Source organism: Zootoca vivipara, chromosome 7 (genome assembly GCF_965207765.1).
Source record: "Zootoca vivipara chromosome 7, rZooViv2.hap1.1, whole genome shotgun sequence".
In the NCBI taxonomy this organism is placed as follows: domain Eukaryota; kingdom Metazoa; phylum Chordata; class Lepidosauria; order Squamata; family Lacertidae; genus Zootoca; species Zootoca vivipara.
The window spans coordinates 29,434,474-29,560,317 of NC_142590.1; the positions used below are offsets into that span (position 1 = coordinate 29,434,474).

General features: G+C 41.8%; 1 protein-coding gene, 1 long non-coding RNA gene and 1 other non-coding gene across 7 annotated transcripts; 2 read left to right on the forward strand and 1 right to left on the reverse strand.

The window, feature by feature from the left end:
- The first annotated feature begins 19,703 nt into the window (after window positions 1–19,703).
- Window positions 19,704–109,300, forward strand: ADGRL4 (adhesion G protein-coupled receptor L4). 5 transcript variants are annotated; one of them, XM_088673897.1, is made up of 17 exons: window positions 19,789–19,964; window positions 20,216–20,483; window positions 22,177–22,341; window positions 61,962–62,114; window positions 66,603–66,758; window positions 69,201–69,271; window positions 70,540–70,719; window positions 70,829–71,012; window positions 72,903–73,019; window positions 75,001–75,194; window positions 81,812–81,988; window positions 84,597–84,800; window positions 85,518–85,738; window positions 87,667–87,733; window positions 104,432–104,523; window positions 107,792–107,960; window positions 108,798–109,300. In XM_088673897.1, exons 2-17 carry the CDS (start codon window positions 20,363–20,365, stop codon window positions 108,858–108,860), a joined length of 2,334 nt encoding a protein of 777 aa, XP_088530023.1. In that variant the 5' UTR covers window positions 19,789–19,964; window positions 20,216–20,362; the 3' UTR covers window positions 108,861–109,300. The 5 variants fall into 5 exon arrangements, with proteins under 5 accessions (XP_034977962.1, XP_034977959.1, XP_088530023.1 ...); XM_088673898.1 differs by having other exon boundaries at window positions 19,821–19,944; XM_088673896.1 differs by having other exon boundaries at window positions 19,845–19,964; window positions 69,198–69,271.
- TRNAK-UUU (transfer RNA lysine (anticodon UUU)) lies at window positions 22,976–23,049 on the forward strand. The gene has a single exon. It is a non-coding gene; the product is annotated as a tRNA-Lys (tRNA).
- Window positions 28,399–94,196, reverse strand: LOC148685026 (uncharacterized). Its single transcript, XR_015951000.1, has 4 exons — window positions 94,080–94,196; window positions 68,361–68,513; window positions 32,512–32,609; window positions 28,399–28,575 (listed from the first exon to the last, which is right to left on the reverse strand). It is a non-coding gene; the product is annotated as an uncharacterized LOC148685026 (long non-coding RNA).
- Window positions 109,301–125,844: the final 16,544 nt, after the last annotated feature.

Genomic DNA, 125,844 nt, shown 5'->3' on the forward strand with positions numbered 1-125,844 from the left:
TACTGGGTCTCATGTTTTCTCCTACTGCCTTTCAGACCTGCCCCTTTCCTTTTCTTTGAGTATGCAAGTGAGGCTACAACTGCCAAAGGGAATTCTTATTACAGAAGCCTGTATTTCAGAACTCATTAAAAATAAATTCTCCATGCCCTTCTAAAACTTATTCCACAGAGGGCCTTGTTTTGTGTCCATGCAAGTAAGAGGATCTGGTACCCGGTAGTTAATTTGATTCACCTAAGTCTTACCTCAGCAGAGTTAAAACAAATCATAATAAGGTTTTCATTATATTGCATGCTTTAGCCATTTTTGTAAGTTTCATCGGGGACAAGCTACAAGGAGCACAGCTTTGAAGAGTTCCAACATCCCAACCCCTTCCCTCCTTCTTAAGTAAATCTGAAAGATCTTGGAACAGTTATGAGGAAGCTTATCTTTTTAACTGCTTTGTTACATTCAGTGTTTTGTCTCATTCTCCAATGGAAAAAATGCTGAGGAGTATTACAGAGTTTTCAAATTCTAGCTGTCCACGTGGGAGTAGATCCTAGTAACCGGGGGGGGGGGGGGAATGAAAGTTGGCAGAATTTCCATGTGGAAATTCATTTCATCTGTTTTCATTTTAAGACATCTGTCATGTTGTCTTATCAGTAAATGAAAAAAGAAAAGTGAAATTCTGCCATATGCATTCTATAAATTTCAATTTTGCTCTCAGGTGTCACACTTGCCATAACTCTGCTATTTGCTGCATTTCAGACAACAGACATAATCATTCGCTTGTGGTTCTGCATTGTTGTCTAGTGGGACATCATTTATGGAGGCATTTGCGATAAAACTCACTAGCTTCTATATACATAATACGCCGAGTGCTTGAAATATAGACAGTGGCATCAACCTCTCTATGGGAAACATATTGTATCAAGTTAATTAATTGGCAAAATTTATGCCCTCTGTGCTTCAGCTGACATGTTTTGTGCCTTTAAAATTGATTGCTAAGACGTTTCATAAGAACCCCCACAATACAGTTTATTGTCATTTTACTTTACATTCCATTGTGCACAGGAATCCTAGACTCTATACTTCATGGTCTTATGAGGACCTCTCTTGATAGTTAAGCACATTGTTTCAATCAAGGACATTGTAAATGAGTGGCTTGCAGAGGGCAAGGCAATGCCCAAGGGTTTTGCTGTGAGACCCAAATCACTTCTACCTCCCCCTGCCTTTTAGTTTTAAAAAAGGAAAAGGAAAACACTTTGCTCGTGGCAGTGGTAGGGAACCTTTTTCAGCCAGAGGGCACATTTCCTTCTGAGCACCTTCACCTGGGCCACATACATACGGTAGTTGTGGATGCTGCCAGAAGCAAAGGTGTGTGGAGCAATAGGTAAAGGTGGATCATTAGGTCCAGTCACGGACAGCTCTGGGGTTCCGGTGCTCATCTCGCTTTACTGGCCGAGGGAGCCGGCGTACAGCTTCCGGGTCATGTGCCCAGCATGACTAAGCCATTTCCGGCAAAGCAGAGCAGTGCACGGAAACGCTGTTTACCTTTCCACTGGAGCGGTACCTAATTATCTACTTACACTTTGAGGTGCTTTTGAACTGCAAGGTTGGCAGGAGCAGGAACTGAGCAATGGGAGCTCACCCCGTCATGGGGATTTGAACCGCCAACCTTCCAATCGGCAAGCCCTAGGCTCTGTGGTTTAACCACAGCAATAGGTACAATAAGCTATTCTTCTCTTTCCATGCTTCATTTTGTATATCATAAATTCATAAATTTCTGCATATTTTACAAAAACTAAACCATTCATTATTCCATTATTACATCCATCAAAACTTATTTATTTACTTATTTACACTGTTGAATTCATCTTAGTGCTGCCAACGTTTTCAAGTGTACATAATTCCCCCCATGTATTCAATAAACGTTTTCCAATCTTCTCTAAACATATGTTCTTCTTGTTTTCATATTCTATATGTTAAGTCTGCAAGCTGCACATATTCTGTCAGCTTAAGTTGCCATTTTTCTTTAGTTGGGACCTTGCTTGTTTTCCATTTGGGGGCTAAAGAAACACGGGCCACAGTAGTAGCTTACATAAATAACTTTTTTGACACCTGGGTGTTCAAAGTTCTTTTCTAGCCAGGCAAAAGCCCTGGTGTGGAACACAACCTCTCATGGCCTGGGGCCTGGGGTGGGGCCTGGTATAGACAGGCCCTCCAGGGAGGATTGCTACAGCTGGGCCACCTGGACAGCCTCCCCACACAGCCACTGTGGAACAAATAGTTCTACAAATGTGGTAAAAACCTACTGGAAACTAAAGAGGAATATCTAGTTTACCCAAAAGGAACCAGAAGTCTGTGTGACCACTTATGGTTAGATGCTGTTCGGAAAGATCCTTCGTCCAGGATCTCTAAAACTGTTTTTGATACTAAGATATTAACATTTTTCTACTCTTCCCTCTGTTAGGAAAAAAAATCTGCTTGTTCAAAGCATGAGAGCAATATGAATAATGGAGCTATTTATGAAAACTTCCTGTGGTCTGTAAGCAAAAGAAGAATTGAAGATCAATGCGGACTTTTCACCATTAGCTTTCTGCGTGTATTAGGCTTTATATGGCTTTAATTGAGTGTCATTGGTTTTATATTTGGATAATGGTTTTATATGTATCCCAAATAATCTATTTTCTGTTTTATTGTTCTATGCAAGCCAGTTTTGGGGGGCTCTGCCTTAAAAGATGGCATACAAATGTCAAAATGGAATGAATAAGCAAACAAAGAAATGCTGTTGTTTAGTCATTTAGTCGTGTCCGACTCTTCGTGACCCCATGGACCATAGCACGCCAGGCACTCCTGTCTTGCACTGCCTCCTACAGTTTGGTCAAATTCATGTTTGTAGCTTCGAGAACACTGTCCAACCATCTCGTCCTCTGTCGTCCCCTTCTCCTAGTGCCCTCAATCTTTCCCAACATCAGGATCTTTTCCAAGGATTCTTCTCTTCTCATGAGGTGGCCAAAGTATTGGAGCCTCAGCTTCACAATCTGTCCTTCCAGTGAGTACTCAGGGCTGATTTCCTTCAGAATGAATAGGTTTGATCTTCTTGCAGTCCATGGGACTCTCAAGAGTCTCCTCCAGCACCATAATTCAAAAGCATCAATTCTTCGGCGACCAGCCTTCTTGATGGTCCAGCTCTCACCTCCATACATCACTACTGGGAAAACCATAGCTTTAACTATATGGACCTTTGTTGGCAAGGTGATGTCTCTGCTTTTTAAGATGCTATCTAGGTTTGTCATTGCTTTTCTCCCAAGAAGCAGGCGTCTTTTAATTTCGTGACTGCTGTCACCATCTGCAGTGATCAAGGAGCCTAAGAAAGTAAAATCTCTCACTGCCTCCATTTCTTCCCCTTCTATTTGCCAGGAGGTGATGGGACCAGTGGCCATGTTCATGGATCAATGCCTTGTCGTGGTGAAGGGGCTTGAATAACTCAGAGAAGCTATGAGCTATGCCATGCAGGGCCACCCAAGATGGACAGGTCGTAGTGGAGAGTTTTGACTAAATGTGATCCACCTGGAGAAGGAACTGGCAAGCCACTCCAGTATCCCTGCCAAGAAAACTCCATAGACAAGGACAACAAAGAAATACCACACAGATAAATATGTGGTAGAATTCTTCTCAAGCCTTGACAATATTGACCAGGCTTCTAAGTGGCTATGTGTTCACTTACAGTGAATAGTTTTTTGCCAATTTTGTATATACAGGAAAATATTCAGAAAGAGCCATAAGAGTTTTTTTGCATAATAGTTACAAAATCTAAGCACTGGGTCTCCATCCCTCCATCCCTCTGTGAAATCTTGCCGTTTCCAATAGAATCTGTAAGAAGCACGCAAATGAACATCTGTAGGCTTTTGTGTCATAATTTGTATAGCATGGAAAGAATACATAAAGTGCGGTTGAGAGAAGGCTGGAGTCCTTAGCCACTATATATATATATTACCTCATATCACTTCATTTCATTTCTCCCCATTTCAAATAGCATGCACTTGGTTACCTCATGCCTGACAAAGATAACAACTTTTAAAAGAAAAGTTGCCAAGATAGGACATATTAGCACTTGTGTGTGAGAGTGCGTGTGTCGGTGTGTGCAGTATAAATGTTAAATGGTGGAAGAAGCATAAGCCTTAAGAAATGAATAAATATAAGGACAATGTTAAGTGCCAGCAACCTCTGTTTTTAGTAGATAAAGGGCTCAATCTGGAAATACCGCTGCATGAAACGGGCATGCCAGATGTCTATGGCCATGTGTGGTCTTTTGATATGGACACACATTTGCATCTGCATTAAGATGCACGCAGTTATACAGATCCACCTGCACAATAAGATATACGCATGCAACAGTGATATCCATACAATACAACGGTGTCCATTTTATTTCTCAGTGTGGAAAAGAACTGCAAATTCACCCCGCCTGTTTCCATGAAATGCTTCAAAGATCTTCGTGCAGTGGCATTCTGTGTGGGTTTCTATGTGCAAAAAGCAGGACAGCCCTTCTTTTCTTCATGTGCTGGGATCTGGTAAAAGGTCTTAGTTCACAAAAGAGATTGCCTCCCCCAAACAACAACAACAGCAACAGAGTTTGGGATTTGTGAATTTATTATTCCTGGTGTGTGGAGGAACAAGTCTACATCAAAGGATTCCATCTCCACATGTGAGTTTGCAAGGGAAGTACTTTTATTGAAAGGTAAGAGGTTCTGAAGGGATACAGATATTGTTTCACCCTGTTCTCTTTTTCTCACCTAGGAAGCAACCGGCCTTATAACAAGATAATGGATCTGGTTGGTCTTTAAGAAAGGATTGAAGCAGGCCACCTGGCTGAAGCTTTGGTCTTACGTAGGGTCTCCTTGGCCTTCTTTTCCTCAGAGCTCTCCATGCCTCTGTAGCAAATCCCAACAAATTGCCTCATCCCACCAAGCATGCCAAAGCTTAGTGCTTTCCCTCATCTGAAATCTGCAATGACCACACAATTTATGTATTTATTTAAGCTGTACAGTCCTTGCTACTATGGAAACCCATTTTACAGCCCTTGTCCCTGTGTTATGTGGGTGATCTGTGAAGGTAGGTTTCAAAAATGTTACCCTGGAATTCAACCTAATTCTACTAAGCTATGCCACGAGGCTTTGTTTCTCCTTGTCTGCTCACAGGCACACTTGCCATTTTAGACTTATGAGCTTTATGTACTACCCTTCCTTTGTTTTTTTAAAAAATGTCTACTTCACGGAGCTATTGTATACATACAGTATAATGTATGGGATTCCCAGAATATCTACTGCATAGCTCTTAAAATCTTTTTTGTTCTGCTGATGGCAAGCTTAAAAAGAAAAAGAAAAAAGCACCATATGGCCTATCATTTGCATATAAAATTAAATACTGCCTATTTGTGCTATATATCCAGCAAAGCCTAAGTGCCATGTGTCTATTAATAAAGTTGTCATACCAGTCAAGCATTTGTTAAAAGTATATCAGTTACACCCTTAAAAACCAATAAATGTTGTCTGTTAAACCTCATAGCACCTTTCAGTGGGCAGTGCTTAAAAACAGTACTCAACATCCATTATAGAAAGCATTTCCAGCCACACTCTTAGAGAAGCCTGATTGCTAGTGTATTCTTCTGACTATCCTTCGGCTGCTTAGGTGCGAGCTTTATTACTTTATGGAGTACAGCAGGCATCTTGCAGGCTTCTTTGGTAATCTTAAGGACTTTTTATGTTTGGGTCATTCTTCTTAAATGTGTGCAAACTTCGGTGGCCTAAAAGTAAAATTAAAAATTTACCAGTATGTTTCCACGTCTCTGGAACCAAAGCACACTCTTTCTTCAATGAAATTATTCCATCTGATTTCATATTCTACAAAAGCAAGGAACGAACAATGGTTAAGAGCCAGTTGCCATAGGTGTTATAGGGACCCGCGTAGCGCTGTGGTCTAAACCACTGAGCCACTTGGGCTTGCTGATCGGAAGGTTGGCAGTTCTAATCCCCATGATGGAGTGAGCTCCCATTGCTCTGTCCCAGCTCCTGCCAACCTAGCAGTTCAAAAACATACCAGTGCAAGTAGATAAATAGGTACTGCTGTGGTGGGAAAGTAAACAGCATTTCTGCGCACTCTGGCTTCTGTCATGGTGATCTGTTGCGCCAGAAGCGGTTTAGTCATGCTGGCCACATGATCCAGAAAGCTGTCTGTGGACAAACGCCAGCTCCATTGGCCTGAAAGTGAGATGAGCACCACACCCCATAGTTGCCTCTGACTGAATTTAACCGTCCAGGGGTCCTTTACCTTTACCTTACCATAGGTGTGCACAGCACATCTCATTAGGGTGTGCACCTAGATTTTTTTAAAAAAATGTTATTACAGTGGTACCTCGACTTACGAAGGTGATCCATTCCGCGGCACTCTTCGTAAGTCGAATCCTTCGTAAGTCGAAGCATCCATTTTTTTTAAGTTTAAAAAAGTACTTTATTGAAACTTTAAAATGAACATATATCATTAAAAGACAGATAAATCATAATTTTTAAATCCACTCACTCCTCAAAAAAATAATTTATATACATATAAATCATATAACTCTTATAAATCATAAATCATATATAAATCCATTCCATTCATACAACTTAATATAACGCATCAAGAAAAACAACAACAACAACAAAGAAATTTAAAAAAGAAGAAAACAAGAAAAAGAAAAAAGAACAAGAAGCGGATTAAACAGAAAAAAAAAGAGAAAACAGAAAAGAACAAAAAATAATATTGACTAATCTTCCTACTATTTACTACACGCTTTCCTTCTTCTAAGCCTAATAACTGCCATTTCTCATTTCCCCAATTTTTATAGTTTTCTATTTGTCTAAATATTCTTTCTCACCTTTTATAGCTTCAATTTATGCACGTTACTAGTCTGTTTTCTAAGTTTTCTTTTTCCAGAAACTCTTGCACATATTTCCATTCTTCTATTATTTTACGTCTAGGAATCTCTCTTACTATCGCATCCATTTTGTGCATGCGCAAAGCATGATTTTGCGCTTTGTGCATGCACAGATTGCGTGCACAGTGAAAATACTTCCGGGTTTGTGGACTTCGGAAGTCGAAACCTTCGGAAGTCAAGGCATTTGTAAGTCGAGGTACCGCTGTATTTAAATGAAGGAAGAAGGAAGAGGGGGGTGACAAGACAAGGAAGGAAGGAAGGAAGGAAGGAAGGAAGGAAGGAAGGAAGGAAGGAAGGAAGGAAGGAAGATGTAAAAGAGACAAAATAATTCACAAAACAACCACAACAGAAGTGATTAAGAAGCCAAAATGGGAGAGATTTTCTGCAGAGAAAAAGAATCATGCCAAGCTGACTGGGGGGGCCGAAAGCAGGACGCTTCCTCCATTTCCATCCTTGCCACAAAAGAAGCCTCCTCATCTATCACCACAAATCTTTGTCTACAAAATCATATGATTCTATTATTAAAGGCCAGTTTAGCTGTGTGGACTATATTGGCTCCACAGAGGGGCATCAGCCTCACCACCGTGCTGCCCTGAGTCGTCATGTAACAATATTGGTGCTGGGAGGGCAACTCTGTGCCCCTGCCCCACTGCAGGCTGCTACTGGGGGCAAGACTGCTGCCAGCATCCACACTGGCAAAATGTGGGGGAAATGTAATAGCCTGGACAAACTCTTTGGGACAGTTGTTTTAAACCATTTCATTTAGAATTTTGAAGAGATGTTGTTTTGTCTGGCAAGAGATACCCACAGCATAATAATTTATTTCAAATCTATATTTGGAGCTTGTTTTCCTCAAAGGTTTGCAGCAGCATGTCCAAACACTTAAGACAATTTAAATTACGATGACACAGAACCTCTCATTTCCAAGCCATTTTATAACTTTGCACAAAGATCCATGTCAAGGGGATAATAAAAACCCAGTAGCTTTGATTTCTTCTTCTTTGCGGTTTAAGTCAAATAATTCCCATTATTTTAACATTATTGTATATGCATGTGGTAAAGAATAACAGCCTTTCTAGATGGCAATTTTTACACAACGATTTGCTTGGGCAGCACTTGAGGAAAATTAAGCAATATTCCCCATTTCAGCTACACTGACAAAACTTGCATTTTGCAAACAATTTTCTCCCAGTTTCAATGTGTAGGGTCTCTGAACCCATTGATAGGTTCAAGGTTAAAACTGTTAATCACATGCCACGATTTGTCATTATCTTGTGTCAAATGTCAAATCGCAGCTTGTGTTCATGATCCAGCCAACCCACTCTCCTATGTGATCTAACCTAGCAGTTCAAAAGCACACCAGCACAAGTAGATAAATAGGAACTGCCGTGGCAGGAAGGTAAACAGCGTTTCCGTGTGCTCTGGCATTCGTCACCGGTCCTGTTGCACGCAGTTTTGTGTTTGAAGACCTTTAACCCCCCCCCCTTTAAATAAATTCAGACAAGACTCAAATTTTTATTTGGTTTTTGGCAGAATTTAGGCAACAACTTTATTGATTACAGCAAGTGAGTGGTTGCATAGGCTCTGGTTTGACTAGCTCCCTGCATCGTGGCAGGTAGCGCTGACACAGAGCTGCATCATAGGTCAGCCTAGGGTGAACACCTGGAATGGCAGAAAGCTGGGGACATGCTATGTCCACCACCCAGATGCCCCCCTGGACTCAGGCATGGGAACAACCCCTCGCAGGATTGACCAAACAATTGAGTCCCTGGATTCCTTTAACGGAATACCCCTTCTCATAGGGATGGTGAGAGCGTTCCCCCATCTCTATCACCTGAACCAGAGCCTATCCGCAACCTTACAAGTTGTGACGATTTGCTACGCAGCAGGTGAAACCCAAATGGCACAAGCCAATCAGCCAAGTGGGGGAAATTCCTGCCGTGCCCCTGTCCCAATGACAGATGACACACAACAGCATAGCAAGGTCAAGCACAAGCCCTAAATATAGGGAGAGGTGGGCAGGTGTGCTGATGCACTGACCAAGAAAGAAAGCTGAGGGTCACGTGCGTTGGCATATATAGGTCCCTTGATCCATTTTGGCTAGTGTCCCCATCATAGCTGTCAAGTTCTCCCTTTTTTAAAGGGAAATTCCCTTATGCTGAAGAGGCTTCCTCACGAGAAAAGGAAAAACTTGACAGCTATGGTCCCCATTGGTCTGAATAAACCCAGCATCAAGGCACCTACCTACCAATAGGGTGTTGTGGCTGACCAATCGTACCCACCCACAACACAAGGGTTTGGTTGTCAGTTCTCGCCGCAAGATGTGCCCTCTTTAAGGGAGGACCCGATTAGTCATGCTGTCCACATGACCCAGAAAGCTGTCTATGGAAAAAAGCCGGCTCCCTTGGCCTGAAAAGTGAGATGAGTGGCACACTCCGTAGTTGTTTTGACTGGACCTAACTGTCCGGGGGTCCTTTACCTTTACCCTATGTAATAAAGGTGTGGGAAGGTGTCCAGCCAAATGCAGAGTGTTAACCTGAACTGATTTCAATGGATAAAAACTTTATCACTCCACCTTCCATTGTAGCCAATAGGGAAATTTCCACTGTTAGTAATGGAGCTTGATAAATTGTGCCCATTGACAATATCAATCCACCAGGTGGGTGAATAGTCCCCTTAGAATGACATTTGAAGCTGAAGTTTCTAATACATTATTTTTCTCCCTATTCTTTCTTGATTATATGAGGCATTGAGGGAAGACCATGAAATTATAATTTAAATATCCTGATAAGAATGGATTAGTTGTGTGCCATTTTTAGCTCTTATTACATTTTTGTCACCGGCCTAAGGCTGCAGATTGCGTATAAAGTATATTGGGCTTTAAATTCAATGATAAGTCATTCTTAGGAGAAAGAATTTTGTGATAACACAGGCACAAGATTAATCCACTCTGATGACAGCCTTACAAGTCTATCAGAAACAGAATAAGGTGTGAGATTTATCCATCCTATTGACAAGGACAGAGAAGGGAAGGGGAAATGGAACAAAATTAGCCTATTTGCATGACAACCTAAGACTATAATCATATGGTTCCACTCAAATCCTACAGTAATGGCCCACAAGGAAGCAGCATAAACAAGGCACATCACTTAAATCTGCAACGTACCCATCAACCTTTCCAGTCTTTCTACAGAAAGTTATCACCAGTGAATAAAAATTAATTGCAACTTCCCCAAATACATGATAAACACAGATGAATGTGTCCTACAACAACATTCTGTCTAGACTTCGCTTTACAAGTTTCAGAAAGGCAAGATCCTTACAATGTCGGGTGGGGGGGAGATGTCACCCTCTTTTCAATGGGCATAAATGACCTCAAATTAGGAGAGGTTTGTCACTCTAACTAGCTTTTGGGCGTAGCCCTGAATCTCCAGTAAGAGACGCTTGAGCTACATGGAAATAAAACAAAGAACTGAGTTTATGAGGAGTATGAGAGAATCTTTCATATATGAACTAAACAGGTCACAGAGATGCAAACAACTTGAGGAAGTGAGTCTGACAATATTCTCTGCTCTCCAAATCCCACCAAGCTATCAACAAGGTTCTTGAATAAGGATAGAAGGGAAATTTGATTTGGTTCATGTTTAAAGACAAACCTATCCAACTCACACTTTCTGAAACAGATGAACCAAAGTACAGCAGGCCTTAGAAATCTGCACTTCTCCGAATTTTGCAATGCAGTTCTCCAGCAAAGTAATGTTTACAGAAATGCATAGACAAGGGTAAAGTAGAATATGTTATATACTTGAAGGAGCATCTCCACCCCCATTGTTCTGTCCGGACACTGAGGTCCAGCGCCGAGGGCCTTCTGGCGGTTCCCTCACTGCGAGAAGCCAAGTTACAGGGAACCAGGCAGAGGGCCTTCTTGGTAGTGGCACCCACCCTGTGGAATGCCCTCCCACCAGAGGTCAAAGAGAACAACAATTACCAGACCTTTAGAAGGCATCTCAAGGCAGCCCTGTTTAGGGAAGCTTTTAATGTTTGATTAATTTCTGTATTTTAATATTTTGTTGGAAGCCGCCCAGAGTGGCTGGGGGAACCCAGATGGGCAGGGTATAAATAATAAATTATTATTATTATGTTCATGAAAATAACATAGGAAAATGCATTACATTGGGGGGAAATTGCTTTACAAAAATGATTATATTAAGAAAAAATGCATAAAGTTGCTGATGAATTTTCATTAAGCTTTTTGCTTTTTGTAAAATAAATAAGTCACAAACTGACATGGAAGTGTGGAGATCTAAATTTAAGATTGGAAAAATGAGAAGCTGAGGGAAATGAAAACTGACAGATTGCTCATCCCTAATCTTAAACACTTGGATAGTTCAGCTAATAATAATATCATTACTACTAAAAATATGATATAATTGCATTTATAATGCTTTCCTTGCAAGTTAGCATTTGTGATACTTTAAATAATATGTGAACTTGACACTTGGTCCTCACTAGAGTTACTTGATATCACAAAGAGGCCTCTTAAATGGCTGAAACGAGAAGAGGCAGGAATAAATTAAAGCAGCATGAACAGTGCTCAGTACTAAATTCAAAAATGAAAAAAACTCAACTCTTATCAGCCAGGACAAATCTAGATGAACATAATTTTGGAAGCAGTGGTGCAGTTAGGTAATAACAGTCTCCGGACTTAATGGTCTCATGGGGGTGGAGATGTTCTCAGATAATAACTTGCATTACTTCACACACTTCAAAATGTGGTAATCCAGCCCAGCTGCATTTGACAGCCCTCCTGCTAATTCTCGTGTACGCTGCTCCATACCTCTGCCCTGAAAGTCCTGCTGCCACAATGCACACCTGCATGTTGGGGCAGCAGTTTTCCATCCTTGGCTATGGTTGGGCTGGGACCATCTTGTTTTCCCTTAAAGCAATGGGAAGGAAACAGGAATATCCGGAGAAAGCGCATTCCACATAAAATTGTTTGCCACACCATCTTAAAGTGTGGTGGCTGATAAAGAATTTTGTACACTATACAAATATGAGTTGTTGTTAATCAATAACAATGGCAACAACATATTCAAATGTAATATCACAGTGCAAATAGCTATCAGGGCAAGACTTCAGGAACTGTAAAATCAAAATATGTATTTTTCAGGATCTTTATAAACAGCAGTGCAAGATTGAATCCAGTCTGTCCAGAGACTATCCCTTGAGTGACTATAGGCTTTAAACTACAATCCTATGCAGTGCTACTTGGGAGTAAGCTTTTGCTGCATATTCTTCAGGTCTGTCTCCCGAGAGGATACATTATTTAATAAATAAAATTTAATAGCACCTAACACTATTTCTACATGGTTCTGTACGTCTGTTTGACATTTCCTGTGTTCTTTTGTTGGGAGCTATAGCAACAGGTATGAAAAAGAAATTATTAAAATCACAACTTTTTTCAAAAATAGATGCTTATTTAATTTAAAACAGATCTTCTAGCTGAATGTCTACAAGATTTTACAACTTGAGTTATAACTTTCTGAAACCTGGAGTTTCTTCTGGAAATGATGGCAGGTGCAACAATGCCAAAATTGTGGGTAATTGTTGTGTTGTTTGAGAGGTCAGAATGGCACAGTTCATAGGGGTAAAGGTAAATATTCCTGACACCTTTTCACCTAACCAGTGAGGGGAAAATGGTAAGGTAGATGATGCTTTAAATAGAAAAGTAGTATGTTTGTTGAGAGGCTCTTTATGTGGGCAAGGAGCAATAAAACACAAAAGGGACCTTTAAAAAGTGCAAAAAACACTGAGGCCTCTTGGATAGTTCACAGAAAAACATCAGCTCAATAAGCTGTAGAAGTCGATATGGCAAATGGAATATAACAAACTATTAGAAAAGGGGGGGAAATACAGAAGGGATTTTGCAGCTGTGCAAACTGCAAATCCAGTACCAAGTTAGGTTGTGGTTGTCTAAATTTAAAGGTATGTGACCCAAGCAAGCTGATTTGCATGTGTATAGTCTCAACAGGAGTGGATGTACTTGGGGGGGGGGCTCTTGTCACAAATCAATCCCATGCCAACATCTTGTACACAAAAAAAGCTAATACATCAAAGAGTAGAAGCTTATTTTTAATAACTAAGTACCACCACTTTTATGCTACATCCTTATGTACACTTGCCATAGCTGCCAAGTTATCCCTTTTTTTAAGGGATTTCCCCTTATGCTGAATAGGCTTCCTCGCGAGAAAAGGGAAAACTTGGCAGCTATGACACTTGCTTGAAGAGTAAGCCCATCGAAACAACTAAAGTACTATGAAAGGTACAAGAGTCATATTTCTATGGTACAAATGCCAAATAGGATAGGTTTGTAGATGTAAACGAGTCATAATTATGGATCACAGAACAGTCAATAGGAAAGTGTGGCAGGCAATTTTCAGCAATTCCTCTTCACTCCTGCAACACTCTATTTAAAAATGATTTCATCAAAGGTTCTTCTCAGAGGCAAGTGACATTAAATCCAGTACAGTCTTTAAACTAAGATCTATTGCACTGCTTTGTCCAAAGTAAACACAGGCACTGCACATATAATTTCCTGCTTGTTCTTCTAAAGATGCATATCCATGAAAAATGTTATCAAGCCTACAGTTCCAATTTCTATAATTCAGCAGTACTAACTATGCCTTATCCAATAAATACTTGTTTCTCTTATTTTCGCATGAGTCCCTTTGCTCAGTAACGTGTTGTTGAAATGTGGTTCATTTAATATGCAGTTTCCTACACTGCAAAGTTAACAACAACAGCTACCAATGCTCATTCCTGTGTGAACAAAATTAAGGATGTACAAATGTCATTGCAAACTGATGTTTAATTGGTATTTAATAGTGCTTGGTTGTAAAGGTGATGTGTAAGTCCCCCTTGAATAAAATCAATAGTAGAGACTAACTTTATTCAAATGTCCAGGCACTCGTTAAGAATTTGCTGTATAGTTTTCAGTAGTAAGCCTCTTCGTGATTAATAGGGCTTGCTCCCCGCTAAATAGGTACAGGATAGAAGCTTTTTCTTCTTTTTAGGATTGGTATTAGTGAAAAGAAGGCTTTTGTGCCTTTAAAAGCTCTATTTCCACAATCAGGACCACCAGGACATAGCTCTCATACCATAGTAAATATGAAGTTGTATGGGGGCAGCGGGTGAAAAACTGGCAATAACTATACAGTATCTGAAACTTTAAGTTATGTCATTATCCCCGGCAGCCACTTTGTTATGCCATGCTGGGGTTGCCATATGTCAGAGAAATCCCAGACATGGCCTCTTTTGGGAGGGCAACCTGGTTACCCAGGTTTTTTTTTCATTTTTAACCAAAAGGGGTCTGTTTTTTGTTTGTTTTAAAAAAAATGTGTATGTAGGGTTGCCAGACTCAATAGTGGACAGGACTTCTGTGCCTTTAATTGCCCTGCTCTCTTTTGAGTCTGGAAACCTTAAAGAGAAACCAGCAGACCCTTGGTTCAATTTCCAAGCAAAGGGTCTGCTGGTTTCTCTTTATGGTTTCCAGACTCAAAAGAGAGCAGGGCAATTAAAGGCACAGAAGTCTTGTCCTCTATTGAGTCTGGCAACCCTATGTGTATGGGCAGCTCAGGTTTGAGAGCAGTGGCTGGGCTCTAATTCTGCATCAGGCTCTGGTTTTTTTGTGTTTTTTTTTGTTTTACTTTTTTGTGTACTAGGCTCTGGTAACTCCAGTTTTTTTGGGGGGGGAGTTGTGTGTGGGCAACTTGGGTTCAGGCTGTGGCTCAGGAGCGGGCGTTTGGGCTTTGACTCCATATTGCGGCCTGGCATAGGCGGGCAATCATGCAAAAAAAAATCTCAACAAGTTAGGGGCTCAACAACTGTCTGTATTTTTACTTCTTGAAATATGGCAACCCTATCTTGCCTCCATGACAGCCATTTTGTGACTGACTCCTTTTCTCACAATGTACCCCCTGGTCCAAAAAGGTTGGAAACCCCGGCGATAAACATATAAATCAATAGAAAGCATAATTGAATGCTATACTACAAGCGATAACATTAACAACAACAATAACTGATGACAACCCAAAACAGATTGCTATGCTACATAGAGGGATGGACAGCTCTTTTTCTGGTCTATATTTTCACTCACGATTCCATTATTTGCTACTTCCAGATTAATTTGCATTAAAACAACAACAACAACCCTCAAACTACTTTGAAACCCGAATTAAAAGGAATTGTGAAGTGTGCATTCTTTCCAAATGCATATTCAAATGTGTGTTATCTCTAAAAATAAAGTTTTAAATTCATATTTTGATACATTTAGACTGCTGACAACATTTTTCAACATTAGCTCAATTAGCTAAGTGCCAATTGACACATTATTCTGAGATGTGTAAATCAGGTAATTTCATATGGGAATTTGCAAAGGCCAGATTCCCCATGTGTTGTGAGCTAAGTGAGTATCTCTCATTGTTTGATAAATGGGATATAAACTCTCCCGTGAGATTGTGAGATTTAGTTTATAGAAGCCTGGGCTTATTGGACAATCACCATCAAACATTTTCTCCGAGCTGGCCTTACTTTCTGAAGAATCTATACAGAGTCTCAAATTAAAGATAGCAATGGAGTGGGCAAGAGACTAATGTGAATAGATGTTACTTTTGTTTTTCACAGAATTTCTACTGTCTCTGGCAATACAGTTGTCCCTTCAATTTCCTAATATATAATTAACCTTGAGACCATTTTGCAAAAAATTACACAACTCTTGGAAATGACTCTCTTTCTTTCTCTCTATACCAAAGTCTAAAGTTTTGCAGATTTTGACTGCATCAGGGATTCCCCCCCCCCCATCAGTGGCTACTGAGATTTCACAGCAATAAGAAAGTCTTGGCAACATTGCAGATTTCGAAGGCATTTTCTCACATGGTCTACTGTTCCTTCTCATGTGTCACTCCACTCTTTATCCCTATATACTGGTAGATATTATCACTAAATCCAGGTGGTTTTATCTCCCAAATGTCTCTAAAATCTTCCATTTCCTCTTCATTCTCACCACAAAAAATATAAAACTTGTCAAGTCCATCATCCTCTTCATCCTTGATTACTGCGACCTCATTTTCTTCAGGCTCCAGCTGATACCCTCAACATTCAGTTTTACCACTAATCTGTTGTGAAAATAATCCTCCATTAAGATAGTGCTCTGACATTCCCAAAATTGTCATCTCTGCTGGCTCCCCGTTGCCTGCTAACATCTGATGTAAGCTTCTCATATTATCCTTAATGGTTTTATGAGCTGACCCCTTTCCAGCTCCTCTCCGCTTTTCACCTTTCATTCCTACCTTCTCAGCTCATCTAAGCTCCTCATCAAGATCTTCTCTTTTTCTCTCTCTCCTTTTCACCTATGAGCTTCTTATGTGCTTTCCTCCTCTTTGTCGGTCCTCAAAAAATACTGTTGAAATACTACTGAAAACACACAAGGAACAGTTCCTGTGCATGTGTATATCTAACCAATATGGTAAGTTTCCCATTGCAAAAGAGATTAGAAATATGTCTGTCATGGAGCACAAGAATATAACGGGGTTCCTTGGGGAAATCTTTTTGTGGCGAGACACAAGTGAATTCTTAAATCCAATTCTTAGAAGGCTCGGAACAAGTGGGGTCAAAATTGATACAGTCTATTGAAACGGCACATCAGGCTAGTGATAGTGGAGCTGCATGTAGATTGGATATTAGGGCAACACCCACCCAGACAGGAAGCACCTATCAGAAAGTGTTATTGTCATAGCCAGGAGTCGGCTTCACCTGCTGAGCAGCAGCCTGAAGGAGCAGAAGGTGAAGTGCCTCCACCTGCTGCTAATCAGTCTTCTTGCTCTTGATGAGAACCAGCTGGCTCCAGCTTTCTTAAGCAGGGTTTCCAGCCTCAGTCAGTTGCTGGAAACCACATTTGTCATTCCAGGCCAGACCTTGCTGCTTCTTGCTAGGGTTGCCAGACTCAATAGTGGACAGGACTTCTGTGCCTTTAATTGCCCTGCTCTCTTTTGAGTCTGGAAACTTTAAAGAGAAACCAGCAGACCCTTTGCTTGGAAATTGAACAAAGGGTCTGCTGGTTTCTCTTTAAGGTTTCCAGACTCAAAAGAGAGCAGGGCAATTAAAGGCACAGAAGTCCTGTCCACTATTGAGTCTGGCAACCCTACTTCTTGCTTCTCGTGATCTTGGCTCCTCAGCTTTTTTTTTACCCCTGGCTACGTGAACCAAGATGTTCCTGACCTTAGGACTGGACTGAACCTTGTATACCAGGCGTAGGCAAACTCGGCCCTCCAAATGTTTTGAGACTACAATTCCCATCTTCCCTGACCACTGGTCCTGTTAGCTAGGGATGATGGGAGTTGTAGTCCCAAAGCATCTGGAGGGCTGAGTTTGTCTATGTGTGTTGTATACAGACTCTGCCTCCAGGCGAATGCCCCCTGAGACTCGGCTGGTTGGCTGGCTTCTCCCTCCATTGAGCTCTGCTATGGCTGGCTGCACAGGACTATAACAGCTTTCATCCCAGAAGTAGAACTTATTACAAAGAACATCTTCATGTCCTCTAATCTCCCTGGTAAAGGTCATTTCACTTCACATTTATTTGCTTCTGCAAGTTCCAGACAATCAAGCAAAGCAGAAACAGGAAAACTTGGTGCAGAATGATGTCATGTCACATGAGTCACTACAGTCCCATCCTAGATCCCTCACTTGATGAGGAAGAATTGGGATGAGCATGCTAACTTCATCCTCCCAGGCTGTCTTCATCACCCATCATGAGGTGGGGGGGGGGGTTATGTTCTGTAGTTGGGAGGCTGCTTACCTGTCATAGGTTCCATTTTCAATTTAGGACCATGGAGGATTCTGGTTCTAAAATGTGAAGGGAGCTTACTAGGGTTGCCAGACTCAATAGAGGGCAGGACTTCTGTGCCTTTAATTGCCCTGCTCTCTTTTGAGTCTGGAAACCTTAAAGAGAAACCAGCAGACCCTTTGCTTGAAAATTAAACAAAGGGTCTGCTGGTTTCTTTTTAAGGTTTCCAGACTCAAAAGAGAGCAGGGCAATTAAAGGCACAGAAGTCCTGTCCTCTATTGAGTCTGGCAACCCTAATGGCAGGTGTTGCAACCTCAGCAAATGGAAGTAGAAATGGCTTCTCTCCACTCTATTCCTGCAGACTACACTGTAGTCTGATGCAGGCAATGAGAGTTTTGCCTTCATAGAAAGAAAGCTGAATTTAAACATGGAGGGAAATGTGCTTGCAGCCTCCAGCCTACCAAGTAGGTGTGGAAAGAGGAAACACTGTTTTCATATTACTTTCTAATTTTCCCCCACAAAGAGAGATTTCCTGTCACTCTGGCTCTTGCCTGCTGTTACAGAGTTGGCAGACTTCCATGTGTAGTGACAGAATGGCTGCAGTTGTGAGATGTGTTTTGTCTCACTTAGCCTTTCAGAGCATCTTTTTTCAGAAGAACAGTAGTGCCCTCCCAAATGGGCTCCTGTCTTCCATAAACGTAGGAGAGAAGGTCATGTAGATGGATCTGAGAGGCCTGAATTCTGTGGTGACCAGATGGATATGGCTCTCAGAGATCCAGAAGGAAGAACTCTTTCACCTCAGCAGGGAAAACTAACTAGGGATAAGTCAGGATTAGAAAAGCTATGGATGTTCCATGAGAAAGTGGCCCAGTGGATGGAGCCAAGCTTACCAAGACAAGCTGTTAGGTGAAGAGAGCACAGGTGTGGTATTTCGGGGTCTGCCTACCCCACCTCACGTTCTGCTGCCTGAGGTACAGATAGCACTGGCAAGCTGTTAGAAGACAGAGCTGTATGTACCTGTTGCCCATAGATGCCCCACAAGCTAGCCTCCTGCCTTCAGGTGCAATGGAAGGTGAGGTCCAGTAAACAGTGTTGAAGGCCTACAAAGTCTAAAGCCTGACCTGCCATTGGGATGGGAGCTTCCAGCAGTACTCCTTTTGGAGTTATAACTAGTGTGGTATTTCACAATGCAAAGTCACCCATGACTGTGAAGCTGGTCCACACCTAGCACCACACCCAGTTGCTGCCTATCCTCAAAAGAAAAGGTTGTATGGTTCTATTCTTGGGAACTGTGCACTTCCTGATAATATCATTTATTGACTTTATACACTGTTTTCACTTTGGTTTTTTAAAAATCCAGCACCGTACAGAAGAATTCTTCATATAGGAAAAAAAATAGTATATATATTTTTAAATAGATTGAGACAGTCAAGTAATCTTAAAAGTTCTAAGCATTTCTTTTCCATGCATCATCTTAACTTGAGCACTGCATGGCTTTGCAGCTGAGTTCCAGTGGAATCAAAGGTGCAGAGGTAATATTATAAGATAGCAGCAACAGCAGCAGCAAGATCCTTTTCCCACCATAAACAAGTGGGATAGAAATATATTTTCAATGATAGTAATAATAGAATACAAAATTTAAAAGTGGTGTATAGCAGGAAGCAAATATATATCCAAGTGAAAGGGAGACTGGATGTGTGCTTGTCTGTATTACGTTGTCATATGCCCATTCTCTGTTAGGTGTAGCAAAATTCATCTTCTCCCCACCCCCAATATTACCCACCCCCTTCTCCCCACCCCCAATATTCTTTGTCACTTATCCTCTAATTATGATTACATCACCCCTTTAGGGCCTTAACATGTACCTCCCTGTTTAAGAACTCCCTGCTGGTTGTGAAATTCCTTGCTGCACATTTGGTTTCCTGCCTCCTTCCTCCCATGGCTTTATATCTTTGTTTTCCACACAAAAGAAATCTCAGTGGATTTCCTGTGCCTCCTTCTCATGCTGCTGCTCTTAAAGTGACTGAATTTCAGACTGCAATTGGGACACCTCTGGATAGCCAAGGAAAGCACTCAACACGGAAGCAAACTACAGATTTCACCAACTCTTTTGGGGTGCTAGAATTCTGATTTGCTCAACCTACTTCAGGCAAGGCTAGTGGGAATCTGGTAACTGCCTCACCATTTCTTACTGCTCGTTTTTCATTCCTGGCCTACTCCCCACAGCTTTCCAACTCCATTGTGATCTCCATCCACTGTGCTATCCTCAGTCTTTGGTTCTATCCCCGTATCTATCTTAAATCTTCTTGCTGATCCCTAACACTCCATCTCCTCAAACTCTTGTGCTCATGCCTGTCTCCTGCTCAAACACCTATCCTCACTCATATTCATTCATCTGTTTGATCAAACTTTCTACACAGTTCCTTTCCTGTGCTCTCCAGCTGATTTGCTGTTCAGCATTTTAGCTCACTTCATCCTTCCCTCAAAATATTTGAAGAAGCATACGGACAGGCAAATGGCAGAATAAAGAGCTTTGGCATTTTGCTGCGATCCCCTCTTCTAAGGGCATGTACACCCCTTTTGCACACGATCATACATTTTCCAGCAGGACCAGACATTTTGTTACAAAGGGATTCAAGACTGAGCACTTCCTAGAAACACCGCCCATGAAACTTCTACTGGTCCTAGGTAGGTAATTTTGTTTCATGAATGGTTAAGCTGTATGTAGGAGACAAAACTGGTGGGCAGGGTGTGGGAAAAGGGAAGAGAAAGTTTGGGAGATCCATGTGGGACAGCCAAAGCACAGTAACAGAGTGTCCCCGGCATCTGCAAGTAGGACTGGGATGGACCAATGGTCTGGATCTCAAGCAGTATCACAGGTCCAGCTTTGGAAGTTGCTACATCTGTTAAACCCATCTTGGCAAAGAAACTCCAATGACTGCAAGAAGACTGCCATTCATAGAAGTTGAATAATCCCCTGAGCTCAAATGAATTCTGACCTTGAGAAGGCAGAAATGCTATTGCAGTGGTGGCAGCGTGAATCTGAATATTATCCAGTTTGTTAAACCAAGGCCACATCTCACAGATGGCCAGATTCGGAAATAATAATAAGAGGTTTTCTGTAGGGAAGGAGCACATAAATAATGCATAATGTAATAGAGGAAGGGAACAGAATTATATATTTACAAAGTTGTATAATCATGACCTTTAAAAAAAAAATTGGGGACATTATTATTCATAGAAAGCTACTTCTTGTTTTTCCTGCAGTAATTAATCTTGGACATAAAGCACTAAGATGGTGATTCAAATATTAGAAAGTAATATTAGGGTTAGGAGTGTATTGTCCAACACATAGCTGCCAAGTTATCCCTTTTTTTAAGGGAAATTCCCTTATGCTGAATAGGCTTCCTCATGAGAAAAGGGAAAACTTGGCAGCTATGGTCCAACAACTGAAGTTTAGACTGCAATCCTAAGCACCCTTAAAAGATAGTAAGCTCCCCTGAAGTTACAGGGATTTCTCCTGAGTAAATGACTTGGTCTGCGTTGGTTGCATTCTGTATCCTTTTCCTTTGTGCTAATGCATTTATTTATTTATTCAGAAAATAGATTTGCCACTCTTCAGGGGGAGAAAGGAAAGCTCAGAGTGGCTTATGTGAAATAGTAATAAAGGTTGCTATTATGGGAAAATGAATTTATACTTAATGTTTTCAAAAGCAAACTTTCATACTGCCGAAACTCGTTGCAATCACCAGACGTAAGGAGAATTTGAAAATCGGCCTGGGCTCCATTATCACACTCAAGATGAAACAAATAGCTCAGATACTCCTACTGTAGCCTTGAAAAAACAGGGAAAGTGTTCTGAAATGATACTGCTATTGTGTGTAAATGTAATCTTCTATGAAGTTACATTGTTGGACTAGTGCTATGAAAAAATAATGTTAAAATGTTTGTTGAGGGGAGGGGAGGTGTCCTACAGATGTACAATGTTTTTTGTCTCCTCTGTTGTGTTCGTTGGACTAAGAACTATTTGCCACTTTTGCCCTGTGCAGGGAAACATGTTAGCATTAAACACTTACGGTTTATTCAAAAATATTGTGGAGCTTTGTTTGATGTGCAGTATTTTTATGTTTACTGAACGCACTTTAAGGCTGACGCTTTTCAAGACAAATCCACATACTTGAAAGCCTAGATATTTGAGCTTAAATCATTCATTTAGGAGTTATAATTTTGTTTTAGAGCCTTGTTCAGCAGGACTCTTTAGCAATAAGATTTTTCAACTTAATTCCAATTTTATTTTGTCCCAAATGTGTTTGCCTAAAACTGATTTCAGAACTCAACAACTACAAAGACAAAACTCACATTTCTTTTAAATTCCATTTAGTGTTCACGTCCACACTGCTGGACAGTAGCTACTCCTCCCAGAACTGTACCATCCCATGCGATGAGCGTGCAAAATGTGAAGTTCGTAATGGACGCCAAGGCTGTTTTTGTAGCCCAGGATTCAGTGGGCCCGGCATAGAGAAGCCAGACAGAAATGGATGTTATGGTAAGGAAGCTAATATTCACGGAGCTTCTAACAAATCATTGTTTATTTTATTTCCTTGGGTTATCTTTAGCAATCTCTTCTTCTGACAACCTTGTCATTCCAGCATGATATGTGACACTGGAAGGTCACATGATTATTTTAGACTTTGTTCCTGGAATTCCTGCATTTTTGTATGACTTGTGGAAAATTAAATTTGTCACCAAAGTGTCTCCCTTTGCTAGTGAGCTCAGGTAGTGAGTGCTGACAGGATTGGGACCCAGGTGGGGCCTGTGAAAGATACAAACTGGGGTGGAATGAGCACCCTCTGGGAAACCCTATTGTTTGCAGAGTATGAGAAATATTTTCAAATATAATTAAGAGATTCATGTTCCCACACACATACACCCAAACAAATCAATGAGGAATTAGCATGCTCAGTGGCCATGGTGGGGTAGAGTCACTTGGAAAGGAGAAGCAGAAAAGATAGGTTGGGAACGGAATAGAGTATTCTGGTGTAGGCTCTGGCTAGCTGGCTGGATCCCTGAGGCTAAATGGGGAGGTAGCACCAAAAGTCATGAGGAGAAAAAGAAAGTGTGTGTGTGGGGGGGGGTTGCACAGCCTCAAAACTGTGCTTTTAAAAACTTTAACAAATGAAGCCTGGGATAGCTCAGTTGGTAGAGCATGAGACTTTTCATCTCAAAGTCATGGGTTCAAGCCCCACATTGGGCAAAAGATTTCTGCGTTGCAATGGATGGCCCTTGTGGTCCCTTCCAATTCTGATTCTATATACAATCGTACCTTGGAAGTCTAACAGAATGTGTTCCGGAAGCTCCTGCAGCCAATCGGAAGCTGCGGAAGCCCCATTGGACATTTGGGCTCCCAAAGAACGTTTGCAAAACGGAACACTCACTTCTGGGTTTGTGGCGTTTGGGAGCCAAAACGTCTGAGTGCCAAGGTGTTCGGGATCCAAGGTATGACTGTAGTTTGTACAAAACACTGAAAGGCTTGATTTATTTCAGTTGAAGACTGCTTCGGATATCCTACCGAGCCGACATCTCTTAAAAGAAATGCGGGGCTTTTTCAGTCTTCTATAATGGCTATTATTTGATGAAGTTTTTGATTGTTAGCATCATTTTGATGCATCTCCTCTTTCTTTGCTTCTTTCAAATAGTGCCCTGCATAGGAGGACTCAGGTTAGGAAGTCAGGATGGTCTCCAACAGCTGGTGTTGATCCCTCTCTCTAAAGCATTAATTTTTGAGAGTTTGCCTTCATGTAGAATACCTGAGGGGATTTTTCACAGGAAGATCAAATGCAATGGATGAAAGTAGCTCACTTTCTTAGAGGGGGTCCCGCCAGGTTCTCACTGGATTTCACCTAAATAAAAATGGAAAGTGAAACCAAAGAGAGCTCTAATGATGAGAGAAAGTCCTCAGTGGGGGGGTTCCATTCATACCTGCTCCACTGTTGTTTCCCTGCCAGAGCAAGCCTAAGCTTTCTTACTCAGACAAAAGCCACACCTTGTTCAATGAGGCCTGCTCCCAGGAAAGTGCCCATAGGATTGCCCATGACTCATGGAACCATATTGACCCCTTTGTTTTTAAATGTCAGATGTTTTAGTTCTTCAGTATCTGTGAATAATAAATATATGGGGAGCTACATATATGGGAGTAAATCCCATTGAACTGTTTCTGTTTGCCTAGCCTTGGTCTCTTTTATTGTTGGATATACTGTGTTTTGTTGTTGTTTGGTCACTGCTTTATTGTGGTTTATGGTCAAGAACATCTTCACTGGCTTTGCCAAGGTAAATTGTCTCCTGCATTAGTGAATTCCAGGACACCATTTTAAATTCCCCCACAGTACCCCATAGTGAGTTATATAGGTTGGTGGCTCCTAGGGTCAGCATCAATTGTGGTCCCTGGCAGAGTTCATGACCCCAGCAGCTGCCCAGGCTTTCTGGGTGAAGGTGGGTAAGATAGTAGGGAATTTCTTTAAATGGTTTTTACTGAAAGATTTTCATGAATAACAAAGCTACATATAGCATCTCTGTTTTCAATTCATAGTCTTTTCCATAGTTTGGTTACATTTGGTGTGAGACATTGCTATCGTAGGCATTGTGAGTTTGTGGAGGGAGAGGCAGCGGAGAGAAGGGAGTAATGTTATTTCCTCTTTTTGCATAGTGTATGTGTGAAGTTTTGTGTCAGCATCACGTGGCTGGGCTCTTTATTCATTCCTTGGTTTTTATCAGTGGTGCAGGAAATATTCTTGGGAAGCAAAAAAAGGGTGTTTTTTGAATGCAGTGGATCGCACAACTCTTGGCTAGTCTTCCTTGTAGTCTTCTAAGAACATATTTACCATCTGCTTTTAATTGGATAAGATCTTAAAAGGATTAAAAGATAGTCAAGTTAGTTATTAGCTTTAAGCTAAAATAAGTGGAGCAATGCTGTGGCTTAATGATATGTTAGACCTTGGAGTGTGAGTGTGTGTTTTTCTCCTCTCATTTTTTCCTAGGAAGGGCTTCTGGAGATAAATGCCTGTTACTCTTCAAGTTATAATGTTTTCTTGATAGTACAACAGTCCTTCTGTTAGTTATCATCAATGCAGATTCTCTTTCATGTACGCCGCAGCTCGCCAAATGACACACACAGTGCAAGCATGTTAGTTAGATAGGTGGCAACGCTCACTGTTGCTGTCATTAGCAGCAATTTAACAATTTTGCACCTGTTCAGTAATAGCTGGCTTTTAATGATATCCTTAATGATGTTATTTAAATACCTCCCTTCTCTACTCTTAACTGTGGAGCTTTGTGTTGATATAATCAAGGAAGCTGTAGTAGCTATTGGTTTCAGAAGTAACATTCAACCTTTTTTAAACAAAGGATCTGTATGATTTTTTTTGAAAGCAAAAACAGGTTGAACTGACAGTTGTCAGTTTAATTCATTTAATGTGTATATGGCTATGAAACTCTTTAAAGAGACAGTAATTCAATAACGCAGTCTGTCTTCTCCAGATTGTCCATGAAAGGAACTTTGTCGAGTAAGATAACTCAAGCAGGGAATGGGATCTAAAGATCAATGTGTTGTGTCCCATGTTAATCTCATTCAGAGCAGACTCAGTGAAATGAAAGGGCATGACTAACATAGGCCCATTCATTGCAACAAGTCTCCTCTGAGTAGGGATGGAAGGATCTGTCATTTTTGTTTCTCCGAGATTCTCATTTTTCCGATCTTAAAAACAGATCTCAACATTTTTGCAGCTAATAGCAAATTTTATTTTAAAAATTCCCGTGCAGGTTCTGCGGCACCATGCTGCAAATTTTTAAAAAAACCTTTTTTAAAGGCAGTTATCAAAAATATAAAAAGAGCAGATGAAGCCAAAGGCACCAGCAAAGGTCACATTTAAACAAATGTTGCAAGATGAGCCATGAATACATATATCCTAATCTTATCGTTATTCTTGTCATGTGGTGATTGCTAAAGTTGCCACATGCACCAGGGAGCTATGGTTCAGTTTTCAGGATGGAAAGACTCCTGTTCAATACTCTAGACCAGGCATCCCCAAACTTCAGCCCTCCAGATGTTTTGGACTACAATTCCCACCTTCCCCAACCACTGGTCCTGTTAGCTAGGGATCGTGGGAGTTGTAGGCCAAAACATCTGGAGGGCCGCAGTTTCGGGATGCCTGCTCTAAAAAGCCAACACTGCTCACAATATTGGGATAAATCAGGGTTGGAAAACCTTTGTCTTTCCAGATGTTGTTGGACTACAACTCTCATCATCCCTTGCCACTGGCTGTGCTGACTGGGGTTTAATAATCTGGAGGGCCATAGGTTCCTCATCTCTGTCATACACAGTGGGGGAAACAAGGCCACCCAAATCTCATAGGTGCACATTTTTAGGAGGATTGCTGTGGATAATGTGTGTGCGCGTGCGTGTGCTAAAATCATGAAGAAAACTGATGGTGATGAAAAAAGGAGTTTATGTTGGATGTGAAAGAGGATGATAAGGAGTCAGGTGACGGATTCCGATTAGAGGACTGAGCTGCTTCTTCAAATTGCAATTACAGCTTTAGTATGAATATAAACCACATCTAAATTACAGAGAAATGGAACTTCCATGCAGAAGATAACCCAGATCCAGAAAAATAATTCAGACTCGACTGAATAACAGCAGGTGACAAAGAAGGCAATTGAAAGGCAATGTCTGGGAATTTCCCCTCCTATATTAGGGATAAAATGGGCTGACATACTTGCAGCTCTCCCGTACTGTTGTATACTTTTACTGCTGGCTGCCTGATGACTGCTGGCTGCCAATTTGCTGTTTCGCTGGCACAACATTGAAGTAAACAGCGTGATCACAGTGTTTACTTTAACTTTCTAAAATATGGCAGGACAATGAAGCTGAGCTGTTTGTTCTGCACAGGCCGGCAGGCAGGAAGGGGAAGAGACAATAGCCACAAGAATCCCTTGTAAACGTCAGTCGCAATTTACCCTCTGAGAGATGAATCAAACTAACAGCTCATCCAGCTATCGTGAGGCTGCATAGTGCCATATGAAGTTGGGGCTCTGAAAAGCCATCATGTCTCTCCTTTCCAACTGCACAGCAATTATGTTTGCCAGAGTTTTTGAAGTAATTGTACAGCCTGTGTATATGTAACCACAGCTGTCCTGCTGCAATGATTTTCCAGACACAGCAAAGATATTTTGAAAAGCACAGGCTGCACACAATACATGAAAACTCAGAACTCCCCTATTTCCAAATACCAATCAAGTCAGTTTATCTAACTTTAAGATCTCTCAAAACTCAGCGCTGGGTTTAGGGCAGTGTAGGCAGTTCCCACGTACGGGGTGCCTAGCCATGAGGGAACAAAAGTAGTAGGAAATAATAATTATAATAATAGATTTATACAGGTACCTACTGAAAAGAGCCATTAAAAAACAACTGCACCCATAGGAATTATTGTGAAATATTTAGGAGGGGAGCCACAAAATTTTGTCCTCAACTCACGTTGCCATATTACCAAAGTCCACCCCTGCAAATCTTAATGTGTTAACTGATTCCACTGGAAGAGAATGTGTTTTCAGCAGGTATTAAGATAAAGGTAAAGATAAAGGTACTCCCGACCATTAGGTCCAGTCGCGGACGACTCTGGGGTTGCGGCGCTCATCTCGCTCTATAGGCTGAGGGAGCTGGCATTTGTCCACAGACAGCTTCCGGGTCATGTGGCCAGCATGACTAAGCCGCTTCTGGCAAACCAGAGCAGTGCACGGAAACACCGTTTACCTTCCCGCCAGAGCGGTACCTATTTATCTACTTGCATTTTGACGTGCTTTTGAACTGCTAGGTTGGCAGGAGCTGGGACCAAGCAATGGGAGCTCACCCCGTTGCAGGGATTCGAACCGCCAACCTTCTGGTCAGCAAGCCCTAGGATCTGTGCTCTTCAAATTCCTGAAGGACTGTTGCCTTGTAAAAAGGCACGGACTTGTTCTTTCCTGCTCCAGAATGGGCCCTAAGTTACAGGAAGGTAGATTTCAATTGAGCATTAGGCTAAATTTATTGAGAGTTTACATTACAATTAGTTGTAGGGGTGATGGCTTTGCCCTAGCTGGATCTTCCAAAAGCTGGATCTCTTTGCCTTAGCCTAGATCTTCAAGCAGGGATAGATAGCCACCTGTTGGGGGTGCTCTGCATTGAGGAGGATGGCCTACAAGGCCCCACCCAACACTATTATCATATATGCATCATATATTTTAAGCACCTGGCTTCCCCCAAATAATCCTGGGAACTGTAGCCTGTTAAGTCTGCTGGGAGTTGTGGGGCAAACTATAGTTTACAGAAAGGTTTACCAGATTTTTTTTCAATGAATCCGGGGACACTTTTCAACTTCAATGGGTTTTGTCGGGGGAATGTTTTGTAAATCCGGGGACTATTATGGGAAACGGGGACGTCTGGTAACCTTACAAGATTCTTTGGGGGCATGCCATGTATTGCATGAATGTGATCTATGTCAAAGTTATACATTTAATATACATAAAATGTATGTTTGAACACATTGTATTTGGAATGCTCTAAAGAGGTTACCTTTGAAAAGTTTCACTCTGGCAAAAGCTGATCTGAGTTAAGCTAGCTGATGACTCATCACTGGAAACAGGAGCTGCAGAGCTCTCACAGGAGGAAGCTGAAACTTGAGAAGTCAGTGTGTGCTAGTTGGTGATGGCTAGTGGTAGCAGCAGCTCTGCAATCCTGAACAAGCTTAGACTGCAACAAAATGGAGCATGGAAGAAGCTGAGAGCCAGAAAACAACAACACATATACAGGAAAGAAACCCAATAAATTCAAGCAGATATTTTGCTGTTGTCCCTGGCATAACTATTTTGAATACAGTGGTACCTCTGTTTATAAACACAATTGGTTCCGGAGGTCTGTACTTAACCTAAAATGTACTTAACCTGAAGCGAACTTTCCCATTGAAAGTAATGGAAAGTGGATTAATCCATTCCAGACGGTCCGTGGAGTACTTAACCTGAAACGTACTTAACCTGAAGCAAACTTTCCCATTGAAAGTAATGGAAAGTGGATTAATCCATTCCAGACGGTCCATGGAGTACTTAAACTGAAGCGTACTTAACCTGAAGCGAACTTTCCCATTGAAAGTAATGGAAAGTGGATTAATCTGTTCCAGACGGGTCTGCGGAGTACTCAACCTGAAGCGTACTTAACCCGAGGTATGAGTGTAATTGGTTCCGGAAGTCCGTACTTAACCTGAAGCGAACTTTCCTATTGAAAGTAATGGAAAGTGGATTAATCTGTTCCAGACAGGTCCACGGAGTACTTAAACTGAAAGTACTCACACCGAGGCGTACTTAAACTGAGGTATGACTGTATTAGGACCCAACTGAATCAATAAAAAATAAGTATTTCAATAAGTTGACTGGTTCTGATAAAGAGGTAGTAGGATTCAAATATCTTTGTTCTTTAATTTGTATGTGTAACCAGAACTCAGTGATATACATACAAAGTATATTTTCTTAGAGCACATAAAGAATATGTTCAAAGATCTTGAATGATCTAAAGATTGTAAGGTGGGAAAGCATTCTCTCTCTGCATGTCTTCCCTGGGAGAGCCTCTACCACTCAGTGTAGATGATGCTAAGGTAGAAGGGCCACACTGGTGTGGCTTAGTATCAAGCATGTGGCTTAGTATCAAGCAATTCTATGATGTGTCTGGTCTTTCTCTTATGAGAAACATGTGGGCTGAATGTCTAACCTAGCTCACATCACCTTAGCCTGGGGTTACAAGCTGGTTCTTGCAAAGTCTGGCCCGAGGCATAGCTCCACAGCATGGAACTGTAAAAGCTAGTGATTATGGAAGCTCTTCACACTAATTCTCTTCTCAACCTGAGTTCAGATAGACTCTTGTAAGGGTCCCCTGCATGCTTGGAATTTTATCAGCATCTACAAAAAGAGTTGCAGTTGAGAAGGCGGCCCTCAATGGGTCAATTAGGACATTCCTTTCTTAGAACACAAAAAGGAGACAGTTTGATTTTATAGCAATCTTCTGATTTTGACTCAATAACTGCTTACCAGTTAAGCAACACACAGCAAAGTAGTTTATTAAATATGAGGCAATAAGTCCTGCAAGATAACCAAGTGATATAAATACTTTCTCTCTCTCTGTGTGTGTGTGTGTGTGTTCATTTTATTTTTTTAAAAAAAACACATCTTCAAGAAGTTTAGTAGCAATGGTTCTTTTAGATAACATTGCAATAAAAAGAGTCCTGAACTAAAGGCCTCTTAAGATTTTTATCATGATAAAACACCAAAGTGCCAAAGTATAGTCGTTCCCACTCTTCATCGCTTTATTCAGCAGCCTGGTTAAGCCATAATTCTATGTTTAAGAAAAGCAAATTCTTAAGGTTTGGAGCGAGTTACTTTGTCCCAAGTTCTTCTAGTTCTCACAGTTCTTGACCCAGGAAATGTTTTCAAGACGAGGCCTAGGAATGGGGAAGAAATTCAATTCAGTTTGCATTCAAAAGTGAACTTACCTGATTTGCACTGTCTGAAACAAAACGCAGCCATTTTTCGAATTCACACATATCCAAATTTTGCAATGCAGTTCTCCAGTATGTACAAAAACACATATGCTAGGGTAAAGATTGCATTAAAATGCATATATACATGGTAAGAACATACAAAAATGCACTGTATGAGGGGGAAAAACAGCTTAGTGAAAACATGTATGTTAGGCAAAAATCGCATACAAAAATTTGTATAGTTGGAGAGATTTGCACTAAAATGCTGGTTGATTTCCATGATGACTTTTTAAAACAAATGGCACAAACTGATGTGGAAAAGTGGTGAACAGAGAGAAATCATAATTGAGTGTCACTTATCCCTAAGAAGAGCACAGGAGTATCCTTTCAGGTTTAAGAATTTGGATGATGTTTACTTTGGCAGAATAGGTGGACCAATCCAGTTTCCCTCATAGGATGGTAGACAGGCTGAAAAAGTCAAGAGTTTATTTTTTGCACTCACATTATTTATGAAAGGAAGCTTGCAGGAAATTAGAAGGAAATGATCACTCCACAGCAAAAGTTGGTTCATTAGCCTTGCAACACAAAGGAAAAACATAAGGTATGTGAGTACAGAACCTCAGGCCTGAATGTAGGGGAGCTGAATGTACCCCCACAAGCCTCTCCATCTGCCCTGGGTATTTGCCTCAGACCACACTCCCTCCCCAATCACTTCTTCTACTGGCCTGGCTTCACACTCTCTTTGAATGTTTCTGCTTGGCTTGAATGTGTCCTTGAACTCTGATAATGCCTCTTGCTTCCAGATAGAAGGCAGTCCATGTAGAAACTAGTCTACCGAATAAAAGGTAACATGTGGATTTATGGTTCTGCCCACTTTTGTCTCTGCTCCACCCACTTCTGGCATGTGGCCCATGAAAGGTTTTCCATAAAAGAATGTGGCCCTCAGACTGAAAAAAAAACTTTCCCTATTCCTTCGAATCCCTGCAACGGGGTGAGCTCCCGTTGCTCGGTCCCAGCTCCTGCCAACCTAGCAGTTTGAAAGCACGTCAAAGTGCAAGTAGATAAATAGGTACCACTCCAGCGGGAAGGTAAACGGTGTTTCCATGCGCTGCTCTGGCTCGCCAGAAGCGGCTTTGTCATGCTGGCCACATGACCTGGAAGCTGTACGCAGGCTCCCTCGGCCAATAACGCTAGATGAGCGCCACAACCCTAGAGTTGGTCACGACTGGACCTAATGGTCAGGGGTACCTTCACCTTTATTCCTTATCAAATACTGCAGTTGTTTCTTGAACATAAGTTATTTCTATTGAACTAAGAAAGAACAACACTAAAAATGGTTGGGTCTGCCTATTTTTGGCTATGGCTCCACCTACTGTTGGCTTTCCTGCCTCCTACCCTACCAGACCCAATGGACACTAACTACCACTGCCTAAATGATAAGCAATGTCTGAGTACAGGCTGCAATTTAGACTCAGTAGCCGCCATTAAATGTAGGATTGGCACAGTTCATACACCTACAGTAGATGCTAGTGTTGGTAAAGCATTCTTCAGCTACACACTGCTTTTTCAGTTTGAGTATAGAGTGAAGTTGAAAAAGAGGCTTCCCTAAATTTGCCCTTTTAAGCTGCGGTCCTAAATACATTAACTAGGACAGGGGTAGCTACTAAGCTGCCCCATTCAGATGTTTTTGGACTCCAATTCCCATGAACACCAGTCAATATGTTCAGTGACCAGGATTGCTGAGAGCCATAGAACAACAACATCTGGATTCTGAAAGGCATCAGTGCTGATTTCCCCTGAACTAAGAAGTGAGTCATATCGAACATGGTCGGACTTCAAAACACAGGGATGCTCTGCTCATTATTCTGCTGCCATAGGAGCCTTCTAAATTGTATAACAAGACATGATACAGAAAAGCCAGTTCCTGTTTCTTTTAAAAGAACCCACAATTTTCTATAATCGTTCTGCTATTCGTATAGATTCAGGCACATCTCTGTAATTCAACATCTTTAACCTTTTGCCAATTGCTGTTCTATTTCCGAAGGGAAGTGTCTGTTTTCTACTTCTTGAGTCAATCAGATTAAGTTTAAAGAGGATGTTCTAGGATTTGCTTAAGAAATCATAAATGTATTAACTGAACATCTGGTTTATCTTGTACCTACCTGTGAAACATGTTGTTCCATTCACAAATAGCAGTGTAAAGAAGAGACATTTCAATGTCCATATGCAGCAAGTAGTACTATTTCCCTAGTTTCCAGATCTGAAATGAAGTCAATGGGTGTGTAAGCAGAAGGTGTTGTGCATGCTCATTTGATTGTATGTGCAATAATACAGTTTTCAAAATATCTATGAGCAATGAACTCATTATCCAAGGTCCTGCTGCAGCCAAAATAGTAAAAAAAAATTCCCCTGATGCCATTTTTACACCTGAAAACCAGGGCATGTCAGGAATTTTCCTGATGTATGGCAAGCCTAACCATCCACATACAAAGAGAAGGCATCAGCATGCTCAGGGGAATCTTGATGTTGTAGAAATGCAAAATAAAATACAGGTAAAATAAAAACTGAGGAAAATATGGGGGGTGGGGTTAAAAACCCCAAAATCCTAATGATGACTAAGAATGCTGAGTGGCTACAGATTGCTAACTGTTTGTCAGGGAGAGAAAGGAGGAAATTGAGGGGCAGAAGGAATGGAATTGAGCATTCTCAGAAAAGTGTGTGCTTGTCTGGAACCCTGAACAGGACCACTTTTCCACTCTGAAACATATTCTTGACGGTGCCACTTTTTTCATAAAGCAACTTTTGATCTTGAAATATGATTGCCAGTTTCAAAAGGAGAATATAAATTTCTAAGCTAGCTGTACTCCACACTATACCACCCGAAGGCATTTTTCAAACTTGGCTGCACTAGGTTATTATGCTTTAAACAATTATCTAACACAGTGTTATTGGAAACAAAATATAAAAAAAATTCCTTCCAGTAGCACCTTAGAGACCAACTAAGTTTGCCATTGGTATGAGCTTTCATGTGCATGCACACTTCTTCCCTTATATATAGTGGGAGGATGGGGAGGGGTATTACTCAGAAGGGTGGTGGGAATGGTGGGAAATGGCTGATAGGTGTGGTAAACCTGTTGATGACTGTTAACGACTGCAATTGGTCTTACAGGAAAAAGCAAGGGGTGAGATGGCTAAAAATAGCTTTATCATGTATAATGAGATAAGAATCCAATGTCTCTATTCCGACCAGGTCTCTCCATGGTTTTAAGCTTGGTAATAAGTTGCAATTCAGCAACTTCTCTTTCCAGTCTATTTCTAAAATTCTTTTGTAATAAGACAGCTACTTTGAGATCTTGTATAGAATGTCCTGGGAGATTGAAGTGTTCTCCTACTGGTTTCTCTGTCTTGTGATTCCTGATGTCAGATTTATGTCCATTTATCCTTTGGTGTAGGGTTTGGCCTGTTTGTCCAATATAGAGAGCTGAAGGGCACCATTGGCATTTGATGGCATACACAATGTTAGAAGATGAGCAATTAAATAGTCCTGAGATGGTATGTTGGATGTTGTTGGGGCCAGCAACGGTGTTGTCCGGGTGTATGTGGCAGCAAAGTTGGCATCTGGGTTTATTGCAGGCTCTGGTACCAGTGTCCATGTTAAGTCTGATGGTTGTATTATTGTGGGTGAGGAGTTGTTTAAGATTGGGTGGCTGTCTGTAGGCAATGGAAGGTCTTCCTCCCAGAGCTTGAGAAAGAGAACTGTCATTGTCTAGGAGAGGTGTAGATCTCTGATGATGCATTTAACTGTTTTAACTTGGGAGCTGTATGTGATTACTAGTGGTGTTCTGTTATTTTCTTTTTTTGGTCTGGCTTGTAGCAAGTTCTCTCTGGGTATCAGTCTGGCTCTGTTGATCTGTTGTTTAACTTCATCGGGTGGATATTTTAGTTCTAAAAAGGTTTGCTGTAGATCTCTTAGGTGAGAGTCTCTGTATGTAGAGTTAGAACAGATGTGGCTGTAATGTAGGGCCTGGCTATATACAATGGCTGTATACAATGTTATTGGGCAACTGTACCGAGTACCACCATCTCTTTCTTTGATGCTCATGGTAGTCATTTTGTGCTGGCACCCACATTACATTTATCAAGGTATGTGTACTAGCACACCATTTCCCCCCTCCATAATGCACAGCCTATGCATGAGAGGTAATTGGAGTTTGCCCAAAACTTTTCCTAACTAATCCACTTAAAGGTACTCCTTTTTCTTGTTTTGAGATGGGGCTTAATTTGGGGTATGCATAGATTCTTCTAAAAGCTCATTTCCAATCCCCTTTCTCTTTGCCCCATCCTCTAGCCATCTCCCACGACAGCTTGAGCATGCCACCTATCAGAACTTTGGAGAATTATAGCCTACGGTTTGAAAAGAGAGTACACAACTTGTGGAGTAGGCAGTGTCTAATACAAACTGATTGCTGTGGCAATGGGAGCTGCAGTAACGGGTTCTATGTATATTGGAAGGTCAAAGGAAACAATAGATGTTTGGAACAAATTTGTTCTTTCACCTTGAACTCTTCCCATAGTGTGGGAAGGAAACTGCTGGTTTTGTTTTGCTTGGAGGGTGAGGAAACTTAATAATCTGCCTTCACGTTCGAAAGAGTGGGATATTATGGGAATCACTTCAGCTGCATGATAGCCTATGTAAGAGTTTGGAGTATTCATGTCATCACTGACTATAAACATAGAAAAACAGAAGCTCAGGGCTGTACTGTACTTATTTTCAATAGATTCAGTACAGATTTCCTTATATTGATATTAATGAAAATACGCAACTCTTTACTGCATCCAGAATGCTTTATAGTTCTTAATGGACTGAGTCCTGCAACCATTGAGTCAAAAAGGTCTAAAACTACCTCATCTTTTCATTGTGACAGGGCAGCAGGTATATCACCTGTCCTCCATATCATCTGTCCCCATCCATCCTGGCTTAGCTCCCTTCTTAAATTGGGTTTATATTGGCTGTAGTTTCCTCCTCGGGAAGACTAACTGTCATGAATAAGGTTTATTGTGGCCATGCTGCTTTCAATCTGGTCACATTTACCCCCACCCCCTGCAGTATGGCAATAGCAGGAGAATAATTGGCTGTAACTTGTTTGATCCTCTCACTTTTTTGAGTACTTTAGTGACTCTTTATGATAGCCACTGTAGATCCATGCAGACTTCTGGAAAGAGATGCAAACAGCGGCTTGTTTGATTTATGCAAGGTTTTAATTAATTATATATATATTTTAAAAAAACACCTTTGCCTCCTCCATGTGTGTCGTTTCACCACTGCGGAGATGATTAATGGGTTCCTTTCCTTTTATGCTTGGAGTGGGTGTAATGTTGTCTGCATTTGGTGTAGGGCATAGATGACATGAAGACAGCATACACACAACTTGCACACACACACACACACACAAATTGTACACAAATAGTTCATGGAGGTCAAGGATGGAGCATGCTATCCCAAGCCCCATCCGCTCATTGATTGCATCAGGATTTTAGCCCTCTCTACAGGACTATATCCATTGCAAGATACATATGGTCAGTATTTGAGCAGCCTGTTAAAAGCAATGTAACTCAAGCTTAAATCCACATGTACAGAACAGTTTTGTGCAAGGCAAAGTGAGAACTCAATTCTTTTTGTTATGATTTAATGTTGCACATTTGTTACCTAGACACAAATATCTTGTTTTTGCAAGAAGGAAAATGAAACTTGCCCCCAAAACACACACCACAATAAATGGCTATTTTCTCCCAAACAGTTGTATCCAATCTTTGCTTATTTTAAAGGCAGCCATGTAATGGGTGCTGCAATTTGAAAGAATAGCTCGAGTGGATATGCAGCGGTTTTGATGCTTTATTCATAATGAAGGCTGTTCACATGGCCAGCCATCTAAACAAGTTATTTTGAGAGTGGACATAAGCTTCAGCAGTGACTAGCATATATCTTTATTTAATATATGTTTCTTGCAAGGAGCCTGGAAAGAAAATGTCTCATACAAGCTTTGCTCAGAGAAAGGAAGAGAAATGACTCAGACAGCAAGGTCACATTGTTGCCCGCTCAAAAAAGTAGCAAGGGGAAGATTATTTCTGAAATCACATCCTGGACACTTAAGTGGAAGAACAGATGCTTTGCTATTCCACTGGCCCTGGCACATAACACTCATACAAAAAGGACAATTGTGCTGACATTGATCTATTCAAAAAGGAGTTCACCAAAACAGAATAATATAGCCTAGGTAATGTAATCTCTGGTTGCCTACAGCTCCTTCCATTCACTTCTATTACTAATGATATTGATAGTACTTTTTAATGTGCAGTGTTTTGCAGCTTTGGAGGGAGAGCTGCATCTCATTGGTAGAACATCTGCCTTGAACACAGGTCCACCCCCCAAAATATCCAGATAGAGCTGAGAGAAAACCCTGTCTGAAATCTGGAGTGCTACTACAAGTCAGTATAGACAAAACTGAGATAGTATTAGGTAGTTTCCTATGTTATGTCAAAGGCCCCAGTTTCTTATTGCTAAGCACTGGACACTTTGGCTATGGCGACATCTGGACCATGACTAGAGATTCAGTGCACATTTAAAGCTGAACCTATCCAATTCAGACTTTCTGGAACAATATGGGAACCAAAACACAGCCATCCTTCAAAACACTCTTCTGTTTTGACTGGCTTGGCCAGCTTGGTTTGCCAGGTTTGTGTTCTTCTGCTTATATAGTGGTACCTCGGTTTACAAACACAATTGGTTCCGGAAGTCTGTACTTAACCTGAAGTGTACTTAACCTGAAGTGAACTTTCCCGTTGAAAGTAATGGAAAGTGGATTAATCCATTTCAGACGGTCCGTGGAGTACTTAAACTGAAGCGTACTTAACCTGAAGTGAACTTTCCCATTGAAAGTAATGGAAAGTTGATTAATCCATTCCAGATGGTCCGTGGAGTACTTAAACTGAAGCAGGGCCGGCTCTAGGTAGACCCCCGGTGGTGCGGTGCGCCAGGGCACTGGGCCGGTACACGGCTTTGCCGTGTGGAAACCATGCTGCACCCTTTGAGGGCTGGGGCGGCGGAGCGATCTCTGCCCCTCAGCACCAGGGCGTGCAACCTGCTCAAGACTGCCCTGAACTGAAGCGTACTTAACCTGAAGTGAACTTTCCCATTGAAAGTAATGGAAAGTGGATTAATGTGTTCCAGATGGGTCCGCGGAGTACACAACCTGAAGCGTACTTAACACGAGGTATGAGTGTAATTGGTTCCGGAAGTCTGTACTTAACCTGAAGCGTACTTAACCTGAAGTGAACTTTCCCATTGAAAGTAATGGAAAGTGGATTAATCTGTTCCAGATGGGTCCGCGGAGTACTTAAACTGAAAATACTCAAACCGAGGTGTAATTAAACCGAGGTATGACTGTAGATTTGTTTGGATTTTTAGTGCTGTTTATGAATGTGGTGAGTGATATTCCTGGTGTGTCTTTCTTTTTTAATGGATTATTGTGTACAGTATTTTTTTTATTTTGTCACACTGATGATTTTTATTTTTCAGCCTTGAGCAATATTCCACTGGAAAGATAGGATGCAAATATTCTTAACAAATAAAACTTAACTAATAGTGATGTTGTTTCCTTGCTCTCAATGTGCATTCAGATGCAGTCTTTGGTGTTTGTAGGATGATATGCTGAAGTGATCATGTAGGTATCTACATGAAGAAAAGCTAGAGGGGCAATGCATATATATAATGTCACTATAGACAACTAAGGATCTCATTATTCTAGCAGGACAATCCTCACACATCTTACGCAAGAGGTTTTGAATTGAAATTTGTATCCATCTCTCCATTATTCTGATGGGAATAACTGAGTGATCAACACTGGCTATGCATATTTAGCTTTATATTTATCATGCCAAATGTACTTTCCGGGGACATTTTTATTTAGTACTGAACTTGGGATACAGAAAGCTACAGTCTAGGTATGAGCAGATATGTATACCCTTCCCTCCTTCCATTCTATTATTTTTCCATAGATTCATTCTAGATTAATTTCATTTATTATTATTTACTAAATTTGTATCCTTCCCTTCATCTGAAGATCACAAGGCGGTTCACAACAAGAAAATACAAAATGTGAACACAAAATACATAAGAAAACAAAACCAAAAACTTCTTATAACCCACTTTCCACAAATATTAGATGCCCGACATTCAGCTTTTTCTCTTTCTGGTATATCTTGGACAATTTCTTAAAATAAATTTCAGTGCTTGCAACATGAACAGCCTCTCATAGTTTTCAGTTCGCGTCCTTTCCCTGTTACTTATTATACCAGTGTGCACAACTACCAATGCACCCTGATTGCAAACCAGTGCACAAAAGAAAATTTCAATGTGATGGAATGATTACATCAATATTCCTCTTTCTGCAGTGCGTTAACCAAGGCCCAGATGTGCTTCTGCACATCAACCACAAGCAAGAGAGAAAAAGACATAACCAAAAACTGCCGCAAAGCTTGCATGCCCAAAAGACCTGAACAAAACCTGCTAATGCATGGGAAGCAACTTAAAAAAAATAATTTCAGATCATTCAGAATCCTAACAACTGGGGAGGAATTCAGATGAGGAGAATTTCAGTGTGATTCCCTCCTACAGTGCAGATGTTCATTACATGTTTGCTAGAGTCATACTCAGTATAAAATCAAGGGGTTGTGGTTTTTTGTTCCATGTACACCATGAACCTAATATTTTAATGATTGAAATTTAGATATTTATCCTCATTGCAGAGGCAAGAGCAATGTGGTATAAATGTTTAACATAAAGTTTAGTTAAATACGTGATATCGGTTCTGCAGTCTTATTGCGGAAGCAGTCCACAGTGCATGCAGAAAGAATCGTATTTCCATAACAACCACATTATGGTAAGTAAGAACTGGCCTCCCACAGTGAACTCCACCCCAGCTTTTTCAAAGCAGAGCCAAATAATTGTGCAATATTTGTACCAAGAGTTCAGACTTCATAGCATGATAGAAGTTTAGCATAGGAGTACAATACTACTACCACTACTACTACTACTACTACTACTAATAATAATAATAATAATTTATTATTTATACCCCGCCCATCTGGCCGGGTTCCCCCAGCCACTCTGGGCGGCTTCCAACAAAACATTAAAATACAAAAGGGATACAAAAGCCATATCCTGATTGGGGGTCTCAGTTTGCCCAGTCTAGGAAATAGATATGAAGGGGGTGGAACATGTAAACTGAAACTATTTATACAGCTGCGTAGCATAAAGGAAAGTCTCATTAGCTGAACATTGAGTACCTCCTATTGTATAAACAGGTAGTTGGCTCATGCGAGCATGTCTTGTGCTTACATTGCCCTGGCAGATTCATATTGCCATTCTAAGTGTGCGTGCAGAAGAGATTATATCCTCTTTTTGGCATGTATTCTGACCTGCCTTTGGGAATAAAGTGGCAGAAATGTAAAAAAACCTATAAACAGTCAAACAAAGCTTGACAGTCATGTAGACTGCTCCAAGAAGTGCATGAGAGCTCCCCTACCCCGCAGGTTTAGCAGCCCTGCCCTCCACAAACCAGAGTCTCTACTGAGATATTTTACATGCCTGGAGGACTATCTTGGGCTTGGTGTATCTGCCAAAGCTCACATTCCATTAATGGACCACTAATGACCTCCCCCAAGAGCCTTCTGGCCCTGCTTCTCCATTGTTTCTTTCTCTACATCTTCCCACCTTTAGGTGAGCCAAACTACAAGCAGCTGATCTGGTTGAGTGGAACCACAATACTAGCTTCCTGGCAGTGGTTTTCCTACTGCTTTCCATGAGGGGTGGAGCAGCACGGAGGGAGGTGTGCTGCTCGTGGATTGGCTCCACCAGTGCACCCACACATAACCTCACCCGATATTTTGGTGTCCCCAAAAATGGGCCCCAGCGCTGCCAGGCAAAAGTGACCCATGTTTATTGGCATGATGTGAGGCATATACTCCTTGATTGTAGGGGGAAACCTCAAATGAGAAGCAGCAGGAGCCACACACTTGCCTTACATTCTACTTCTTGGCAATGGTGTGGACTTGACTCAGAAAGTGACCAGGTGAAAGTGCAGTGTCCAGTAGAAAGGAGAGGGCTCTACTCAGGGGAGGGGTCCAGTAACAGTGTCTTGTAATCCAAGGGTTGCACAAAATCTGGAACTCATACTAGACCACAAATTGTGTAAAAAGGTAAAGGTAAAGGGACCCCTGACCATTAGGTCCGGTCGTGACCGACTCTGGGGTTGCGCGCTCATCTCGCATTATTGGCCGAGGGAGCCGGCATATAGCTTCCAGGTCATGTGGCCAGCATGACAAAGCCGCTTCTGGCAAACCAGAGCAGCACACGGAAACGCCGTTTACCTTCCCGCTGTAGCGGTTCCTATTTATCTACTTGCATTTTGACGTGCTTTCGAACTGCTAGGTTGGCAGGAGCTGGGACCAAGCAACAGGAGCTCACCCCGTCACAGGGATTCGAACCGCCAACCTTCTGATCGGCAAGCCCTAGGCCAGGCATCCCCAAACTGTGGCCCTCCAGATGTTTTGGCCTACAACTCCCATGATCCCTAGCTAACAGGACCTTCCCGCTGTAGCGGTTCCTGTTTATCTACTTGCATTTTGACATGCTTTCGAACTGCTAGGTGGGCAGGAGCTGGGACCAAACAATGGGAGCTCACCCCGTCACAGGGATACGAACCGCCGATCTTCTGATCAGCAAGCCCTAGGCTCAGTGGTTTAACCCACAGCACCACCTGGGTCCCCACAAATTGTGTAGTTCTGCTAAATAAATACCAAATAACACCTGCCCCTTATCAACCCCAACTTTCTGCCAGTATTTGTCATTGCTTTTCTATTGTCAAGTGGGTCTTACAGCTATTATTAAGCAAAAGCACTTTAATGAGAAAGGGAAAATAATTCAGTAGACTTAGATCTGCTACGAGTAAAGCTTCCTCTGTCACAGGAGATTCAATAATTAAATAAGTAGGTAATATCCTCCTTATTGAGGAGATTTAGGAAATCGTAAGGACATTTTATTATTGCAGTGTTTAACATCAGTGAAGGGAGAAGAAAAGCATTATGGCTGGTTTTATTGGTTGTAATATCCATGGAGCTTTTTCTTATTTTGAGCAGCACAGCACTTAAACAGTTTCTGTGTCTGCCTTTGTTGCTGAGGTTCATTTCTTTGGTGGTTAAAATGAACATGAAACTTGCTGTTAAAATGCAAGCAGTAAAGGGAATCCAAAACATTGTTCTAAATATCATCGTTCCGCTATTATTCATCTATGCTGTTTTGGTGGTGTTACTTAAAAAAAAAAGTACTTATTTTTAAAATAGTCTCCTTGTTGTTCAGTTACATTCCAAATCTGGTACATAGTCTCTACCTTAACACAATTTGATTATTAAGAGAAAATGATATATATTATCCATAGTAGCAAACAAAGAAACTTTATTAAATTCATCGTTCCATTCAGCTAAATTGCAAAATTACGATAAACTGTGCACTTTGAGCCAGGATTTATTACCCAAGACCACTTGCTTTTATTCTAGCCTTAAGAAACTACCCTCTGATTCCTAGTCCAATCATAGGCACACATTTGAAAAAGTTGGACATATCCCTCTCTTTAGAATGATACTGTGATCTTGAATTTAAAAGGAGTGATCAATGTACATTAAGGAAGGTACTCCTTTATATGTATGTGTCATTATGGGCCTTCTCAGCATCCTCGAGTGAATCATTCATTGCACAACTGCTGTGTAAAGTAGGTGTCTGGGGCCATGTGTGCCAACTCTAGGAGGTCAAGGTGTCTTTGGCATATTGGTTGGAAGGGGACTGGTCCCCTCAACGTTGAGGGAGTGAAGGAGGCCAAGAGCTGAGTTGTGGCACAGCTTTGGTGGCCAGCTCCTCCAGAGCACTTGACCTCCTTCAGACAACGTGACACAAATGCACAACATGTGCTGGGCCCCCTCAGTCTTGGGGGCAACTTGTTGCCTCTGTCTGGGGCTGGGACACAGTGGCTGTGATAGTCATCCTGAATTTCTCGTCTATACTCATCTTCAGGATAGGGCTGTATTCACAGCAGCTCCCTTGGAGGCCTTTGGCTCCTCAGAGATATTTTCTGAATTTTTAGCTGTCTTTTTAAGAAGTAAATTTCCACTCCCACAGAGCTGCAATTCCCAGAGTGGTTTAACAATCAATCCCTCTTCCTAGGGAGCTCTGGGAATTGTAGCTCTCTGGGGGCAATAAGGATCTTATAACAACTCCCAGCACACCCAACAAACTACGGTTCCCCTATTCTTTTTTTTTTTGGTGTGGGGAGCCATGACTGTTTACAGTGGCATGATATGGCTTTAAATGTCTAGTGCAGATGGCGCCTTAGATTACTTACAGTCATTTTAAGAAGACCACAGGATTTTATTTGATTTCACTAAGCATGCTTCTAGACATTCATTTTGATTTGTTTGCAAATATTTTGCTGACATTGCCTCAATGCAAGCATTATTCCACACTTTCTGGTGCATTTTATTGACACTTCCCTTATATAGTCCAATCTTTGGGGGAAGTGGAATTTTTTTTTTGCCAGATATTTCCCAGTCAACTATAATTGTGTAGCCTGGATTTGCTGGTATGTGATTCAGTCCCACCAGAAAATCATGACAGCCTGGAAGGGCCCCAAATGACAACAACACAGGAGAGATTTGAGTCTCTGCCACAGATGACTGCTATTTGCGTTTCCTTCAGATTCAATAGCATTGCCGTGTGTTCTAAAAAACTGAAAGTCAGGGCAGCGGGCAAAGGGCAATCTATTCACTGGAAGTGGATGCACTGAAAGAGCTTTATGAAGCAAAACGTATTTTCCTTGCAAACTCATCCTTCTGCATATTAGGCATGAAAGGCCTTGTGCGACCTGTTTCTCTGACAAAGGAATAGAAGAAAATAGAGTCAAGAGCTCAAAAGCCAACTTTTTCTGAAAATGTTGCAGCACACACAACAAGCATTGAAAATGGCCTCACATGCTGATCACCATGTATACAACTACTTATCATTTGGATTCCTGCAGTCATGTTTTGAGCCTCTAGTGGCTGCTGTTATCAGGGGCCTTGAAATAGCTGAGATCCCACATGGGATGCAGTTCTATAAGTTTAGACTGAGGAGGCAAAGGTCATTTATCACAGGGGAGCCATTTTTCAGCAGCACTCCAGGCTAACTGTAATGTGTGTTACGTGAGAATAAAGAAATTACTGCTTAGCATGAGAAAATGTTGCAGGAAGCAGGGAGCTGAGAAGAGGCAGGAAATATTTTAAGTGTTTGCACTTCTGTACATTGGGTTCTGAATGGACAAATTAGTCTGTTTCAGCCTTCTCCAACCTGGTGCCCTCCAGATGTTTTTGACTAGCTGGGGCTAGTGGGAATTGGAAGTCCAAAACACCTGGAGGGCACCAGGTAGGAGAAAGCTGGTCTATTTCCAGGTCATCAATGCATGTATTTATTCCTGACTGTGTTTCAGTGTGGAGGGATCTTGAAATTTATTGGTTGGCTTCTTCTCTGTTATGGAACTGTCTTGATTGAAGATTGACCTGAACAAAAGTAAAATCAACTTGAGGAAGTGTTGGGAGATCTGTTGTTGGAAAGGACTTTTAAGATCCAGGCTGTCAGTCGTGGGTGGAATCTCTGATATGTTGTACTTTGCTTGGTGCCATTTTTTCCTGGAGTTCTTTTGTTGCTCTAAGCCTTGGTGGAGGGAAAGCTTCAAGAAGAGAGAGATCGAGAGAGATGAAGAGCAATCTCAAGTTTACTTAATACAATGGTATGATCAACTTTGTGTTGAATTGAGAACAACTGGGTGACACATTCAATGACCCACTTCAGCATATTCTGAATCCACATTATGTGAATTAGGGAGTGGTTTACTGATACAATATTTGGAGGAACTTGAAGTAGAAAATTGCAGTTGTGTAAAAAAAAAAGGTCAATCTTTGTACGTTGGTCATAAAACCCCATGAGAATTGGAAGCAAAGGCAAGCTTAGCAAATAATCATAATATATTTGTTTCCACTTCTGACAACCATTCACACCGCTACATTTGTCATTGTCTAATAACTCCTTCCCCTTCTCCTGAAACAGGTCTACATTTTGTGAAGTTGCCCCCCCCCCTTGAATGCAGCATTGATATTCAGAGATGGCCAAGTAGAACTTGTCACATTTTATGCAACTATGTAACTATGTAACTTTTAGTTACAGGTAGGTAGCCGTGTTGGTCAGCCATAGTAGAAACAAAATAAAAAAATTCCTTCCAGTAGCATCTTAGAGACCAACTAAGTTTGTCATAGGTATGAGCTTTCGTGTGCATGCACACTTCTTCAGATACCTGAAGAATGCACACGAAAGCTCATACCAATGACAAACTTAGTTGGTCTCTAAGGTGCTACTGGAAGGATTTTTTATTTTTATTATTATGTAACTTTTAGATGCACAGGAATCTTTTCTGATAAACAAGGGTAGCAGCTCTTGCAATGTCCCAGGGGCTTATGAACATGTTTCTAGCAGGCCTCAAACTTTCGGGGGGGGGGTGTAAATCTGTGTGTGTTTTGGAGGGGATTAACTACAGGAAATAACATGCAGAATTGGAATCCAAACATTGGCTTGCTCAGTACCAACTTTGGCATTTCAACCAATTTTTTCTCCCCTATTTTTTTTTAAGGAAACATGTTGAAAATACACTATCTTAACCCTCCCTGATCCTGAATGCTCTCCTTTCTTTAGTTTCTAGCTTTAGTTTCTGGATTACATGCATCATAAGAGAGGCAGCAGCAACAGGTTTTTACTTTGAATAGAAGTGCCTGTGAAAACAGTGATGTTGAAAAATATGGTTGACGTGAAAGGGCAATTTGATCACGTTACATAAATTCTGTTTTAGGTCCCGGAACAAAACATGAGCTCACACAGGAGGACCCTGTTTCTTCTAGTGATAGATGCCTTACATTTTTAAAAAGAAAAAGAAGACAATGTTTCCTATGGGAAGCAGATAATCAAAAGTGTTGATGTTGTCACTTCCACCCACTGGAATTAAGCTGTTCAATTAATTAAGATCATCTGTTTATATTATCAGCAAGAGATCTCACAGTAATTGTACAATTAGTAACTGTAAACGTCTCCTACATAGACTTCTGTGTTCACTATGTTTGTGGTGTTCAGATTTATCTTTTCTTAGTGACAGACTTCTGTTTTTCGCATTGTTTGAGACCATATTCCTTGGGGAAATATGACTTAACACGTCATGATCCTTTGCATTGTTTTAGTGAGTTACACTATGTCCCAGCATACCACATAATCCCCACTCATAGAGAGACCTCATGTTATTTTGTCCATCAAGCCCTCAAACTTTGAATTGGGAGCATAGAAAACTAATGCAAATGTGCTCTTGGGAATGTAATCATGCTGTCAGTTCAGTTCATCTGGATTTCAGAATACAGATAAAAATACTGCGTTGCTCACATCCTGCATCTGACAAACTAGCATGTCAGGGTAAAAACACAGGCAGGAATGGATTGAGTTGCTTCCCCCCCCCCTTGTGGTAGCTTTCAAACATTTTATTCCTCATCCACACCACAGGTTATAGTGGTACAGGAGGGTTTAACCATATATGCTGCAATGTCTTGTCATCTTGACTTTAGCCAGAATTACCTGAGAGAAAACAAAAAGCTTTTCACTCCATGAATCATTCCAATATATTAGTCTCTTCCTGCCAGAAGCATGTATAATAACCAATACAATAGTAATAACCAATACAATAGTGTGGAGAAAAGATCACACCCATTTGGGCCCATGATCAGTGTCATCCACACCACAGAACTAGTTACAGGTAGGTAGCCGTGTTGGTCTGACACATAGCTGCCAAGTTTTCCCTTTTCTCACGAGGAAGCCTATTCAGCATAAGGGAATTTCCCTTAAAAAGGGGGATAACTTGGCAGCTATGGTCTGATCTAGTCGATACAAAAAATTTAAAAAGTTCATTCCAGTAGCACCTTAGAGACCAACTAAGTTTGTCATACTTTGCTGCCACATACACCCGGACAACACCATTACTGGCCCCAACAACATCAAACATACCATCCCAGGACTATTTAATTGCTCATCTTCTAACATTGTGTATGCCATCAAATGCCCTTAAGCTCTCTATATTGGACAAACAGGCCAAACCCTACGCCAAAGGATAAATGGACATAAATCTGACATCAGGAATCACAAGACAGAGAAACCAGTAGGAGAACACTTCAATCTCCCAGGACATTCTATACAAGATCTCAAAGTAGCTGTCTTATTACAGAAAAATTTCAGAAACTGACTGGAAAGAGAAGTTGCTGAATTGCAACTCATTACCAAGCTTAATACCATGGACAGACCTGGTCTGAATAAGGACATTGGATTCTTATCTCATTATACATGATAAAGCTTTCTTTAGCCATCTCACCCCTTGCTTTTTCCTGTAAGACCAATTGCAGTCATTAACAGTCGTCAACAGGTTTACCACTCCTATCAGCCAATCACCCATTCCCACCACCCTTCTAAGTAATACCCCTCCCCACCCTCTCACTATATATAAGGGCCTGAAGACTTCTGTTTCAGTGTATCTGAAGAAGTGTGAATACACACGGAAGCTCATACCAATATCAAACTTAGTTGGTCTCTAAGGTGCTACTGGAAGGATTTTTCATTTTATTTTTGGCATCCACACCACAGTGAGCTCCACTTGTGATCTTAATGTGGTATCGATAACATTTAAATTGGCCTTCAGCACTACTTGTGGACAGATTCATATTCTTTCCTATGAGCAAGAAGACTACCATACTATGTACACAAAGAGAAATCAGCCCATTGGAAAATGGTGTAGCTCAGCAGTACAGCACATTGCTGGAGCCTTGGTTAGTTCCCTTGGAATCCATTGTACCAGATGGAGGAAAGGCCTTTGACTGATACCTTGCAAAGTCACTGTAATTTGGACTGAATAATTTAGAGGGGAAATGCCATGGTAAACCTGCATCTATACAACGGGTGCCTTCTTCTGCCCCAGCTGCAACAAAATATACATCTCCCATATTAGTGTCTATAGCCACAGCAGGCAGTATAACTCTCCTACAGTTTGACTTAACCCCTGAAGGCGCACTCTTCCATTGTCTCCCGAGACAGACAAATGCCAACCAATTTAGTATAAGGTGGCTGCTTACAATCATTGCACGTGCAGAAAATTAGCCTATTTGTGCAAAAGAGGAAGGAATTCTCTGCTATGGATCTTTAGAACTTATTGTGACCTGTGCATAGGTGCTGTTGGCCTGGCTTTCAGAGATTCCTTATCCGTTGCACAAAGCAAACAAATCACTATTAATATTAGTTCAGGGTGAGTGACATGGATGCTTTGACATCACCTGAGTTCTTGTCGGTCCATTCCACACTCCACCGAAAGAATCGTAACCCATTTCTAAATTGTTATTCCTCCATGACACTGACATGGAAGCTTGTATGACAATTCATCCCCAGCCAGTTTTTGCAAGCATGAGATTAAACAAAAAAGTGCTGAGCTTATCAACTTATATCCAAGGTGATATTGTAGTAAGATACCGATAGAACAGTAATAAATTGACTGTTTTGGAATTCAGGAGGTATCCACCATGTCAGAACAGAATTTCAATGGAAAATTAAATGGGCTTTCATACTATTATTATTACACTAGTTGTTTCATACCGCAGAAATGGTTTTCTTTATTAGCTTTCAGTTTTTATACGATCTAGCCAGGCATGTGGAAATAAGATACATACTTGTGAAAGGTGAATAATTCATTGTGAAGAACAATGAATGTAGAAGGTAGTTGTTGCCTATCTCTGCAATTGCATTATATATATATATATATATATAAAACTGGATTGGTTTTTAGAATTGGGTTTTTAAAAAGTGGCTTGCATTTCTCAATTAAATGTTTTCTCTGAAGGAACTCCTCTCTCCCTCCTTCTCTCTCCCTCTCTTTATCTACTTCCTCCACCCCACCCCCACCCTTGGGGAAGGAACACAGACAAACAAAATGACTCTACAATTATGTCTTGACAGGAAGAAACTGCAACATAAACCATGTGCCATTTTTCTCAAATAAAAGTATGATTATTACACTGGTTGTCATTGCCTGCAAACCACATAAACTGTTCCTGCATCCATTCCCAATTACGTTGTTGATAGTTCTGGTCCAGGAACGGAAAAGCCCAGAGCTGTAAAAGCAGGGGGGGCACAATATAATTTTATCTGATGAGGACAACAACACATCAGCTAATAAAATGGATGTCATTGCCAGCCACTGTCTAGGCAAAGAAGCTGGGAACTTGAGGATGCCCTTGGTGGGTCTGGCAACTTGCAATTATCTTGCAGCTAAGCACTTCTTTGTTGTGATTGATGGACAAAAGAATTTGAAAGAATCTTTCTGGCTGGAAAATATACTGTAACACTCTGATTAGGAACCAAGAACAGTAGTTTTCAGGGAACACGGAAGGAAAAGGTATTCGATTTGTTTATGCTGCCTTGGGTGTCCTTGCTCTGTAGCTTCTGTGTGTCGCATGTGGGAGCGTAAACAACTTAATTCTAAGGTTCATGCGTTGACCTTTTCCTTGCTTTGATCTAAGTAGTGTCTGAAATACAGATGAGAAACCTGGAATGCTGGCAGTACCCTTTCACAGAGGAAGAGATTTAAATGTGAAAGTGCACAATGACGAAGGCTCCAGCCGCAGTAGGCTTTGAACGGCGTGTAGGAGAAATGTACAGAAGAAGAATGATTATCTCGTGGGTTATGAGTAAGGCCTACAACTAAATATATTTTTGGCCTTTGGATTGTCCTGCTTTCCTGAAGGTAGAAAGTAAGTTTTCCCATATCGCAGCGGAGCATGGAGCTTTTTGATCTTCTCTTCTGGGTCAAGAGATTAATTCATGAGAACCCACTCTACATTTCACATAAGAACTAGAAATCTTTTGCTGCTGCTATATATCAAATAATGAGGTGATGAAGGGAAGGGAAATGTAGGTGACACTGTATTTAAAAATATGTGTCAAATAACACCTTTAAAATGTGTTAATCTAAAATATATGTCGCCTGTTTAAATCTGACCAATAGATACTAATCAAAATGGTTATACATTTAATTTAGTGATGACGTTCAAGATTTTAAGCCCAGAGACAAATTGATCCACCTGCAAGGGTCTCAGCCGCATGTCTAAACCCATTTTGCGAAACACAAGCAGGCTCCCTTTTGCAGACATCCATGTTCAACGCCTCGACCCTGAGAGCAGGTTCCTTCAGTGGCCATCAATCAAGATGGCTCAATAGAACCTCCAGACTCAAAAGCAATACAGTGGTACCTCAGGTTACAGACGCTTCAGGTTACAGACGCTTCAGGTTACAGACACTTCAGGTTACAGACTCCGCTAACCCAGAAATAGTACCTCGGGTTAAGAACTTTGTTTCAGGATGAGAACAGAAATCGTGTGGCAGCGGCGCGGCAGCAGCAGGAGGCCCCATTAGCTAAAGTGGTACCTCAGGTTAAGAACAGTTTCAGGTTAAGAACGGACCTCCGGAATGAATTAAGTTCTTAACCAGAGGTACCACTGTATACCAGTTGCAACAAGGCAGCCACAGTGGGGGAGAGCTGTTGCCTTAATGTGCCGGTTGTGGGCTTCACAGAAGCATCCAGTTGGTCTCTGTGGAAAAGAGGATACAGGGCTGGGGCTGGCCCCCTTAAGTTCTCCCCCACCCCTCAAAAAAATATTACTTAAGAAAAATGAATGAAAGATAAAGAGTATAAAGAAATGCTCCCCTTAAGTTATTATATTTTCTAATTATATATTCACTGTATTAAATACCACTGGATAAGCTTATCAGCTATTTTAAATGTCAGCCGCATTAACGTTTGTATTCATCCAATGATTTGTTTCTTTGTTTCTGTGACTGGTTAGGGCTGAGAACAATGTTGATTTCATGATTATTGTGGCTTCCTTAGTTGGGAACATTTGGTAGAGAACATCTCAAATGTGACATCCCATTGTGAGGTCTTGCTCGACATGCTTTTTTCTGGGGGAGAGCAGTCGCTTCTTGTAGCGTACAGAAAATGCTTCTGCTTTACACTGAATCCATGGAATGGATTCTGTAATCGACACATACTTCAAATTACTCTTAGACATAAGACTGAAATGAAGGAGGAGTTGTTAGCAAAGGCACTCCTGTGAGACTTAGACAAACTTTGGAGCTTGATCCTTAATTCGGCAACAGTTGATCACGGGAAGATGAATTTGTGAACTGACTCCACAGGAAAAGAGTTGGGCCTGCTACGTGAAACTGTTATCATTTATGTTTGAGATCTTGACCAACTCATTCACACTTGTAAGTCATTACCTGATAATGTCATAATCCTGCTGAAGTTATCTAGGGATGAGTATGCAAGTGTGAAATGGCAGTAAGTATGCTCAAGTCTTTCTAATACCCTCATCCATTTGATAGGAACTTACCTGTCATAGCAAGCCTAGCTGATAGGTAGCTTTCAGGAAGGGAGCATGTCAAATCATCTCATCTAACTAGCATCAAAAACAAATACCGTAAGGTGGGTAAATGTGTTTTGAACAACATTTGGGAGCAGCTTGTGGAATGAGCTGTGCGGAGCTCCCTTTTTGATGGCAACATTGCATGGTAATGTACCTCCCTCCCCGTGAGAATAAAAACACATGACACATCAGATAGATTTGAATGGGCGAAAAGGCCACAACTTTATTGGTTACGGTTGTTGAGCGGTATTGGCTTAGGCATTGGACCCTAACCATCTATATCCTAACCATCCTATATCCTAACTATACCCTAACCATCTATATACTTCTGGTGTGGGAACTGGGCATGGAGGCTATGAGGTGGAGGCTGCATAGGTGCACTGGTGGACACACATCTATATTGCGTCAGCCCACGCGCTTGCGCAGCACTGGCCTTACCACTGCCTCTCCCCACATCATCCAAGGAAGCAGCACCTATGCTCTCTGCCAGCTGCTCCTATAAAGACATTTCCAATTTTGATTGGAAAGAAGATACATGCTGATACATAATTTGCTCAGTTCCCTCCTGTCTCATGGATTCATGCCCATAATTTGTCATTATCTAACTTGATTAATCTAGCTCCTCGTCTTCTTTATTTTTGAGTTTTCCTTGATATCTGGCTGACGGAATACTTTGCTCACAGCTGAGTTGAGCTTTAATGTGTTGTCCTCTTTTCATGTTGTACAAATGAAAGATTACAAATGAAAGATTTTCTTCTGATGAAACTTCCTAAGCGAGGCTGAATTGTTCTTTATGGCTAACCAAATTGTTTTCCTCCTGAGAAATACTCATCCCAATCATGCTATTTCTTTTGTGAAGCCTGAAGTTACCATTTAGAAATGGGGGTGGGGTGTGGGGAATGGGTTACTGGTTAGGGTCTGAAAACTGAAATTGCATGCCCAGCCACAGAGTCCCCCACCCTGCACGCCCAACTGCTAAAGGGGGTGAAATAACTGTACAAGACAACCGACTGGGGGTTAAAATGGTCAAAACTTTGTTGATTTCAGATGTAGGAAGCCTTGGCATAGGAATTGGGCATGGTTAAAGCAGCAACAGCTTAAATGAAGGGTGGGGAAAGGGTGGGTGACACTCCTGGCCGACTGAATGAGGAGGGCAGGTAGGCTTTATTATTGGCAAGTGGACCTGAATGAAGCCTGCCTCCCTCAGGTCCACTCGCCAAGCCAAGCCCCCTGAGGCCACTGCGGATTGGTGCATTTGAATCAGTGAGTTTGGCGGGAACCCGTGAGCCTCTGCAGTGCCAAGGGGGACGTGATACACACAAAATGATGCATCACATCCAGGCAGCGAGGGAGGTGCTGCATTGGGCTGCAACCGCTGCTCACCGAGGAAGATCAGTAAGTGGCAGTCGCTAGAATTCAATATCTTTGGAAGCAAAACAATGGCAGAAAATCGTCAAAGACATGTTTAGCACATACACAGAAAGCATCAGAATGGCTTCCCATTTAGGCATCTCTGTCCATTCCTCTGTAGGAGTAGAAAATGAAATATGGAAACAAATGTGGAGAAAACCATAAATTACTCCTTGTCACTTGTGGTTATTGCATAATAAAAAGACAATACAACAGAGTCTGCAAGCTATTTTTGCAATACAGATATTATATATTTTTTAATCCTATGGTGTTTGCAAGCTCTTTGAGACCATGCTAGTACATTCACCCATACTGAATGAAGTCTTTTTAAGAGAGTGTGGGCTGGTCTGCTTGTGGTTAATTTGTCTGATTTACGGTATTTAGCATAAGCAGAAACAGACTTTTTGGATGCCTTGCAAATCTTCCAAGACTGCGGTACTGTACACACCTACCTGAAAGAAAGTCTGTTGAACTGAGTAGGACTTAATTCCAAGTGGACATGTACAGAGTTATGCTTTAAATGCGGGTTTCCTGGAAAATAGGTGTTCAAAAATTTTCTAAATAAATAAATTGTTACAGACAATTTTGCCTATACAAGCCTACAGTCCGTGCTATTCCCTCTCCAGCGCAGCAACGAGAAGACTGGAATCATCTGCTTTCATTTTTTATTATGTCCAAAGATGAAACTGTGGTTGTTTTTAATTTTGGTTTGTTAAAACAAGTTCCTAAACCATGGTTTGAAATTGGATTGCTCGAGTAAAGCATAGTTCAGACTAACCACAGTGATTTTGTGTGTGGTTAAGCTCATAACAGTCTGCTTTTTCCTCTCCAGGTATTTGATGTGTTAAAGGATCCTTTTCAAATATAAAAGGATTCTGTGGGCAATAAAGAATTTATTCCCAAGTGAATTTTTAATACAATGTTCACATGCTTGAAGATTTGAACAAATATGTCTATGTCTATGTGAATATTCATGTCCTGATACAAATGATTATTCTGGTCTTCTGCTTTTTTTTAAAGAGCTAGCCTCATTCTTATCCATATAGATTTAAAACTTTTATCCAAGGCACCACCTGAAAGAAAGTCAAGGTGAGGATTAATCCAGGCATTGCGGCCGTGAACTTGTTTTGTCTTCTGTATAACTGGAGACCCAGCACAGCAGCACAAGGGGTAATATATGTCAGACTGCCCACTGTGCTGAGACCTCTACACAAGCTGAGCACAGCAGGGTGAATGTCGCTGGGATTTGTTTTACAGGAAGCCTTCATTTCCTTGCTTTGGAGGGGTTAAGTGAGCCACTTCAACCACTGCTTCCCTTCGGGGGTTACACTACGTAAAGGCAGCTCCAGTTTCCCCCAGAGGCTATGCCAGCAGAGAGCCGCTGTCAGAGGAGAACAGCAGGATGCAATGAATCAATGTATTCCCCAGCTGCCTTGGCTCTGCTTACTTCCGAGGCAGGGCTGTCCAGTTTCATGCTGTGACGGCCCCTCAGTGGCCTCCAGCCTGAAGCTGTCAAATTCGCCCCCGACAGGTTTTGGCCACAGGGGACCTGGTGTCCAGGTTTATTCTGGAAGGAATCAGGCTGAATTTCATCCTTTTGCCTTAACCGTCTCTCTTGTGATTGTGGAGGAAAACTGACTACAGAAACTTTGGACAGAGTCTATCAAGAACTACTCCAGTAGAAGCTCCATTTAAGTGAATATGGGCATTCAGTGAAATGAGTGTAATGTTTATTACCAGATAGCTGATAACTTGGCTATAAGGTAAAGGGTAAAGGGACCCCTGACCATTAGGGCCAGTCGTGACCGACTCTGGGGTTGCGCGCTCATCTCACATTATTGGCCGAGGGAGCCGGCGTATAGCTTCCAGGTCATGTGGCCAGCATGACAAAGCCGCTTCTGGCAAACCAGAGCAGCACATGGAAATGCCGTTTACCTTCCCGCTATAGCGGTTCCTATTTATCTACTTGCATTTTGATGTGCTTTCGAACTGCTAGGTTGGCAGGAGCTGGGACCAAGCAACGGGAGCTCACCCCATCACAGGGATTCGAACCGCCGACCTTCTGATCAGCAAGCCCTATGCTCAGTGGTTTAGCCCACAGCGCCACCTGGGTCTCTTAACTTGGCTATAGGGGGTGACAAATGAAATATTGGGCCGTCTCAGCGGCAGCCTAACAGAGGATACAGGCTGTGTTGTGGGTGACTAGAAGCCAGCAGTCCATCGTCATCCCCATACCTCCTCAACAGCAGTTATGGACCACGTATCCCCATCCTTCCCGGTATGGCAGTGGCAACAACAGGCCAATGCCGTGATAGCATGAGACTAGGAATTGCAAAAGAGGTGGGTCTGGAGACTGAGCAAGGAGCACTGGTGAGAAAGAAGACTCAAGTCATTTCTTGTAGGGCTGAAAGTAACCAAGGCCATGTCCTTGATTGTATTGTTGACCACTCAGCTGAGACAGACTGTTTTAATGAAAAATTACTTATAGAATTGCACTGTAAATGTTATTTTATTTCATAAATGTTGGTGGCGGGGTTTGAGTCTGCAACATTTGGAACTGCAAAATGTATAACTATGGGTTGTATCCAGTGCTAAATGAGTAGAGTTCTGCTGGCATAACATGACTTCCCCTTATCCTCTTTCTGCATGCCCCCAAACTCTGCTCTGGAGGGTTTCCCAAATCTATGAAGCAGTTGTTGAATATGTGTAAGGGGCTGCAGGAGAGAGGAGAGGAAGGCAGAGTTCCATTGAGCAATGCTATAAAGTTCCAGAGTGCACAGATAACTTTGGGCCATATTGGAATTCACAAATATTGAATTTTTCAAACACCTCTAGGGTATGCATAACTCATCTTATGATCATTTAACCCTTTGGATCAAACCATCAGATTATTGCACCTTTTAAACACTTGTCCTTGAAGTTTTGGCTTTTGTTTAACCACTCATGGCCACAATCAATCAATTTCATAGGCTTCCACATACATTTAGAAGAATGATTCTTATAAATCTATACATATGTCACCCAACCTGTGCACTGTCGCCCCTCAGTCATATTCTCTGAAGAGCATCTAACCATGATGAATCCAATAGGCTTAAACTTGACTGCCTTGGCACAGATTTAGGCTTTTAGTCTACTTAATATACAGGTTCAGTGAATGAAAAATAGATATACTGTGGTATGCCATATGATGGCAAACACATTATTTAACAGGGAGTTCTTCAAATGATGGAAAAGCTCTATCCATGATAGGTAGCAAGTGCCCAAGCCGTCCCTTGGTAACTTCTGACATCATGTAGAAAACTGTATTTGTATTAATCCATATGGAATATTTCATGATTTCCTGGCATTGAGACATTTAGTGGGAACAAGGAGGATGCAAACAATACACCATTGCCATCAAATAAAAATATGATGTTAATAATTTGCTGTACACTGTTAAAATTGTATCTGAATTCCATTAGTCCCATTAATGCCTTAAGTCCAATGGCATTTGGCTGTAATGGCTTTACCATCCCTTTGAATGGAGGGAGCCAATCAATGTGTTTATGCCTTTTCATGTGTCTCAGGCAGAGCATCTGAGCAGCACAGAACTCCTGAAAGAACAAAAATGTAGAACTTATTTGAACATAGCTTTTTTCACTGGCAAGTCAATATTTACCAATCATTGCTTGTCCAGTAAAGTTTTCTTTCTTCCTATTTAAAATAATAGTAATAACAACAGCATTTCAGTTATATCTGGACCTTTCACAAACTTCCAGTGCATTCCTCAAACATTGTTTTGTAATGCTTGAGAGGTATCTTTGCCGGTGGTTATTTGGTTGTGCATAATTAACCCAGGTAGTAATGAAACCACAGAATGAATGCCTGATTGCTTTCAAGAATATCTGTTCTGGACAAGATGAGAAAAACAAACTTGTTTACAAAGGTTCCAAAATTCCCAATCTATAAACCCTGCAGTTTACTGCTTCCCTCAAACCATGCAGCATTCAATAGCATTGTAAATTATGATAAAAAATGAAGAATAAATTTAAGCCCTTGGGTCCCAGAATTGATTTGTGTTATGCGTTTCAAGACTTTGATTTATTAAGAAGCATGTTGTTGATTAATATGCTCTGAATATATTGTAAGAAGTGAAGAGGACTATTTTAGGATAGATATTCACTGTCCTTATATAATTTTTTCGTCCTTTAAAAAAATTAAATTTGGCTTAGAAAGGTCAGATTTGCTTATGCCAATAACAGCAATGGTTATAAGAATAATGTTTTTAAAAATATATATGCTCAAACATCCCATTCACGGAATGACTTCTGCTTCACAATGGAACATTTCCTCTCTGTCCTCTCATGCACCCCATATTTTCTCTAGATTGGAGGAAAAGCCAGAATATATTTGGGGTGGGAAAAGTAGAGGCAGTGGCGAACGGTGCCACTTGGCTGCCTGGGGCGGCACCCCCTGGGGGCGGAGCGTCGCTCTGCAGTGCGCATGTGTTCTGACGCATGCGTCCTGACGTCACGATGCGCGCGCCAGGACGGACTGCGCATGTCCGCACATCCGGGTTGGCATTGCTGCTCTGCTCGGCCGGTGCGCTCCGAAGCAGAGTGTGCTACGGAGCAGGTTGCTGGGTGGCGGCAACACACTCTTTTTCTTCCTGCTCAGGCGGAGGAGGTGAGGGGTGGGCCAGGGGGTGGGGGTGGGCCAGGAGCTGCTGCCCCCGCACTTCCCCCGCCAGAGTGGAGCTAGGGGTGGCCTGCTGCCTTCGCCCCTCCCTTGCTACATGCCTGAGTAGAGGGAGAGACAGTCCCACTCCTCCTGACTTTAGTACAACCATTCACACATGGCTGGTGGATGCTAAACCTAGTGGCAGTGCCTAGGAAGTCACATGAGTGGTACCCAGGAGGTCACATGGGCAGTGCATGAGAGGTTCCCATTCTCCTCCTTCGAAAAAGAAACAATGTACACTTAAGCAGTATAGTTGTATCAGTACTTAGTACCTAAAGTGTTTTGCCTTAGTTAAGAAGGGGTCCCTGCTGTCACAGCTATTTCTGGGCCAGGGAAACTTGTTTGTGGCCTCTGCCTCTTCTGTCTCTCATCCTATCCTTCTTTTCGCTTGTAAAGAGTATTATTGATATACTCTAGTGTAGAGGCTTGACTTGCTCTGAAAGTTTTTCTTTTGCATACTGTACATCTGGCAGAAGAATAAATGATTTTATTAAAGAATAATTTTTAGGGTTAGGATTAGCATTATGCCCCAGTCTTCAGCCTTAAATAATTCCCAGAGTTGCTTACAATGATCAGTAATATCCAAATAAGAGTAGGCAAAGCCTAGCCTATTTTCCTACCTGTGGGATGACCCTCCAGCCAGATGAGAGGGAAAAGGTCTACCAGCTCCTTCTGAACATCACTAGCTACTAGTTGTTTCTATGGCAATTCAATCAATGCTTTAGACTTGTAAATGTGGCAGTCATTTTTTTGCAAGCAATTTCTCCTAATGTAATGCAACTGTGTATGATAATTTCACTAATTTATGCCCTAATAGTAATAATTATTATTATTTGTGCACACTTTTACCAATTTACTCATTTTTGTATGCATTTTGGCAGGCAGCTGCCTCACAAAATTTGGATACAGTGGTACCTCGGTTTAAGTACACAATTGGTTCTGGAAGTCTGTACTTAACCTTCCCATTGAAAGTAATGGAACCTTCCCATTGAAAGTAATGGAAAGTGGATTAATCCGTTCTGGATGGTCCGCGGAGTACTTAAACTGAAGTGTACTTAACCTGAAGCGAACTTTCCCATTGAAAGTAATGGAAAGTGGATTAATCCGTTCCAGACAGGTCTGCGGAGTACTCTACCTGAAGCGTACTTAACCCGAAGTATGAGTGTAATTGGTTCTGGAAGACCGTACTTAACCTGAAGCGTACTTAACCTGAAGCGAACTTTCCCATTGAAAGTAATGGAAAGTGGATTAATCCATTCCAGACGGGTCCGTGGAGTACTTAAACTGAAAGTACTCAAACCGAAGCATACTTAAACTGAGGCATGACTGTAAATGTGGATTTCAAGGATACCTACATTTAGGGTCATATATTATTTCAGGAAGTGCAAATAGCAGAGGTATATATCAAAATGTATAGCAAACTAAAAATTTTCACACACACCATTTTTATAGACCCACTTATTTCCTGTGAAAATAAATGGATATTTGGAGACTGGGGGAAGGTGGGTGGATTCTAATATTTTGAGGAGGGGGCAGATAGCTTATTAGGATGGACAAAGCAGCAGAGGGCTACATTTTGCTCAGCCTAAGATTGCTGCCATTTCAACGGGTGGTGGAGTTGAAATAAATGGCAGCTTGACAATGTTTGTTATTAACACCAGAATAGTTTAGTAGAAATGATACTGCATTATAGTATAAAGAAAACAGGCATAATAATACTAATCCACCTTACAGGTTCAATATATATAAAGCACTTTGAGCACCATACAAATGCTAAGTATTATTGCTGCCTACATCCTTTGGTTTAGAATGTGAGTGTAAATTAAACTAAAAGGAAGAGATCATGATAAAGCATAGTTTTAGGGGGGGGGGACTGCTTTAACTTTTTTCAGGCACTTGATTACATATATCCTTTTCTAGCCTATTTATACAAGGGCCTGAGGCTGATGCTGAAATAAATAAGGAGTAATATTGCTGGCGCAACTTCATTGGCTTCCTAGTATTAAATAAGAATGTGCCTCTTAGAGCATGTCCATTTAAGTCCGTCATTCCTGCATATGGCCATTGAGTGCAACTTAATTCCACAGGAATTTAGTCAGTCAGGCCCAGTGACTAAACACAAGCCAGCCTTGTAAGGAAACAATAAAAGGAGCTTGTTTCCTTTCAGAAAATGGAGGGAAATGGCAGCCCTGGTCTAAAACGAATTTGCGAACAGGAGTGTGACCACTATATATGAGTCTCCATTAAAATCTTTACAACCACCTAGTTGAGGGAGTAATGCCAACACCATGATAAAGTTAATTAGCCAAAACTGTAAAAGTTTTTAATAGTGAACACCATATGAGACAATTTATACCACTTGGGAGTTTTCCTTGCACCCCTTGAGGGTTGTAATAAAAACATGTTTTCTACACTGTGGCACTTATATATGAAGTTGAAGGTAGGGGGAAAGCATGTTGCAACTTTTACACTTGAATCTTAGCAGAGGAGAGGGTTTGGAGGAGGTGGATACAATAATAAGCAGAGGGTTGAAAGCAGCCATGTATTCTTGAAATGAAATAAAGGCTCACATTTGCACTGTTCTTGCTCATTCACTTAAGAATTGAAGCCCATCGTTTTCTTAAACAAAATGTCAATTGTCCTTCACATAAAGAACGATTAAGAGTCTATCTTCTACTGTTTGATAAACCTCTCACATTCAGTGAGTGACTGAATGCTTCTCCCTTCAGTCAGCACAGTGCCAGGAATAGTTCCTTGCTTGAATAGGCTGACAGAAACTGTCTGTAACATGACAGTAAATGGGGAAAACCCGGCATTTCTGTAGGCATTTCAATGCTTCTGTATATGCAAACAGCCTTGAATAAGCAAGCTGGTATTAATATTGTTGATTAATTGTCCCGTGGGCAACACTTTAAGTTTCTGGACTAATATTCAAAGGTGTAAAGGTAAAGGTAATATTCAAAGGTGTAAAGGTAAAGGGACCCCTGACCATTAGGTCCCGTCATGACCGACTCTGGGGTTGCGGCACTCATCTCGCGTTATTGGCCGAGGGAGCCAGCGTACAGCTTCCAGGTCATGTGGCCAGCATGACAAAGCTGCTTCTGGCGAACCAGAGCAGCACACGGAAATGCCGTTTACCTTCCTGCTGTAGTAGTACCTATTTAACTACTTGCACTTTGACGTGCTTTCGAACTGCTAGGTTAGCAGGAGCAGGGACTGAGCAACAGGAGCTCACCCCATTGTGGGGATTCAAACCGCTGACCTTCTGATCAGCAAGCCCTAGGCTCTGTGGTTTAACCCACAGTGCCACCCTTGTCCCACAAAGGTGTGCTCTCCCCCCCCCCAAAAAAACCTTTTGGTACCCCAAAACTCCTACCATGTCCTTTGATTGCAATCTGAGGATTGCAATGAAGGCAAACAAGACCAATGAGAATATCAGCATATTGCTGAAATATACTATTTAGCGAGGGGACTAAGGGGCTGTAACTCATCTGGAGCAACCCATTAGGAAATGGGTACACTAAGTAGCCAAACATGCTCCTATAAGGTTCATCCACCAATTGCTAGAAACATATGTATGTTCATACCAGAAACTATATACTTTCATTCATTGTCCTCTTGCTATCTCACCATGTTGCTGTTTAATTGTCTTAGTCGTGTTCGACTCTCCGTGACCCCATGAACCAGAGCATGCCTTGGAAACTCTCACTTTCTTCTCAAAGCTTCTCCTTTTTTATGTCCATGGAGTTTTCTTGGCAAAATACTGGAGTGGTTTGCCAGTTCCTTCTCCAGGTGGATCACAACTAGTCTAAACTCTCGGCTATGACCTGTCCGTCTTGGGTGGCCCTGCACGGCATAGCTCATAGCTTCTTGGAGTCATTCAAGCCCCTTCACCATGCCAAGGCAGTTATCCATGAAAGGATATTTCACCATACTCAACTAGCAAATACCTCCTTTCTGTACCTTGCATAGTCCTGCTCTCTGCACATGTTCATCATCTCTATTACGTTCCAGATTTTGAATTTATAATTTTCCTGATAATTCAATAATTCTGAGTCTTCCATGAAAAGAAATGTGAACTGCATTATTTTCTTAAAACCTGTTATAAAAACCAATGAATCATTTACACACACACACACAAACAAACAAACAAACAATGAGTAATGGCAAGCGAATTAAGGTTGCAGTCCTATACACGTGTCAGTGAGACTAAGTTCCATTGAACACAACAGGGCTTACTTCTTTGTAGACATGTGTAGGATTGCAATGCAAAGATCTGAATATGTAAAAGGGGGGAAATGATATATAATGACATAATGTAGATTCATATTATCTAGCTTAGTATCTAGAGATCTGTGCAAATGTGAAAGTGCTCAATTCTATTTTATTTTTAAAAGAAGGTGGCAGACTCTTGTTCCTTGGAGGTTTTAAAGCAGTGATTGGATGGCCATGTATGATCTAGTTGTGATTCCTGCATTGCATTGGGTTACAGGAGGTTGGACTAGATGACCCTCTGGGCCCCTTCCAACTATACAATTCTATGATTCTTTCTTAGAAAGCTGGCCACTGTGCGTGTTCTCCATTCTCACTCATGGCTATAGAGCAGCTGTAATAAAAAATTACAAGTAATGGGTATTTGCCATAAACCCACAAACAAATCAATGTTTATTGAAGGATTCTAGTCTGGGTAAATATTGAATCTGTTATTTGGAAATGGATTCATCCTTTCTTCAAGCATTTCCATTAGTAGAAGACAGAGTCCTTTCCACGATATAATTTCCTGGAATTCTGCAGAAGAGGCGAGAGATTTGAATAGAGAGCTTGTGAATGATTTGATTTTGTTTCTTTGCAGATGATAATGAATGTACAAATGTCACACAACTTTGTGGAGAAAATGCCAACTGCACAAATACAGTAGGAAGTTACTACTGCATGTGTATACCTGGATTCCGGTCTAGTAATCGTAATACCACCTTTGTGACCAATGATGGGACTTCTTGTGTAGGTAAGATACCAGAAGATATGCTTCTCTTTCTTGCTGCGTGTTTTCTCTGATTCGATATAAACCACCAAAAATTGTATGGAACCGTAGAGCTTGAGTCTCTTGTTGCCAGTCATGAAACTTCTACTTAAATATTCCAGCCTACGTTAATTCAGCTTCTGAAAAATAAACTTGTAAATTCTGATATCCTCCCATAAACATGATTCGGTTAGCCTCAGGAAAACCTTTCCCAGTCATCCCACAAAGAACACAGGACATTTCAAGCATAATAGTTTCACAATTGGAGCTCTAGCAAAGAGAAGGAAAAAGTGGGGTTCGGGTATCTGATAAGGTTGAAGGGCAATATCTCTTACATTGCCCCATACCCGGAATTCACACATAGCAGCGGGTGTAGCAGCAAGACAGGGCCCATTCCTGAGCCTTTGGAAATGGCCCTCGCAGTCCAAGCTTCTCAGAAGAACTGTGTACACCAAGTTAACGTCATACGTCTTCATATTCACCTGCTGTGCCTTCTCACCAGCTGAAGGATCCAGGAGCCCAGGAGAAGTGCATTGAAATAGGAAGATGGGAAGCTGCCTTATACCAAGTCAAACAATTGGTCCATGCATATCAGGATTGTCTACACTGACTAGGTGTGGCTCTCCAGGGTTTGGGACGAGGTTCTCTTCCAGCCTCACCTTAGGAGGCTGAGGACTGAACCTGGAACCTACAGTAGTGCATGCAAGGCAGGTGCTCTAACACTGAGCTATGGCTATTGTGTTTCAAAGGACTCCCCATTCACTGCTATATCAGGAACAGCTCTGTGCTCTTATTACAATTACAGACAAGTAAAATAAACATACCGTAATATACTGTAGTCTACCCCTCTACAATATGTTACATATCTCTTTGGAATTTACATATCTGAAATAGAATATATTTAGGATATATATTGAATAAAAATCTACTAGAAAAATGTATTCTTTAACCTTTTTATAAACCCAATGGATTCCTCTTTTCTGAAAAAACTACTATATTGTGGGTGTTTTTTTTTCTTCTGGCATTTTTTCTCATGATGCTGGGCTGTCCCCTCTGGGACTAGGGAAAACATCAATAAATCCACATTCTCTTGGCAAGTATATTATGCCTGTGTTGATTGCAGCTTGTTTGAGTTACATCTCTCACACTTTCTCATATTTGTTAATTAATTCTTCTCATTGTACACCCAATATAAGATAAATGCCTGCATTTTAGTCTATGGAGGTGACTGTTTAACTTTCTTTCTTTTTAGATTACTTCATACTTCTATGAAACTCTTTTTTATTAACACTGTTGACTCCAATGCCATAAGCATTTTGTTCTTGATTTTGAGAATTTGAGACCCTGTTGTCCATAAATGGTATTCATGGCTTGATAGGAGACCACACAGAAAAAGTGGTCGTTATTTTTATTAGTTACAGGTAGGTAGCCGTGTTGGTCTGCCGTAGTCGAAACAAAATAAAAAAAATTCCTTCCAGTAGCACCTTAGAGACCAACTAAGTTTGTCATTGGTATGAGCTTTCGTGTGCATGCACACTTCTTCAGATACACTGAAACGGAAGTCACCACAGAATAACAATAACAATAATTTATTATTTATACCCAACAGAAGTATTAAAATACAATAATTTATTAAACATTAAAAGCTTCCCTAAACAGGGCTGCCTTCAGATGTCCTCTAAAAGTCTGGTAGTTGTTTTTCTCTTTGACATCTGGTGGGAGGGCATTCCACAAGGCGGGTGCCACTACCGAAAAGGCCCTCTGCCTGGTTCCCTGTAACTTGACTTCTCGCAGCGTTCTCACATCAGGAATCACAAGACAGAGAAACCAGTAGGAGAACACTTCAATCTCCCAGGACATTCTATACAAGATCTTAAAGTAGCTGTCTTATTACAAAAGAATTTCAGAAATAGACTTGAAAGAGAAGTTGCTGAATTGCAACTTATTACCAAACCAACTTGCAACTTATTACAAAACCATGGAGAGACTTGGTCTGAATAAGGACATTGGATTCTTATCTCATTATACATGATAAAGCTATTTTTAGCCATCTCACCCCTTGCTTTTTCCTGTAAGACCAATTGCAGTCATCAACAGGTTTGCCACACCTATCAGCCAATCACCCATTCCCACCACCCTTCTGAGTACCATGATACCCCTCCCCATCCTCTGGTTGCTTGTCAGACAGGGCCTGACTTGCTTGTCAGACAGGGCAAGCAGGGAGTGGTATCTACTGCCCTTCGTTTTCTTCCCTGTATAGTATGGGCTAGAGTGAGGAGCAGATGAACAAGCAGGATCCAATGGTGAAGGCAAAGAGTAGATCCAGGAGGTTCCTGACAGTGGTCCCCCTGCTGGATGATGGGCACTTTGGCAGATGGCCAGCATGGGCATCCTTGAAGCTTGCCTTAGGTTTTCAAAGACAATCCGATGTATTTTCTCATTGGCCTCAAATGGCCAGTCCTTGTGTAAGCAGTCCTTGAACTACAGCCTGAGTTTATTAAAATTACGAATTATATGTTGGGGTGGGAAAGGAACTTATAATGAATGATTTATGGTGGTGATTAACTTCTTCCTTTTGTGCTTATAATTTCGAACTATGCTGAATTATGTATAACTATCTTTGCACAGTGTTTATCGCATTTGGGGAGAAAGTGCTGTTAGTATTAATTTATGCATTAATTTTTAATACTCTATTTATAAGTGCACTTCTAAACCTGATCGATATGCAGTATATTATTTTGTCACTCAGCTTAAAAGGCATTGCGGGCTGTTCCAAGTTTCTTTGTCCCTTGGTAGAAAGCCATTTATTTGTATTTAGGAATCCAGCTCCCTTTTTTTTTTGCCACTGACATGAAGAGAAAAACCCTAGTAATAATAAACTGATCTCTGACTGATCTATTCAACCATTATGAAAAGGGATGTTTTGCCACTGTTTCCTTGTACTTGACACTTGCATTTTTTTGACAAGTGAATCTATGTTGTAGCAGTGTGCTCTGCATTATCCTGCTTATCAAACTAGTCTTGTTTACAGTTTCCAACTATGCAGAGGTTACTGGGAGCCTATTCTTTTATCATGTCAAAAAAGGAAAGGGTGATGCTGCCTGTGGGAAATTTTAACAATGGTATTCCATGCAGCATGATAAATGGAATGGCATTGAGCTTTATATTGTATCTATCCTGGGATAGGTAAAGGGTGCTGGCTAGAGATCAGGATTTCAAGTGAGGGCAAGGCTGGGTTTGAAGGGTTTTGCATCCTTCTCACGTCGCCCTGCCAGCCCTGAGCCGATTTGCGAGGCTGGGCTCATTCAGCGCTCCCTGTGCACCAGCATACCACGTTACACTACTGCAATAAATAAAATACACAAAAGATCCCCCCCCCCCGACACCAGTATTTCTGCCACACAGGGAAACCACAGCTAGTTCTCACACAATCAAGATTTGGGGCCAAGATTTCCTGTCATGTAGGTCCAGGGCCGGATTTAGTTTTGATGAGGCCCTAAGCTACTGAAGGTAATGGGGCCCTTTTATATGTCCAGCTGTCCTTTGTCAACAACAAAATTATTGCTGTTCTTTGTGTTGAATATACGCTATATGGTAATTTATTGACCTAATAGGTATCTAAAGCCATTTGCACATAACAAGATATGTATTTTATCAGAGTAATTGTTGAACTGAAATACAATTAAGAAAAGGTATATTAATAGTGAAATAACTATTAAGCTCTAACTTAAAATGATTTTTTTATTTGTAACAAACTTAATAATGCAAACACATTGGCATTTGGCAATAACAAAAGTTCCTTTAGAATCACAGTTTAAAAAGATTCATAATCTAGTCTCTAGAAACTTGCTATAACATGAAATAATAATAGGTGTAAATATATGGTGCAAACTACTAATAATGTAGCAGAATGTAGGCACCCTATATATAGAAATGAGCAAACCAGTGATATTTTAGGGAGCAGGCAAGCAGGCGGGGCCCATTACATACATCATAGGAACCTACACAACATAAAACACTGTTGCTGCATGTAGGTTTTATTTTTATTTTTTTATCTTATATTTTTGAAATGTACATCCAGTTTTTTTTCCTTTAATTTTTTGGGGGGTCCCCAAGAGAGTGGGGCCCTAAGCTATAGCTTGTTTAGCTTATATGTAAATCCGGCACTGGGTAGGTCTACTTTTCAGTCTCACTTAAGCCACACTGCTATCTCCAGTTTTTGAAATTTAGCCCTGCTCTCATTCCCTGGACTTTTATCCTGCAAGGCACTATAATTGCCTAATTGCCACACATGTTTCTGTTCCATTTGATCAATAGCTTAGCTTTCTTCTTCTGCTGCTTAAAAAAAAAAAGATGTAGATGTGAAATTTCAATATGTGATTGCTTGAAGCACATCAGGCTACTACCAACAAAGCGGCAAGGTGTTAGTATGTAAAACCTTTTTAAAAATTCAATTTCTCACAATATTTGCAGATATAGATGAGTGTGCTGAACCAGTAACAGCTGCCTGTGGAGATCATGCGAAATGTGAAAATGTGTATGGAGGATATAACTGCTCCTGTAAGGAAGGTTATCAACCATCCACAGGAAAATTACAGTTTAAGCCAAATGATGGCACTTCCTGCCAAGGTAAATGATATTATAGAGCTTTATGTGTTATTATAAAACTATATCTTCTGAGAGGCCCACCAGTAACTCTTTATCTTCAGTTAGATTAATCAGCTGGATATGAAAAAGTGGCAAGATGTGAATACCTACATTATTATTATGCTTTTTTAAAAGAGAGAGAGGAGACTGATAGGTGTGTTTGCTGAAAAATAGAAGTAGCCTGTCATATATTATAAAATACAGAACTGATTTTCTTCTATTACTTACCAACCAAAGTCCATTAACCGTTAAGCGGTCAAATACACTATATGACTGTAGCCTTGCTATTATCAATAGAGCCTTAGATATATTCCAGAGTTGTGCTACATTTGAGTAAAGATTGGGGAAAACTTGTAAACAGAAATGCTAGCTTAGTGCAAGGAAATCACCTTTGCTTACCATATATGCCAGCGTATAAAGTGACTAGGCGTATAAGACGACCCCCTACTTTTCCAGTCAAAATATAGAGTTTGGGATATACTCGCCGTAACGAGTATATCCCAAACTTCCAACGCACACCATATAAAAAATTTCTGTATCTCTTCCTTTCCCTACTTTTTAAATACCGGTAAATGAAGCCAAAAGAGAGACAACAGTGCTTAAATGCACAGGTGTTTAAATGCACTTACTTGCAGGCATGCTAAGAACTACGGTAGCATTTTTAACTACCGTAGATTTCATTCGGAGGAAGGGAAGGAGCTGAAGCATAAAAACTGCAGGAAGAAGAAGAAGAAGAAGAAGAAGAAGAAGAAGAAGAAGAAGAAGAAGAAGAAGAAGAAGAAGACATGGGGAATAAGGGGAGGTGGGGTGGGGTAGGGGGCTGAGATTTGAACGCACGTCCTCAGTCACTTGCATCCTCCACCCTTCCCGGTCACTTGCGCCCGTCCCTCCTTGCCTCCCCCCCCCGCGTCTGCCCACCCACCATCCACAACTCAGGGTCAGCCCCAGGCAAGGAACGGCAGTGGGGGTGGAAGGGTAAAACCTAACGTCCGTGCCGGGGCTGCGCACTGAGGGGGAGAACGAGGTGGCGGTGAGAGGAGGCTCCAGTGGGCATGGAACCAGTTCCTCCAGCCTCTGGCTCAGGGTGGGCAGGCGGGAAGGGAGGGGAGGAGAGGTGGGAAGAGGGAGAAGGGGGGGCACAGCCCAGAGCTGGCTCCACTCGCACTTTATTTTTCCAGGCACCGAGGCTGCCGCTTTCTTTCCATGCAGGGAGGAAGGAAAGCCTCGTGTGTCCCCTCTTCCTGCATGGAAAGAAAGCGGCAGCCGCTTACACGGTCACCACATATGGCGAGGATGCAGCCGCGACCGTTTTTGAGCTCCCCCCACTGTATGCGGTGACCGCAGATCTTATACCCGGTGTATAAGACGACCCCCAACTTTTGAAAAGATTTTCCTGGGTTCAAAAGTCGTGTTATATGCCAGAATATACGGTACATGCACGTGTCTTTTTGGTTAAGATTGAACCTTTCGTCCGAGTCAGTTTAAATACAAGTGGCTTTTTAAAATAATAATAATGCATTGACAAGTATCAATGCATTACAGTGAGTATGTGGCTGTCACACATTTAACTGCATCTGCCATAACCTTCATGCTGAGGAATCATCATGATATACAGATGGCTGCCACTGATTGGGGCAGAGAAATGCAGAATGTTGTGATGTCACAGCATGGATAGCATGGAGTTGTGGTGCTGTTGCCTCATAGGGTAGCCACACTTTTCGGTTTTGACGTCTATCCCTAAAAGGTTCAAGACACCATACAATCAAATTTACAAAACCACAAAAGAGAAAGAACGAACCCAGGCATATCACTGAATTTTTAAAGAAGCTTCATAATTAATCAGATGAGCTCCCATCTATTATTATAGCTACATAAATCTTCACTTTCATAAAACATTCCTGAATATATAAGAGCATCCTTAAAAATAAAAATAAAAAGCTCCTAAAAGTCGCAACAGCAGCTTAGAAAGGGCATTCTGCCCTGTGTGTGAGAGGAGGAGAGATGCATCTTCTGGGAAGGTAGCTGCTATCCATGGCTTTGCAAATGCATTTAAAATAGGAATGGGTGGTATTAGTCTATTTTGAGTCCAATTCAGTTTTGTATACATGCTGAGCATATGTGGTTTGGTACATATCCCTCCCCAACGAGATTACCCTGTGTTCAATCCTGCATCTCACGGTTAGCTATGAATGAATATATGTCGAGCCATTCACAATACCACATGCACATCCAACCCAATTTAAGAACAAAAAAAGTATCTCTGGCTTTTAAAACACACCGAATGGGGAAGTCTGAAGCTTTAGAATCATAGAGTTGGAAGAGACCACAGGGGCCATCCAGTCCAACCCCCTGCCAAGCAGGAGTTATCAGCCAGACTGAAATGACATATGCCAAGACCTTAAGATTCCCTTTTAATTTCAGCAGCAATCCCAGCCCCAAAGTGTGAACTGAACTATGACTGCATAGCTGAAAATATTAACAGAACCTTAGCTAAAGTAAGTAAGACTTGCATATTTACCTATTGTCAAATCTTATTTTTACTTTACGTCTGTCTTGAAATGATACTTGGAATATTTATGGTACTACAATCTTAAGAAGATGGCCGCTCCAATGGCATACATTACTCAGGCTGCGGGGCTGCCTGACAGTTGCGGTGCCATTATGGCCGCTTATTGCAGCATACCAGACCAGCACCAGCCCACCTATGGTGCCACAATTGCCTCGGGCGGAAGGATCCACGGGTCAGTAGATCTGGCATTGCCCGCTGCTGCTGCCACCCTTGTTTCCAATGTAGATCTTTAACCACCACCACCACCACCACCATGTTCCTGATGTAGATCTTCACTCACCCCTTCTTTTCTGGTGGAGAGAGGCGCCATTTTGCCCTTCATCTCAGGTACCAAAATGTCAGCACAGTGTCAACAAGTGAGCACTCACAGCTGACTGATTTGGACGGTGGCCCAGAGTTGGGGAATGCAGAGGGGGGGGGCAGAGTGACCAGTTTAGAGAGAGATCAGGAAACAGCTCTCCCGAAGCTCTTCATGATCCACTCGGCGTGAAGCAGAGGCGGAGGGGTGGGTTACAAGAGAGGGGGAGGCTGACATCACTTAATAGAAGAAAGAAGGCATGGTTCCCACAGAGGGAGAAAGGGAGGCGGAACAACGCCGAACACTCAGATGAGTCATCAGACTAGTTGTAAGTCAGTGAGAGCCGTGGCTTGAGACTGTAGCTTGTTGTATTTTGTTGCTGTAAATAAAACTTCTCTTCAACGTTGAAACGTGTGGGCGTCTTGAGGTCGAGACTTAACACAAAATGTCTTGGACCAGCCCTGTATCTGGGACAGCTTGTATTAGACACACCTGCTTGGACACTGGGTTTTCCAGATTTATTTTTACAGCTACCCTATACAGGTACAGTCTATATAGAAAGACAGGTACCTACAAAAGGCTACCTAGTAAGCCAGGTCTGGGGAACCTGTGTGCTTCCAGATATTATTTGACTACAGCTCTCATCATTCCTTGGCCATGCTGGCTGGGTCTGCTAGGAGCTGGTATCCAGTGACAATGGGAGAGTCACAGATTCCCTACCCCTGCAGTAATCCATTGATAGACTGAGACTTGAGCCTTCCAAGTCGACATCCAATATTCTATACACTCTCTCACGTCGGCTCATCTTGTTAACTAATGTAGATAAATGAATATGAATCTTCATTTGACTGTAAATGTTAGGAATGTCATGCCTAATGGTTTCAACTTTCTTTCAGATTAGAAAAATAAAAGAACCCCTGGCTGTATTACAAGAAATCAATCAAAACACTGTAGGGCAAATTTCACCAGTGGATGTGATTTCCTACATAGAAGCATTATCTGTATCTTCTCCCTTGCTAACCATCGTGAATAACACGATTTCTGACAACGAAATGCTCTATAATCTGACTCTTAATGTAAGTGAATCGAGCCGTGCAGCAGATTTGATCTATTTTTGCAGGGTGGGGAGCACTTATAAGATATAGTACATAACCTAAAGTACTTTCTTTTTTATTAATCTAACAGGAATTCATTAACACTGTGAACAATTTTGTTCAGAAGGATAAAACTGCAGCATGGGAAGCTATCCCAGAAGTTAACAGAAGAAGAAGCCTCACTAAACTGATGCATGCTGCAGAACAAACCACAGCACTCTTGTCACAGAGCTTTCAAAAGAGAACAGAAGTGGAAGTTAATGCCAGTGATTTAGGTATGCAAAAGGGAGCAAATGATTTTGAAAACTGTTCCTGTTTTCCTTCCAGGACAGACTGTTGATATTGGAAGCAATGTTGTACGAAGGCCTTGCAGAGGCTGTTGCTGTAGAGTCTCAATTAAGACATCTCTCTTCACACTACTCTTCTGTCCAGCTCTCTGTGTGTTTGGAAATCTAAAGGGTCTCTTCTCTGTGCCTTCTGCATGTGTCTTCCAGGAGCCAGATCATGGCATCACAGGAACTCATATGAGAGAGGTCGGCACCAGACACAAAACTGAGACAGAGAGTTTGCAGTTTCCCATGGCTAGTTAGTGAGTAGTAACCACAGCTATGCCATGCCATTGCAGAACTCAGTCTATTAGCATACAGATAAAGGTTAACAACCCCTGGACAGTTAAGCCCAGTCAAATTTGACTATGAGGTGTGGCGCTCATCTCCGCTTTCAGGCTGAGGGAGCTGGTGTTTGTCCACAGACAGCTCTCCAGGTCATGTGGCCAGCATGACTAAACTGCTTCTGGTGCAATGGGACACCAGGAAGCCTATTTAGCTACCCACGCTGGTATGCTTTCGAACTGTTAGGTTGGTGGGAGCTGGAATAGAGCAATGGGAGCTCACCCCATTGTGTGGATTTGAACTGCCGATCATGCGATCGGCAAGCCCAAGATGCTCAGTGGTTTAGACTACAGCTCATTAGCATACATCACCCAGCTCTGTCTCTTCACCTCAAAACTTCATCATAAAACTGCAACACTTCATCATATAAGTGCATAAGCTGCAACCCTTATGAAAGGGTTGCACACCTTTTCCCAGGTCGGTGAGGGTTTTGACCCCCCCCCCCAATCCTAGCCACCATCCCTGGAAGGTCAGAGTTCATGTTGCCAGCTGGCTACTTGGGAATTTCTCTGGCTGGCCGATCTGCTGGGCGTGATTGCCCTCGCAAACCTGAAGTTTAAATGGGCCAGTCCAATCAGAGGCTCTTATGGTTGGCCAGGCATTGTCTGCTTTCATGTCTGGCTGGCCAGTGGTGCATATAAGCCAGATGTGCGGGACACCCTTGGCAAGAGGACTTTTTTAATGCTCTCGAAAACATTTGTTGATATTTGGTTTGCTGGAAACTTCAGATCACAAGTGTGTGTGTGCTTTCTGTGCTGTAAGTAACAGACAGTCCAGCTAAGTAATTCCACCCCATTAGTCAAATGTTTGTTTTGCTTTGCTTTTAACTGTCTGATTGACCTTTCTGCTGCCTTATGGGTGACTGAAGCACTACATTGATCAGAACAAAGCAACAAAAAGGACTCTATGTCCTCTAATGTCATTTTCTTTGTCCAGGGTGGTTCATATTAGGTGGCATTCTTTGGTTTCGGCAACAGACATCATTACAGCGCAGTGCAGCTTCACTTTGTGTTGCTGTATCTTTGTTTAATAATAATAAAATATTCATTTCTCCCTCCAAATATTATAAAATAAAAACTGTTCAATGGTACTATGCTTTTAAAGATGGCAATTGATATTCCATTTCAGAAATGCATTCTTAATAAAAAGGTTGTTCCTTTGAAAGTAGTTTCCATTATTCTTTAGGAAATGCATTGAACGCAAAGCAAATTAGGGACTGCATTTTTTCCAAGGAAAGGTACAAAATGGAAATAAAAGATTTGTGCCTACTAGAACTAACGAACTCCTGAACAAATATGAACCACACAATGCTATGTGCGTGCGTATGTGTGCATGCGTCTTCGCTCTTAAATTACCTGGCTGGACTTTGTGCTGACATCTGTAATAAATGTTCAGCTGAGTGTAAACCTAATTGCAGAAGTGTGAGGTTTAGTAGGCTGGGATGTAATTGTGATTTCCAAAGGAGTTTTCCCCCTTTCTTCTTTTCTTTTGCAGCTTTCAAAGTTCTTGCCTTTGATATACAGCGCATGGAGCACATTCACCAGCATGTGCAGTTGGGAGGAGAGATTATAAAGGTCTCTGCAAAGAAAAAGGAAGCAACTACTTCTAAAGGTTAGGGAGAGAAATGTGACTCGAGGAATTAGGCTATAGAAGTGAAGTTCAATGGAGTTTTCCAGAAGCCTCCTCCTTTGCAAAATTCAGGAAAGTAAATCCTTCAGGAGTGTTTGGGACAGCCAATTCCAATGGTGCAATTTCAATGATTTCTCAAAGGTATTTCACTAGAGATGCACCCTTGGCAAGGATCAAATGCCTATTCAAAGCATAATTGCAAAGCAGCAACAAAACAAACTACTGGAATAGATCCAGTTAACTTCTATGAATGGATCTGTACACAGAAGGAGGTCCAGCAGATGTTCCCTGCTGGAAAAAGTGGGGAGGTGATTTTCACTCATTTCCTCCTTCTCCCACCGTCCCCTGAGCCACCTTTTTTTCTAGATTGCAAACTTCTCCTAAACTCCTCAGAACAGATTTTGACTGGCACAGGGTTGGAATTCAGAGTTCGCATGAGCAGATTTATTTATTTAGAAAAAACACAACTTTATTTCTCAAACCAAAGTAATAAATAGATTTTTTTAAAAAAAAAACCACAAGTTTTCAAGGGAGAATTCCACTCAAGGAAGGTTTGGCAGGGGAACGCTCCAGTAAGGCAGTGTCAGCTATGTGGCATCGGAAGCAGAGGTTGGCTGTTCCTCCCTGCTCCTGGGTGTGCAGTTCTGCATGGCCACTGACTATGGTCATGGGTGGGAAAGTGCTGGTCTTCAAGGGATGCCATAGGTGCAAGGTTAACAAGCGGCTCATCTGGAGTGCGGCACACGTGCTCAGTCACTGGAAGCCTGCATCTGCTTGTAGAAGGCGTCAAACTGCTGCTGCTCCAGCTCAGTCGTCACCTTGTTGAGGGCATAGATCTCGGCCCGTTCATAGCTGCCAAGTCTCCCATTTTCCCTGGGAAACCCCCGTTTTTCCACCTGTCCCCAGCCGAAAAAACGGATTTTTTTGTTTTCCCCCGGTTTATTCTGGCGCGGTGGCCATTTTGGAACTGGGCAGCGCATGCTCAGAAGCGACTTTTGATGCTGCTCTGCCCAGTTCCAAAATGGCTGCAGCGCGACTTCTGGTGCAGTGGCCATTTTGGAACTGGGCACAGCAGCATCAAAAGTCACTTCTGAGCATGCTCCGGCCAGTTCCAAAATGGCCGTCATGCTACTTCCGGTATGCTACTTTCAGTCCGGTCCCTTATTTTTCAGAGAGGAACTTGGCAGGTATGGGCCCATTGCTGTTGCTTGAGCTCCTGCTGGGCGCTGCTTGGCCTTCTCCAGGCAGTGGCTGGGACCATCCTTGCCCTTGGGAGGTGTTCCCTCGCATGAGCAGATTTCCACTCACAGTACACATGCAGAAACATGGTAGCTCAGTCTGAAGAGCATGATATTCTCAATCTCAGGGATGTGGGTTCAAGCCTTACATTGGACAAAAAGATTCCTGCATTGAAGAAGGTTGGAAAGATAATCCCCATGGTCACTTCCAACTCAACGATTCTATGACATCACAGGAAAGGAGGGGCAGGTTTTGCTAGTTTCCTCCTCCCTGCAGCTTCCTGTTCCTCCTGAATATCTGCTCTGGAAGTTTGGGGGAGAGAACAGTGTGGGAGGTGGCACTGGGAGCTGCAGGAGAAATGGAGGAAATTGGCAACAGCAACAACAAAATATTCCTCCATTTCAGCAGGAGCCTCTGCTTGACTTCAATGCCTTCTCTGAATCAAAGGAGCCCTTCCAGTCACAGAAGGGAAAGTTTGGACCCATCTGCTTAATTTTGCATCACAAACACTCATTTTTAATACTGGTGGGTTATATTGTCTTGAAAAGCAGACATTCTTCACTGTCTCTTAACCTTTTCAATAACTGTGTTGCAAAAAAAAAATTGTTATGCATATTTCATGCAAAATAAATACAGATATCTATTGTTTGTCATTTCCTCATTATCTTCAGGGTTGTTAGGAAACAAGCTACAACCCACTAAGCACAGTTTGTTTGATTGATAGGCACCGTTGCAGTTGTGTTTCTGCGGTACAGCAATATTGGCTCTCTCTTCTCATCATCGCAGAACTTCTCACTGGAAGAAAATTCAGAGCATGGAGAGACAGTAGGGTCATCAGTTATAGCTGTCGCAATTCACTCCATGCCACCTATGCTGTACCCGGTGGAGAAAATAACATTGACTTTCAAACATGCACAGGTAGGTTTTCTTTCTAATTATCACCTGATTAAAAGTAAGCCTACAATTATGTTGTAGCAAGGAGCGACTCTGTTTTCATTTGGTTGTTCACTCACACCTATGTCATTTGCTGATATGTGTATATAATATGATTAGAGGGGAAATTACAATTCTGATTTCCGCTCAGCAAGTGCCAGGAAGGGAGTGTGTTAGCACTGCAAAGTGTTGATAGGAATTGACAAGACTAATAACTGCATGTTGGCTCTACTACACAATTGTCAATAATTGGTTAGCCTAATCCGAATCTCCTCCTCACCTCTCAACATTCTCCATTTACAAGCTGTGCATCTGTTGCATTTTCCACGTTTGTCCAGAGAGGCAAAAGCAGATGAGCAAAATTTAGCAGGGCACTGAAGTTAATGGTGCTGGTGCTGTATCTCACAAACAGGTAACGTGGTGAGCAATCAGCAGCAGATTGCTGTAATGTGCTGTACGTGGACTGCCATTAAAGGCTATTTGGAAACTTCAGCTGGTACAGTATGTGGCAGTATGAATGCCTGAGGGGGACAAAGAATCAGATCACATCCCACCTATTGTGTACCAGTCACTCTGGCTCCCTATTGTTTGTGGGTCCTATTTAAAGTGTTATTTATGACCCTAAAGGTAAAGGGACCCCTGACCGACTCTGGTGTTGCAGCGCTCATCTCCCGTTATTGGCTGAGGGAGCTGGCATACAGCTGGCCAGCATGACCCTAGATGGTAATAAATAACACTTTAATGGGATATTGGGATAGCTTGCTCGGTAGAGCATGAGACTCCTAATCTTAGGGTTGTGGGTTTGAGCCCCAAGTTGGGCAAGAGATTCCTTTACTGCAGGGTTGAACTAAATGGCCCTCACAGTCCCTTCCAACTTGAGCTTGAAGATCAGCTTCTGGGGCTCTGCTCTCTAGCCTGATGATCAGAGGTTGCTGGATTCAAAAGATGTGGCCTTTCAGAAGCAGCCTCATATCTGTGGAATATCCTCCCCCAGGTGGTATTTTTAGTCCCATCACTGGAAATTTCTAAAAAACAATCTTAAAATCTTTTATTTCAGTCTGCTTTTCGTTAGCTGCTGTGACTATGCCTGGATAGCTCAGGTGACTAGAGCACTGTACTGATAATGCCAAGGGTGCAACTTTAATACCTTTATGGCACAGCTGCATATTCCTGCATTGCAGGGGGTTGGACTAGATTGTCCTCCCAACCCTGCAATTCAATAACAATAACAATAATAAATAATATTATTCTTTATACCCCACCCATCCGGCTGGGTTTCCCCAGCCATTCTATGATGAAGTTACTTGTCATTTTCAGGAGCATAATTTGCTGAGTTTCTTGTACTGTATTGCTATTTTTATTGTGCTTGTAATTCATTAACTATCTTGTATCTCTTCTTGGGAGGGCAATGGACCTGAAAGGTGACTCAAAAGTCTTTTAGTCAGGTGAGGAGTGGGGGGACAGAAAAAGAACAGTTTCACTGAAAATTTAGAGAAATTCATATAATGACTTTCTTTCCTCCTGTGCTAAAAGACATGATTATTACATAGTGTATGACAGACAGCAGTTGATAGGAAGTAAAGGTAAAGGTAAAGGGACCCCTGACTATTAGGTCCAGTCGTGACCGACTCTGGGGTTGCGCGCTCATCTCGCATTATTGGCCGAGGGAGCCGGCGTACAGCTTCCAGGTCATGTGACCAGCATGACAAAGCCGCTTCTGGCAAACCAGAGCAGCACATGGAAACGCCGTTTACCTTCCCGCTGTAGCGGTTCCTATTTATCTACTTGCATTTTTGACATGCTTTCGAACTGCTAGGTTGGCAGGAGCTGGGACCAAGCAACAGGAGCTCATCCCGTCACAGGGATTCGAACCGCCGACCTTCTGATCAGCAAGCCCTAGGCTCAGTGGTTTAACCACAGCGCCACCTGGGTCCCTTAGAAGTAGAACGGCATTAAATCCTATGATTAAATCCTGACTCAGCCATAAACATAGCTGCCAAGTTTTCCCTTTTCTCGCGAGGAAGCCTATTCAGCATAATGGAAAATCCCTTTAAAAAGGGGATAACTTGGCAGCTATGCATAAATCCCACTCAGTATTCTTGGCGAAGTAACGATGTATTGACCTTCTCTACCTCCCTGGGCTTTTGTGAAGAAGTCATCATGATTTTTTGGGGGGAAGGTGGTCAGGATACAAATATAATAAATAAATAAATAAAAAGTGGAATATTAAATGGGTAAGCCGGGGAACCCCTTCATGGATCAATGCCTTGTCGTGGCGAAGGGGCTTGAATAACTCAGAGAAGCTATGAGCTATGCCATGCAGGGCCACCCAAGATGGACAGGTCATAGTGGAGAGTTTTGACTAAACGTGATCCACCTGGAGAAGGAACTGGCAAGCCACTCCAGTATCCCTGCCAAGAAAACTCCATGGACAAAGACAACAGGCATATAAAAGTTATGACGCTGGAAGATGAGCCCCTCAGGTCGGAAGGCGTCCAACATGCTACTGAGGAAGAGCGGAGGACAAGTACAAGTAGATTCAGAGCTGATGAAGCGGCTGGGCCAAAGCCGAAAGGACGCTCAGTTGCGGATATGCCTGGAAGCGAAAGGAAAGTCCGATGCTGTAAAGAAAAATATTGCATAGGAACCTGGAATGTAAGAACCATGAGTGGAGGTAAGCTGGATGTGGTCAAAAATGAGATGACAAGAATAAATATCGACATCCTGGGCATCAGTGAACTAAAATGGAAGGGAATGGGCGAATTCAGTTCGGATGACTATCATATCTACTACTGTGGGCAAGAATCCTGTAGCAGAAATGGAGTGGCCCTCATAGTCAACAAAAGAGTGGCAAAAGCTGTAATGGGATGCAATCTCAAAAATGACAGAATGATCTCGATACGAATCCAAGGCAGACCTTTTAACATCACAGTAATCCAAGTTTATGCACCAACTACCGGTGCTGAAGAAAGTGAAATTGACCAATTCTATGAAGACCTACAACACCTTCTAGAAATGACACCAAAGAAGGATGTTCTTCTCATTACAGGGGACTGGAATGCTAAAGTAGGGAATCAAGAGATAAAAGGAACAACTGGCAAGTTTGGCCTTGGAGTTCAAAATGAAGCAGGGCAAAGGCTAATAGAGTTCTGTCAAGAGAACAAGCTGGTCATCACAAACACTCTCTTCCAACAACACAAGAGACGACTCTACACATGGATATCACCAAATGGGCAGCATCGAAATCAGATTGATTATATTCTCTGCAGCCAAAGATGGAGAAGCTCTATACAGTCAGCAAAAACAAGACCTGGAGCTGACTGTAACTCAGATCATCAGCTTCTTATAGCAAAATTCCAGCTTAAACTGAAGAAAGTAGGAAAAACCACTGGGCCAGTAAGATACAATCTGAATCAAATCCCTTATGAATACACAGTGGAAGTGAGGAACAGGTTTAAGGATTTAGATTTGGTGGACAGAGTGCCTGAAGAACTATGGATGGAGGCTCGTAACATTATACAGGAGGCAGCAATGAAAACCATCCCAAGGAAAAGGAAATGCAAGAAAGCAAAATGGCTGTCCAACGAGGCCTTACAAATAGCGGAGGAGAGGAGGCAAGCAAAATGCAAGGGAGATAGGGAAAGATACAGGAAACTGAATGCAGATTTCCAAAAAACAGCAAGGAGAGACAAGAGGGTCTTCTTAAATGAGCGATGCAAAGAAATAGAGGAAAACAATAGAATGGGGAAAACCAGAGATCTGTTCAAGAAAATTGGAGATATGAAAGGAACATTTCGTACAAAGATTACCATAATCAAGGACAAAAGTGGTAAGGACCTAACAGAAGCAGAAGACATCAAGAAGAGGTGGCAAGAATACACAGAGGAATTATACCAGAAAGATATGGAGGTCTCGTACACCTCTGGTAGTGTGGTTGCTGACCTTGAGCCAGACATCTTGGAGAGTGAAGTCAAATGGGCCTTAGAAAGCATTGCTAATAACAAGGCCAGTGGAAGTGATGATATTCCAGCTGAACTGTTTAAAATTTTAAAAGATGATGCTGTTAAGGTGCTACACCCAATATGCCAGCAAGTTTGGAAAACTCAGCAATGGCCAGAGGATTGGAGAAGATCAGTCTACATCCCAATTCCAAAGAAGGGCAGTGCCAAAGAATGCTGCAACTACCGCACAATTGCGCTCATTTCACACGCTAGCAAGGTTATGCTTAAAATTCTACAAGGCAGGCTTAGGCAGTATGTGGACCGAGAACTCCCAGAAGTGCAAGCTGGATTTCGAAAGGGCAGAGGAACCAGAGACCAAATAGCAAACATGCGCTGGATTATGGAGAAAGCTAGAGAGTTCCAGAAAAACGTCTACTTCTGCTTCATTGACTATGCAAAAGCCTTTGACTGTGTCGACCACAGCAAACTATGGCAAGTTCTTAAAGAAATGGGAGTGCCTGATCACCTCATCTGTCTCCTGAGAAATCTCTATGTGGGACAAGAAGCTACAGTTAGAACTGGATATGGAACAACTGATTGGTTCAAAATTGGGAAAGGAGTACGACAAGGTTGTATATTGTCTCCCTGCTTATTTAACTTATATGCAGAATTCATCATGCGAAAGGCTGGACTAGATGAATCCCAAGCCGGAATTAAGATTGCTGGAAGAAATATCAACAACCTCAGATATGCAGATGACACAACCTTGATGGCAGAAAGCGAGGAGGAATTAAAGAACCTTTTAATGAGGGTGAAAGAGGAGAGCGCAAAATATGGTCTGAAGCTCAACATCAAAAAAACCAAGATCATGGCCACTGGTCCCATCACCTCCTGGCAAATAGAAGGGGAAGAAATGGAGGCAGTGAGAGATTTTACTTTCTTGGGCTCCTTGATCACTGCAGATGGTGACAGCAGTCACGAAATTAAAAGACGCCTGCTTCTTGGGAGAAAAGCAATGACAAACCTAGACAGCATCTTAAAAAGCAGAGACATCACCTTGCCGACAAAGGTCCGTATAGTTAAAGCTATGGTTTTCCCAGTAGTGATGTATGGAAGTGAGAGTTGGACCATAAAGAAGGCTGATCGCCGAAGAATTGATGCTTTTGAATTATGGTGCTGGAGGAGACTCTTGAGAGTCCCATGGACTGCAAGAAGATCAAACCTATCCATTCTTAAGGAAATCAGCCCTGAGTGCTCCCTGGAAGGACAGATCGTGAAGCTGAGGCTCCAATACTTTGGCCACCTCATGAGAAGAGAAGAATCCTTGGAAAAGACCCTGATGTTGGGAAAGATTGAGGGCACTAGGAGAAGGGGACGACAGAGGACAAGATGGTTGGACAGTGTTCTCGAAGCTACGAACATGAGTTTGACCAAACTGCGGGAGGCAGTGCAAGACAGGAGTGCCTGGCGTGCTCTGGTCCATGGGGTCACGAAGAGTCGGACACGACTAAACGACTAAACAACAACAAGCCGGGGAAAGGTTTTTGGTTTTGATGTTTTTTTGCAGGAGGATAAAGGGAATAATATGGACGGTGAAAGTCTAGACTAGGCAAGCAGTATCGTGGTACTTTAAACAGTCATGACTTACCCTGAAGAATCCTAGAAATCAAAGAATAATAGAACGGTAGAATTGGAAAAGGGACTCTGAAGATCATCTTCTAGTCCAACCCCCTGGAATGCAGGAATATGCAGCTGTCCCAAATGGGAATCAAACCTGCAACCTTGTCGCTATCAGCACCATGCTCTAACCAACTGAGCTATCCAGGCTGACCTTAGTACAGTTGGTTAAAGATGCTGAGAGTTCTAAGGCCCCTCAAAGAGCTACAATTCCCAAAGTGGTTTAACAATCAATCCCTTTACCCAGGAACTCTGGGAATTGTTGTTCTGCGAGGAAATTAACGGCCTCCTGCCAACTCTCTTAATGAACTACAGTTCCTAGAATTCTCTGGCGGAAGCCATGATTGTAAAAGTGGCATAATACTGATTTGAATGTATGGTGCAGATGGGGCCTAAAACAAGAAAGATGGGACTAATATTTATCATTATTATTAATTATTATTATTTATTAGAGTTATATATCACTCTTCATCACAAGATCTCAGGGTGGTTCACAGGATAAAAATACTAAGTAAAAACACAAGCAGTTAAAAAAAAAAGACCTCTCCTCCCACAAACCCATTTCAAAGACTAGAAGGTGAGGTGGTGCAAAAAGTCCAAGGCATGTAGTAGAGTCAAATACACTCTCTAGAAAGAGAAGAATTAGCAAGCCCTGGTCAAAATAAGGCCACTAGAAATGGACAGGAACAAACATACTGATTGTACAGACATTTTTAAATCAATTATTTGGACTGTTGATTTCTAAAACAAAGTTTGAAAAGAATGAGAAAGCAGGTGTAGTTTTCCTTCCTCTCTTTAGTCTACCTTCTTTTACCTATCTTGATTAATCTTTCTGTTCTGATTTTCTTTGTTTTTATTCCTGTGTTTCTCCTGAACCTGAATTATGAACAGTTCAGATTCTGGGTTTTGTGGAATAATGGTCTTGTGATGAATTGAGTGGCTTTGTGCCTCTTGCCACCCATTAAACATTTTCCTTCTGTTCAGACTGTAGACAAAAAAGATGTTAAGTGTGCATTTTGGAATTATTCAGAAGAAACATTGGAAGGAAACTGGTCTACAGAAGGATGTGAACGAGCACATTCCAATAGCACCCATACCACATGCAGATGCAATCATCTTACCCCTTTTGCTGTTTTGATGTCCTCAAACAACTCTGAAGTTGTAAGTGCTCTTTTTAAATATAGTGTTTATTAATTTCTTTAGATAGTTTGTGTGTAGAACCTATTGGTCTCTGCAGTTAGATCGTTACTTCCTTCCTCGCTTGGTCTATCCCTTTATTCTCACTGAGCAAATATACAATGGGATAATTCTTTAGCAGTAGATATTTTCATGGTTAGGATGTCCCTGAACTTTACACTCTGAATATTCCATTATAACAATACAATGCACATGCTATCTCTTATATGGGTGCTGGCTACTCTACTCCCCCGCCCTGTCTTATTATATGTTTTTAACTGCCACTGAGCATTTTTAATGCCCATAATATTTATTATCTGTATATTATTCATGCTTATCAATAACTTAAGTCACTACTATCTTCATTTTACAAACAAAAACCGATGGGGCAGAGAGACCATTTGCGGCCACTGAGCAGCTGTAAAAGTATTATTTATACAACTAACAATCACGGTTTCCCCATGATTCCCAGGCACTGTTGCTTGTTAAAGGTGCTGAGAGTTTTTAGGCGACTCCTATTCCGCTCATAGAGATACCTATTCCCAGAACGCTCTAACAATCAATCTTCCTGGGAAACCCTGGAATTGTGAGGGGAATAGGGGCCTCCTAATAATTCTCAGCACCTTTAACAATCTACAGTTCCAAGGATTGTTTCGGGAAAGCTAGGTTGATTAAAGTGGCATAAACTATGCTTTAAATGTAAGATGTGGATATGACCACAGAATATGCAATAGGCCTATTTTTCCCAGAAGTAAACCTGGCTTTAAAAATAGTATGAACAGACAGAACTTCAGACTTTTGAAAACCATCGTGCTTTTTAAAGAAAAAGCAAATGTACAATGATACAAATATTTTATTGCAATGGCTGTGTGTACCCATTTCCAATCCTCCCCCCTAAATAAATTCACACTTGACTCAAATTTTGGTTTGGGGTTTTTTCAGAATTTAGGCCACAACTTTATTGAGTGGTCGCATAGGCTCTGGTTCGACTAGCTCCCTGCTCTGCAGGTAGCGCTGACCCAGGGCCCCACCTTAGGTTAGACAAGGATGAACACCTGGGAAGGTGGAAACTCAGGGATGGACTATGTCCACCACCCAAACGTCCCCCTGGACTCAGGCATGGGTACAGACCCCTCTCATGGGTTGACCATACCATTAGAGTCCCTGGATTCCTTTAACAGAATACCCTTCACCTAGGGATGGCGAGAGCGTTCCCCCATCCCTATAATCTGAACCAGAGCCTATCCGCAACCTTACAAGTTGTGACGATTTGCTACGCGGCAGGCGAAACCCAAATGGCAACAGCCAATCAGCCAAGTGGGGAAAATTCCTGCCGTGCCCCTGTCCCAACGACAAATGACAAACGACAGCATAGCAAGGTCAAGCGCAAAAGCCCTAAAAATAAGGAGAGGTGGGTGGGTGTTTTCGAATGCACGTGCCAAAAGAGGAAGCTCTGGGTCACGTGCTTGGGTATATATAGGTTCCTCGATCCGTTTGGACTGCGCCCCATTGCCTAGATTAAACCCAGCAATGAGGGACCTACCAATCGGGTGTTGTGGCTGACCATACGAACCCACCCACAACACAGGGGATCGGGTTCCAGGTCTCACCGCAACACGTGCCCTCTTTAAGGGAGGACCCGATAAAGTCTAAACATTTCACTTCCCCCCCCAAACCCTCACATTTGAACTGAAACTGTAAGTTACTTTTAGCACTAAGAAGCAGAATCTGTCAGTATGAAGAGCCCAGCATGTGTCAATGCGATGTGCTTGTGCTAAGACTCTCAAGTCGGCTAAATCCTCTGCCCAAAAATAAAAAGCTCCCTCCCTAGAGTTATACTTAGACTCCTTCGCAGCTCACGAGGAGTCCTCAAATATAAGAATGTGTTTTGAATCTGTGGGGTGTTTACTTAATATGGGTTTAAAATATTAATCTCAAAGCAAGTGAGGCACAAGTTACAAGACAAGTCAAGAGTGAATTGTTTTTCCCCCCCTAAACAAAAAACCAAAAAACCTCCAGGTTTATACTCCATCTCTTCGGGATAATTTTCAAAGCGCTTTATATGATATCCATTACATTATTCTGTCATAAGGTATTAATGGGCAGTTAAATTAACGACAGCTACTTGGAAAAGAAATATGCTGGGCTCTATGGCTATTGGTGACAGATAATTGCCAATTCAATCTGACGATCTCTACAGTCCCTGAAGAAATCGATATCTATATTTATCCAGGCATACCAGTGCAAAACCAGATAATATATAGCCTACACCCCCACTGCACACCCCCCCAAACCTGTTCTGGGTTTCCCCCCAATCCTCCAGAGCAAATTTAGAAGGCACAGGCAGAGGAGGAGATAAGTCCTATCATCCAAGTTCTATTATTTTTCCCTGCACACTTCCGTGTTCCAACTAGTACCTTAATAAAATCAATTAAAAAATGTGTAAAGCATTTCAACCACCAACTTGGCTACAAGGAGTATGGAGGGGGGAAATGAAGTAGAATCAGAACTCCATTATCAAATGAGGTTTTAAAGAAGCTATTCTTTAGCCACATTCTCTCCAATATGTTACCTTATTATTTCCCCCTCCCAGGATGACAAGAATTATTATATTCTCACAAGAATTACTCAGCTTGGAATAATTATCTCCTTGATCTGCCTCTCCATGTGCATTTTCACTTTCTGGTTCTTCAGTGAAATTCAAAGTACGAGGACAACAATTCACAAAAATCTCTGTTGCAGCCTTTTTCTGGCTGAGCTAATTTTTCTTGTTGGAATTAACATGAACAGTAATAAGGTACGTGGCCTTTCCTCATGCCATTTCATGGTGGGTAGGAAAGCAAATGTGTGCTCTAAAGTGCCTTTTTCCGAGGTGCAAGTAGCATTTCCCAGTTTCCCCGTGAATGTTTTACCCATAACTAGCTGTGGATATAAAACATTCATTTAAAGATTCCAGGAAATCACATTCGGAAAGTGTAAGCCTCACTGAAAAGAACGAAGGGTCTTCTGCCAGTGGTCCACTCTGAGAATGGGAGCCTTAACTAAGACAAAATGGAAGCAGATTTTTAACTGAGTTTGAATTGACCATGTTCCAACAATATCAGAAGGTGTTAATGCCGATTTACTTTGGCAGGGGTTGTCCTGGTCTTGTTTCTGTGTAAAAAAGGGCTGCTTGTATACATGCCCTTGGGTGGCAGGGGGTATATATAAAGTTGAATACATTCGGCGGAAAATATATATCATCTGCTTCATCAGTTTGTGTATTTCATGTGATTGTAGGCACACAGACAAAAAGAATTGAGCATGAGGTCTGAGTTTTAAAATGAAATGGGCTTGCTGGTTTCCTGTGTACTTACAGAAAAGTAATGACAGGGCCTGGGCTGTTTTCCTATCGAGACAAATTTCCAGTGGAAGAGGTTTTGCTGGCACTATGACAACATTTTTAACCTGCATCGCAAGATATGGAGTCTTTTATGTTATTCACTTACGCTTTTTTTCCTGTTTTCCCTTCTAGCTATTCTGTTCAATCACTGCTGGATTACTCCATTACTTCCTCTTAGCTGCCTTCGCGTGGATGTGTATCGAAGGCATTCACCTGTACCTTATAGTTGTTGGAGTAATCTACAATAAAGGATTCTTACACAAGAATTTCTATATCTTTGGCTACGTGAGCCCAGCAGTGGTGGTTGGCATTTCTGCTGCACTGGGATCCAAATACTACGAAAGAACTGATGTGTAATTCATTGTTTATATATTGACTTTAGTTATAGATAGTTCTGACATGACTTCTTCCTGCATCAGCCCACTGAGATGTGACCGCCTAAGCATGTTTCTGCTAGGAAACTATGTTCACATAACAGTGAGTTGCCTGCACATTCCTGTGTACATTATCTTGGACTGTGACTACCCATCGAAGAAACGGTTGGCCCAGCCAGCTTTGACTATGGTGGTTATTTTTCAGAAAGAGATGTGTGGCCTCTCTGCAACTAAGAAAGGTGTATGCAATCTACTCTCCCCTCAAACAGATTATCACCATCCCTACCATTTTGTCACTGCTATCAATCCAGTCTCTGGATGCTCTGAGGCAGTTCTGACTACTAGATGAAGGAATCTAGCCCCAGACAAATGCACGTTTGTGCATGAAAGCCACACCCAACAGGGTATGAATGCACGGAAACTTGATTGCACACATCTGCTTCTTGGGTTGCAGGGAATACATACTGTGATAAGTATGGAAATTTCCATTAAGTTCTAGACGCAAATGCATATGCCCTGATCCAGATGGGTTTTTATGCTTGTGCTCGCTCAGATGCCCAAGCTGCCATATCTATAAGGAGGTGGGCATATTATGCCTGTACAGAACTGCCCCCTTCCGTGAAATGAATGGTCCTCTTTTCCTTCTGTTGAAACCACAACAAAAAGGTTTCCCAGCATTGATAAAAAGAATCTCGCAACACCAGGAGGTTGGGGTGGTGTGCATCATTATTTTATGATGACTACTATTTTGGGTTTAACATGATACGTTGGGGGCAAAACATATCACACAGGGTCACTAGTCTGGTAATTCAGACAATCAGGCTTGAGGCTTCCCTCAGCAATAGGCTTCCCACAATGAGGAATGCCACATGTCTAGTGGCCATAATGTAAGAACACAAAATGAGCCCAGTAGACTAAAAGCCTATCTAAGCCAGCATTTGGTTCCCTCAGAGGGCAACCCGATACTTATGCGAAGCCCACAAGCAGTGCCGGATTTACATATAAGCTAAACAAGCTATAGCTTAGGGCCCCACTCTCTTGGGGGCCCCCCCAAAAAAATAAAGGAAAAAAACCTGGATGTACATTTCCAAAATATAAGATAAAAAAACAAATCAAACCTATTAGGTCCATAAATTACCATATAGCATATATTCAACACATACACACAAAAAAACCCAGCAACCATTTGTTGTTGACAAAGGATAGCTGGACATATAAAGAGGCCGATTACCTTCAGTAGATCAAGTTCAAGTTCAATTTTTATTACAGCAAAAGCCAGCAATACAGAATATCATAATTCCAAACAAAAGAAAATCAGCAGTAACATCACCAGAAATAGAACTATTACACAAAAGGAATTTGCAATGTGTCATTCAATAGAAGGGATTTGCGTTTCTTAATAGCTAATGTGCGGAATTTGGCCACGTCATATGACACTGGGCTTGAGGAATCTTCCAGAAGGAATTTTCGTAAGATTTCGGGGGGAAATTCCAAATAATATTGTAAGGGTGTAAATTTTGATAAAAGGGGTAAAATAAGTTGAGCTCGTTCTTCACTATAGAATTCACAAAATAAAAGAATGTGAGTGACAGTTTCTACCTTGTTAGACATACAAGGGCAAAGGCGCTCATGAATTGGTACCCGCATAAATTTGCCTTCAGTAGCTTAGGGCCTCATCAAACCTAAATCCGGCCCTGCCCACAAGCAGGGCATGAACTCAATGGCACTCTTCCATTCATGTTCTCCAGCAACTGGTACCCAGAGGCATACTGATTCTGATACTGGAGGTAATATATAGTCATCCCAACTAGCAGTCTTTTCCAGTCTTCAAAAAGACCTGATTCCAAAGACAGGAGTGATTCATCTGTAAGCAAATTTGCAAACATTATGCACTGTTTACTTTTCAGATGTTGGCTCAGCACAAAGAACAACTTTATATGGAGTTTTATAGGACCAGCATGTCTAATCATTCTTGTAAGTATTTTTATTCTTATTATTGGGGTACATAAAATTGATAATAAAGGGTGTATAATAATCACTAACCCATCGCTGTCCCACCTGTGAGTGCTAATTATATGGTAAAATGAACTCTTTTAGCTGTTTTTAAATAGCCACGCTAAAATATGTTTATCTATTACGCGCCCAAGTACTTTGCCTGTCTCACAGACATATGTTTGATTAACTAATATTTCAGTTGAGGGCCTGTTTCTTTCAACCTGGCGGCCTGAGGGAACGGCATTCTCTGTAGCAATTCTGGTATGTAAAATGTAGCATCTTTACATGTCAGTGATATCTCTGCAGAACTCAGCAGGAGGCATACACAGACACTATGCCAGGAGACAGATAATCTGGTATTTCAAATGCTGAGTTACTTAATCTTTTATCTGTGATCGGTCATCTTTGAAGATTAGGCTGTCATCTTTATGATTTTATCATTCGCGTGTACCCTGCCATCATCAAGGCTATTTTAAACAAAATCGCGACATCAGAGACAAGAACCCACTATTTCACATGGGCAGGCAAGTCAAGAATTGATAGCCTCTATTTCTGCTGGGGGGAAAGGAGCCTTTTTAATTCCTACTGGAAATGTTTTCAGGTTTGATCTTTCTGAAACTTTTGGTGTCCCATTACAAACAACAGCAGCAAAAACATGGTGTGTGTTTTTTTAAACAACAACAACACACTTGAGTGCATGAAGATATTTTCAAAGTGCCGCTAAGTTACACATGTTAAAAATGGATTGAGATCAAGTAAGAAATGTTAGAATGCACTGCGATAGAGCAGATGCTATGAGTAGGCAACTAAGCTGTAGCTTCTGGTCCTCATTTATTTGGTAATAAAATGTGATTAAAGTAGCACACAATACTGTAACTATCAATCTATAAAGTAGTTTGATAGATAAACAAACAAACAAACAAACAAATAAAGGGCTGTTTCTAATAGGGATATGCCAGTTTTAGTTTCTCTCAGTTTCTCATTTTTCCAGTCTTAAAAACTTCTCCTTTTAACCTTGGTTTTTGGGCCTTAATTTGAAGAATTTCAGGTATTTGTAGCCTGCTTTAGTGGCGTGGGGTCTGTAAGACCTGTCTTTTATCAGTATCGTTGCATTGTGAGGTTTTAATGGTTATAGCAATTAGCTTTTTACTGGAATATTGTTTTCATAAGATGCTTTGAGCCACTTTTGTGAGGAAAGCAACTAATAAATAATGATAAGCATGATTGCATTTACCCACAATTTGCATTTTTAAAATAAAAAACCCTCATTAAAAATCCGTCAACAATTCAGTGTGAATTCCTCCTAATAAACACAATGTTGTGCAGTTTTTGACTGTCACTGACATTTCCCCAAGCAATTCCCCCTAATATAATGCATACAATATAATATGTCAATTTCACAAATATATGCATGTTGAAGCACATATTTTTCCCAGTATATGCATTTTTGTACATCTGGTTGGATAACTGCACTGCAAAGTTTAGAAAAGTGTGAATTTTAAAAGATATACCGGCATGTGTTTCAGTTTGTGTGTTGGTTCAAGAAGTGTGAATTAAGTAGTTTCTCATGAAAAGGCAAGCAAAATAACCTCCCCCCCTCCAACCCCTTGTATCCAATGGCATCCCTTACACAGACAGAAGGTTGTCTTTGATCCGACAAAGGCTTCCATCAGTGGAAAGGGAAGTTAATTTTTTTACTGATTCCCTCTCCATACTTCAGCTACTCTGTTCCTATGTGTCAACCTTTCAGAGTGGATTGTGGTGGGGTCTTCATCAGGAAAGAAGAATCAAATCCTTATTTCACTAACAGAAGCTTTGGTGAACCAATGTGCTGAACACCATTAGGACCAACCTACTTACAAGCTCTTTCAGATTATAAGGATTTGTGGCCAAAGGATAAACTGATTTTTCCTGATCCAGGGACCCATAAGTACTGCCCCACACATGCCCAGATGCCTGGAGTTCATGCACACATTCCTGAACACATAAGCAATGATGTCAACCTGACTATCAAAACATCTTGAAATATTCACAAGTAAATGTGGCTTAGTACCCAATTGCAAATAAGCATTTCAGGTTGAGGAAGTGAAATACAATCCAAAATATAATGGCAGCTGTCATTCATTGAGAGGCATTGAGTTATGGGTAACCCCTGCTTATAGATTCCATATAGCAACATTACAAATTTTGTTAACATAAATATTTGCAGTGTTCCGTTTCAGTAAGTTGCATTCCATTTTTAGTTTTCTTTATTTTTTGCCTGCATGGAGTGGACAAGCTATTTTGAACAAGATGGCAGGAGTTTTCAGAAATAGGGCACTGTGTTGTTTTATGGAGCAGGAATTAGAAGAACTGAAACCGCCAGAATGAAGCTGTACATGATTGTGGCTTTCAAGCACTAATGGGTAGATGGCAACAATTTCATGGTCTTTTCAAAGCAGGCTTTTCTGGACTTCAGCTCTCAAGTAAAGCACACACAAATATGCCACAGCTTTACTTCTTTCTTAGAAATGTTATACCTTTAGTGAGCAGGAAAACATCTCAGCCAAGATCCAAAGAACTCATTGGGGTGCACCAAAGGGCTTGGACAATAGACATGGCCCTAGTGGGACTTTTCATCTTACCCCATTTAGAGGCTGACCACCTATGCCAAAACCGAACTGTTTTTGCAAAAGGGAAGTGTTGAAAAAACACAAGTCCAAAGTTCTCTTGGGCAGACAGAACTATTCACACAGTCCTGTGGATACAAGGCGTATATTTTCAACAGATCTATTTTGCTATCGCAAAGGCCTGTGTTGGGGGAGTTTAGTGAGTTAGACTATACTGTGATATTATTTGAAGGTTGCATATAACTTATTGAGTGCATGACTGTAGATTGATTTGGGTACTTCAGATACTTCTTTTGAGGCAGATCTGACATGTCTTCATAGAAAAGCCTAGTTCACCTAGGCATTTCTCTAAAAGCACTTGTTCTTCTCTGAGCATATCAACAACACCTTTTTCCCCTCTAACATACGTACTCATTAATACCAATCAGCCATTAGGATTCTGAAGTGCATGCCATTAGCCTCATTGATCATATCAAGCATTTTTTATTGTTATTCTCTGGGTAAGTATACATGAAAAGGACTGGGTCAGACATTTGATAGATTGAACTACAGGGGGAAGGGAGTACTTTAAACCTGCATAAAACAAGCTGCAAGCTAAAGATAATTTCCCCAACTTGTTTCTCTTAACAGCCTTTCCAGCACTGCAACCAATATATCTAAGGTTGTGTTTCAGATTAGATCAATGCACACAAGTCATGTAGGATTGGGGGGGGGGGGGTTGCAATTATCTAATTTTAAAACAGAGTAACAAAGGTGGTGCAAGAGATTGGGAAGTAGAGAAAAGCTGCCAGCATAAGCAGGCAAGAATAATTATGATCCATGGACAAAAAGTGATATAAAATGATAGGGTGAAATCATAATATTTATTTAGGGGTTAAGTCAAACCTTTTCCAGCAACAACAGGGCTTGAGAGACATCACCATTTTCACAGCCAGTGCAGAAAGTGGGAGCAGAGACAAATACACTTGAAGTTAAACAGACCTCAATGCTGGTATGGTGAAGAGGCCTGGATCAGGCCCATAGACATAATGCAACAGCAGCAAAGGGTGCTGATCCTTCTCTGCCCTGCCCCCATTAAAAAATGCCCCATTTGTGGGTTTCTTAAATAACTTCCACTGTGGGGGGGGGAGTGGATTTCATCAGGACCATACATAGGGGAAAGGGTTAAACATGAAACTTTCCCCTGCACACAGTGCTGATGCTGAGTGCCAACTATTTAAACTTTTAAAACTAGACACGTTACTTGCAGTCATGCAATTAATGTCATGTCTGTTTTGACCCCTGAAGCACATGCATGTCTTACTCAAAGGCAAGTCCCATTGAGTTCAGTGGGATTTATGACTGGTACCTGTGTCCAGTTTTTCTACAATATTTTTTTTTAAAAAAAAAAATAGGCATACCCTTGGCACAGAACCCTTAATCTCTTATCCCCTCTTTTCTTTCCCCCTCCCAGTATTTCTTCTTGTTGTTGTTCTTAAATATTTTCCAGCGCTGTGTCAAACTAGAGGAAATAACTAAAGCATTTGGGCAGGTGTATTCATCAGGGAGATGATAATGAGAGAAATCAGACAGCAAGACATACCTTTCATTGTTTGACTGCCAGCTTGTGTGCAATTTCAGGCAATTAATATGGCATACATTTTCGTTTTCCGGCTTAAGCCGTTGCATTGTTATCAGCTTAACTCTCTTCCATCCTGACTGAACAGCACCGAAGTAGCATTTTCACCCATCCGTTAGCCAGAAGACAGAAATCTGTCCTCATTCATGCCAGATTGCACATCAGAATTCCAGCTTGTTAATTCTAACATTGATAATAAGGGTCATTGGGGAGAATGATGCCTATGCAGCTGCTCCTGAACATCAGACATTTTTGAAGGAGCCATATCTAATATGATATTTTTAAATAAAGCAAGTATATAACTAAAAGAACAGCAGGAGACATCTCTCTCCCCACCACCACCATCCCCGTTTTTCTGAGATTTGACATCAGCATATAGATGGTTTCATCAATTATTGAGCGAGAGCCTGAGAAAGTAGAAAAGATACGATTTGGGAGCTTCATTTTTGAAGTTTTGAATGTGAAGCACTCAACAGACTCAGAAGTAGTGTGTCAAAATCTTTGGAATTAGCTTTGCCTTTTCTAGGTTGGCTCTTTTTTTGTAGAAACAGAGAGCCGCAGAAGGTCTAATCCATGAGAAGCTTTGATACCAGACAATTTTCAGTAGTCTTCTATCAGAAGGGGGCGGGTTACAAAGGGGGATTGTCTCCCTTTGAATTTGCTTATATTCAGAATAGTTGCTTTTTGAATTGTTCAGCTACAGAACAGTTTGTAAAGGATTGTTTTGATTGCACTTGCCCCCAAGCAGTTTAACCTTAATTATTTTTATAATGCTCTCCTTCCCCCCACCCCCCACCCCTTCTGCGCTGTTCTTTGTGGCAGTTTCATATTTTTTCATGCAGGTGCAAACGTGTGTTGTTGCACATGGCGGGAAAGTAAGAATGGAGCTGAGTAAAATTGGAATGCTTTTCTCAATTAAGATCTGTATAAATTGTAATAATAATAATAATAACAGTCACAAAACGTATAGGGCATCACAGGGATGCAAAAAAATTATAGCTTGCCTCGGTGACAGGAGCAATTAAGACTTGGCCTAACAATGGGCGTCAAAGTAATTCCTTTGGTCTCAATGGGACATAGCTGCCAAGTTTTCCCTTTTCTCACGAGGAAGCCTATTCAGCATAAGGGAATTTCCCTTTAAAAAAAGGGATAACTTGGCAGCTATGCAATGGGATATTTAAATTCATACATGATCCACTAACATCCTATGTGTATCAGAAGTCATACTGAGTTCAATAGGGCTTACTTCCAGGTAAATGAATATAAAATCGCAGGCTAAATCAAGCAAATGTTGGGCAACATCTAATTGCATGCTGGGGCTCCTGCAAGTCCCCAAACCAGTCATTTGAGATTGCTGCCTACATCTCCAGTTGCAAACATGCCACCCACAGTATCCTTTCTGAAATTGTTGGGACTGCACAAGGAAAAACAGCAGGAACAATAGCACCTTGTAAGAGCAAGCACTCTTCTTACTGTGTGAAGAAGAAGAATTGGGGGGAGGGGACACCCCAATCTATGATGAATTGATTGGATGGGTTCCACTGTGACTATGACTCCAAGTCAACACAGAACTGTTGCATATGCATTAACAGGTTTTTGTGTATTTTAAAACCCTTAGCACTCAATTAAAAATTATGGTTGGTTATGCTAACTCTAGAATTATTTTACATAATATCGAGCACTAATATATGTACTCATAAGACAACGTCAGGGTATTCTCCTCCTCTGAGAAAAGCATTGTGAAGACCTATCGTATCAATGACCAGCATTTTAACTGTACAAACAAGTGAAGGCTTTCTTCTGGGTTAATGGCGCATTATGTGCAAATTAGAACCATGTTATAATTCCCCCCCCCTTCTTTTTCTTTCTTTTTAAAAAGCAGCTTCAGAGCAGGCAATTGAAAATGGAGAAGTTGTGCATTGTGTGGAGATAATTTCCCACCAACTACCCTTCTGCTCCAAGTCCTGCCTTGCATCCTCCAAGCTATGTTTTCCCCTTGCGAGATTTTAAAACGTATATTGTAAAGATGCATTTGAAAATGTGCAGGGAGAAAAAGCCATTGTGTGAGGCAATTTAGGAGGAGGCAAATGAGACTTACCCATTTTGAGAAGAGGCAGCAGGAGATTCTCCAGTTTCTTTCCCATAACCAAACAAAGTGTTTGCCACCAGTTGAAGTACTGTCAGAGTTTCAGCCAGCAGCTTCACGGCACTGAAATGACCCAAAGAATGGCCCAGTAGAATTTACACGCATCGTTCCAAGTGACTTTGCTGGTGGTGTTCTTAGTGAGTCATCTCTGAATTTAAATATCTCATTGTTTTCCCCAACAATGGCCAAGGGAACAACATTACATCATGATATAGAATCATTCTCATTGGGTCTTTTTTAGGACATTACAGCACTACTAATTGCAGTTTCACTGCTGCTTGAAGTGATGGTTAATGGAGAGAAACTGGAAGCCTTTTGTCATTGCTAAAGGAAATAAACTATAAAGTAATGCCATGCACCTGCCTTTCATTGAATGGGCTTCTGTTGGGTTGTTAGTAACTTAAAGCAGAACATGTCATGTTTCCCATCCTGTTCCCAGCCATATTTTAGAAAGCTGCCATTCATTTGTTTCAGTGTAATTATACCCCATCTTAAAGACTATGGGCAGGTAAAAGTAACAACTATTTTCTATCACAAACATTCACAATTATTACACAGGCTGAATGAGAAAACAAGGGAAGGGGATCAAAAACATTAGTACGTAGTCGTATACGCTTCGGCTATCCCAGCCTTAATTTAATGAATGCCAGAGACTGCAGAAGATTAACAGTAACTCTTTTATTGTCTAAAAGTTACTGCACAAGAACCGTAACAAACCCACTAAGGCAGAACTTTGTACTGCTTCCGTCTTAGTTCATATGTAATTTCCCATTCCAATACTATATAGGGCATTGCCTATCTGCTAAAGACAACAATGTCTTTAGCCTAGCACAACAATGCCTACCATATTGGGACAGGGAAGAAATCTAATCTACATTTATAGATGAAGCTAGGGCTTGCCAATCAGAAGGTCTGCAGTTCAAATCCCCATGACAGGGTGAGCTCCCGTTGCTCAGTCCCAGCTCCTGCCAACCTAGCAATTCGAAAGCATGTCAAAGTGGAAGTAGATAAATAGGTACCGCTTCAAGCAGGAAGGTAAGCAGTATTTTCGTGCACTGCTCTGGTTTGCCAGAGGCGGCTTAGTCATGCTGGCCACATGACTTGGAAGCTGTACGCCGGCTCCCTCGGCCAATAACGCGAGATGAGCACCACAACCCCAGAGTCGGTCACGACTGGACCTAATGGTCAGGGGTCCCTTTACCGTTACCTTATTTTTGAAACAATGTGTGAACCAAAACACATTCACATTCACACTTCTCTGAATTTTTCAATACAGTTGTCCGGCAAAATAATGGGTACAAAAAAATGCATATATAAGGATAAAATCTGCCTGGAAAGGCATATGTTTGTGAAAATAACATTCGGAACTGCATTATATAGCGGAATATTGCTTTGCAAAGGTGTGTGTATTAAAAGATGTCTATCAGGAGAAATTCACAGTAAAAATGCTGCCGAATTTTCATGAGAACTTGTTCAAAATATTTGAAACTGATGTGGAAATTGGAATGTTCAACTTAAGAGTGGAAAACGAGAATATGAGAGAAAGCAGAATTGACTGATTCTGCCATCCTTATCTACCAGTCAGCCAAGACAGTGTATTGTGCCTATCCTAACACTATCCTTTCTTCTCCCTCATTCTTTAAACTGCGGTTTCCATCATCAAAATTTGTCTTTCTCTGCTAAATGCCACCCATTACCACAAATTGGATTTAATTAATCCCCTCACAGCAATTTAACATGCTTCATCCTTCTCCTGCCAACACCATCAGATTTCCCATAACCTACTATGAATAGGCAGGAGAAATTATTCTCCTTTGAAGCTGAGGTGACAAAATCTAAGTGAAGCATTCATATGTATGTACACCAAAAATTGCTCTGGAAAACTATTAGATGCCCGTGGCCTTTCTTTGGATAATTCTGCAACAAAGTCTATGGCTAGGCAAATCAAAATTCAGCTCTTCTTCCTGTATGCCAGCATAAGGCAAGAAACACATTCAAAGCCAGCTGTTTAAGCAAACTGCCAACAGAAGATGAAATAACTTGTATTCCTCAGATGTGTGCTCAATATGGAGCTGTCTGGATGTCTTACAACTCTGTCATGGATCCTAATGCAAAATCTAACACGCTAGGATATCATATGGTCTTGTAATTCTCTCTGAAGGAACTTAGAATTACAATGATTCATACTTGCTGTTTTTTTTCCATCTGTAAACAGGCACAATAGTGTTAGTACATTGGCGGGTTTCTTTGTATACTGTAGTGTTCAATAGCTTTTCATTTAAAAGATGTTTTACTTTTTTGTTGTTTACACAGAAAGCTGTGGAATCAGATATTGCTAAGAATATAAATAAGCTATGGGCAGCTATGCCTTGTCAAATACCTTTGGGATCAAGCAGTTTGAAATGGTTCTAGGGACAAATACAAACCCCTATCCCACAGCAGGCTTGGCTGTACCTGGGGACCACAAGAATGATCCAATACCTTTGTACCTGGAAATAATCCAGATTCAAGTTCTCATAACTCGAGAATTTCGATCCAGTCCATTCACTGTTCCTGTAATGCTACCACTTCAACTCTCTCTATGACAGTAGAAAGAAATCATGTTGCGTGCGGAGACCCCAAGATCACCCCCTTGTTGATGAATAAGACACAAGGACATGGATATTAGGTTAATGATATTGGGCAAATTTAAGCCACAACTTCATTGGTTTCAGAATGTGAGCGGGGTTGGCTTAGACATTGGAATTGACCCAACTATATCTGACTCCTGCCCAACAAGCAGGGAGTCCAGTAATGGTCAACCACCAGTAGGGGGAGCCCTGTTGATGCAAACCAACTTTAGCTCCCCCTGGGTTCCCGACGGGGTGGTGGCATGGCCCTAGCCCCACCCCAGGCTTCAGACAAGATCCACATCCCCGGATTCCTTTAACGGAATACCCTTAAGCTTGGAGGGGCAGGCAATGGCCACACCTCCCCTCCCCATCATAAGATCAGCCAATGCCTAATGATCAAGGAAGCAAGCCAAGAGGAAGCTCTCTGGCTCGTGCCTCAGTTTAAATGGGGCCCATCCACGCCCCCCCCCCAGCCAGCAGATTGGCTGGCTGGTGAATGACGTGGCCAGGAACCTCTGGGTGACGTGGTACTTCGTCCCCCGCTCCCAGAGGGGTGGGTGTCCATGTGGTCCACCACAACTCCTCCCCACTGGGAAGTGGAGCAGATTTGTAGGCTACCATATTATGTATGCATTCCCTCAAAAGCCCAGAAGCCTTTTCTTTCTGAATCTCCTTCCAGGAAGCATTCTCACAGCTGGACACTGAAAATGGGTTTCCCTGCTGTTTGAGAGTAGCCCTAATTTAATAAGTGTCCTTGGCTCTCATGGATATCTGTGCAAGACAAGCTTCCCAGCTTGTTAACCCGAAAGGATCATACCACCACAGCAGGCACGTCCAACAGGTAGATTGTGATCTACCAGTAGATCACTGGATGTCTGTAGTAGATCACTGCTAGATCACTGGCACCCCTAAAAAAGCTCACCCAAAATTTTCCTCCTCCCTAAAAAAAGCTGAACTATGACCTGAAGCCCTAAACAAAAATGGGCCTCCCTCCCTCCAAAAAGAAGCTCAACAAGTTTGACCTAAACCCCAAAAAACAGGGCTTCCCTCCCTTAAAAAAAAAACTCAACAGCTTTGACCTGAACCCCCCCCCCAAAGGGGGTAGATCACTCCCAGTTTTTAACTCTGTGGGTAGATCAGAGTCTCTTGGGAGGTGGCCACCCCTGCACCCATTGAGCTACTAAACAATACTCAGCCATACCCCCTCCCCTTAATTCTTTGGCTATGCACACACTCCCATTTAATCTGCATCCAATGTGCTCCCACCACTGGTTTGGGAAGCAGTGTACACATGACATTAGCCACAGTCCACATCTCTTTTGTCATTTCACTGCATTTTGATGTGTTTGCCTCCAAACCAACTTCAATGGGAACTGAGAAAAAGAACAAACTAGTTGCACTTTAAGCTGGTCATGTGTTCACAGCCTTTATCATGACATAGCCCTTCTCTCTTCTTACCTCTCCCCTTCCTGTTTTTTTTTTAAATAATATGATGGATTCATATGACCTCAGTTGGTAGAGCATGAGACTCTACTAATCTCAGGGTCATGGGTTTGATCCCCATGTTGTGCAAAAAGATTCCTGCACTGCAGGCAGTTGGACTAGATGACTCTTCTGGTCCATTCCAGCTCTATGATTCTCTGATTCTGTGACCTTTTTTCCAATATAGTTTTGTTTTGCATTTTTTTCCCATTTTGAAAAATGCAGTGGAGAGTTTTGCACTTGATTTTGACTCACACATATCTGAGCCATCCAACCAGTTATATGTGATGGATTCATTCAATCCTTTCTCCCAACTCAAAGGGGAGGGGGGCTTTGTTTGGGAAGTGCAGTTTGGGGGATGTAGTGGAGAGTTGTGCTACCTAAACATAAAAAATGAGGCTAATTTCATTGTTGCCAATTACTGTTGAGGAAAAAACCTTTTAGTGTTGATTTAAGAATGCAAAAATTGCAGATTTAAGTCTCCTGCATAGCCTATCTTTTTACAGCAGCTCACTTTAGACATCTGTTACCACAGATACTGATGTAAAGAGGTAATGAGAGCTATTATACAGGCCATTGAAATGACAGCAGGGCACATTTGACCATGCTCTTGCACATCTTCCATCCATCATTTAATGTGTTCTTGAGGAATATGCATTGTTTCAATGGGACTTGTGCAGGAGACCTTTCCAGTGAATTATGCCCCATGGGTCACATCTCTGAACCTCCCGCTATTAACATCATCCCATTATTAACAGCATTATTTGGACCCGATATGTCATCTAACCAAATGAAAAAGAAAACAATAAATACTAGTAGCCATTAATGTTAAACAGTCCCAATCATGAACAGCACATCATGAAAGTGAATGATTATGCTAGTAGATCTCTCACAAGCAGAAAATTACACCATTAGGACCAGAGTCCTGTGCATGGTTTTGGGTTGAAAGCTACATTCTTTTGTATATGAGAAGCCATGTATTGTTTATTTAATTGTACAGGAAAGTCCAAGGCTTTTCCTTTGTCAAGCAATAGGAATTATAGTTGGCTCTTGTCCAAAATCATCTTGCTTTTATGCGTGTTCTTGGTGTATTTAGAACGCAGGCGATAGTTTCCAACTTTAATTCTCCCTCTAGTACACTTCAACTTCTCACCCACTTACAGCAGATGGTGTAAGACCACAAAATAAAAACAGGTGGGAAGGGGGACACACCATTCTAAGAATATATTCAAAACTGTTACTTAAACACTTGAGAACTTTCAAAGGACATCTGTAAATTCCATACGAGCTTAGAAACTTTGATAAATAGTGTATCTCAAGCACCAGGACTTTGGTGTGGCACAAAATATGGAGAAAAATGTGAGCATTACAATACTGTCTCCAAATCTATGGAGAGATAGCATCCATTGTTACAGAAATGTATCTTGAGAAAGCACTTAAAATGACATAATCACATTTTCAAAACAGAGGGAAGCAAAGGAAGATGCATGGCAGAAGACAGAAAGAGAGGGATAGGACATGGAAATTAAGGGAGATGGTGATAGGTTAGATCCAATGGTGCCCTTCCATCTGTGGAAGCTCCTACCCATGAGTCGGGAAGCAATTTTCTGGATTTCCATTTCCTCTGGTAACCTCTCACACCACATTTCACACCATGCTGGAGGGATCCTTACACTAAAAAGTAGATGAGAGGATGCATGGTGATGTGGGGTAAAAAGGGAATCAGTAAAATTCACCTCTTCTCTTCCATGAGTGGGAACCTGGAATGACCATTCCATGAGCAGAACTACACTCCAAAACCAACCCATAATGAGGACAGAGACGCATGAAGTTGAAATTAAATTAGGCTGATGCCACTTATATTAGCTATCTAGTTTCCTAAAACTTCATGCATCCTCCAAGTATTACCCTTTTGAGTTCCAACCACATTTTGCCCCACTTTTAATAAGAGTATTCCAAACTCACATTATGCCAGCTAGAGATAAAGTGAATTATTTCCTCTGTTATTCACCAGAATATGTATATTATATAAAAGCCTGCATATAATTATTATAAAGGTCAAATTAATTGTATAATTAACTTCAAGAACTGCTGGTTTCAGAAGTATTATGTATATCAGAATTTTAAATATTGGTGCTAATAGCAGATTCCCTCCAAACAGCATCTTTGGGGGTTGGTGTTAGGAATGCAGTATGCATGGGAAAGGCCTTAGCCCCACTTTTCTATCTCCCACATTCATATTGACCTTCACATCTATTGTACATTGGCAAACATGTATTTAACAAAGTGAATATGTTAAATGTGTTAAATGCATGACATAAACTTCCTGGCCTGGACCTCTCTTCTTCCGTCTCCCTGCCCCCCAAGACTTTCTTCAGGTCTTTTAAGTAGCCCCTGAAAAGATGGACTATCTCAGGTAGTTAATTGTTTCTTCACTAACTACCTAGTAGTTATTACTAAGCTTCAGGATTGCGAAGTTTTAAGTGTGATAATGCATCATAGATGTGTTTTGCCCCCTCTTTGGGCATTATGCCTGAATTGGAAACATCAGTCCATGTTGGGGGTCACTGTTCCAAACATCCTTATGCCTGCCCACTTAGCCCCAAACCTTTCGATGTTGAACATAGAAGGTCTGAAGGAGATTTTATCCACATCCATTTGAAGGTGAGGAGAAATCACCATGCAATCACGAGCTCTGATAAACTAGCCTCCCTGCTCTGTGGATACAACCAAAAAATGCAGGTAGATGCCCTGGATACAACCAAAAAATACAGGTAGATGCCTCCATCAGATCTTCCTTGCTCAACACAGGAAGGTATGGAATAGAGAGATTGTACAGTCTGCACACAGAGAGATGTTGGAGGCAGGGCTGGCACACATGCAAGATTTTCTGTTCAGAAATAAAGAATATGTGTTTCTCAAATAATGCCTTTGCAGGGGTGCATGTGATCAAACTCAGACTGTGGTTAAGACAAATTCTTAATTGTCCACCCCACCAAAATCTCCCATCTTGGCTTCCCATCATGGACCCTACACTGGGCTTCCAATTACTGTTTTAAATATGAGTTGGTTTTTTTCCCTCCTCTTGAAGCATATAGGTGAGGAAACAAGTGGATGTTTCATTAATATTACTCAGTCAGCAGATGCAAATCCATAAGACCCAACTGGCACAATTGCAATCAAGAATTCATAGACAGAATGCAAAAAGCAAGCCAGCTGAAATGTGGCTCATTCATTATATTTTTTTAGAATTTCACAAATCCAAGTGAAAAGGTGAGGGGAAGGGGAAGGACACCAGCAATGGCCCACAACAGGAGGAGTCCTCAGGCATTGCTCCACAGCAGGCTCTCTCTATGTGTCCAACTACCTGCACTTTTGGTCTGGTACAAACCCACTCACTGTGTAAATTGAGGTTTTGTGCTGTTGGGCAAATGAAAAAGCAGGTAGGACTAAACTCAAAGGATGTTTTTCTTGGGAAAGTAGAATCAGGGTGGAGTAGGAAGTCAGGAAGCAGCTAGGCAAGGCTTGGAGATGCATGTGCCTCCAACAGTTCCTGTTTTATGCTAATTATCGTGTTCAAACACAATTTTCTCTTGGGGTTACTTACTTAATGGAAAGATATTTATTCCACTTTTCCACTATAAAAGCATTCAATGTAGTGTACAACACCAACAAATGAAAACAACACATTTAAAACTAATTGAATCGTTTTATCGATAAAAATGTGTTCCAACCGGTTAATATCAATAGATATTATTCGCCACCATTTTCACCAGCAGCACCTCCAATTTAAGCTGACAGTTCTCAAGTAAAAGCTTTTGGCTTGGCCTTCAGTTATGCCAGATGGATTTCTTTATCTGAGGAACCAATTCCATGCATGCTGGGGAAATAAGGTGTGAACACGTTTGTGGGCACATACAAACTCTACTTGTGTGGGCTTTGCCTATACCCGTTGTGGGCCCCTGAATAAGCAAACAAATCAAGCAAACAAAGTCTATTTGTATACCATTTAGATTGTGCAGGCCATAGTTTCCCCAACTTCCCCTCCCCAACCATTTGCTTAGGGTCTTGCTGGAGCACTTACCTCTTTCTGCACATTGTAGCACTTGAAATACACTAGGCTAGTGCTGTGTGATTTTCAGATGTAGTTTTTAATTGTGTCTATTATTTCTTATATTTTATTTTATTGCACTGCAGTCTGAATACCATAGAACTCTATAAAATTCAAATATTAAGTTTCCTTCACAGATATGTCACAGACCACCTGAAGGAAAGTCAATGGCCACTGATTGTCCATGGACCACAGATTAGGAACACCTGGTGTAGGATCTTTCAGATAAACAAGGCAGGGGGGCGGTGAAGCCCTGTGCACACAAAGGACCATAGAAGTACTGGCTGGGGGATACTCAGGCAGTGATTGTTCAACTTGAGAGAATTGTGCATATCCAAGTGTCCCTATTTTACTTTGTGGAGTATTGCACAGCTTTTATAAAGCACCAAAGACTACTTCAGAAGCTTTCTTCAGGCAAACTTTGTCCAAGGAATGTGCTGTTGTTGTTGACAGAGGTGCGGGTGGACTCCGCAATATAATTCTTTTAATACTGATATGCTGTTACTCGTGAATATTTTTGGTGAATAACTGCTGCTTGTGAATAGCTGATCAGACGCTTCCACTTACTTCAAACACCAGCATAACTTTATTGAACAAACCTCACAGGTACCTAACCTAGCGCTTCCCTGCTACTTTCTAAGGAGCACTTCCTGTGTGGGAGAGCTGCTTTCTTTCAAAGTGAAAAGCACCTGATCTCTAAGATATATTGGATGCTATATTACGTTATGCTGGGTATTGCACGGTCATTTTCTTTTCTTATTCCACGTGATAAATGCACTCAGCAAACATCAGTGAGGTTCACAGCTACATTTTTCGTGGCTCATAGCATTCACGTCAAAGAAGATGTGAGCATTGCAGGCCCTGAATTTTCCTGGCTTAATTAAAAATCCAAGCCATGGAGGAATTCCTGGTTTACGCCCCTTCCCACCCATTCCACAACACCCTTTGTCTCCCTTTGGTTTACCTACAACTCTTCAGTTGCCACCAATGGCATCAGCAGCAATAATGACATTCCAGCCACTGGGAGCCTCCAGAGCAGGCATCCCCAGACTCGGCCCTCCATATGTTTTGGGACTACAATTCCCATCATCCCTGACCACTGGTCCTGTTAGCTAGGGATGATGGGAGTTGTAGTCCCAAAACATCTGGAGGGCTGAGTTTGGGGATGCCTGCTCCAGAGCCTAGAGAAGGAAAGCCTAGAGGAGGAGAAAAGGCCCTGGAGGCTTTGGGGAAATGTACTTCATCTGGGGGCCATCAGCACCTTTTTTCCTGCTGTGCTTCTATATATTGCACCGGACAAGGGAAGGTGTAAGCTGCAGGCTTACTATACGCTGCTACTGTTGCCGCCACCAGAAAATGGGACAGGAGGATTGTGGGATCAAAGGGCTGGGTAGCTACCGGTAGGAGAAAGAGGGCTTTGACCCAGAGATAAAGCAGGCTATTGCTCATTTTTGTGGTGGTGGCTCAGATTATTTCCAAGACAAAGCCATCACTGCTCAGTAGTATCATTTGTGGTTGGCTCGTATGTGGTTGGCTCTCTGATTTATTTACTGTTTATTTGTTCCATGCCTCGTTTCCATATTTTTCTGACTTTTTCTTAGTCAGACAAATGCAAAGTTTAATACCAAGTCCATAGTATGTTACCCTTTTTACCAAAAGTACCTTTGAAATTCAAAACTTTTCACATGTATCTTTTACACCCAAAGATTTCAACGCACCCGTGATGTTTCTAATGTTACTTAGTAGGTAACAGTAGGTTTGTATTTTCAAATGAAATATCTGTATAATGCCTAACCGAGAATACATATTCCATACATCTACTTTGGGGGAGAATTCTGATCCAGAACCTAAAGAGATTTTCCAATAAATTCAATAAACATTTGCAGACTGTTGTTAATTATACACTTGGAAAGATATAGAGTTACATTCGTTTTTGACCTAGGTTACTGTAGTACTCTTTGTTCTATTAAAAGGATCAGAATAGCTCTTTCCTTTCAAAAGAAAAAAAGGGTTTGATTTGTTTGCGTTAAATATGAAATACAGCTATAATTCCAACGTTCATCTTGTTAAACTGAATACATATATGTATATATTTCCAGGTTAATTTGATTGCTTTTGGTGTCATTATCTATAAAGTATTTCGACAAACAGCCATGCTAAAGCCAGAAGTTAGCTGCTATGAAAATATAAGGTAAATTTCAACTTTGACTCTTTTTTAAAAAAAAAAAACTAAAACCAGTTGATTTGAAAACAGCTACCCACTGATGTAATTCTATATTAACATCACTCCCGAAGGAAAGTGTACTTTACATTGCATTAAGGCTTTTTTTCTTGCTGACAAAAGCCTGTGACTATACTTGTGTGTCCATTTACCTGTGAGAACTCAATAGGATATGTAGCAGAACTTCCCCATCTTCTCCTCTCCCCCCACAACGCATAAATCTGTTCTGGGAATTCACAGAGCGTGCACAGTGTGTTTAGGGAAATCTGAGGGTGGGGGATATCTGCTGGTTAAAGTCCTTGCACCAGCTAAACTGTTTAGTTCAGGCATCCCCAAACTGCGGCCCTCCAGATGTTTTGGCCTACAACTCCCATGATCCCTAGCTAACAGGACCAGTGGTCGGGGAAGATGGGAATTGTAGTCCAAAACATCTGGAGGGCCGAAGTTTGGGGATGCCTGGTTTAGTTGGTAAGATTCCGTGGACTCTAAGTTCTGCAGTTTTAAGAATCTGGGTCTGAAAACTGTGCTTCAAATAGAAATAGAAATCTGGTTAATGAATGAGGATTGCCATATGGTGGGGATGAGCAACAGTGGTGGTGGGGCATGGCCGTCGCTGCCTCCGCAGGGTGCTTTGGCAGGGGTGATCTTGATGTCTCCTGGGCACAGGATGATGGGCCTGATAGGGCCCGGCCACTCGGCCATCCTGCACCACGACTCACCTTTCCACACGATGCGATCCGTTGCCCCACCGCCACTGCTCTCGGCACTTCTTCGGTGCCTGGAGGAGACACCTCAGGTGCACATGACAGAACTTTCCCCTCAGGGCTGCCAGCAACCACCAGCCATGGCCGCGGCTGATTCCCACACACAATTTATCACCCCAAAGCGGCCACAACCCTGACCATCACTGCCGCAACCCTGGCCTATGAATGTTTTTGGATGGGGCAAAGAGTTGTTGAGCTTTTTTTGGAGGGGCAAAGTTCCCCACAAAAATTAAGTTTTTAGGCTTTGGGGGAATTTTAAAAAGCATTTTTTAAAACAAAATACCATACAGTGGTGCCCCGCTTTACGAATGCCTCGCACAACGAAAAACTCACTAGACGAAAGAGTTTTGCGTTGCGCGAGGCATTCGTAAGACGACAAAATTTTCTATTTCTATGACCGCCGCTTCGTCTTACGAAGCGTGGCCATAGAAAGCGGCAAAGGAAGATCAGCTGTCAGTTCGGGAAGCTGACAGCTAATCTTCCTTTGCCAGGGGGGACGGAGCCAAAACGTGGCAGTGCAGCGGCTGCCCCTGCCTGTCTTCCCCTTGGCTCGAGGAAGACAGACGGGGGCAAGCAGCGCCCACTGCGATTCGGCTCCGTCACCCGGAGCCACCACACCGCCCTGCACCACCGGGGAAGACAGGTGGGAGGCGGCGGCGGGAGAAGCTCTTCCCCCGCCGTCGCCTCTCGCCGCGCACAGCCGGCACGGAGCGCAACTTCGGAGGTCTCCGAAGTTGCACTCCATGTTGGGGGAGGCAGGCAAGGCGGTGGCTGGGAGAAGAGAGCTTCTCCCCCCGCCGCCTTGCACACAGCCGGCATCGGACGGGGCTTCGGAGACCTTCTCCGAAGCCCCGTTGCATGCCGCCGCCAGTCCCCCAGAGCCTATAGGAACGCATTGATTAAGTTTCAATGCATTCCTATGGGGAACTGGGACTCCCTAGACGAAACATTCGTTACACGAATTGACCCGTGGAACGAATTAATTTCGTCTAGCGAGGAACCACTGTACTTGTTGCCATTCCCCCCCCCCAAGACATTTTGCCAACACAGAAATAAGTTCTACTGAGTTCACAGAGACTTACTCCCCAGTAAGTGAGTATAGGATTGCAGCCAGGATGCCCATTTTTTTTCACTAAGGAAGAGCTCAGAATTTGCTTCAGTCTCCCATTGAAATCAATAAGGTTGAAAAAATACTTCTCATTGCTTTCTGGGTGATGCACTCTGTTGGTGGAGAAGAGAGAAATAGGGGGAGGGTACAACAAACCTGCCTTTTCATTTGTTTGTCTCCCAGGATTGTTTAATTATTATTTTGTGTACTGCTATGATTTCCCGATCAACTCATTTTCTTTAAAACTGATTTATAGAGACCTTGAAATGAAAACCGTTTGTGCTGGCAAGGCTGGAGTGTGTGTGTGTGCGTGCGCGCGCGCACGTGTGTGTGTGTGCGTGCTACAGGGACCACTGAAAACAACTTACTGTTTTTGTTGCTTAGAAACACTCCTGCAGTTTCAACTCGCTGTGTTAGATTTATAGTTAGGATTTAGCAATTGTTTGATTGATCACTTTTCTCCTGTTCCTCGCCCTATCAGCTTCACACAGTGCACTGCTTCTAATGAAGTCAAAAGATTATTCATTTTTCTGGAAGCAGCACCAAAAAAGAAAAAGAAGGGGGGGGGGGAGAGAGAAAAGGCTTTCTTGTGGAATGGAAGTCCAGCAACTGCTGGACTGAAAATGAAAAAGAAAAACTAATCAAGGAGCTCATTTGTGAGACAACATGGTGTAATTTGTCAGAGTCCATGAGCAGGGCTGAGTGTACTTAGACTACAGTGTGTTAACAAAAAAAAGAGGGTGGGGGAACCAGAGGCAATTGATTTGTATGCTATTAGGACATCAGTATTCTGACCCTGCCACAATTTAAAGTTCCCTTGCATTGTAAAAGCGAAATCCTTTTAATATAAAGAGAAAGTCTGGTTTTACAGCCAGCACTATCTCCGAGGCTGAAACTGAGAAACAGCCAAGAGATCCCTTTGATGTCATGCACATGTGCTGACCTAAGAGCATACAATACATTTTTTTCCAAGGTTTCTTAGGGGGTATACTTCATAACAGACATATGTTTTACCTTGGGGAATTACACTAACAGTAGATTTAAAATCAAATCATATGGCTCTGCAATACACCAGAGAAAACAGATTTGAAGATTAAGACAGGCAGTGTTTTTTTTTAAAAAAAAAACGTCCACTTTTTACTCTTTCTTCTGCGATTTTTGTTGCTGTTGTTTTTTTCCCGATTCCTTGTGAGAGCAAGAGAATATCATTTTGGCAACAGCACCGCAGCACACCCTAAAGGAGGGACCATGTAACTGCAATGCAGTGTTCAGGGATTTTTCAACTGCAAAAATTATTTCCTGCATTTGGTGGGAAAGGGAGGGAGGGAGGGAGAGAGAGAATTCTAACCCTTTTGCTTCTGCCTAGATCTTGTGCACGGGGGGCTCTTTCCCTCCTCTTCCTCCTTGGGGCGACGTGGATCTTTGGCGTGCTTCATGTCATCCAGGGATCGGTGGTCACTGCATACCTTTTTACAATCTTCAATGCATTTCAAGGACTGTTCATCTTCATATTTCTTTGTGTTTTGTCACGAAAAGTGAGTGTACTTCTTCTACCCAGAAATGCTTCATGTGGCACACCTGTGCCAAAGCCACCCTTGAAATTTGTAAACCAAAAAGTCCCCTCCTTTTTAAACATCCCTCTCAGACGTTTTTCTGCCCCCCTCCCCTTCAACCTCACGAGATTGCTCTCACGCAGGAGTCTGTAGTGGCTAAGCCATCCCAAAAGGTACAGGCATGGGAAAGCTCTCCAGGTAGGGTATTTAAAGGGAAGTTGATTCAGCTGACCCCATTTTTTACCCCAGCTGGGGGATTGTACTGCCTCTTAGCAGAAGGCAGCATGATGTGCTATGTGTCTGAGAAGCATCAACAGAGAGAAAAGGGTAAAAGATTGCCAGAGGCAGAGAAGCTAGAAGATTTACATTACTGTCCTATCCATATTAACTGGGCAGTCCCATTTGTTTAAATGGGCCACACTTAACAAGTAAGTGTATTAAGGATTGCAGCCGTAGATGAATAAAATAATTTGTGCACATACATAATTCACAATCATGTCCTAAGACTCTGAAATCTGATTTATGTCTCACAGTTCTAGAATTTAAGAAGCAATGCATTTCAGATTGTACAGCAATAATCCTATGAAATAATTAAAGAGGTTTACTAACTATAGTCATCTGATTCTGGATTGAAGCCTTTATGTAAGATTCTGCAGTCTGCATTCTGAAAAGCCCTTCAGCATCGCCCCTAATCCTCTCTGAGGCCAAATTATGTAAAAACCTCTATAACAGAATAAGCCACACTCTCTGGAAGATGCTTAAAATACATATATTTACCTGTTAATAAGCCACTGTGTTCATTCCATCTTTTCATTTCAGATCCAGGATGAATACTCTAGGTTGTTCAGAAACGTCCCTTGCTGTTTTGGATGCTTGAGGTAAATTGATGGAAAGCTAAGATGAGCAGCACCGTGGAAGAAAGGAGAAAACGAGAGGCTTTAGAAAAATTGCTATATTGTGAAAGTATGAAATGAGCTACTGAGATGTCATCTCTCTTAAATCAATTACTTTCTCTCCAGTATAGATATTGTACTTAAATGTGCATTCAGGCACACTATATTGTGTACAAACAGCATATCTATACAAGGCAGACTGGTTTATTGTGTAACAAATAAGGCTTCTAAAGGATCTCAGGACTCTTCAGGGCTAATGGCTGTAGCTCAGAAGGGAGGCAAACCCAGTGTGCAAGGCTGTTTCTGAGAGTGGCTTTGCTATTAATGTCACACCTGCTGACTTGGAAATGAAAATAATTTAGCTTATTGCTGTTTAAAGAGAGTAAATTCCATTAGAGTGTTAATAAAAAGATTTTACTTTTATCAGAACTCAGTGTCCACTGCTGAAAATAGCTAGATTAAAAATAAGGTTTCTCTCTCTTTCTTTAGATATAATTGTGTGGTTCTGTGTGTGCATCAATGCCTCATTTACATGGAAACAATTAAGGGGCTCGCATGACATTCCCATTTATTCCAGTTCCAGTGCGCTCCCACCACTGCTGTTTGAAGCTGAGTACACAAGACGTTAGCCACAATCCATACACACCCTATAGTACAACACATGAACTTTGTACTTAAGCTGAGTTCTGGGGCAGACGGTCTCATTGATTAACCTGTGAATGTAGCCCATCTAAGATAAGGAAAAGTCTTATCCTTAACCTCCGCTGCCTTGCAAAACATCTTCAGTAGAAGAAAAGGCTAAGGAGTCCCTAAGATGGTTGGATGGAATCTTGTAACCTCCTTCTGGCAACCCCTGCAGCCAAGCTGGTGCCAAATGTATTGCTCTGCTTTCTTTTGGACTGCATCAGCGAGGCTGAGAAGGGGATCTTGATGTCTGGGCAGCCCGGCCTGCCAGGTTTATGTCCTGGGGAGGTCACTTCAGTGCTGATAATGCAGCCTTCAGTCCCAGAATCACATTCCATCAACTCTCAAGACAAATGGGCTTCTTCTCTGAAAAGCTGGAGCATAACTGCTAGTTTGTGTAGACAATACTGAAGTTGATGGACCAATGGTCTGACTCAGTGTAACATAATTTCCTGTGTCTGAGCAAAGTGTCTTGCATAAAACAATCAAATTTGATTCCAGTAAGAACTCTGCATCTCCAATTTAATCACTGACGGACTGATTTCAAGGAGTCAAAACTTATTTGAGATCTACAGATAGAGAGTCCTTCAGAAGCGCATAGTCCCTCGAGGAGGGTTGGGTAGAAAACTAAATTTAGAGGACCATTCAAATGGCAGGTGGACTTAAATGCTTAGATTTACACCCATTTGACTGGGTGGTCCCAGCAACTCTGGACAGCTTCCAACAGGTATAAAACATTTTTTAACAAAAACTTCCCTATACAGGGCTGCTTTCAGATGACTCGGGGTCCCATCTAACATTCCTTCATTGAAAATAAGGACATCCTAAGGAAAAGCAGGGCATTCTGGGATCAATTCAGAACCCGGGACAGTTTCTGCAAATTGCATAATTGAATGCTCTTCAATATAAAAACAAACAAACAAAACCGCACATAGAGAAGGAGCATATTGGTTAAGAAATGAGGCTGGAACTCTTTTCTTATTATTAATGAGCAACATACAGTCCCCACCTGCAGTGTGAAGTTGGGTAAACACTGAATGCTTATTTTTTCTTGACTCTTCCATTTTCTGCTGAACAACCGCTTCCCATTGTGGCCATTCTAGCATTCAAACCACTTGGCAACCAGAGGATTATATTTATATTGTAATACTAATGTCAAATGGGTTTTTGTTTTTATTTTGCTTTAAAAAAACCAAAAACTCTGGACACACTAATTATGTATTCACCTTGTAGAAATCGCTCCTACTTTCCAATTCCAAGAACCATATCTTATTTTAAACACATGTATTGTATCTTCTTCATGGCACCCCACACATGGTCCTTCACATACCCCCACGCAACAACACCTACCCTGGCGAAGCGTGGGGAGCTCTTCAGGTGTCCAGAGGCCTTTCTTGACAGAGCTCTCCTTCTATGTGAGGGCTATTATTTTTATGTCACACGTTAATTTGCTAATTTGATGGAGGGCTGAAATCCCTTCTAGATTTCATGGTTTCAAAGCCGGAGAAAGAAATACAGTGGTACCTCGCAAGACGAATGCCCCACGCAACGAAAAACTCGCAAGACGAAAGGGATTCGCGATTTGTAATCAAGAGCCTAGGATTCTGTTACACAGTTAAGCAGGAAACCAAAACAATCCAGAAGGAGTGGATGGGAGTCAACCGCTGGACCTCTATCCAACCTGCTACACAAAGTCTGCAGTACTGTATATGCTTTCAGCTCGTATGCGCATAGGTTCTGTGTAAAGGCTTGGATCAACATACTGAGGACAATAGAGGGTCTGGCAGGTAGGATAACAACCACTTCTCGCATGTTCATTTCCCAAAGATTAGAGGTTCAGTTCTGAGCCAATAACACCAGCTGAGTTGGGGCGATTTAACCATTTGGGGGACAAAGGGAAATCCCTTGTGAAAATTGGGGAGAGATGGGATATTTGGCTTGTCTTTTGTTGTTGCTGTTGGTTTGGGCACTTAGCTTAGTCATCAATGGGTGCTAGTGCTATCCCTGACAGCATTGACAGTAACGAGGAGGAGGAACTGCTTCCACTTGCCTCACCTACTGTTTGGACTTGCCTGAGCAAACAAATGCACAGGGGTCAGGGACAGTGACAAGGTGTTGGCACGCTTCAGGAAGGCTCGCCACTGACATCTTGCCCCAAATCCCTACAGAACTTTGAGAAGGCACTGCCTGTTCTGTACAGAAAGTTCCTGTGTGGTTCATTAATTCTCAGCTATCCTAATTAATATATAGATGTGGCCCATGCGAACTTGTCCCACCTGATGTATGCATTGCACAAGGTCCCGAATATACCGTGTAAGAAACACGGAGAGCTGCAAATGCACACATCTGGGGGAGATAAAATGTTAACCAACCTGTCAACTGCTAGACTTTTAGATTAGATCTACGTTAAGTCAAGACATAGCCACAGCCTGGGCCTGTCTCGAAAAGCTATTTATAAACAAAATGAATAGAAGGGGAAGCATAACATGTTCAGTACATTGACACTCCATTTAGCCTTGGCTAAAGTGTCAGATGCCAGCATAATAAAGTTGTTCGCAACATTCGGCTTTCTTTATGTTTCTCTGCCAAAAGGATATAAGCCACGCTGGTCTTATTTAGTCACTTACTGTAGCAGACTTCACCTAATCCACCTTGTACAAAACAATTTAGCCGTGGTAAAGTTACACACTCAATTTTCTAGTGAAATACAATGCTATCTCTTTTGAGAAGAGTATGCTCCATTCTGCTTCTAATCCAGTGATAATTCTTTGGAGCAGGAAATGTTTCATGTAGCTTTTGAGTAATAAGAAATATGTACGAGGGGGAATCAGGTACACCTCCAAGCCGGCAAGAGCTGTTGAAATCAGTTAGGGATGTCGGCAACACTGATTTTTCCCGGCTTGAAAATATGGACTTTGTCACTTTTAATGCATGCCTAAAGTGCAAGGTGGGCCCAATGGCCACAAAAATAAAATAAAATTCATCTTTGTTTTAATTTGGAGAAGACTGCAACTCCTTTGGTCTTCCCTTCCTTCCATCCACACATGATCCTCCCAGATCCTTCCCTTCCAGAAGGGAGGTCTTTTCACTTTTCTTATGCACTGGGTCTAAGGTAAACCTGTAAAATGAATTTTTCTGCAAGGGTTCCTGATATTAACCAAGTCAGGTTTTGCCTTGCATGCTTTTGGGCACAGTACAATATCCAAGGCATTTCCCCCCAGCCAGAATTCACCAGAACTCAGTTCTGGCACCTCTCAGGCAGGTGCCATTGCCATTATAAGAGAACAAGGGAGGTGTTTGTGGTGGGTTCCGGCACCTCTTTTTCTAGAAAAATAGTACTATGGTGGTATTCACCTAAGCTTTACTCAGAAAAGACCTGTTGAAATTAATGGCCCTATTGAGGTCATATGCATTCATTTGAATGGGTCTAAAAGCTTAATACCCCCCTTGGGCACTAAAATTGGGGGAGAGATTGAAAATATAAATTATGAGTAATGATTTAATAGCCAGTGTTTTTTTAAAAAATGAAAATGCATGAAACATACCTAATACTAAAAACCCTAAATGTCTACTCTTCATGAGACAAATATACTTCATTCATTCATTCATTCATTCATATCCTACCTTTCATATTATTTATATGATGTTTTGTGAAGCCTGTTTATTTTTAAAGAAGTGAGTGCAAAAATATTTTAAGGTAAAAGGAAGAGCTACCCTTAAAAACAAAATCAATGGGAGCTGTGCTCTCAGGTACTCAATAGTCCCCAACCCCCTTTCTTCCAACTCTTCAGTTAAATACTAGGCTAAGATGTGCGAAGCATCTTTCATGGGTGAACACAACTTTTTAAGAAATTGAATGAAAGGTTTTGGCTAAACACAAGTTTATTTGCAATCACATCACAAAATTTAAAGTGAGGAGGCCAACACAGATTCTGGTTGCTATCCCTCACGGAATCCTGATAACCTGAATTAAATTTTTTTTATTTATTCGAAGACCAGCTTCTAGCTTCCACATGGGCAGGCTGTGCAAAATGCTTTTAAACTATAAAATATCCCTTAGCCAGAGTGTAGGACCTTTGCTCTGCATGGATCCCCATTCCTTCCCCTGCCTTCTGTTCTCTATTCCCGCTGTCCCTAAACACTGTGGTTAACATTCACAGAGGCTTAAATGCATGCTAATTCCATGATGCAAAGTTTAACAGTGCAACGTAACTTGAATTTTCCAAGTCACAAAAAGAAGTTAACCTAACAGGAGTTTGCTGCATCGTATTGTGCTCTGAAAACGTAATGTTGACCTTTCCCTCCACAGACGCTGTGCGATGCACCCTTTGTCCCACTTCCCAAGAAGAAAGGCATGGCACATTGTTGGCCACAGGAAAAGTCATGGTTAGACTCTAAGTCAGGGGTAGTCAAGCTTTTTATACCTACCATCCACTAATGCATCTTTCTTGATGGTGAAATTTCCTTACCGCTCACCAATGCTCAATGGAAGGAGGATTCAGCTTGTGTCATAGAACCCCCTACTGCCCACCTAGAATCCTGAAATGTCCACTAGTTTGCAGTAGGGACCAGGTTGACAACCCCTGATCTAGGTGCTTCTCCATGGGGATAGCTCCTTTCCTGAACATTACAGTGCAGGTAAGGGACTGAAGTAGGCTAGGGATATTGGTGAGTCCCAAATTCTTCTACCCTAACCCTGCTTACCTCTCAGTCTCACTGAATTCAATAGGAATTACTTGTGAGCAGATATGCTTAGGACTGTGCTGTAAAGTATTGTGGAAAAGAGAGCATTACCCAAATCAGTGCAAGGAAAAGAGGGATGGCTACTTCGCTGATCTCAAAGACTGCATAAGCATAGGTTCTCTCTGTGCAATCAAAGTCCATGCATCGCAGATGGGCTTTCTTCCAGCCATAGGAACAAGGTCAGGAGCAAAGCCAGAGGATACAGTCCCACTTCTCCACAAAACACATTAACACTAGGTCTCCTCAATCAAGTGCTCATTCAGTCACATTCTAACTAGTTTTAATTCCTACACACACACACACACACACACACACACACACACACACACACACCCCTAGTGTCTTGGTGAGGGGGCTGGGATCTGGAATTATATCCAAAATCAAAGACTGCAGAATTATCTCATTTAGAAACACATGGTCTTTATTTGCACATGACAACACAAAAAGAAAAGCAGTGGTGGTAGTGGAGAAAAGCAGATTTATGAATTATTGGGGAAATGAGAGATGCATTACATGATTGCAGTTTGAAGGGATATCTCCCCTGAAGCTAAGCAAAATTGAAAAGTCATAGGACTGAAGCTTAAAAGAAACTCCAGTGATATCACATATTCTACCTTTTTAATAGATGATTTGTATGCAACACTTCCAAGAGAGATGAGGGTATTAGAAGCTACTGAATCGGACACAATTGCCTTGTAGACACAGCATGAAAATGTTTTGCCATAATGGGGAAAGTCTATGAGCCTAGATTCCAGCAAGCGGTCTTTAAAGCCACCATCTTTCCAAAGCTCTGGACTAATGAGATCTTCAACACATCTTCTAGTTGAGACCTTTGACCCCATTCCCTTTGCCACTGATTTGTGAATATTGTCAACAAAATGTTGGTCTGAGATGCCGTCCTTCGAGGCATAAATATCACATGGTTTCACTACTATATGGCTAGTGACTTTGTAGTGAAGAAACTAGCATGATTTTTAAGACTTGATCCTGCTATGCCAGTCGTTAGGGTATTGGAGTTGGCATAACAAAAATGATCTGTGGTTTTCGGATGTTATTGTTGCAAGCCAACACAAGACACCACCACCAAGGGATTTGGGTGGATTAGGACAGTGCCAGATTTAAAATATGTGCAGAGTCCATGGCCTCATAATCTAGTCAGGGGGGTGGGCTCTTTGACCTCTTGCAATTTGTTTTTTTTAACAGGCAGGTTATACTATCTAGGCCCAGTTGGTTAGTAACAGTAAAGAAGAGAGTAAGGTTTTGTTTCTCATGATCAGATGCTATTAAGTTTGGGCCTCCCACATTCTCCTAGCTCAAAAAGAGACCAAACTGATGACCACCTTGCTATTTCTTCACAATTCCACATGCAAAATGAAACTCCATAAAGAACAATATAGTCATGATGTTTTTGCTTTCCAGTTTTTAAAACTCATAAACATAATAATGTTTTCCCCTCATTTGCCAAATCTGTTTTGTGGCATTGCCTCGACGGTCAATTCTGTTGCAAAATTCTTATAAACAGTTTGAAGTAGGTTCAAAAGCAGAGGAAGTTATAGGAAAGGATAATTTGGTTTCCTTCATTCTGTTGAGGTTCCTTGTTTCAATATTAAAAGAAAGGCTTTGTAATTCTTTACCGCTGTCTCATGATAACTAGCAATTTAGTTTACTGGGATTTCACCATGACTAACGTTATTGGACCTAAAAGCCAAATTACAGCTCCCACATCTGTCATTTATCACGGCAGCAAATCTTCTGAGAATTCTGACGGCCATCTGGAACCACGGTAACCATAGTCTCTGGAGACAAGTGTCCTATTAGAGCTGATGATAAAGCTAACTAAAAGGGAGCCTTTGCATCAGAACCTCTGTAAATGAAGGATTTTATTTCAAGTAACATATCTTTTCCTTTACCGAGTTTCTGCTTTTAAAATCATGACTTACTAAAATATTATAAGCATAATGATTGAATCACAGAAACATTGGGTGGGATAGGATCTTTCATATACCTTCTGGCTTCAGTGGACCACGACGCTAAGCCAGCAAAAAGGAAATATTGATGTAGCAATACCTTTGCACTGACAGGAGACTACCACTGGCATGGCTGAGGAAAAGTAGATGCTCTACAGAAAGTTTATTCAGAAGTCAACCCCACCCCTAATAGCAGCATAATGGTAAACAGGTGGGTGTATGCAGTGGCATAGCATGGGTTGCCAGCATCCGGGGCAGCACTGAGGGAAGGAAACAGATGGAATATGCATGCACATTCAACTGCCCAGGGCATTACAGCTGCAGAGGTAAGAAACGAAAATTCATTCCCTTGTCTGGAGCGGTCACTTCCTAGTTCACGTGGAGAAGCTCTTTTCAACGGAGCCAGGTGACTGAAGTGTGCAGCTGTATTGAGGCAACACCAGGTGTTGAAATTTTGTGCTCCTAACAAATTTTGCGGCTCGGGCAACATTCCCGTTGCCACGCCATGCCACGCCACACCACACCACACACCACACACCACACCACACCACTGGGTGTATGTTAAAATATTTCCAAATAAACCAATGGAGACCCCCCCCCCGGTTGAACCTCCCCCAAATTTTCTTTCTCTGCCACACAGGCACAACAGAGGATAAGATTGTGATTTGCTGTGCACTCAATCGTGGCACTCCAGTAAGGGTACATAAGAACCATCCAAGAGATACAGCCACACAGTAGTAGCTGGTGGGGGAGAGTGGGGTGGGACAGTGCTGCTTACCTGGCTTCCCAACATGGAGGTCACTTCTAGTAACCAAGAGGGTAGGAACAAGGAGGCAGGGGAGTTGGTGTGGTGTCATCACAGTGGTAGGAGCATTGGGTGGCTTCTGCTACTGCAGCTATACCATACCAACCTCCCCAGTGTCTTGCCTTGCTCCCCGTCATCTATTGGCCATGACCTCTGCATTGGGAAGCCAAGTGAACAAGCCCACTCCACCCCATTCTGCCACACTGATCACTACTGCAATCACTACAACCGGCATATGGATGACGCAATCCTACATCACGCAGGGTCCAAGTCTAGACTAGGAGTGCATAAATCAGCACAGGGATGATAGGTGACTGAGTACTTTGCTAGAAGGGAATGCTTTCCACAAGTGTCAAAACACCAAAAAGTGACAAAGACAAAAGAAAATGAAAGGTAGATGAATAATGATTGAGTTTTCAGAACCTTATTATGAAATCAAGTGAATTCTGATTCATTTTGACAAGGGTAGCCTGCATCAGTTGAATGAGGTTTCATTCCAGTAATAAATGGCGGAGGAGAGGCAGCTCTGCCATTACCTCAAGGCAGATCTCGTCTCAAGCAATAACCCCTGGCAGGTCTATTGTTCTCCACAACTTGCTCCCTAATGTCCTGTGCTCCTCTGGAAAAATCACCTTCTAAATTGAGAAATCATGCCTTAAGGCTCCTTCCTGCCTAGAAATTCCCCAGGAGTGTTGCTTCAGCTGAATGTTAATTTTTACCCTCTGTTGCTATCTCAGGAATAGGTAGGATTACTGGACATTTCAGGTAACTTACTCTCATTTATCAGGATCCTGATGGCTAGGAAGATAAGGTTTTCACTTTGTCTTTAAATTTTAAACCCAGTTTGAGCATAAAAGAGGTGATTGTCACATTACCAACTAGGATCCCAAAGAGACACCATTTCACTCCAGAGGAACTTTCTGGTGGTCTTCCTCCTCCTCCATCACTTTCTGTTGGCTAAAGAGGTCCCACACCAATGGAAATGGCAAGTACAAAACAGGTTTAAAAACTCTCTCAAGGCAAATCTTTAAAAAATGTAGTATGAACACTGACAACAGGGAAAAACTGCCCCGCAAGCACTCCAATTGGAGAACAGCCTTTACCAAAAGTGTCATGGACTTTGCAGACACTCGAACTCAGGAGGAAAGGGAGAAATGTGCTAAGAGGAAGGCACGCTTGGCAAATCCACACCGTGATCAACTACCGCTCAGGAGTCCACACTGTGGAAGGATGTGTGGATCCAGAATTGGCCTCCACAGTCACTTACGGACTCACTGTTAAAACCATATTTATGGAAGACAATCTTACTCAGCCTCAAGTGATCGCCCAAGAAGAAGAAAGAAGAAAGTATAGGAACATGACTGTTTATGTTGGATTAGCCTGGTGTAGCAATAACCCAGCATACAGACACAATGGGATCCTCCTCTCTGAGTGCACCACTGGAGCAATCAAAGAAAACTGGATGTAGGTCTTTATCCACAGTAGTTGAAAGGACACTGCCTGTCTATTGTTTTGGGAAAGGCAGGGCCGTTGTGCTTCAAAGATCAATTCTCACAGCAGACGAGTGCTGGATGCCTCTGTTTAGTTATTAGCGTCTAGATGTTTTGGCTTGGCACTAGCAAAATCTATTCTTGTAAGAAAGATATGTCTCTATTACATATTTGTTTAAATGAGTTCAGAAGTTCTTTGCTTCCTGATGTTTCCCCCCCCCTCTTTTGTCTCATGTCAATCGGTGGCAATTTTCTAGCATCAGCCTCACTATCTTATCGTCAGATTTATACTGCCTGGTTCCCCAGTGCCTTTATCATCAGATCACAGTCAACTAAAACATGAAATGGAAGTGGTGGATGTTGGGTCATATAAGATACAATGGAGGGTTAGACAGGAACAATTTGAGAGCAGGCAGGCAGTCCATAGCTCTATCAGGTAGTTACATAATAAAACAAAGAGAAGCAAACCTATTATCTGGGCTACCTAACTATTCTTCTTTGACTCTAGTTCAGCATGCTTGCCATATATACTTGGATCCGGGGCTTTTTTTCCCAGCCAGAACTCATCAGAACACCGTTCTGGCACCTCTCAGGTAGGCGCCATTGCCATTCTAAAGGAACGAGGGAGGTGTTCTTGGTGAGTTCCGGCACCTGTTTTTTTCTAGAAAAAGAGCATTGCTTGGATCCATCCCAAATGGGTGGAGGTGCCACTCCTGAACCTGATTTATGTTAAGATGAACCCCACTATTCTAACATTAGCTCTGGTTTTGTAAGCACCCTAGTTAGAGAAATTTGGGAGCTCCTGTTATAGCTTGTGCAGGACGTGTGGATGAACAGATCACTTCTGGTCTATGCCACTTTCATATGTGTCCATTCATTAGCCGGTTTCATCTTTCAAAGGTTTTTGAAAAACACAGCCTTTAAAAAAATGCATTTTTATATGCATATTAACCTGCATTTCTTGGTAGTTGCACTACTCAAAGTGATATACAACTGGCTGTACAGTGAGCAGACTGCTGCACTGGAGGAAGACAGCCTAGTCAAAAGTTTGAATCCAGGTAACTGGATTATTTTTTGAGTAAGCATGAATAGAATAGGAAATGGAATGGCTGGCCCATCCCCTTTGCAGATACGTTGGTTTTGTTTTGTTTATTGCTTTAGGATTTTGTTCCAATCTGTGCCGGGACTTACTTTAAATGAAAAGCAGAATACACATTTTAAAATAAATAAATTGCAATGCAATTAACTATCAAGGCAAATCTGCAAGTCAAATTAACAAGGTATTCTTGTTGTTGCCAACAAGAATATAATAGAATGGCCTTCCAATCTGAAGACAATTTTTCTAATAATAAAATTGCTGCATTTGTGTTATTGAATCCGGTTTTCAGCTTCTGCCAACCACTGTCAACAAACTCCTTGATCCCCTTGGCAAAACAAATTATTGCAGCAATGCTGCAACAGCTTTTCACGGAGTTTTAAAGAAGAAGAGAAATGTATTCTGTTTCAAAGTTTCATCTGGACTTCAGAAAAGGGGAGAAATATCCTATACTCAATCATAGATCTCATTGAATTCAAAGGCACTTACTTCCAGGTAAGTGTGTTTAGGATTCAGGACTCAGTTCCTGCTTCAAGAAGAATAGTGTGGTGGGGGGTAGTTGTTTGGGGGGAACAGCCAAAGCAATGCAGTACTTGAGGAACTGCTCATGATGTGAAGCCACAAGATGCAGATCAGTAACAAAGAGGCATAAAGAAGTCTAATAAGAAGCACAAAACTAACTTGGTTACTACTTCATTTTCATCTATTAGCAACCAATGGATACCTGCAACTGTCTGGGCTGGCGCCTTCATGAGTTGGAATGAGTCAAACCATCTCAACCATCTCTCACTGCAATGAACAACAGCTTGCCACACACTTACCAGAATGCCCATTTATACCATGCCACCTGCAACTGTTGTGGCTCTGGCATGGCCATGGTGGGGGCTGGACTTTGGCATGGTGGGAAAAGGCACTTCCACCTCCTCTTGCTGTGCCATGCGATGTGGCAGGGCTTGGGAGCAGACCTCAGGGGGACCCTTTTATCTCTGCTCTGCTCCCTGGCCATATAAAGATGGCCATGCCAGTAATCCGTCTATACTAGATTCTCCACCCTCAATTTCAGGATTATGGACCACCTGATACTTAGGAGGCGACTTTGCTATGGATTACATTCAGGCCCAGGGAGGAATTTTCCTGTCTGCGAGTTTTGCTTGCCCCTTAGCAACCGTCACATCTTTTTTGTCAGAAAAGGCATTGAGGTGGGCCCTTGGGCCACACAGGCAGAGTGTGTGGCCACCCTGCTCTGCTGTCATGGAGTATCCCAATGAGGAAGCCTGGATGGATGCTTCATGGCCAAATATCCAGCTGAGGGGTGCATGGGCCTTAGAAAATGCCCCTTCAGGGATCTTGGTGAGTCAGCCGGATGTGATGCATAGCTGACCCTTAACCTTGGTCAAGCCTGTTTAACACTCAACCAGGGATGGCTGATATTGTGATATACGCCCAATGCCTGTGTCAAACCACCTGACATCTATAATCAACAAAGTTGTGGCCATATAGCCAGCCAACTGACCCATCTGCCAGCCACTTATCTGCCGCTTGTCTGCAACTCACCTGTTCCCTCCCTCCCTCCTACCCACCCACTGCTGCTACTCTTCCCTTCTTGCCTACCCACCCATACACCCTCTCTACTGCAGTCCAGACATTCCTAGCATTGCTGAGAAAGCCATTGTGAGGTTGCCCAGTCAGTATCTGCAGCGCTGCATCTGTAAACCACAACTTTATAGCACAATCTCCTTAAAAACTTTGAAATTGCAAGGAATGTTCAAAGTGTTTTTTAAAGCTGTAGTTTAAGGTGGAACAAAGTGCTGGAGCAGGGCACCAGTGCTCTCAGGGTGACCTCACCCATAATGGCTTGCTCTGAGCAAAGACCCTTTTTTCTGAACAATGTGCAAAGTGCAGAGGTGGCAGTAGCAGGGGTGAGAGAGATTGAGTAAATGGGAGGTGGGGAGTTAAGGAGGAAGGAGACAGTGGACGAGGTGGTAGTTGGTAGGAAGAGGGTCGGAAGGAGGATTGGTAGCTGCTTGGTCTGTCTAAGTAACCTAATGTCTTGCACTGACTCTGACTTAAGCAATTAACAATCACAGGCCTGCAAATAAGGATTGTCCGGGGATTAAATCTACAACATCTGACCAAGAATCAACCAGAATATTTAAGAAGAGGAAGGATATCACTTTTCATTGAAGAACTCCCTCTGGTTTCTCATCAGAGAAGTGAATTCATGGAGAGGGGGAGACCAGAGGGAGATTTGGGGTCACATGACTGGTATTTTTATTTCCCTTCAAAAGAGGCTTGTCAGCTACGCAGATGTTTGTATAGCTCAGTCTATTTTCATCTCTCTACTTTTCTGTAAAACTTTCCTGCCTCGGGCAGTTAGCAAAGCAGATTCTCCTCTCCCCTTCATAAAGTATCAAGAAAATCAGCTACAGATGTAATCCTTAGAAGGCCTGCTTCACTCACATAGTCCTTCATGTGGCAATCTTTTCATGAAAAGAATGGATCTTTTCGTCTGATTAGTTTAAGTGAGTTTGTGCTGGGAAGAATTTGTTGCCTTGCCTCGGTGGCAGGAGTTATCTCATGAGATTCAGGGATTTGCACATATAATTTGCATTAACACTAATAGGCCATGGAGTATGTGTATAATTCCTTCCTCCCCTTGTTTGAGGAGGAGAGATTCTCTTGCCCTGGGGATGTTAATAAATATACTGTTTTATTTCTGGTTCCATGCAGATTTTCTTTTAAATCACATTCACCCAGACATAACAAAGGACTCTTTGCAGAAAGCACACATTTACTCTCACCTCAACACATCCCTATGACACACCTTCTCTCTCCTCTCCCCATCTCTGTTGCATTTCTTTTCTTTCAAATAGGAAGGCCAGCTCAAGATAGTTACTGAAAAATCTTTAAAATACCTATAGTGAAGGAGCCTTTGTTTGCAAGTACACCTTTCCCCCATCTTTACAGCCTTGTGACATTTGAGATGTCATGCCATATCATTTTACTGCCATCTGCTGGATAATCCTTGTGAAACAACCTAAATAGCAGAAATGGCTGTAGGTGGAGAGTTCTAAACCAAACATGGACCAAATATTGTCCCCCAGTTTTCAGGGAGGTGGTCTTGCCTTTAAATACGAGAAGACCAATGGTCTTTTTTAGTTGCTTTCATAACACAATAACAAAAATTTGAAATGACCCAGAGAAGACAACTTGTTTTCCCCCCCATAATCTACAGAATGGGATTTTGTCTAATATACAGTATATGCTATTCTAAGCAATTTCCCACTAGCAAAGAGAGCAATTTTTTAAAACATTCTTTTCACTAATATATGTGCCTTTATGCCCACTTTATTTTAATATATGCATTTTTGTACACAACTCTTGGCATTGCAAAATTCAGAAAAGTGTAAGTTTTGAAGGATGGCTGCATTTCAAAGAATCATTGAATCATAGAGTTGGAAGAGACCGCAAGGGCCATCCAGTCCAACCCCCTTCCAAGCAGGAAACAAGCATTCCTGACATATGGCTATCAAGCCTCCGCTTAAAGACCTCCAAAGAAGGAGACTCCACCACACTCCTTGGCAGCAAATTCCACTGCCGACCAGCTCTTACTGTCAGGAAGTTCTTCCTAATGTTTAGGTGGCATCTTCTTTCTTGTAGTTTGAATCCATTGCTCCATGTCCGCTTCTCTGGAGCAGCAGAAAACAACCTTTCACCCTCCTCTATATGACATCCTTTTATATATTTGAACATGGCTATCATATCACCCCTTAATCTTCTCTTCTCCAGGCTAAACATACCCAGCTCCTTAAGCCGTTCCCCATAAGGCATCGTTTCCAGGCCTTTGACCATTTTGGTTGCCCTCCTCCGGACACGTTCAGTTCATGTACTGTTTTAGGAAGCATGAATTCTGTATGTTTGTCTCTAAATGCAATTTGATATGAATTTCTCCTTTGTTTCTATTCTTATCCCACCCAGCACCCAACAATTCTGCACTGTACATGCTTCCTCAATGCCACTTTTCCTCACTGCTGTATTTCTTGCAGGCCCAGCTGGAGTGAGGGCAGCAAAAAATATTGGAAAAGAATCTGTGAATATAAGAGGGGCAAGTGCCCCTTGCCGACTTTCTCCAGAAAAGGTAATCCATAGGTACACAGGATGAAGCCACAGGATCAGGCCAATGGCCCATCTAGTCCAGCATCCAATTGTCGCAATGTTCTACAAGGTGCCTTTGAGAAGCCTGCATGTTGGACATGGGTTCAAAAGCACTCTGCCCACCTGTGATTCCCAGAAACTGGTATTCAGAGACATAACGCATCTGACAGTGGAGGCAGAACACAGCCATCATGACTAGTACCCATTGATAGCCTCACCCCCCCCCCCCCGCCCGCCAATGAATGTGTCAGATAAATAAATAATTGTCTGTTAGAGCTATCCAAACTGATGGCCTTCATTGCCTCCTGCAGGAGCAAGCTCCACAATGGATGTACTGAGTGAAGAAATATACACCCAAATTAGAATTATGAGGCAAACACGAGGCAGAGAATCCAGTATGTGCTTCAGAGTGTGTTAGGAACTAACTTGTACCTATGTACTTGGAAGTAAGCCCTGTTGAACTCAATGGGGCCTACTTCTGAGCAGTCATGTATAAGACAATGCTATTCATGTGTTTGGGGAGTGTGGTGCTTTGTCATAAACACTTACATACCAGCCTTAGGAGCCATTGAGCTGACACGGCTTTAAAGGAAAAGATGGCCCAGAAAGGAAATGCGGCTGTTTCAGTAGAAAATAAACACTCTTGAGTTCTAGAAAAGACTCTCATATAAAGCGTCCCCTGAGGTCAATAAAAGAAGAAGCTTAGAATCTGAGCTAAGCACCTTCAATCAAATCATATCTCAACAAAAGCATTATTTTAAGTGGTGCCTCTTGGGGGAAAGAAGGCCCGGAATCTATCAGTGTGGAGAAATAAAAAGCCAGCTTTCAGTAAATTCAGACACAATATTTCTGATCTTTGAAACCACAGCATGGAGGGTCAGGAATGGACTTGTATTTTTCCAGCTTCCAACCATGGCTTTCCACCCTGCGTGGAGTGCATGTTCAGACCACAGTTTGCTGGTTCAGTTGTAATATAAAGGTATATCCCTATACAGGCATTGGTTAAGTATATCTGTGGAGGGGCTGCCTCTCCACCTTTGACTTTTTTTGTATTGCTTGAGAAGATCTGAAGGGCAGCTGTACATTCAGTCGAACATTTCTGCAGTCTTTCCATGATAGAGAACCCCACACAATTGTAGGAATGTCCGAGGTGGAGGGGTTGGGTTCTGTGCCATAGCCCCTTCGTTGATACAATTAACAATGGCTGATCTGGATTTGCCTGAATTCAGAGAATACAAGCGTGGGAAGGGGAGGACACATGGGCACAAATTTTCTTTTTGGTATTCATTTAAAATGCTGGTAACATAATGTGTGAGAGAATGACAAAGAGAATTCAGTGTTTATTATGGTAACACACATACACACAAAGAGCTTTGTCATGGAAAAAGGAAACACTAAGTTCAAAGCTTAGGGAAGAATAGTTCACTGTTTTCTGGGCTTTGTTGGATTCCCAAACAACCCCCCCCCCCCCCGGGTAATCCCATTCTGGGGCACGGAGGCAGATTCTGGTGGTGGGAAAGATTCTGAGCCTTAGGCTGTGGAATGCTCTCCCCAAAGAATTTGGTGTGACTACTTCATTGCTGATTTCCGTACATGTGGCTTTTTATGAAAAGATTTAGGACTGGTTTGGTCAGCCCAATGAGTTAATATTTGGCTGCTCTTGGACTGCTCTTTAGTCCTTTTCTTTGAAAATTGTGTTTTTAATGGTTATATGGTTTTATGTTATATGGTTGTTGTGAATTGTTCTGAGCACTTTATGGAAAGGTGGGATATAAATATTGCCATAACAAAAGGAATAAAGGGGAGTTCCAGGGAATTACAATGACACTTCAAGGGAATTTAGATGACATTTTAAGGCACAGCCATAAATGCCATGTGCTGCATATGCAAACAGAATTCTGTCCACCTGCTCTAAAATGCAAGGAAAGTACTTCTTTCAGCAAAATGACACCTGTACTGGAGAAACCAGGAATTATGTCTGCGAATGAAGTCAGTGATTGCTTTAGCTATGTACCTGTAAATGCTGTTGGGTC

Bases quoted from the DNA above. Each gene is read 5' to 3' on its own strand.
- ADGRL4 (XM_035122068.3), top strand. From the start codon at position 20,363: ATGTACACCCCTTTTGCACACGATCATACATTTTCCAGCAGGACCAGA. The intron at 22,342-61,961 runs GTAAGGAAGCTA...GTTTCTTTGCAG, and splicing joins AGACAGAAATGGATGTTATG to ATGATAATGAATGTACAAAT. The intron at 84,801-85,517 runs GTACGTGGCCTT...TTTCCCTTCTAG, and splicing joins TTAACATGAACAGTAATAAG to CTATTCTGTTCAATCACTGC.